A 141554-nucleotide genomic window follows, 5' to 3' on the forward strand; every position below is an offset into this window, starting at 1 on the left:
GTGGGCAAGGGGAGATGTATATCTTGATTTTTTTGACCACACTTTGCAGACATCCCTGGGCATAGTGTGGTCATGCCAGTCTGTTCAAAAATGGGACAGAATATCTATCCATCATCTATCTATCTATCTATCTATCTATCTATCTATCTATCTATCTATCTGTCTGTCTGTCTGTCTGTCTGTCTGTCTGTCTGTCTGTCTGTCTGTCTGTCTCTTTCTTTCTCTTTCTTTCTTTCTTTCTCTTTCTTTTTCTTTCTTTCTTTCTTTCTTTCTTTCTTTCTTTCTTTCTTTCTTTCTTTCTTTCTTTCTTTCTCTTTCTTTCTTTCTTTTCTTCCTTCCTTCCTTCCTTTTTCTTTCTTTTCTTTCTACCATCTCTCTCTCTCTATCCATCATCTATTTCCATACATACAAATGCACACATATGCACATGTGATCTCTGAGCTTGCAATATGCATTCTGATTTAAACAATCCATCAACTGAATTCAACAAAGATGAAAAAAGTTATCTGTCCATGGAGATACCATTCCATAAATTTATCTACATTTATGCCTTCTAGGACATGTCAGACTATGGAAGTGTTCAGGAATGTTCTTGTAAGCCTGGAAGTGGAGCTGAAAGATGCCACATACATGGGAAAGAGATATAACCCATTATTTGAAACATTTATTGAGGAAATCTACTGGCATCAGAATGGTTGGGCCCACACATAGCCGGAGCATCTGTTGCTATTTGTCACTTTAAAAAAACCCAATCTTAAAAAAAAATGAAGTAGGAAGAAAAAATTAGAAAAAGAAAGCAATAGCCAGGACAGGCTGATGCCAGTTTTGCACCCTTCGTTCAAGGACTCATCCAAAACATGTGCGATTTAAATATTAAACATCTCTGTAAAACAGAACAGCAAGATACTCAGCTGACAATAAACTCTGAGCACAGGGATAATGAAAGGACATGTGATCTGCAGACATTCTCTCTCCCCCTCTAAATTATTTCTCTATTTGTATCTGTACATATAAATCAACGTGCAAATGTGTTATGAAAACCCGTGTCATCTTGTCTGTGTGATCCATTTCTTTGCTTTTTTGGACATGAGTGCTACAAGTCATTGTGTTCACATGGATCAGTTGTTCTTAAAAGGCCACTTTCATTCTGATTGGGTTTCACATATTCTGAAATACTTCTCCTCTCTACAAACCCACCTGCTGAGTTTTATAATAATGACATAAATAACACTGCATCTCATTAATAGTTGAGTTCCACCAATGGCACCCTCTTTGTTAAACACTTTATCATAGTTCCAACATTGCCTTCTTTCAAAATTCCAGGCTAGGATCTCCTGGTTTCAATGTGGCATTGATCCAGGAGGTAGCAAATTGCCTGGATTTGTGAAACACATTGAATCCAGACCCACTACTGCAATCATAGCTCCTTACTTTTGGCATACCCAATCATATTAACTAGATAAAGGCTTGTATGTATCCTCAGATCCTTGTCCCAGAAAAGTATTAGCAGTGCTTCCTACTGGCCCAGCAGTAGGCATGACTGCTTGGTGTAACCAGTTAAATGATGTGTCCTGTAACAGTAAGCTTTGTAATGGAGTCACAACTCCATCTCTTTCCCTTGGAGATGGTGCTTTGCCATTGTCTGTTGAGTTTCAGCTTTGTATAACGTGGCTGACCAGGGTCTGAAAATTGCCCCAATACCATTTTGGGTTAAAACCGCCCCCTGCTGCCCCAGTATTGAGTAGGTTTACAAAACATGCTGTCTTCTGCATAATTCAGCTAACAATGTTCTGTGAACCTAGTCACTGCTTGCTGTAAGCATGATTAAATAAGTAATAGCATTCCATTTGAAAACCTGGCAGGCCACGTTGACAACAGTCCTTGTGCTCAAGTGCCTTATCCTAATCTGCAACCTGAATTCTGAGGTTCTCATTGCTTATAGGAGAGTCAGTCCAGATCTTACTCAGGTCAGCTTTTCATTCAAAAACATTATTTAGAAAATAATGCTTCAACCCCATAAAGCATGACTAATCAAAATGAAACATCCATTTAAAAAAACAGGTTTAATAACAGATTAAGAATCATCAGGCATCTCCATTCGGTTTTCAAATAAAAATAAAAAAGGGCAGAAGTATTGGTAGGAACTAAGTTTGATATAGTTTTCTTTCATTTAGGTTATTTACAGCATTTTAAAAAAAAATACAACCTTTATATACATACAAACACAATAAGAAGTAAAATTGAGTCAATTTGTTTCAAACAATTTTGCAAAGCTTTCTTTTAACATAAAATAAAAGTTAAATTATTAGATCTGCGTTGGTCCCGCTCCGTAGCTTTGTGCTTTAAAGAATGGGGGACAGTGAACAATTTCCTAGATCGTTAAATACCGTTTTCACGTAGAAAAAAAAAGGCCCCTTCCCATTTTTGCCCTCTGTTCAAGGAACAATTCCTTCAGGAACCTGTTCAGTTTTCCCCAATCTACTCTTTGGACCGCCACTGAAGCAAATGCAGGGGCAAAGCAACACTACATTTTGCAGTAAAGAACCAACAATCGTCCTGGAGAAGCCACAGTTGTAAAAATAAGACAAATCGCACAGTGAAATACAACAGTCTTACCCATCGGCCTGGAGAAAAATTTTTCCTCCGTCCATCTAGCTCTACTTAGTAGTGTTTATTCCCTAAATAATGCCACTGTCATCTTCTCTTTCGTTCTAAGGCTAAGTAAACAGAGGCACTGATTTTATTCAAAGAAATATTCCAATTCTGTTGATGCAGCCAGCAACACCGAAGCAAAACAGCATTTGACACCACATGCTAGAAGCACAACCCACTTGGCACTCCCTAGAATAGTATTTCTCAAGCTTAGCAATTTGAAGATGTATGGATTGCAACTCCCAGAATTCCCCAGCCACTATGCTGGGAGTTGCAGTCCACACATCTTAAAGTTGCCAAGGTTGAGGAACACTGCTCTAGAAGGATTGGACTACAACTCCCAGAACACCTAACCAGCTTGGCCAATAGCTAGGAGGAATGGGAATGCTAACACAAGGCTTTCAGAGAACCCCAGATTGGAGACGGCTGTCTTCCAGCATAACTTGCACCAATCAACCACTCAAGAATCCTAGGGGGACCTAAGGAGAAAGAAATGCTGTAGAGTACTATAGATTAAACAAGGCTGTACATTAAGGCACATTGTGGTAATGCCAATCTGCTCCAGAATGGGGCAGAAAAAGAAATAATCCACCCATACAAACACACACACATCCGTGAACACATACACACACCATCATTTTCTATAGATCTCTCTACATCTATCCCATTCTAATGAGGTAAAAAGGTGCAGAGGGACTGAATTAAAAGTGCAGCGTCTCAAGTATATCTGTACCGTATCAATGTCTGTCCTAAGATGGACTTCCAGGCACCCTCCAGATGACTGGGCATTGCAATTCTCAGCCAGCCTATTCTGGTGCCCAACATATCTGGGACCACTAAGTAGGGAAAAGGCTACTAAAAACTGGAGAAAACTGGATTTTGTGAATGCACTTGTAACCTTGAGCAACCATGCCAAGGGTCTGCAGATCTCAGAATGTCTTCCAAGAGGCTCAGGAGAACAAGCCTGAAGGATATCTGGAACACGCAGCATTTTACAAGAGCCAAGAGGTGCTTTCAAGAGATTACGTCTTGTTGAAGAGATGGTTCAGGCAGTTAAGATCCCACTTAGACAGAAGGTGCTGGCTTTTTGAAAGTCAAGCAAGCAAGGTATGTAAGATCCAACACACCTACTTTGACTTCTCCTCTCATTCCCACTCCATCAACCACATTCCACTCTTGATGGAAAGGATCATGCTTTTGATTGTCGGAAAAGTCCATGATCAACTGTTCTTTATGAAAAGAATTTTTGGAAAAGGCAAGAAGGCCACACTCCCAAATATTTCAACTGGACTTTTACAGTCAGGCATAGAAGAGCAAAAGGCTATTTCCTGATTGTAGATTTTATCCTCAAAGGCATCTTGGAGGTTTACAGATAACCTGATAATCAACAGAACTGCAGAAACTTGCCTCTGCCTGCAAGGAAAGCTACAGTCAGAATGTTTATCCCAGTGGCTCAAAGGGATAGTAATGTGATAAAAAAAATCAAGGATCTAAATTTAAGTGATGCTAATATGTGAGATGTAAAGACTAGGGGAAAGAAGAAGAGAAAAAGGGGAAAATTCAGAGGGGGAAATTTTCCCTACTTGCCCCCTCCTGTCTTTCTTCCCCGGGTCTCTGCATCTCTGATTAGTATATTATACAAAGGAAGTGAAGTCAGAGATGGGAAGTATTCCCTTAAAAAACAGCTTCTACACTGCAGATCAAGTATGACCTTCAGTGTTCACCTTGTCAACACAACAAGGCTGTATTTTATAGACAATTCTGCACAGATATTGTGAAGTTCACTCGGGGGAGGGGGGGGAAGAAGTCATGTTATCAAATAACCACCGCTGGCTATGAGCAGAAGACAGCTTTTGATATATCTCTTTGCTCCCATCTAGTGGTCATCCAGCTTTTGCAGCCCCAATATTGTAGCCCTAAAGCAATCCACACAGTTATATTGGAAATTGCCATAATCCACTTCCCTGTAAGAGTTCCAGATAATCGCATGCTGGGATAGCAAACATAGTAAGTTTACTCTTAACAAGGAATTTAGGGGGAAAAGTTATAGGCACTAGGATAATCACAGATGGGATTGTGTTGGACACAACAAGGAAAAGAGTGGCACATCAAGCCCAGACACTGCAATCAGTTTTTCAAACAGGCAGCTTAGTCTACCTTCCTCCCCTGCCATCTGTTTGGGACTTGGGAAAAGAGAAGCCACTGCAATCCTATCTCAAACTTGTTCCAAACTTCCTTTGTACACCTGTGCAGATGTGCTGTAGAGCTCCAGGCCAGTCAAGAATGGGTTCGTGTTCAAATGAAGACACTGTGGTAGTCTCAGGAGACAGAAGCATGGAAAGTAGCAGTTGTAGGGCTCTCAAAGGGACAACTGTCCATGTATAATTAATCCATACTGGTCATTTGCGATCAAGCCAACCTTCCCCACCCAGTCCCAGGAAAACAAAAACAAAACAAGAGCAGGAACGATTACACAGGGCTCCCTTCACATCATGCGGGAAAGTCTTCTTCAAAGGTCAGGTTGACAAACCTGGGTAAGGGGGCAGATGTGTGAACAATCCTGGTTGCTGAAACCACCTACACCCCTGATTTTTCTTTGATCCATTTTCGTAGCTTGGTGACCCGGGTGTAGACTCCTGGCTTGTCCCGGCGAGCGCAACCATCTCCCCAGCTGACTACACCAGCCAAGAACATCCTATTGTTAGCTTCCACACTGACAAGTGGTCCTCCAGAATCTCCCTAAAAAGAAATGGGGCAGCAGTTAATGAAGAAACAGATCTCTGGTACTCCTTTCCTTCATTTCATACTTCAGGGAACTTTTCTCTCCTAAGGAATTACCAGGATTTGGATCGATACTTCTACAGGCTGGGCCTTCTTAGAGGGAGATAAAGAGGAGGAGCAGAATGATGCAGAAATTGGCCAAGCACAACCTACACACTATGCTCAGTGGCTGCTTTGTTGCCAAGTACCTACAATGACGGTGAAGGAGCTGGTAGCCCTCCAGATGTTGCTAAACAACTCTCAGTTTCTGCCATCTTTAGTTAGACTGGCTGGAGCTGCTCGTTAATTGTCATACAGCAACATCTAAAGGGCTTGAAGTTCCTCACCTCTCAGTCAGAGATTGCGAAGTTACCCACCTGGCAAGCATCAATTCCTCCGGTCAGGATTCCTACACACATCATGCGTGGAGTCATTTGATTTGCCAGCAGTGAGTCACACATGGTCTGATTGATCACCCGGATTTCTGCCTTCTGCAAAATTCTGGCCCCAACGCCTGCCAAAAATCACAAAGGTTTGTGTGAGACTCAGGGAAGCCTAATCACAGCAGGGGGGTGGCAGGGGAGCCCTTAAGAATAGACTGGTGAGATTTGCAGCACTTGAAAAGGGAGTATGAGAAATATATACATTTCTATCAAAGACTCTGCAGAAATCCCTACCTTGCAAGGAATTAAACAATTTGGCTAATCTCTAAACCAATCCAAGTGCCATTTTCCCAAAACAATCCTTCAAAAATATGGTATTTGGCCACTCTTTCCTTGGGAAGGTGTTATATGTCCCTGTCTTTCAGAAGCTTAAGTGACTTACATAGGATCTCTGTTTTAACTTCACAAGAACAGCCCAGAGGTAGCTGGGTTGAAAGAATGATTGGCCTAATCCAACATCTTAACCACTGCACTGTGTTGCCTTAGCCAAGAGGTCTTTAATTGACCACTTTTTGCTTGACAGATGCCCTTCAACTCCACGTATAAACTGAGAGATGCTTCTGGCTTGGATTTAAAAATCTAAGCAGCTAAACTTTGAGATGTATGTCTATTGAGAGAAAATTTTCAGAGAAATCCTGGTCAATTTTTCTAGCAATTCTAGTCCTATGCCTAACTGTGGCTGCCTGGACTTCCATGAGAATACAGAAATAGAGACAACAGAATTGTGTCTGTGAGGGCAAAATGTATTGAGGGAACTGGCTTTCATAAACCAGAAGGTGCCATCTAACAGGGCTTAACATTTAAACAAGCTTACAGATCACCAGCTCAGAATCAGAATGCCAATTCCTCTGCTGACATTTCTGATGCCCAGTATTCCTTCTGAAAGCCCAAGACTGCATAAATCAAAAAGTATACCACCCTTCTACCCCAGAAGCAATAATCCTAAAAATCTGTTCTACCAAGTTGGCTGCATTATGCTCTATTAGTAACTACGAAGCTGCCCAAGGAATATTCTTGAACTCATTCCCACAGATCTCAAAAGTGATCTAAACTTTTGAGACACTACCAAGGACTCTAGGCCTTTGGGGAAACAATATTGTATGTGAAAAGAAATGGGGGGGGGGCAGGCAATATTTTGCAACCTGTACCAATGGCACAGGGCTGATTATCTTCTGGTGTTTTGCCACCATCCAAACATTTCAGAGGGAGTCATCTGCGTGCCTATCCATCTACTTTTGTCCAAAACTAGCTGCAGATTGAAGCTGTCCTCCTATCTTTCCCCAAGGAGACCCCTCCTCTTTCCATTCCTTGACTCACCATTTTCTTGAGTAGCTCCCCATCCAGTCACCCAGATGGCTTTTCCAGCAGGGAATTCATGGGAGGCATCAGGCAAGCAGATGGGAATGATTTGTTTGGAGAAAGAGACTGGCCTGGACAGCTCCATCACAGCAATGTCGTAGTCGTAAGTGAAGTCATTGAAGAATGGGTGGGTGATGATTTGCTTGATAGTCCGTTTCTCAACTTTGCTGTTTGACCTGTCCTCCTGATCATGAAGACCCAGGAAGGCAGTCCACAGCGTGGGATCGTTATATCTGCGGGCAGAGCAAAGTATCTTGTTTCACAAGAGTGAAATCAGCAAGAACGTTTTTTTAATAGAATCTTTGAAAGCATGGGGCTTGGATAGCACATGGATCTTGAGATCTTGAGAAATTCAGCAAGGGTTGGATGATTATCTTATCTTATTATCTTATCTAGCTCATGTCTGACTCTGGTAAGAAGGCCAGTATTTTCTTCCACTTCTTCACACAGATTTGCTGCAGCACCACAGCCCTCTGTTCATGAAGCCTTTCCCAATGGAAAGAAACAAAGCAGGAGAGCAGTTGGTTCAAAATACCAATCCAGTCTAAAATGCTAATTGGACAATATCTTTCCTATGCTTAGCTCTTTTAATGGTTCCTCAGAAGATTTTCACCAAGCACTCTTCAGGCATTCAGGAAATCATGGACATATACTAGAGACAATCATGTGATGCTCACCCTTCTTACAGTGTCCTTCACATAGAAAGGGTAACTGTCTCAAATGGAGCACTTCCTTTATTTGTGGAGTATCTCTATGCGATGCAAGGCCTGGTTTTCCAGTAACCTTACTCACATGTAGAACATCCACAGGCAGAACAGGGGAAGTGCATTCACCTCCATAATCTTGAAAACAAGACTATACAGTCACTGATTTCTTGTGCACCTGAAATGAATTAGTGTCTTTCAGTAATTTGTACAAGAGTTTTATAAAAAATAGGTAGGCATTTATAATCCTCCATTCCACAAAGGATTATGGTTTAGGGCTCAGCTGATTTTTTAAGGAAAAGCTCCTAAGTCTGTGGCAGAGGAGAACCTGGAACCAGGATCTTCCTTATTCCCTCTTCAGCATGGCCACTCATGTGACTACAAAGTTAAAAGAGAAACATCCAGGAACAGGCAAGCACAAAGATTGGTCTACAGGAAGCTAGAGATTATTATTTGATTTAATATACTGTATGTTACCTTTAAGGACCCTCCAACCCTCTCCAAAAGGGCCATGTAAAAATAATAATAAAGTAATCTAAACTCTTTTTTAACTTCTGAAGCTTGAACGAAAACCTCTACCAACCTGATGAAGTTCTTTTCAAGAAAGCAATGGGCAGCCGTGACCAGCCACTTGTCCGATATCAAGGAAGCCCCACAGACATGACCCTCATTCTTGACATGCAGACTAATCTGCCAAGGCCATTCGCCCACATCAGAGGCCTGTCCACCAACAATCCGGGACTGCTTGCTATAGGCACGGATGCCACAATCTACAAGGAACAAGTTTCACACACACACCCAAAAAGGCTTGAGTAAATTTGTCTCCTCAATTCAGAGACATGCATTGCCATCAGTCAAGAAATGAAACAAGACTTTCCCACAATCCTTTGAGGGGGAAAACACTTCCCAATATTCTGTCCCCCTCTTAACATCGTTGCAAGAACTAAGCTCCATTTTCACCCATTCTTTTCTGCATTAAGGGCAGTGAAAAATATTTGGAAGATGTTGGGATGGAAGTAAACCCCCCAATCTCCCCAAAAGTGAGCCAATTTTCCACATAATGGCAAAATAAGTACCTCTGGCTAATGATGACCTCCTGCACATCAACACTGCTCCCAACATCCCCAAAGCAGATCTAGAGTAATGTTATAACATCCCTAGTCACATTCTCTCTGGTCTCCAGGTAAGACAGGAAAAGCAAACATGGCCAGACCAAAGAAGGTTGCCCTACTTACTCAATCTAAAATCACCAATTGCAAACCAAAAAAAGTTTTTTTAAATCACTATAGCAGATGGTTTCTAAGTTTCCAGGCATTTCACCGCATGCTAGCTTAATTTTCCAAGATTGCTGCATTCATGAAGTTGTGCATTTCTCAGCTTATCAGCCTCCCCATATTGGTATAACTGGAACTCACTGCAATTCTCTTCATCTGAATTGTCATTACAGTCTGCCTCTCCATCACATTCTGGATTCCTCTTGCTCACACACAGATTGTTGCGGCATTTGTATGTATATTCTTGACAGGAAACGGAGGCAGCTTGAAGTAAAGCAGAGAGAAAGAAACTTAGCCCCAGAAGAGGATGACACCAGGCTAGTGGGGGGACATTTGTGTTTGGGCAGGGAGGGTGGGGAGTGACCCCAGGCCTTGGAGGCAAACTGGAGTGTGGAAGTATCTGAATTTTTTCCATAACATTGCAACTCCACAGAGAACCTGGCTACTTCCTTTCTAGGAAGTAGAACAGACTGTTTTTCTGAATGCCATCTCTCTTGTGGGAAAGGGCGTCTGCTGCTGTAAGAGTAATTTTTTAAGAAAAATTATATGCTACCTTTCAGAACATATGTTTTTGTCAGATGGCTTATAAGCATCTCATAAATCATCCTTGAAAATTCCAAAGAAAAACAATAGCTTCAAACACAAACTATGCCAGAACCCTATTATTACAAGTCATTAAAAAAATTACCCAGTATGGAGTTGAAACTAAAGCTACAGAAATGAGGTTAATTAAGGGCTCTATTGCAGCATAGCAGAGCTCATACGAAAAGGTCTGAAAGAATAAAAATGTCTTTGCTTGGTTCTGAAACAATGATCAATATACCCATGGTGTTGAGAAGCTTCAGAGAAAAAGAAGAGGTGATGTTCATGTGACATAAGTGACCTATGATACGCTAGCCTAGGAGAAACACTCAGTTACAATGTCCTGGTCAAACTGAGAAAGGCCAGTTTTGAGGAACTCTGAGTCCTGCAAAAATGGTCACTTCCTATTTTTATTTTATTTTCTAACATCTTGAAAGAAAAGTGATGGCCCAATGATCAGGGTTGGTGCCTTCACAGCGTGGAAGGAGGCTTGTTCACCTTTATTCCCTCTGCCAATGTCCCACTTCTGGTGGTGGGGAAATTAGGAAGAAACAAAGTTCCTAAAGAAACCCCATTACTGCTAGGACTTCATCTTTATATCCAGTAGCAGGAAAAGAAGGTTAGACGGAAAATAGCTGAGCAGCTCTGTTAGGGGTTAAAACACCTTCTTAACCCAGTTCTGAATGGGTTTAACTGTTTGCACAATGGGCTAACACCCCCCCTTCATCCAGGGAGAACAGTGGTATGAACACAGGTGGTGGGCAGCAGTCCTCCCATCTTTACTGCTTCCTGACCACAGTGGACAAGACAGCCTCTGCCTCCACTGCTCACAAATCACAATTTTTGCGGCAGGCCCACGAGTTTACCCCTCCTCTTGCCAGAGTTTATAACTACTGTACAACCTTTACCGGAGCCACAGGCCCCCTCATCGCTGCCGTCTTCACAGTCAGTTTTTCCGTCGCATTTCTGCTGCTCTGGGATACATTTGCCGTTATTGCACTTGAAGCTACCAGCAGAACATTCTGAGGAATGGAAGGAGAAATTGCAAGTTACCATCGCTAGATAAGAAGCCATTCCCACCAGCCACCAACGCAGCAGGTTTGCTTCAAAACTAGAACTGTTTTGCAAGGCCCCAACCAAGGCCCATCACGCCCAGACTCTGGGTTCAATCATTGTGCTAAGACAAAGCAGAGTTTGTTGTCAGCCCTTCAAGTTAGATCAGATTAGGAATCCAATGCCATGTAGGTCAATATTAGTTTGATTGTAAAGCTACAGTAACAGAATCTGGCAAGTCTGAATGTGCTTCTCCGCTCCCTCCCTTTATCTTCATGAGAACTAGGAAGGGACTTGTCTGAGACATTTTCTTAGGTTACGTTCCTGCCCCAGACTCAGTCCTCTTTTATCTGACCACTGCCATGCCAGTGGCTCTTTCTCCCGTTCCTCAAGGCCACTCCCTCTTCCCTCTACACCTGGGTGCTTCGGGCTCCCTAGATTGTGTAAACCCAGTTCATGATTTAACATACTGCGCCAAACATCAAACTGTGGTTTAGTTAAGAAACCCTGGCTAGACAAACTAAGAGGTCTTGCCAGGTGTGAACTCAGTTGTTCATGCACTAGATTTCTCCACCTCACAAAAATTACTCACGGCACTGCAGCTCATCACTGTTGTCCCCACAGTCATTCACAGTATCGCACAGCCAGTATTTTGGCTTGCACCAACCAGTATGGCATCTGAATTGATTCTCAGTACAATCTGAGGAAAAAGACCAGCAATGCAATTATGGAAGTGCCACCAACAGCATGAACATTGTGGGCAATGCAGCCCACTGAAAAAGTGAATATGCCTTGCACTCATCATCCACACCACTGAACAGAGCTAAAGAGGAGAACTCACTGCAGTTTTTCTCATCACTGGCATCTGGGCAGTCAAACCACCCATCACAGCGCCTGTTTTTGCTTATACAACGGCCACTTTTACAGGTGAAATTCCCTGGGCAAGCTACAAGTCAATAAAGAGGAGGGGAGATGGGGAACAGAGAGCGGGAGAGAAAAGAGATAAATTTGTTAGTGTTGTAAATAGGTAAGAGCATCATAGTCATCCCACTTGCCTTTCTGAATGGAACAGCTGCAATTTTGCTCTGCGGAAAGTCTGTTTTCCATGGCATTTCACTTTGAAACTCCCAAGGCCACCCTTGGAGAAACTCTCTTAAAAGCTATCTCCAGAAATTATTCTATGTGAACACAGTATATAATGAAAAGCCCTAATATTAGGACAAGCATGGACATAATCTAATCTATGCCTTCAGAGGGCATCTTAGGTACCCAAATGGAATAATTAAGGAACGTGTCAATATCGTATCTGACTGTATAGGCTTAGGGATTTTTAGTGCAGAAATTTAACATTCTTGCTTGTAAGTCCATGTCAAACTGCCAAACTTTACAGCTTTTTACCTCTCCTTCTTCTCGGAGAGATTCTAGATCTGGTTTCATTTATTATGGAATAAATCACGTTTATCTGGTCTAGAACCTGGAGCTACAAATCATACTAATATGATTAAAGCCATCTTGTAACTGATTAGATTATTTGTCTACTTCATCTATCTACTAAAAATGGCAAAGACTTCCCTAGGGTCTCAGTGATAGAATTTGTACTTGGGGGTGAAACGGAGATCTTATGCAAATAATGGGCCTCACCATTCAACTTTGGATCAGTCCTTGGGCAGTGCCTAAGTATGAGTGGAGGAAAAAGACAGGAAACTAAATGCTAAAATTCAGTTTACTAACTGTCATTCCAAATTTCAATGTATTATATCAATATCACTGGATGCTTCAACATTCTTCTAACACAGTTCTCCCACATTCTCCATAGGACACTTCATATCAGGCAAGGACTTTCATCTCTCCCATAGATGACTTTTGTTCTCTACCTAACTGTTTCAATCTTTCCTAACAGAGAAGGTGCCACAACCCACCACCTACTTCCCTGAAAAATATCACATTTTGCATCTCCACTTACGGTCATTGGAGTCATAGGACAAGTACTCAGCCGAAAAGCCACTGTCCACATGCGATTCATCCGAATGGAAATGAACTGTAATTTTGCTGGTATTACTCATTACCACAAATCCCTTGCCTGGCTGACAATACCTAAAGGGACCACAGGAAGATCAAAATCAACAGGTCATTCATTCATTCATTCATTCATTCATTCATTCATTCATTCATTCATAAACAGATACATAAACACACACACACACGCACACACACAGAGTAAAATGACACGGTCTTCTCATTCTCATTCTCCCCTTTCAGCTATGCAAAATACAAAGCTATTCAGATCATCTGACAGTAATGTAGAAGGAAACTTTTTTTGTATTAGTGGGGACCTTTTATTTATGACATTTCTATTCTAAAAGATGGCAAGGAAACATCTTAAAGGCAGTCAGTGGCTAAGACAGTTGTCTCTTGCCACAACAGATACACAAGAACTGGTAATACAAGTTTAAGAATCCATGGCTCTTACCTGATACCGTTGATTTCCACATAATCTTTGGTGCAGGAATTGGGTGGGACACCAGGTTCCTCAAGGTAGAATGCATTAAAACGTAATTTTACATTTTTGCCCCTAGGCACCTGAGAATGAGATTTGGAGGTGGGGGGAGTGGGGGGGAGAGAGAAAAGAGGAAATAAACATTGATATCACTCCCCAGCTAGTTGCCTTTTCCAACATTTTCTTAAAGTACTTTGGCAACTGGGAACATTTTAAATAATCATGTTGCCAAACTGAACATATAAAGAGTTCCACTAGTCTAGGTCACCCCTGCATCCTATTTCTCATAATGGACAACCATGTGCCTCTATGAAATTGAGCACCCAATGTTTCTGTGTGAGAAGAGGTATACTAAGTTTAATTCATGCAATCATTACATTGCACTACAGACTCAATATAGGACAGTAGTTAAGGGGTTGGGCAAGATGGTTGGGGTCAACTAAGGGCTCACTGGATGACTTTGAGCTGGTCACTCTAAACCTACATCGCTCCAAGGGACAGTTGTTATAGGAATAACATTAGGAGATACCATCATATGAGCTATATTAAGCTTCAAAAGAAAGGGTGGGGCATAAATGCAGTAAATAAATAAAAATGTTGAATGTGAATCCACACACACACAGAACTTAGTTGGGGTCGCATGCTGCATTAAATCATGGTTTAGTTTAGCCATGTTTGTTGCATAAGCCAGTTTGGAACAGTTCACACATTATATTAAACCCAAACCAAACAAACCACATTACAGTTTAGTGCAACATGAGTGAACCCTGCCAATGCCTCCCTTGCCTTGTTATCATGGATATTTTAAGAAAGCAAAATAAAGTCAACCTGAGGACTAGAAGTGCACTTATTAAAATAGTAATGATAAAAAAGAAAGCTTAGTTGTCTACCACACCATCCATTGTTGACTCTCTTGACAAGATTTTCTGTTTTCAGACTTTAAATATACATCATAGAGAAGCCCTTTCAACTCTTAACTCCTTGATAATTAGCCAGATGATCTGCAGGTTAGAAATTCTCTCCCCTGGTCTATGCTGTAGGCCCCAGAATGAAAAACAGAGCTGGTATTCTGGAATTCTTACCTCTATATTCCATACACAATCCAAATTTGGAGGATAGTGGGCTGGGTAATAAGGAGTGGTAAAGTTCCCCGATATGCCCTTCAAAACTCCACCACAAGCTACAATAGGAAAAAAAAAAGGGGGGGGGAGAAAATCTTGTGAACCTTATTTTTGGCCGGAAAAGAGGTATTTGTGCAGAACAGCCATTAAATAAGATTATGTCAATGGTTACCGATCGTTACTAGCCTGACTCAAAAGCATGGATATAACCCAGGAGACCAATTATGGTTACCTGTACACATCTGTCCATCAGCTCAGCCCAGTGCAATTTCAGCCCACCTCTCATTAGGAAGTATTATTAGAGTATCTGGAAGCAGGGGGGTGGGGGGTGGGGGGTGGGGGTAGGGGTCCTATTTATCACCAAATCTCCTGAGTGAGGAAGAAACCAGTGCCCATGATGCCTTATTATCCTCAAGATTTTCTTCCTCTCTAGCCAATTCATTTTTCACTCGTCTTTCTCTTCTGCTAGACTGAATCCTTTATTTAATTAGAAGTGGACAACAATTTTCTTCATCAATGGCTTAATAGTGAGTAGGATGATGGGGAACGCCTGCTATTGTTAGAAGGAAGTGAGGAGAAAGTGTAGCCAGAGTCAAAAGTGGCTAAGATCATCCTCTTTTCCTATACCTCTGGCCTGTATCTTTCTCATGTTTTCTTCCCTTTCTCTTAAGTAGAAAGCTATCAGGAAAAGGAGCGATAGCTTTGAATTCTTTGTCAGGCCGCATCTTGCCTACCCGTGATCTCCTTCCATCACCCCAGAACAGAAAGAATGCTGAAGTTCTTCTTACATGTCATCTTCGGCATCTGGAAGAATTCTGCCTTGAACCCAGGATACCTTTCCGTAGCATCTGTAACTAGCATCACCAGCAGAACGTTTTGAGAGGAGATGAAAGTTAGGTTGTATGAAAAATCAAAGCTCCCACACAGCCTGGGAAGAAGGATGATGAATAGCATGGATGGGAGGGAAGGAGGAAAGAAGGATCAGTGACTAAGCGATCCATATTTGGAAATCCCCTTCCCCACCAGAGCAGGATATCAGTAATAGTACAACCCAGAAGAGGCCATAAAAATTGAAGCCGAGCCTCTCTCAGGCTCCTGGCAATTATGCCCCCAGCAGCCCATCCATGTTCTTCCCACGAGAGCATACCATGTTCTGGCCAATGTACTTACTTCACCAAGGAGCGCTCTTCCACTGGGCTCAACGAGTTATACACCTTCACAAAGTCCCCCCCTTGCTTGCACGGCTCCACGTCAAATGTGGTGAAGGTCAGGCTAATGACAGAGTTGGCATCGGCTCTCAGTGCCCAGAAGCAGCGCATATTGGATGGGTAAGGGCTGTCTGGAAATCCTGGTGTGGTAAAGCTGGTCACTACCCCTTCTTTTGCATGCAAGGCGTACCTGCAGGTGTCTAGCCAGGTGAGAGGAACAACACCAGAAAAAGAGAAAGGTCTCAGGAGAATGATTCGGTAAAGGAGTTCCAATGGGCAAATTAAACTGGAAAGATCCAAAAGATGTAGGTGATGGACAATAACTCCATAATTCCAGATGAAGACTGTTTTATTTCACGCCTCATTTTTTTTTTTAAAGTGTCAAATAGCTTTAGAACTTGAAATGTTCTTCTATTGTTCTCTTTGTTACCAAGACTATTTCCTACTTATCACTTTACGGTTGCAACACTTCATCTTGTTAGTTGGGTCATTTTCTATTTGGAATTTTTTATACGATCAAATAGTTTTTCAACGATTTTAATGAATTTGTACACCTCCCGAAGAACTGCAATTACCGAGTAGTTATAACAAGCAACAAAGGTACGTGGGCTCTAAGTGACTTTTTAAGGCCCACCTAGGCAAAATTTCAAAATAACACTGGCGTCCCTTTGCTTGTTGGGTGAGGAGCTGTATATTTCTGTGAGTGATTAAAATGCCGTGTTTAACACATATGGCTGTCAAATCTTGACATCAGTTTAAGGAACAAAGACCTGGCAAAGGGAAGGGCGTACACATACTCCTAACTGTTGAGAGCACAGAGGCATTTGTCTTGTTTGTGAAGAACCAGGGCAGAAAATGGAAAGAAAAAAAACAAACTACCTGGGATATTAACATTGCGCTCTTTGTTGAACAACAGGTAGCCCAGAAGTCTACATCCTGATCAAAAAGCCGACATGACAGAGTTGACTTTTCCCCCTTCCTTTGCTTCCTCCTGATGTCTCCTTGCCCCCACTCCCCCAATTCAATTCTACTGAGAAACTCCTTACAATTTTGTCTGGAGCAGTCAAATGTGTTTTGATAGGACAACAAATTCTCAGCTAGGCATCTAAGCAAAGGCAGATTTCATTTGCAACCCCGGGTGTTAACTCTTCATCTGAAGGAGACCAACCCCCCCCACACACACAATCCCCCCTCCTCCTTTGGGTTCTCCAAGGGACTCTATATAGCATATTATAGTGCATTATAACATTTAATATCATATCACATTTAGGTGCCCCTCCAAATGAAGTGCCAAATCATACCAAAGGCCACCATTAGAGTTACGGAACGCAGTTTTGGTTCAGGCTACATGGAAGGAACATGCAACATTTAAGAGAAAGACAACGGCTCCTTCAACTAGTTTCAGTTTTCTTGGTCACAATGCAGAAGAGGTCTGCTACTGTGTTCTTCCAAGATGTTTTTGAACTACCCAAACTAGCCAAGAGTTTCCCAGTGGTCTCCCATCCAAGTTAACTAACTGGGTCTGATGCTGCTTCAGTTTTTCAGTGTCAGCCTGCCAGCTGTACGCTACCACCTGGCTGGGCACAGCACTGAAAGGAGCAAAGCACAGTCTGCACAACACCCTGTAATGTCGGTAATTTGACCTTTTTTTTTAATGCTAAGGATAGAGGAACAAATTAATGTAAATACGTTGGAAAACACCGTTTCAGAAGCAGAAGAAAAGAGAAAAATCATACATGGAAGTTTGAAACCTGTCTGAAAGTCCTTCGTCAGCCACGGGGGTGGGCGGTTTTAATGAACATTATTTGCTTCCAATATGTGTCCAGTTTCAAGAAAATCTTTTAAGTTAAAAATTCCATCTTCTTCCTTTTGCAACCACATCAGTTTTGGTTTTAGCCATGATGCTTTTGTTTTGTAATAACTTTTTGAATGCTTGTCTACTCAGGAGTATGTCCAACTGAGGTCAAGAGCCTTTCTCCCACATAAACGGTGATAGGATTACAGTTTCGGTACTATTTTTTCCTCCAGACATCAATATTCCAATCAACCCCCAACCAAACAACAATAGCCAATTATTCAAAGATCTCATAATTCATTATTACTGCAATTAAAAACAACAACACAACAAAAATCAAATTTTACTTACTGTCTTGTGTTGCTTTCATTGCATCCAGATCAGAAGCTACAAGTTAAAAACACAAAACTTTTATAATGAGGAATTTAATTTTCCATCTTCAGTGTAGGACAATCTCAGACAGCCTGAATTCACAGAAGGAAAACTATCAACATAATTGTTTTGGGAGAAATCCAACCCAAAGCTTTTCATAGAAGTGAATCATCGAGATTGGGCTAGATGCAATCAATGTCATGATTGTGAACTTCCCTAAAAATCATCCAAGGTTGCTTTCCATTAACAGACATTAATATCTTTAATAGACATTGGAAAGAACCATCTAGCAATATTCTTATAGCACCTTCACGGTTTGCTAAAGCCTTTGTGTAGAATGGATAGACAGAAACCCACCCAAGTTACATATAACCTCAAGACGCCCATTTTTCTCCAATCCTCTCCTGATAAGTCAGTACCACATCACTGGATGTGGTCATTTCAATATAAACAGAGGAAGGGAAGCATAAGAGAAGAAATAATTCAAATTTCTTCTCATGGTCTGTACATCAGTTCTGCCCCTTTCTCCACTCAATGCTGCTATCATATAAAATTTAAAGAAAGCAAGCTTTAGTGCTTCTTTGAAAATATAACACCTTACATTTAGAGTCTATGTTTCGACTTTGAGAAACTAAGATTCCTAGCATTGATTTAATTTGTTACGGCCTACAACTCCGGTTAGTGATTTATAACTGTATTAACCAGGCATTCTTAGCGTAAAGCTTCATAGCGGCATTTAGTTTTTCCTTTAAAAAATGATGTAACACACTTCACAATTCTATAAGTAACTAAAGATATATTGAAAAATTGTAATCGCCATGACATTTTAGAACCATGTTTACTGATCTAGATTTTACTAACTCTTTTGATCTTTGTATATGTCTTTCATCTTTCATGGATTATAGTCTTTTTTAAAATGTTGAATTAAAAAAATAATGAAATGTTGAAGCCCTGACAGGTACAAATAACTAAGAGTGAATGAGCAGGTGTAAAATATTTTGAAGCCTGAGACAAATTTGTATCTTGGTTGTGTGCAAAAGTCATTATTATGGGATGGAACGTTCTGGGGAATGCAAGGATGTTCCAGGTTTGTTTGTGGGTTTCGTCTGGACCATGCCAGGCTGGTTGTTCTGAGGTTGCTATAGAAAGAACGATGATTTTGTACCTCTTACTTCAAAATGTCTGCAATAAGACCTCTGCTGCACAAGAAATTACAAATTACACTGGGGGACAGTTAGCAGGTCATGTTGCACATATAGCTGTGTGCTTTAGCATCTTGTGCTAATCCTAACCATCATTTTGCAACCCGAGGCAGCTGCCTCTTCCTTCCTCATGATAGGGCTGCCCCTAAAGACTGATCATTACAAATCTCTCATTTATAATGACTTTTCTGAGCATTTCCCACCCACTCAGGCCCAGCTATACTTATGCAAAACAAAAACTGGCTGAGTTTCAGTGCTCCAGATTGCTGAGACATTAGAAGTAGGACCCTATGATTTATTCTGCTGCTTTCTGCTAATGTTGCCTTGTTAAACATTTTCTTTTATTTGACATACCCCAAAGTTCAGTCTTCCTTGGTGTCTACTGCATATACTCCACCAAGCTAGACAGATGCTAGATAGATGGGGGTGGGGGGGAGCAAAAAAAAGAGACTTACGATAAGCAACAAGAGAGTCAACTCGAAACCCTGGATTTCGGGCTTTTTGCATTCCCGCTTTATTTGAAATTTTGAAATTTGCCATGGCCTTATCAAGAGCATCCACCTTGTATTTAGGAACACTGAACTCTGATGAGAAGTAAGCAATAATACTGCCCTCACTGTGTAAAGGGAAAAAAAGACAGATAGGTTAGAATCTAGCTCAAACAATTAGGGTTGCAAAAAGCAAGATGCCCATAGTAAAAAAAAATCTACTACGATCAATGGCTTCAGGTCTGAGTGTCTAAAATAATGTTTTTCAACCTTGGCAACTTGAAGATGTGTGGACTTCAAGTTGCCAAGGTTGAAAAACACTGTTCTAAAACATGCTAGACAGGTAGCAGAAGGCATTTTGCAAAATTTGTAGTAAGCAATCTTGTTTAAAGAATTCCTACACTTTTCAGCTCTACGCTGATCAACCCATATTGGAGTTTAAACTGATTCAGAGCAGCACAAATCAGTTTACAATCACCCAGCTTTAGAAAACGTGTTTTCTCCGTACCTCCACAAAATGAGTTTGTACTGTTTTACAGGCTGGGCAGGCTCTGTTGGTCAACCCAAACTATAAGGATACGTAAAAAAGTCATTTTACCAATACCCCAAACTTTCTGAAAGAGGTTTCACGCGCTACACACCTGAATGCTTTTACCTCCGTCTCTTTGTGGAAGGGACCAACATCCAAATTATTTGCATAGATGTCTAAGAGCTAAAGATAAAAAATTAGCTGTGTTCAGAACAAGCATAAGAATGGATACATTTCTATCAAATTCAGCTTAAAAATCAGCCTAACTATTCCAGCAATGCTAATTTTTCTCACCCCCCATATTATTATTTGCTGATGTCTTACTTATTCGGCTGTTGGGGTTCTACTTCTGTGCTTTATTACAAGATCCTCAACCCCTGTGTTAATAGTCTTTGTTTTAACTATGATTTACTGAACAAGTGATGGGATTGGACTATATTCATCCAGAATGCTAAAACAGTTTATAAATCGGAATGGCTGGATTCGTGCAACATGCCAAGCCAAAATCCAATAAACGACATTATGGATTAGTGCCATGTGTGAACCCTACCAGGTAACTAGAGTAGCTTGTCTGTCGCAGTGCAAATGCCTGAAGATGAAGGAGACCCAGCTTTAAAGTGCTGGATCAAGGTGGAACTAAACCACCATTTGAACAAAAAGGGGCTGAGGTCAGGCAGTTTTAGATCAACAAGGATGATTGCTAACAAAACCTCTCACTGCTTCAGACCCTGGAGAACTATTGCAATACAGGTAGTCCTCCCTGAATGACCTCTTGTTCAGTGATCATTTGAAATTACGATGGCATTGAACGAGGGGTACTTACGACGGGTCCTCCTAGGTACGGCCGTCACAGTGTCCCCACGGTCATGTGATTGTAATTCAGGTGCTCAGCAACCAGCTCACAATTATGATGTCACAGCATCCCAGGGTCACAAAATCTCCAGTTGTGACCTTCACTTCTGGCTTCAGACAACCAAACTCAATAGTGTAGCTGACAGGAGGTTGCAAATGGTGATCATGTGACCGCAGGATGCTGCGACCATGCGGGATTTGCTTAATGATGGCAACTGGGACTGCTGGAATAGCCATCATAAGTTGGTGCAGTGATGTGACATTGTGCCTTACAACTGCGTCACTCAGCGACATAGTTCCCAGTCCCAATTACCATTGGCAAGCAAGTTCTACCTATAACACTGAGCGAGACATCAGCAGAAGACATCCATTCAGCAGGATTGCTGAGCTCGGCCTTCCATAAATATGCTGGGCCTGTAACTCCCAGAATTCCAAAGACCATGCAGCTAGGGCTTCTGGGAGTTATAATAGCAATACATTTGGAGTCAAGAGGCGGTGGGAAGCTGCTTTAATCTAACCCATGATATCTAACACAGAGAACCTGTTGCTGCTGCTGGTTGTGTAGCTTTCAGGTTCTTACCGTTCTTTTTGCATCCCTAGCCAGTGCAGCAAATTCAGGAGAGCTGGAATTCTCATAGGCATCAATGAACCGAGTACCTATCAATCTCATGAGGCCATTGTATGGCTTCTGCACAAGGGCACTCCTGTCTAAAAGAAGCCAGTGGAGGACAGAGTTCAGAATAAGTAAAAATGTTAGACGTAATACTTTTTACTACCAGCCCAGAAATGCCTGGAACAAACAGGTACCCATTAATTTAGTTGGGGAAGTTTTCTCCTACAAGAAGTTTAATTTTTCTAGAATCCAGAAAAGCTTTATTTCTTGCAAACCATGAACACAACACATGCTCTGGTTATCAAGAAAATGAACACTTCCTTATCTAGGAAGCTCTAAAGTCAGATTTTAAGATGTGATAAAACATATTCATGATATTATTATGTAGGTTTTCAGGCAGTCTCAATTGAAATAGTTGAGTTACTCCATGCAGCAATTCTTACCCCACTAACCATCTTCCAAGTGGCAGAAAACACCTCCCATGGCCATACCTGTATAAATTTGGACATATAACCTGTGGCCACAAGGCTGTATCCCTACAAGCCCCAGGAATAGCCTTAGAGTCCCTTTGGAAATTGTTGCCATAGTTTTTAACCTGGGGGGGGGGTATGTATGAATTTCACATAATTAACTTAAATTGAATTTAAAAATAAATTAAATTCCACCTTGATTGTTGTTTTCGCCTCTCCATTAAAAAAAATATTTTAGTAGATGAACTCTAATACAAGGAGTCCTCAACTTATGACCACATTGGGACCAGAATTTCCATCACTCACTTAATGCAGTCATTAAGTGAGTTGCACCTGATTTTGCAACCTTTTTTGCTGCGGTCGTTAAGCGAATCCGGCTTCCCCCATTGACTTTGCTTGTCGGAAGCCCCCCAAGAAGGTCGCAAATGGCCATCACATGACCCTGGGATGCTGCAACCATCATAAATACATGCCATTAGCCAAGCACCCGAAGCCTGATCATGTGATCACAGGGACACCACAATGTGGTGATTGTTAAGTGCGAAGACTGGTCATAAGTCACTTTTTTCAGCGCCATTGTAACTTTGAACAGTTGTTAAACAAATGGTCATAAGTCAAGGACTACCTGTATAGTATATCTGGTATACAGTATATTTGGAATGTGATTTCTGGGGGTGTGGGGAGAGCTATGGAATCAATCAGAAGAAGCAGATGAAATGACTTAAGTGGCCCTCAATGTTCAGTGTGAAAGTTTGGGTTTGGGAAGCAGGTGGAGTGAAAGGGGAAAAAGCATCACTGGGAAGTTTTTGGTAGCATTTCTTGCTCTAAGGTTGCTTTTTCTGCTCTGTGTTTTGTATCTTCAATTTTCTAGAAATATGTTAATATGTATTTATCTGGTAAATTTATATAGCCTCCCATCTCACATATGGGACTCTGGACGGCAAACAAAGTTAAAAAAGAACAGTACAACAAACAATAAAAAAAACATAACAGAAAGCATTAAAAGCAGTAAAACCATTAAAACCATAAAACTTAATTTGCAGGAGGGCACAGTCAGTTTCCCTAACAATATAACCACCTTAAAGACTCCCTACCCCCATAATAATATAAACCAGACTGAAGAGGGTCAGAGCATTTACTTAAATAAAATGAGACTGTATCTTTATTTAAGGTCCCATTCAACGCTTAAAATAAAACCACCTTGATATTAATAAAAAGAGACAGGTGTTCAATTAAATTGATTTTAGATTTCAGTAAATCTGCAGTGCTACTTGCCATCGGTCATAAGCATCTGAAGCAGCTTCTCCGGGTCATAAGCATTGGGCTGGTATCACCTAATGAGCTAAGACTATAATTTCCAGAGTTTCCAGCCCTGTGGCTTCTTGGATATTGCAAATGAAACCCATCTAGAAAACAGTTCAAAAGTCTAGCCTTTTACTGGGTAAATTAAATATATTCACTAAGACTAGAAGTTCAGCAGTTCTGTTGTACACGTGAATAAACTCAGGGATCTCAGAGGATGCAGATTTATTTAAATGTAAAGCTGGTTGAATCAGTCATAGGCTATTAACTAATACATTAGTTTTTCTGCTTTAACACATTATAATTCATACCCTATTTTTAGTTTGGAGTGCAAACTCAGCCTTTCACAACTTACATATGAAGTGCCAAACCAGCAGCCCAACCAATAGAGAAAGGAGCAGGCAGGTGGATACAATGATGACCACCACCACCCAACGTTTTGGACCACGCTTCTCAAGCTTCTTGGTGTTCATGGTGGGAAGGAACTCCACCCCTTCCTCAAGGCCATTCATGTCCTAGAGTAAGACAGATATAGATTATCAGGATGCGTGCTAACCACATCCATAAACATCACATACATGTTTTCTCACCCAGATGTCGTCAGCAGGGTCAACATCAGAATCTTCTCCCCAACACACATTGCAAGATACCTTTCTGCTTGAAGTGACATCAGTTCAAAATGATATCTGAATATTTCTTCAAATTGTCCTCAATGCAAACCTCATCTTACTCAGCTCTTTTCTCCAGTCTCTGAGTCAATTTCTCAGAATCTGTTGCCTGAGACAATTCCTCCATTCTGCCTTGGGTTAGGACTGGCCCTGCTTACAAAGCTTTGCTAGATCACACTAACAAGGCAATCTTTCCCATCCCCATTCAAGTGAGGGAAGACTTAGCCCTACTATCCCTAATGCAACCTAAAATATGCAGGGCGTACTACAAGTTCCATCAGTCACAGCAAGTAGAGGCATCAGGTGTGAATGATGGCCTAGGAAGACACCATGCTGGAAAAGACTGATCTAGTCCAACATTTGGGTCCCCTGATTGTTGAGGCTCACAAAGGAAAAAAAATAATCCAAGCTTGATTCAACAGGTTCAATGCTTGAATTATTCTCTCTTACTCTCCCCTCCCTACTCTGAGTCTCTCTTACTTCTAATTGGCTTTTGCTCTGCTGGCTTTTGCTGGCTCAAAATTTTTTTTTTTTTTTGCTTTAAGCTCTTGTGCTTAATTAACTTGTATTTAGATGCTCTGCACCACACTGCAAGTCACCTTGCAGTCACAGACAGACATATAGATTCAAACCATTTCTTTCTCTTCACCCCACAGAGTGATATGTGATCCTCCCACATATTCACTGAAATGCTCAAGGGGAGAAGGATCGCCCCTAATGATGACTGGTCAAGAGGCACCTGCCGGTCCCAAGCCCATCCACCTGCCCCATCTCAGAACCACCCACAAAAATCTTCCTCCTAATTCAGGACATTGGCTCAAATAACCACTTGCCGGCAGCCATCTCAACTATAGTAACCATCAACCATTCTCTCAGCAACAGTACAGATGCAAAGGTTATCTCAATATTTGATTCTAACCCAGAGTACAGGGAAACATGACTGCCACTGAACAACAGCTTCTTCTTGTTGACATGTTCTAAAAGTGCAGGACCAAATAAAACCCTATGGATTACTGGAAGTGCTAAAGAGAGATGCTGGAATAACAGTTGACATACACATGCAGGAAAATATTACATATTTCCGGTCTAAACCTAACTCCCCTATCAAAAAGGCATAGCCCTGTAGTACTGTATCTGGGGGAAGATGAAAAGCACAGGGTGCGAACAACAGCCAGCCATGTTAGGTAGAGCAGCAGGATTCAAACTGGAGACTCCCTGATCAGGAGAGTTTCTTCACCAATTACCATCAGTCTGAAAAGACTGCAATCCAACTGCTAACCAGAAATTGAAAAGGGAGAAATTCCTTAAACCCCTTTGGCCAACCTTTTCCAATCTCATAACCTCTGTATGTGTTGGACTACAAATACCATCATGTGTGTTGGGAAATGCTGTTCTAGTACATAGAAACTCTGAACAAACAGCATCAGAAGAACATGTACACTCATTCTCAGAAACTGCAGGGATATTTGAGTATTGCTCGCACACTCACCAAGGAGTTTCAGGAGCACTGTTTTCTCACTGGCCCAACCCAGCTCCACTCTAGCACCTGAGAGTAGATCAGGCCAAAACAGGTTGTCTCGGCTGGGCCACACCTGTGTTACACGCTTGGCATCAAGAACTCCAAGGTGATAGAATCCCATCTATAAAGTCATCACCTTTCTACAGTTTCAGGAAAGAAAAGGGGGAGGCGTCAACTTCCTTTTGTCTTGGGCACCAGCCCAGGCTGAGCTAACAACCTGCTTCTTCCTGTTACCTTTCAATAGTGTACTTATAAGTGGAGAAAACTAGTTTCCAAAAGAAACAAACAAACAAAAAATGACAGTGAGAGAAAGGCATGATGGATCCCAGAAAATAGCTTCTTATTCATCTCAGGCAGTGACCTGATGTAAGGAAATGGATACTAACCTACTGGCAAACACACCTGGGATGGGAGATATCTGTGACCCGATAAAACTGGGTGGAAGTGACCCCTTATAACCCTACCTGTCAGAGAAATAATCTAGCAGTGGAGGAAGGGATCAAATCTCCTACTGCACAGCCAGATCGCTCCATTTCTCCATGTAATGAATTTTTTCACAGGGGATTTTTGGCTCCCTAGTTTGTCTTCCTTGAAATCTTCCTCCAAACACACATTTTCCCTTACGATTGTTTTTTGAGCCCATTAAACTCTGCTCCAAACCGCAATCAGGCCAAAAGTTGTAAAACTTCATTTGTTCAAATTTTATTCTTTGCTAACCAATGTCAGGCATTATACCAGATATGGTTATTAATCTTGACTTTTCAGACTCTTAGCTCTTGACTCTGGAATAAGCTTACTCACGGAAGATTCCTGGACCTAATTCAGCTGGTTCTGACACTTTTTTGCAGAAAATAGAAGCTACATGTGTATGTATATATATACATACATACATACATGCCTGCATATATATATATGTGCAGGCATGTATGAATGTATGTATGCATCACAGGTTTTCATTCTAGACTTTCCCCTCCCACTGGATATTTGGTTATTTTCTTCAAGGTCATGGAAGGCAACTGAGCTTCGTTGGCGTAGCTTGGGAACTTCTGGTCCCTGCCATCCCACTCATTTCTGACACCTACAATGCTCCTCTTCTCCTCTCTCTATTCTGAACATTACGTTTTGTGAGAGTCAGAACTTGTTTGTTTTTAGACACTTTAAAGGGAAGAGGGAGCTCTAGAGTGGCAAACCTTAAATCTAAGGCTCCTCTAATAGAAAGATGATGCTGAATAAAAACTGTGGTCAGATGCTTCTCTAAAGTTTCGTTTCTGGCTGCAGCTTACAAAACTAATTGTTGAAGCAGAAAGTAGTATTTTATAACCAAAGCAGATTTTCCTCATCATCATCTTATTAGAATTATATCCCACTTTTCTTCCATAGAACTCCTTCTAGGGAGCGAATAAGAACCACTCTTTAAAATTGGTAAAGCTGAGAGACAGCGACTGGACCAAGATTACCCAACGATGAAACTGAATATTTTAACCATTACTAGGTCATAATCCGAACAGCAAGGATATCGAAGCTCAGGGAACAACTTTACTTCCTTGCCTAAATCCAAAACCAAAGATACACAACTATCCTGTTATCACAAAGTTAGAAAAGTCCTTGTAGCTCCATCCCTGGGAACTACTAAAACAATAAAGCTTTTCTGGAGTGAAGTGGGAGGGAATAGTCTAGAATGAAAACCCATGATGTATACATACATACATACATACATACATACATACATACATACATACATACATATACAGTGGTACCTCGGGTCACGAACGCTTCTGTTCACGACCAATTCGGGTCACGAACAGCACCGTTCGCAAAATTTTGCTTCCGTTCGCGAATGCCGGATCGGGTGACGAACAGGATCCGCGGCCATTTTCCCTCCCGTGACACGTGGTCATGGCTTCCTGTAGGGAGGGGGACTCTCCCTCCAAGCAGTAACCGCCTCCCCACCCGCCTTCCTGTCCTCCACGCCAGAAGTCGCGTCGAGCAAGGTTAGCGTTCTCTCTCTTCGTACTGTACTTTGTGTCATATTTTTGTGGTTAAAAAAAAAAATACATATGGTTCAGAACGGATTAACCGTAATTACATTGAACCTTATGGGGAAATTTGATTCGGGTCGCGACCAGAGTCGCGGAACGAATTAAGTTCGTGAACCAAGGTACCACTGTGTGTGTGTGTATGTGTGTATGTGTGTGTGTGTGTGTGTGTATATGTATATGTATATGTATGTGTGTGTGTGTGTGTGTGTGTGTGTATATATATATATATATATCATAAATCTATCACACTGCAACCAAATTTGTGGACTATCTTATAGGTAGTCCTTCAACTCCAGCTTAGCCTTTAGTGACTCCATGAACAGGTCTATGTAGTTTTCTTGACAATAACACTGAAATGGTTTTCTACTCTTCCATTTTTTAAATGCCTTGTATTTCTGAGAGTCTCCCATTCAAGTCCCATGCTGCCACCTAGCTGGACATTTTATAGAATAAGACATTTAATTAGCTTTTGCACACATTAAAAAGAATCTAAAAAGATGTTGGTCTCTGGTAACCTGAAGGGCCACAGACTTCCTACTTTGATCTTGGCTGCGACATGAGCCACGTTGCCTTCATTGCGTGGATGCGTGGAACCGAGCCAAAAGGCTGTAGCTAATCCAACTACAGCACTAAATTAATATCAGTACACATTTTGTACCTCTAGTGTGAAAATTTCAAATGCATTTTATGAGTTCCTACAAATTATAAAGTATTGGAACTAATGAACCCCTCCTCCACACATATTTAATTTTTTTCCCAAATCTTCATTCATTGGCTAGATACCCAAGATACTTCGTACAAAATATCTAATGAAAAAAACCTCAGCATAACTGTTTTTTTTACCTCTAAAGACCAGTAAAATTGGTTTCCGTAAGAGAACAGTTTTTCGAAGCTATTCAGGAAAATTCGTTCGTCCTATGCAAGCCAACTGCCTCTAATCATTTACTCAGGCTGACTTCCTTCCTCAAGGCAGAGACTTGCCACATAGTTGTTGTGTAACCTGCAGTCTGGTTTCATTTGATCAGCTTGGTGACTTATCTTCATTTGATGACTCACCACTTGCTTTAAACACAGTGAAAACATGTGCAAATTAGACCATATAGGGATTAGTTGGTCAGTAACAGCAAAGTTGGTCAGCTTAGAAGATTTCACCAGGAGAGAGACTTGCTCTTTTTCTTTCTCCCTACTCATCTCTATGTGGGAGTCAAGGACAGCTGAGAACATTCAGAGATCCCAAATCCCAAACCATTTCAGACATCCACACAAGTTTAAAGATACCTAGCTACAACCACCCACCTAAAGCTAGCCAGAAACACAGAAGTGACTAAACCATAATTGTAGCCAATGCAGTTGGAACTCTATTGTAACAGTAGATAAATCATGGTTTCTAGTTTAGAAGGATATGAGAAGTCAGATCCATGTCTAGACGATATTGGTGAAGGAAAATAATTTGACAACACACCTTTACAAACTATGTATGGAATGAACAATCATCCCTTAGCCAAACGATTTTGGCTACAAATGATACCAAAGTGGCATTGTGACAACACAATATTGCAATGCATGTCTGATCATTTGCCTCCCCACCACCTTTTTTGTGGACACCCATGTCCTTAACTTTATGCAGCTGTCCAGCCAGAGAAAAAGCATAGCTAAAGAAAGTTGAATAAAAGAGTGTGTGCATGCACATGTACCAAAATATTTCAGAACAGATTCTCACTAGAAACTACTCCAACCACATTGGCTACAATTATGGTTTAGCCACTTTTGTGTTTCTGGCTAGAGTTAGAACATACTTGTCGTTTCACCTGACGATGATTCTAGATCTAAAGGATGAACAGAACACCAATCACAGGTTAGGCAAAAATTCAAAAATTAAACATTTATTTTTAAGTGATGCAATTTCCCCTTTTCACCTGCAAATGTCATCAATATATAGTTTTCAATACCAAGCAAGAACATTGCACCACTCAATTCACCATAGTTAAAACCACCATAGTTGGAATCGTTCATCTTACTCCACATCTACTTTGTACAAAGCTTTCCAGAAGAGTTTGCTTCCTGAATTTCCAAATACTCATCCAACTGCTAATCTTGAAATGGAGAGTAACTTAAATAAAAGGGAAGTCACATCTGCAAGCCAGGGGCAAGAGTCAAAGAATTAAACGCTGTTAGACCAAGATAAAAAGCTGTGGAGTCAAATCAATTTCTTAAAAAAAAAAAATCCAGTCACAATGGCAAACTCATGCAGTGAGAAGGTCTCTTTGAGGGGTGGGGGGGATGTCCTAGTTTGGGCAACCTTAATAGATCCACCCACAACCTAGTGCAGCAGCTGCTAGCTGTAGAAGACAATAATACGCCACACTCAGTGCTGGTGGAAAACCTACCTTTACAGTTAGACAGGGGAGGAAGGAGGAAGAAATAAAAGCAGGCAGGATATTTTAGTGTGAACTACAGGTGAGAAGGTGATCAGCAGAAGAGCTAGTCCTAGCTTGATTTGTTAGCCCTACAACAGCCACAGAGGAAAATTAGGAAGAAGATCAACCAGGGAAACCATCCCCAGGAGAAAGCCAGTTTCAGATCTAACCACTTCCCATTCATTGTGAAGGAGTGATGCTCGATGTACGTCATCAACCACCGGGGCCATCCAAGCGTTAGCATTCCTGTGAGTTCATTCCAATGGCATGTACTCATTGCAGAAACGTATAATGCCACCTCCAATAGAAATCTCCAGAGCAATTTACAGAAAAGTTAAAATTAGTGTTCAACCATCCAGGAAAAGAAAAAGGGAAGCTTTTTAAGCGTGTAGCAGGAAGGCACTTTAAAGACTAACCGACTGATCATGGTGTACAGTTCCAAAGTTTACAGTGTTTGCACCAAAAATAGGAGAGGGGCACACAAAAAAAAAGAAAGGCAGAAGTGCCCAACTATCCAACCCACAATTCAAATCTCACAAGGTCACATCAACAGTCTTTGTCATTTACTCTCAGCCCTCCCCTTCGTGCAAATCAAGAAAAGTAATGATCTGCCATAAAAAATGTTGTTAGCAGATGTTTCTGGTTAATCTTTACCAGGGCTAGCCAATAGACTGAGATAATATGGGGCAGGGGGGGAGAGAGGGAGAGAGAGAGAGAGATCCAAACCAGGAAATGATGTATTTCTGTCATGAATTCCTTTGTTAAATTTTGGTTGCAACTGCAGTGAGTCTTGTCTAGCAATGGTGGGGGTTTAGTTCAGAATAAGCATTAGACAGATGCAAGAGCACCCCAAATCTTCATTTTAATTTTTCCTCATTTTAAAGAATACCAGTTATTTATAACTGTTTTACAAAATAATTTGGTAAGACAAATACTAAGTTTTGCCAATTATTTTCTGCTCTTTTGTACTCGCCAACACAGATGACTGTCTCACTGACCTGGAGGGATATCAACAGATATCAACATCTACAGCAACCTGTCAGGTAGATCAGGGCCAGTTCACACAATACATAGCAACAGTCCTAAATTTATCACTGAGTCACTCAACAAAGAATCAAAAGCCAGTTTTTGCATCCTGATGAGTGTATTCATTAACAGGTACCTTTGTCACATTCACTTCATTCAGCATGCTCTTCAAAAATATTATGTCTCATTTATTTACAGAAGATCCTGGTCCAGCAGAAGGAGCTAGGAGGTCTGTATTGGAACCAATAGACAGAGCCCACACCAAATCCCCTTGCCTAATCTTAAACCAATTTACTTAAGAGAGAAATCCCATAGCTTTTCAGTGGCATTTTATTTCCAAGCAAATAAGGAAATTTAACTGCAAGTTCTTTAAAAAAAACCAAAAACCGAGGAATACTACACTAAAACCAGCAGAATTTTTTAAAAAAATGTGAGAAATGACAGGGCATGTTAAATGAAACATTATGTTCTCTCTACATTGCCTGATTCAAGAAAGATAAAAAGGATTTGCTAATATGTCATTTCACAAGCCTGAACCCCCTTTACTTCAAAGCTCATCGCTTCATTTAAAATAATACTATTTATTCCAGACCGCTAACTCCTAAGAATCTGTAACAGATTTTTTACTTGCAAAACTTGCTGACGAAAGAGCATACCTTTCTTCTATAGATGGTTCCCCAATTCAAACACACAATGTTGCAAGGAAGACTAAACTAAGAGTGATTGTGGGGCCATCTCTGGGGGAGATGGGCAGCACATAAATTTAATAGATAGATAGATAGATAGATAGATAGATAGATAGATAGATAGATAGATAGATAGATAGATAGATAGATAGATAGATAGTCCTTGCATTACCCAGTGTCTGCTGCCCTGGGTACTGAGATGAACGACCGCTGGAGTGGTCTACAGTTGATGCTGAACAAATTCTCAGATGCTGCTATGCCCTTCAGCCTGACTTTCAGCCTGAACAAAACTGAAGTACTTTACCAGGCTGTGCCAAATACCAACCCCACGGAACAAAAAATCACTGTTGATGACACCCAGCTGACAAACGTAAACAGCTTCAAATACTTGGGAAGCATCATCTCGAGTGATGGGTCTTTGGACAAAGAAATTGACTCCAAGGTCAGCAAGGTCAGCAAGGTCAGCCAGGCATTAGGGAGCCTGCGTACTACAGTGCTCAATAAATCCAATATCTGTATCTCCACAAAGCTGAAAGTCTACAGAGCTGTGATTATCCCTCCCCTCTTATATGGATGTGTGTCCTGGACTCTGTACTGAAGGCACATCAAACAACTAGAGAAATTTCACATACGTGCTCTCCGCTCCATCCTCGGCATTCATTGGCAAGACTGTGTCTCCAACCTGGAGGTCTTGGATCACATGGAGGCCACCAGCATTGAGTTCCTGATTATCAGAGCCCAGATGCAGTGGGTAGGACACGTCATCAGAATGGATGACCACCATATGCCTCGCCAGTTGCTCTATAGTGTACTGGAGTCTGGGAAGAGACCTCAAGGTTGACCACACAAGCGCTACAAAGATGTTGTGAAAGAAGCCCCATGCAGCTGTGACATCCAGCCAAGGAAACTAGAACCTGCCACTGCCAACAGAACCTGCTGGCGAGCCCTGTGCTATGAAGCGTCCATCAGCTTTGAAGACAGTGCCACCAAAAACTGATAGAAAACTGTGACTGGCATCACAGAAGAACACACAGTTACTACAGCAATGGACTTCCAGTGCCCTCATTGTGCTAGACCAGTGTTTCTCAGCCTTGGCAGCTTGAAGATGTGTGGACTTGAACTCCCAGAATTCCCCAGCCAGCCATGCTGGGGTTCAAGTCCACACATCTTGAAGTTGCCACGGTTGAGAAACACTGCGCTAGGCTCTGCACTTCCAGACTGGGACTGCAGAGCCAGCTCCGTGTCCACAGATGAACTGCATAACAGCGTGTCTTCTTCGAACCCAAAGGACTACTACATATACCCAGTTCCTGAGTAAGGGTTTCAGATTCTTCACGAACAGTAATGGGTTGCCTTCTTTTGCAAATAAACTTGTGAAGCCCCATTTTTCACCACAGCCACAATACCCAAAGTTAGAGATGCAATCTAAAAATTCACACTTAGCGAGAACCAGAAAACACACCAGTTCTATCAGCTCTTTGTTTACATTCTGGGTGTGCATTTGATAGGGAGCAATTCAGTTTGAGCTACATTCTTTCTTGGCTGTCTAGATGAGGCAGAGCAAAGAAAATTTAAGTCAGCTTTCCCCTACCTGCAGCTCTCCAGATGTGATATACTACATTATTCCTGGCTGGAGGCTAGGCTAAAAAAGGATTGTGTGTAGGTAGCTCAGCACCATTATGGATGAGAATTCTGGAACTGGACCTGGGAGACCTGGATTCAAAACTCTGTTCCACCCTTGGTGACTACTGTCCAACTGCTCTCAGTCTAGCCTCTTCCAGAGGATTGATGCAGAATTGGGTTGGGGAACCAGTGATTGTTGAACTCCCCTTTCCTGTGATCTCTAACTCCTGGCCATGCTGTCTGGGGCTGTTGAGAATGGCTGTTCAGCAACCTCTTCCATGAAACAGGAGGATATAACATATAGAAAACCCTAATGCAAAAACTCACTTTATGAGTTCAGTAAATGCCATGTTGGCTAGCTCTTCTCATTGCCCAAATAGTGTTCCCTCTTCTCTCTTCCTGCTCAGCATTTCGATGTTGTAAGAAGTTATTTATGCATACATTTACTGTACAAGTCTTTGCTCAGCCCTCCCTACTTATATATTGGGACCTTTTCATGAATAAGAGCCCTTTTTCATAAACATCTAAGAATTATCTGTCAGGAGATGGGATTCCAGCCATGGGTGATTTTGCTTATGAGGCCTCACAAAGTCCTCCTGCTATCAATGAATATGGATAAGTGTTCTTGGGAAGATATCATTAAAATTGAAAAGTACTTTTGCAATTTGCAAGTGGTGGAGCCTCAGTGACAAAGCACAAGCAGATGTTTTCTAATCTGATTCTTATTTACTGATATTTTATCATGCTTTTTATTGATTTCTGAAAGCCACGAGAGACCCTTAATCTTGTTCCTCCATTGATTTGCAGATTAAAGTCCTTCCCACAATATATATTTTTCATACTTCAATGGATAGCTTGACAGTTTTGGTCAGAAAACTGTGTATTAAATAATTCTGAATGGAAATTTGCAAAAATCAAATGCCTAAGGCATCACTAACAAAGTAAAAATTATTTCTTACTTGGACACTGCTAAGAGTTAATCCTCTTTCATTTTTCATAACAGAAGAGAAATTTTGCAAGACTTCTTTTGCATCTCTGCTCATCATAGCAAGAAGCTTCCTGATTTGGTTCTTTGGCATAAGGCAGATCCTCTCAGATGAAGTGAATCATAAACCTTTCCCCCCAAATTAACCAGGGTAAATCATTTAATGGTTTTCTGGCTTTAGCAACATCTCAGTCAAACATATTCATATAAACATGCATCCTATAAATCAGGCTGTACAGATATACAAACTAATCCCCTTGTTGCATTGCCAAGGAAGACTAAACAGATGATGAAAGTGGTCAGGAATGAGACAGAAACAAAGGAGAGGATCTGTTTAAAGAGAAAGATTTCATATCCTTCTAAGAAGAGAAAGACTAGTTCTACCCATGATTCTTGACACATACAATATAGTGGGACTGACATCTGAAGAAAACATGTCTAGGATTAGGTTCAAATGACTCCAAGTAAATCCACTGGTGCAAACTTTCTTTAGGGACAGGATTCACTTGATGTTTATTTGGACAGCAAACAAAAGCTATTGTATAGACTATTGGTAGCAATTCAATATTTATTAGAGGGAAAGGTCTTTCCTGTATTGGTTAAAAAAGGTAGGTAATAAGAAAACGGAACTAAGAAAGGAAGAAAAAAAGATGGTAGAAAGTAAAGTAACATTTGCACAAAACTGTCCATCTCTTGCCACTGCCTGGAATCTTGCCAACACCAGAAAAAGGATCAGGTACAGTGACTTTGGATAGCTTTCTATTATGCAAAAACAACATTTTAGGGAAAAAGCTCTATCTCTCCCTGTTATTTCTATATTTGGATAATAGAGTTATCATGGCATTTTTTTATCTGCCCTTATTTCATGGCAGACATGTGGAGACACAGGCAGAAATTACAGAAGTTGGGGTCACCTTCCTCAGGATTTCCAGCCTACGTAGACAACGGCTAACTTATCAAGAATTCACAAGACTGATAGGAAAGGCTAATCTAATCTAGGAGTTAAGAGATGGGCTTTGTGTATCTCGCAGGTGACAATACCTGGCTAACTTCACCTGGGCTTGGAAACTAAACACTGTTCAACCAGTGAGTTCTTGCTTGAGAGAACATCAGAAGGTCTCAGCCCTCTATGTCTCAGAAGAAGGCAACAGTAAACCAGTAATCTATTCTGCCATGCAAACTCCATTGTTCACCTGTTCAACAGAAGAAATTAAGAAGGTACTGAAGAAAACGTGGGTCAGCATGAACAACCAGAACATTTGCAACCAGTCCCAGCATTTTCCCTCTTTAAGCCCTGGTGGTAAAGTCCACCCATGCAAAGATCTGTTTTGCATGCTACATCTTCCAGGCATCGCAGCTTGCACAATTCCATTTTAAATTCTGAAAATGCCACAAATAGTGCTAGTCAAGTTCACCCCAGAGAATTTATTCAGGCAGGACCCAACAGATCACCTTTTAATTCTTCCCCACAATTGTCTAGGACTCTAAAAACACAGAGCAGCTTTATTTCTGAAATTCTGAAAGATTTTCTCTGTGCACGTTGAAAACATTGCCAGTACCAACATAGTTTTTTTTTAATTAACTATTCAAATTTTGAAATTCGATTAGTGTTAATTAAGGAAAACCTACACTTTTCTTCTAAAGGAAGCCTTGGCTGGCCTCACCCACTGAGAAGCAAATACTCAACTTCCACTTTACTACTCTAACTGGAAAATCTGCTTACAATGAAACAGCCAACCCACTGACCTTAACAAAAGGCAACCAGTTCATTTTCTGAGCAGCTGCAGAACAACACCAAAGAGAGACAATCCACATCTTGGGATCTATAGTCAGTGCACTTCTCAGATCAAGTATGTGTCACATTGAACTCAGCTCCTGGTATCTTCACAGTGCAACCATGTTGTTTTCTTATAACAAGGAAATGGTTTATCATTGTCTTCTTCTAGGATTTTCTTTCAACTTCTCAGTTTAGCCTACAGCCTGGGGATTTCAGAGTAACCTCCCATCCAAACATGAACTCAGCTGGATCCTGCTAAGTTTCTGAATCCAGAAAAGTGGACTTATGAAGAATTTTAGGAGGACATTTTTTCAAGATAGGGAAAATGAAGGTAAATTTTCAGTGGCCATCCAACGTAATTCTAGTCTTGAGCATGGGAGCACAAGGCAACTCTTTATTTGAATGCACTGGTAAGAAAGGCTCACTACCATAACATTAAATCCAGTCTTGTCATTAAACACACAATTGGCTATGTCCCCCCAACCAGCTCCAAGCATGGGCTTCTCTCAAACTCTGAATGTTTAATAATTCATTTTTTAAAAAGCCTTCAATAACAGATTACAATTGTTAATTGATAAAGCACTAAAAATCTGTCTCACATGTAAATTGCGTCTGTATAACTTCTTCCCTTATCCCAGTTTAAATCCTACATCAATGGAACTGGAAATGAGCTGTAGATCATGGAAGCTTAGCCTTTTTAATACAATGTATTAGTCTGAAAAGATTCCTTCTGATTTTTGGCCTGCAACCAAAGGCAACCCCTAATGTTTGAATAAAACTCTTGCTTTATTTCCTAAGCATTTAGATTCATCTTATCTTTCTGCTAGGATAGTTTAGTGAATGTTGATTGTGTGGCTAAGAGAAACCAAGGTATAAGAGCATGGTATTTTAACTTCCAGTCCAGCCCAGAATCTTGAGATCTGCTGGTGGTTTCCTATCCAAGTACTCATCTGATCCAATCAAAATAGGCCCTTAGAACTATTTACAACAACCTTCCTGCCAGATAGGTAAGACCTCAACTCCTATAATCTTCAGTCAACAGATCAGAGAAGAATAGACAGCAACATCACAAATGATGCTGGAGAAATATTGAGATCTTGAATTACATCTCAAATCCTTTGCAAAGTTATCAACTTTATTTATTTATATAAGTGGACATGTAGTCTGTCCCATCCTGAAGACTCAAGGCAAACCATATATTAGTTAATTTACCCTACCCCTGGTCAGTAAAAGCCAGGGGTCTTTTTTTTTTTTTTAATGAAAATGTCTTACATCACTTCCAGCAGAAGACACATGGGCAAATCTCTAGGAAAAGGAAACTCCAAAGTTGAGGTTTCCCGCTTAAACAAAAAAAAAAACCCTAGTACATATGATTGTCTCTGTTTTGGAACACATACAACAGTCCTAAAATCTTTCTCCATTGATGGGTTAAAACAGGAACAAGAAGGTGGCCAATTAGAAATATTGCACTGTCAGTGTGGGAAGGAGAGAGCTCTGCAGCCCCCGACAGGAAGTCTAAATAATCTGTAGCCAATCTCCAAAGATTCCCCACCTCTTCAATGACGGGACAATCCCACCCCTAAATGTAACAACCCTGGAAATATTCCAGAAGTAGGCATCCTTCATGCTGGCCATACTGTAACGTAACCCTACTTTCCAAAACAAATTCCAGAGCTCAGAATTCTTCACAATTTCAGGATGCCTTTTGCCCTCTGTTGTAGCTGTACCTGAGACTTTAACCACCAGCACCGTCAACATCACCATCATCATTGTTCAATGTCAGGGTATTTCATAAGTCATTATGAATACTTTCCCTTGATTCTAGACTGAATACCTTGAGAAACACACCAGTCGCACACTTCCCACCCCCAAATCCAGCTTCGGTAGACACAGGCCACAACGGTGTCTCCAGCGATCGCAGACTACTGTCAATTTGCCTGCCTATCTCCTCAAAGAATCTGACAATACATTTCACCTTTGCACACCTTTCTACCACAGCAGAGGAGCTCAGAACAGCTTCCTTGATTGCATTTCCTTTTTCTCCTTCCCTTCCACCCGAGGCTCCAACGCCTAACTCGCTCAGTTTCTCTGCAATTAAGTCCCTCCAAGCTGCAGGGGCTCAAGATCAACAAAGAAGGATGAGGCCAAGCCTGTCTGGTCTGGCATTCACTGCGATTCATTCCCTCCCCACATTCCTCTTTGGAGACGTCCTCAGCCCAAAATCACTCCTGCCCAACAAAGAGATGGAAGAAAAAACTTGCAGATAAATTGGGGGTAGGATCCGCCGTGATTCAATCACTCCGGGATCGCTGCACGCGCTTTCTAACTCTAAGGGGACCACTCGGATGCTCAGAAGTTCCCATTTTCAAGCCCCCCCCCCGCCCCCCGGACGACCAGGAAGCGCTCACCTCTGTCTTGCTGCTGTATTTCAGGCCCGAGTGAGGGACCTTCGCTTTGGCCCCCGAAGGAGGGCGATAAATGTTCATCTTCCTCGCGTTAGGAAGCCTTCATGTATCGACTGCTCGTCCTCCCCGGGGACAGCGATGGCGGAGGGGAGAGCCGGGAAGCCGAAAAGGGAAATCGACCCCCTTCAAGTTGCCCCCAACTTTTCTGCTCGCTCGCGGGCGGCTCAGGAGGCGCGAGAGGAGCCCGGGCGGGGCGAGCCAGGCGGCGTTTCGGGCAGGAGCCGCGGTCGCTCCCGCTGGCTTCCAGACGCAACTTTTTCTTCAAAAAGGAAGAGAAAAAAAGCCAGACGGGGGTTGATCCACACACATCCGGTCCTCGCGCTGCGACTCCGAGAATGAATTCTTCTCCCCCCCCCCGCCGCTCTTTCTTTCGCCTCCTTGAACTGCGTCGCGCGCGAGCGCGCTCTCCCGCTGCCTCCCGCGGCTTCCTGGGTCGCCCTTTGCGCGCACAGGTGACTCGCGGCGGGCGGGGCGGAGCGGAGCGGAGCGGAGCGGAGGCGCGAAGGAGTTACCTGGGCCCGCGGCGCCCCGCCCTTTCTCCTGCCCGGCAGGTGAGGGCGGAGAGCGGGAGGGGGCTGGCGCTCGCGAGCGGGAAAGCAGAGACCCCTTGCCCTCCCCCTTGCCCGGGCGGGGAAGCTGAAGGCGAGACCCCCGAGGGAGGGAGGGAAAGCGGACCCCGAGGGTCGGGGCTCCTCGCCACGCAGCCTGCGCCCGTGCTGAGGGGGCGCCGCGGGGCCAGGCGCGGGCGCCCTCCCGCAGCCTGGACTTGCTGGGCAGCCAAGGAGAGGTGCCCCGGCGCGGAGCAGGTCTTGCCTCGGCAGGTTCAGCCGAGGGGGACCCCGGGCCCTCTGGCCCGCTCTCGGGGGCTTTCTTGGCTTTTCCATTCTTCCCTAGACAACCCAAGGAGCCGGTTTCCCCCGTGGGGTTAGGGTTAGGGTCTCTGCTGCTGTGGGAGCTGGGCCCACGTGCTTTGGTGATGGTTTGACTAAACCACCAAGGGTGGAATTCAGAGTCCCGAAGTGCATGGAAACGTGGCATTAGGGAAAGCAGGTCATTTTAGAAATAAGCTGATGGAATGATCATGTACAAACCATGATAGCTGGATTGAGAGGAATCACACATTACTAGTATAGATGCTGATTTCTTTGAGGTGGCAATGGTTTGCAGGGAGCAGCCATCTACAGCACAGGCCTACAGGAGTCCTTTTGGAAGTGAACTCCCTCAGCTGGATTCACACGCTGAAGTATAAACTGTAACGGGTTGGGTTGTGGCTTGGTCTGTTGGGTGAGCCCTAACATTGACCAGTAATATGGGTGATGCCCTGGTACGTTGTGTGACTCTAGCCAACTATAGTTTATTTAAACTGCGTCGAAACCGAAACAAAGTTATGCAAATGAGGTCCCTGTTACCATTAGAGTAGGCTGAAGAGATGTGCTTCCAAAGGGAAGTGAGAGGAAAACAGACGAAAGGAGAAAACACAGGTGGTTTTAAGCGCCGGCCTTATGGCAAACGGTTGCAGTCTTGAACTTTGATTCAGACCACAAACACCTTGGATGGGCAAGAAATAGGTGCTCTTTCCAAAACGACTGGCTTCCAGAATAAAACAGGAGAACAAATGTATCTATTCAGCCTTGGCGGTTGAGAATTTGGGGAGTTGTAATCCCAGCATTTCTGGGAGGGACAGACAACTCTGCTGTGCCCTTCTGAACAAGTTCTCTAGGGTTAAAATTGTCCCAGGCTCTTGAGAAGATGAGAAATTACCCATTCAAATTGAACACACAAAAGTGGTTCACTGGGAGGAGCGGGATCCATCAGAAACCCCACAGCGCATTCAAGGAGAGTAAGTAACAAAGGTCTCTTGATAATGAAGATGGTCAAAAGCCAAGGCAATCAGAGTTGGCTTCTTGGGAGGGGTGCCAAGAAGACTGCTGTTCTAGGGCAGGGGCATTGCGTGGCTCTCCAGATGTTGCAGATCTGTGACTCCCCAAGCCAGTGTCACCAAAGGGGAAGGAGCCTGGGAGTTGTAGTCCCACAATTTGCAGGACACTACTGCTCCCTTTCAATCTAGGCAAACCCTGAACATTATTTAAAGATTTGGACCCCTAATAAACAGCATCAATAGGATGAGGAACAAACCCAAGGCCTATTTTAATCCAGCATTTTGTTTCTCTTAATGGCCAACCAGATGTCTCTGGGGAGCTTCCATCCCTCTCCTGCTGCTATTCCCCTGGAACCGGTACTTGGAGCCAAGCTGGAGGTAATGCTGAATCTCAGCCCTCAACAGACTTGTGAATTTATCTAACCCCCCTTTAAAGCCTTTTATATAAGAGGGCAATCTGCTGAAGACGTTCATTTCTTAGTTACCTTAACATTTTTGCTAGATGATGCAGTAAGATTGGTGAAGGTAGCCGTTTTCAACTCCAAGATGTAGTATTTACTCATACTAGCTGATAGGATTGTTAAATATAAGTATTTTGTTGCAACCTTTGATTTTAAGCAAATAAAGTAGTGCAAACTATGTATGCAATAGAGGTGAGGTTTCAGATTACTGGCCATATAAAATAGATTAAAATGATATGCATACTTATCATTACTTGTGTCTAAACTCAGCTAAACCACTGCTACCACAAAAGATAGATAGATAGATAGATAGATAGATAGATAGATAGATAGATAAGCAATAGTAGATAAGAATGAGCTAATCGTGTTTTAATTCAAAACTGTACACTCACAAGAAAATCTTTGGCAAATCAAAAGGCTCTCAGTCGTTCTAGAACAGAAAACTAAAAATATTGTATGACCGTCCTCCTAAAATTATTTGGATCTCCAAGATAGTACAAAATATTGAACAGGTTATGTCTGTTTGCATATCATAAACTATAACATGCTTTGGTTTTGGCTTAGTGCACTGGTTTCTAAACCCTGGTTTATGCATTAGCATGCTGTGGTGTAAACACACCAAATTGTGGTTTATTCAATACATTGGTTGAACAAACCAAAGTTTAGTATATTGTATGAGTCCATTTTGTATTTGCATAGATGTCAGATCTATGGGATTGACTTTGTTCTCCACCAGAAAACAAAGGCCTATTTAGCAGTGTCCAGTAGAAAGTAGAGACAAGGCCAGATCTGGCTCAAATGTAAAATAACCAGTAATGCAAAATATTCAGACAGGCAATGTTCTCCAACTTCTGCCAAATACTTAATCACATTTCTGGAAAGGAAATAACTAGCATGCCCAGCAAACAAGCTAATATATATTATATACTGTTGTGTTTCTTTAGGAAAATGAAATTAAAATATTCATATTGCTGAAATTCACTGCAGATTTAGTTTAAAACGTATCCTTTTTTATCACATGGATTTTAAATATTTTTCCAACTGTCTTGGAAATTCAACAAGCTGATCGGTTATTTTAGAAGCTTTTGTGCCTTAATTGGATTTGCCACACATTCTCTCAAGCCTGTCTACCTCATAGACTATGAGGAAAAATAGGTGTGTGCAACATGGATTGCCTTGAGTTCCTGAATGAGAAGCAAGATATATCAAATAAACATATAAAGAGGAACTTCAGCATCAAGAGGCATAATTAATGGAAAGTCAGTCACAGCAGAGGACTGTGTTTCCTGGCAAATTCAATGTCAATGACCAGTGTATTTACTGCAAACTGTCTAGCAAATCCATCAGAATATCTTACACTATCTTTAGATCATCCCAAGTATTCATCACACAAGAATATATTGCTACCTGGAAGGTTTAAAATCAAAGTGAGAAAAATATCCAGCCTAGAGAAAAGAAGGAAATGCTAAATGGTAAGTAGAAGAGTGAGCCAGTTAACCAGACAAGAGTTAGTGGCCAAGAAAAGCTTGTACGGGAGAAACTCTAAAGAGAAGTTGACCATCATGGCCATCAGAGCAGAGCTTCCAGGCAGAGCCCTGGAGCCGCTCCCTGCATACCAAGCGAGAGAGATCCCAACTGCTGCAAACTGGTTACCTTTCATGGACCTTAAGATACCCTGATGTGTGCACTATATGGGGTGCGTACACATGGTGAAATGAGATGGTCAATTAAAGGATGATAAATGCCTGCTCATCCCTTTATTTCACAGTTTCTGCATTTTTCTAGCATTTGTTAGGGCTCTTCATGTTTTGAAAATTATTTCAAAGAAGGGCTTTGGATCTTGTGTGAACGCAGCACCTCTCTGCTGCCTGTTAAACAATGCATACCTTTTCAGACTTCTGGGCAAGGACGCTTTTAGAGCTGTCTCCAGCAGATTATGTTAATGATTCAATTCATGAAAACAGTGGCATCTTTTTCTGGGTGTTGCAGAAGCATGATCAAAAACAAGCATGCCCACCAGAACTGTCCTGCATTCCTGTAAGATCCAAAATACTTGTTCTGAATTATGTGTATTCGGCTATACAGTCCCCAGGTTAAGAATGAGTTCCATTCCTAAGCCTGTCTTTAACTCGAATTTGTATGTATAGTAAGTCGGAACTTGTACTTACGAATGGGCTGCCTTTTACTAAAAATGGCGGATGGTGTTCTCCTTCCTTGAGCCGACAAACTGCTGAAGCCGTGCAATGTTTTCATGAACCACTGAAGCCATGCGTTTTTAATATACAGCCTGTTTTCAGCGGTTGATGAAAACATCACATGGCTTCAGCGGTTTGTCAGCTTGAGGAAGCAGAACACCATCTGCCATTTTTAGTGACAGGCAGCCCATTCGTAAGTATGAGTTATCCATAAGTTGGATGTTCTTAACCTGGGAGCTGCTTGTATTGTTTGAATAAAAGTGCTTAAAATGGTAGATGTGTGCAAAATCCCACAATTCTCATTACTAGTTATCAAATACTCTGCCATTTTCAATCTCCAGTGTATTATTTACTATTCCAACTCTTGCTTTTCCAACTCTTCTGATGTCAGATCAGTTGTACCCCAAAGTGAAGCTAGCTTCTGTTTCCTATTTATAACAATAAAATACAATAAAATTGCTTAACATTAATTATCTGCCAGTAGCTATCTGACTTTAAAAACAAGACAATGCAAAACTATGAGCTATCACGGTTCACAGATGTGGCATTTTTCTCTCACCATAAATACAGATTAAATAGATATAGTTATCTCCATTTCTGTAGTTAATATTTTTTTAAAAAATTAGCTTAAAAATATAACAAATTTTCAGATCATATAGCTGAGCTGATATCAGAAGTTCATTCATAAAGTTTGGCAATCTTTATTCAAAAAGCAATAAAAATCAATAGTTAGGCTCAATCTCCACTAAAATGAGCAGGTAAGTGGTGACCAAGTTCTGGATCGAGGCTGCCTTCACCTGTCATTTCAAGAAGCAGTTTTCATGTCCCATTAAGGCCACCAACATTTTCAAAGTTGGGTAGAGGGAGCAAAAGAGGAACTTGACTTTTGGCTTTATTCACAGCTAAGTCATCTATATACAAGATTCTCTTGTGCAATTTGGTGCAGGCTAGAGAAGCATCAGCCAGAAATGGTCTCCGTTCTAAAAAAAACAGTTATAAAAATACACAGACAGAAGAGACAAAAGCAGAGGGAACAAATATTAAAAATCCAGATTGCAAAAAGAATAAAATTGAAGTCCAGACTGATCCAGGATCCATTACTTCCAGCACTTCCTTTCTTCTTGTCTTATTCAGAATCCCGTGTAGAAACATTACATTCCCACCAGCACGAGCCAAGAATTGAAAGGGACCCCTAATCATTCAATTCAACGTGGACATCATTAAAATGCGACACTAGCTGTACTTGTATGGGTGGCTCTGCCTGCTCAGAACCCAAGGGACCACCAGAGCTGCTTCTAGTATATTGGGAAACACCTTTGCCAAGTCCAGCATGAGCAAGACATCACTCAGGTGGAAATGGCACAACAGAACTAGAGCGATTCTTGAAAAAATATAACTCTGTTGACAGTTTCATGGCTGATCCTGTGTCTGTTTTGGAGATGGGGCCGCTGTCACAACTACAGTGGATACCGCTTTTGTAGAGCCAGACACTGTTCCCTGCTGGAGGTGGGAGGCTGGGACTGTCTGAATCCGCACCTGTCCAAAACAGAGCAATGAGATTAGAAATCCACCACCGCCACCGCAGAAAATATCAGTACCGCTCGGAAACTCTCATTAAACAAAATTTCTTACTGAAAGCTTGCCTCCCCCCACCCCCAAAATCCTCAGCCATCTCGGAAGCACTTTCTAAATGCACAAATAAAGGACACAAAAAAGTAACTGCAATTATCGGGTGATTATGGCATTTCAAAGCCAAGCCGTGATGACAAAGGAGAGTGAAGGGGGGCCCTTACCTGGGCAGCCTGGCCTTGCTGCTGCAGCTGCTGCAATTGCTGGGCAGTCAGGAAGCTCACTGGCTTGTTCCCGGCAATCAGTTTTGTTCCAGCTGGCATTGTGGTGAGGATGATATTTCGCCCCAACCCGCTAATGCTGTGGAAAGAAAGCCATCCAGAAGTCAGGGATGTACTGGGGGCAGGGGGAAACAGACTCTTTTTGCACTAGGCTGGCCTTTTCACATTGGTTACTGCAGCCTCCAGGTTCCCAATATCTTACATGAATGCCGGGAAGCATTCAATTTAACGCTGAGGTCTCCAAAGTTTTATTTAGCGAAAGCTGTTGTTTTGCCAAATTAGCAGCCTCTCCTTTAAAGGAAGAAGCTGCTGTTCATCTGCTTCAGGAAGAAACATCGCTGCCACCCTAGTAGGCCCTCTACCGAAAACCCTGTGTGTTCAAGATCTCAAACAGCTGAATTCTGCACGTTTCACTACAAAGGGTTTGGGGAAATGCAGTTGCCACGTGGCCGAGGGGATGGGCAGGAAATCCCCCTGTACTTTAAAGAGCAGCCAGACTTATGAAAAAATAATCACTAGTTAATTTTTCACTCTGGAAATTGTTATGTTCTAACTAGCTATGGATTACAGTTCAATAGCTACAGGAGCAGGTGTGAAGTTAACAATTTTAAAGGGAAAACAGGGATAGTCAAATAACGTTAAGAATGCCAGGACATTATGGATCATTCACTATCACCCAGGGGACTTAAAAAAACAACACCAAACTGAACAGTACTTAACACATTCAACAGGCAGAGGTTTTGCTCTACAAAGTTTTCAGTGGCTAAAGGAATTAGCATATTTCAGTACTTTCAATCCTTCTTTTATTGGATTTCCAGTGGCCTAATGACAGGCCATAGAAATTTGTTACTGAAGATTCCCAATTTCTCCTACATTACTCACTTGGCCCCAAGGTTGCCCTTGATGATGGGAGCAGTCACCACGTTCTTGCCTTTCACAGGCTGGCTTATGACCGAGAGGGGCACGGTGATTCGGGCAGGCAGCTTCCCCTAGGCAAAAAAGTAAATAATATGCAGAAATTATTTGTACCATTCCATCGGCCCTATAAATATCCAAAGGAAAGCGATACTCCTTCCCCCTGCAACCCTCCTCTCCCCCAAACTTCTCCTTTCTGCAGAAACAGACCATCACAATACATATAACCCCTGCACACAGCACTTGTAACAATTCCTAATGGCAGAAGAAAAACAGAAGAATAACAAAACAGAGAATTATCTACAACGCTGAGATTTTCCCATCTCGCGTAGTCTCTGGAGAATCTACATTACTTACCGGCTGGGAGGTGGATACCACAGTGGTGCTCACAGGGACCTGTCGCACAGTGGAGGTTCCTGTTCCTATAGTTATGGGTGTTCCTGCCGCTCCTGACACTACAGCGACTGCCTTGGAGACAGAAGCTGTCATGGTCGGCAGAGAAACAGCTGAGGTATGGACAGGGCCAGACACGCTCACAGAAGAAGGCGGCATCTGTTTGGCATGAGTGGCAACTGTAATTGTCTGGCCAGGTTTGGGAGGCATCACCCCCATCCCCTGCACAATCCTTATGGTGGCCGCTGGCTTGGCTTCTGAGGATGCCATTGTGGTCATGGCTTTGCCCTTCTGCTCTGCCATGGACATGCCTAGAGCAGGCATAAGTCTGAAGGCTGAACTGGCAGACTCCACTGTTTTCAAGTCCGGTGTCACTTTGACCACGGTTGGTCCAGCAGAACTTGGCGAAGCAGAGGTAGGTGTGCTGGTCTTGGCAGGAGAGTCCGAGGACTGGATGGGGCTTGACGTCACACGCAAGGTGGCACAGATGCCCTTCCCTGCAGTAGTGCTCCCAGCGGCAGTAGCAGTGCTGAAGAGGTCTTGAGTCAGTTTGACAGTGGTGACCTGCGATTTGGCCAAGGTAGCCATCATGTCTGGGGTGATGCGGAGAACCGTCTGCCCCTTGGCATCTGTGGTGATAGAGGACGGAGGCAAACGCAGAACATCCTTGCCTTGAATACGGAAGTTGGATGTTGTAAGTGGGAGGCTGCTCCCAGCCTGGCTTTTCATGCCCAGCTGTCCAGTAATAGCCACCTGCAAGGCAAAATAGACACTGATCTGAACTTCTGTTTAAGAAACACCAATTAATGCTGGTCGCGTTGTGTCTAGCCACACCAAGTAAGCGAGGCAGGTAGGTCAAACTGGTCATAAGAGTTGATAAGGAAAGTGAAAGTGTCTTTCAGTGATTAGAGCCTTTGCTCAGAGGTCTTTAAAAAAAAAACTGACAAATTAATAGGCAACAGGCCCACCACTCCAGCCTCTGTAGCCTCCTGATGTTTGTCCTGATGTTTATTTCCTACAGTTTATAATGCAGCTGTCAGAAGCCTGAATTTCCTCTTCCATTCTATCATCTCCCTCCTTCTGAGCTGTGTCTATTGGAAGGGCATGGAGTTATATACTGTATTTTATCTGCTTAGCATTTGAATGAATTTAAGAACTTAATAAATCAGGCATGGCTGGCGAGTTTCCCAGGGGTCCATGTGAGCAGTAAATTACCTGCAGTAATTTCTTAGCAGACTGCAGATCCTCACCTGTTTGATGATATTTTGGCCAGCAACATTCTGGAGGACAGCGGTGGATGAAGAGGAAGAGGATAAAGAGGAGGAGGAGGAGGAGGACAAAGAAGTAGTGGAAGGATTGGGTGCTGCACTGTTTGGAGAACTACTTGCTGGCTTGGGGGCAGGAGTAGGTGTTGCAGAAATTCCTGTCCCAGGGACACCAGCTGTTCCAGTTACAGCAACAGTTGTCCTCTGCACTTGGACTGGGCCGGTCTGAGCTTTCACTGGAAGCGTCACAACAGCCTGATGGGGAGAAAAAATCATCATCGCAACGACTGCACAGTATCTCAATGTCATTCCATTCTGTTTTAGGCTGCCTCGTATGACCAAAAATTTCAAGGTAGCCATCACTCACTATCCAAAATCACTCATGGGAATTCACATCTAGGCATTTTTGTCAGGACCCCTTTCCAGTCCAATGATATTTCATGTGCACTTGGAATAATTCTCCTGTTTCGTGATTTACCTACTTGAAGAAACAAATAGCACATCTAAGAGATGACTCAAGTCCATGACTCACTTCCATCCATTTTTTCCCTCCAATTCAGTTAATTCAACTGAATTCAGACAGAGATGCCTACACCTACGCATACTCAGTATTCTTTTTAGCACTGCAGAAGATGCAGCACAGAAAAGTCAAATGGCCCACATTCTACAAAGGAAGTTCCTAACAGCAGAAATCTCCTTTTGGAAATCTATTTGCTAGTAACAACATTCAAAGGTAGCTGGTTCAGAGGCTGAAGATCTCCTTTCTCTACAACTCCCCCATGGATGATCCAGACATTCAAAAAACACAAGATTTAAGAACAAGTCCCAGTTCTCTAACAAAGGGAGTGGAAAGAGAAATCTATCCATGAAAAACATAGGTTAAAAAAAGGCTAAAAATGAGATGGGATTCCTTCCAACAGAAGCTAAGAACCCTCCAAATCCTGTCTCCAGAGTACTTGCTAGTCCTAGAGCATTTTGCTCTTCCAAGCAAGACATCCACAAAAAAAATCATAAAAATGGAAGACTTTATGGTGTTAGTAGTTATTTAGGGACCTAGGTATTTAAACAGGGAACAGCTACACTGGTTCCTGTTTTCTGCTGGCACAAATAAAGGGGTGAATAATTTATTCAGATACCTTAGTTTCAATACATTGAATTATGCTGTGTACAACTCTTACTCAAAGATGTGAAATTACAGAGCTGACTCTACATTCAGTATTGGTGGAGAGATTGCTTGGGAGGAAGATTACTAACACCCGCCCCCATTCACACGTGTTACTCACCTGAGAGAAGACTTTGCTTTGCGCAGAAGTGGAAGGAACCCGGATCTGAGGTACAGACGCTAGAGATGGCTGCTGTTGTGCTACTGCTGGGGCTGGCTGAGATGGAGCGGGGAGGGTAGACTGAGCGGTAACCACTCGGACCTGTGGGAGGCCTGAGGAAGTGGTGTGGCTAGCTGTCCGCGGGGTGGGCAGCTGAGATCCAGGCTGTGCCTGCGTGTTCTGCGGGGTGGAGAGCAACGTCCCAAGCTGTGGCATGGTGGGAGAAGATACTAAAAGGATGCTATGCAACAATGAAACAGAACAAACAAACAAACAAAAAAATCCTGATGAATATACAAAAAATAGAACCTTTCTGCTAGAACACTCTTTCAATCAACAGAGTTCCAACTGGATCAAGTGTTTAAAACAGGGTGACATAATGCAGGTCATTCTTTTCTCAGAAAAACAGTAGTTCAATGAACAAATACTTTACCATCTGAAAGACTACTTGAAGACATTTCCCCAAATTACTTGGAAAGCCTGCCAATGTTTCTGTATTCCTCAAACCAACCAGACCACTTGAATCAACAATGTTTTCCGAACAGTCCCTATTCTTGTGCCGCCTGCTAAGCTAGGGAGGAATCCCCTGTGGAAGGCTATAACTTAGAAATCTGGCACAATTGGCCATACTTTCCCCCCTTTTTGTAGATGTACATTGCTTAGCACCCTATTAATCTCCTGCCCCTGCCTTATCCTTATCCTACCCATAGATATTTCCAACCCACTCCTACTTTTTATTAAGATGAACAAAAGTGTTACCTTTGGTTGGATTTTGCTTGCTCGGTTGCAACACAAGACAAACTCTTGCTGACCACAGAGACAGGAGGGGGTGAAATAGGCATCGCTGGCAAAGGAAGTGCGGCAGGTGTCACTGGAGTTGCAGGGGTCGGTGGCATGCTGGAATCACTGACGCTCAGCTGGCTGGGCTCAGAGCTGCCAGGGGTCACCCCTTTCGCTGAACTCTCCTTGATGCTGGATTTCTGCAAGGTCAATGAAAGAGCTTATTTCCTTGGAAGACCCACTGCATTCACCCCTGGCAATCTGGACAAGTTCAGGAGAGGGACGAAAACATAACTTCTAAAAAAGGGCTGCATTTCAGTGTCACAGCAAACGCTTGGGGTTCAGAACGCCCCTCTTGCAACCCCCGGCAACGTCAGATAGGACTGGGAAGACCAAGAAAGCTGCTACTAATCATTGCAGGCAGAACTCCACTAGATGGATCACTGAGCAGACTCAGTCTATATGAGCTGCCTACGCGCTCACTGGACAGTTTTAAGGAGGACAAAAAACAAGCAGCCATTCTCTGTGTGGTGAAAAGACAACAATTCCTGAAAGCATCACAACTTTCTATCCTTAGCCTATTGTATTGCCATATACAGAATGTTTTTCACTGGCTGTGTTTGCAACTTACCACATCATTCACAAGAGAAGTAAGATGCCGTAGTCCTGTTTGTGTCCCCGCCCACTCATACATGAGTGAACAAGCTATAGCTTCTATTTTTATTGCCCACCCCTTGTCCTATGTAGCTCAGGAGTAACTCAGAAAAGCTTGCTTTTACTTTTATTTACGTGTAGCTTCTTGGACCAGGAACTGAGGCTGACACTAATGATGATGGGAATGGTTTTTTTATGACCTCATCTATATGTCAAATCAAGTCTGCGAGGGAATGCAGATACATGGCTCTCCTTGGAATTCCCTTCTCCTAGAAACTCATCTTCCCGAACTTAGAATTGGTCCAACACATTTCATTTTAAGAATATGAACTACCTATTTGTAGCCAGGATTAGAACAGGATATGGTGGAAGAAACATCAACCCCTACACAAGCCTTCAGAGCAGGGCAGTAAATGATCCCTCTGAAAATCTCTGCCCCAAAGGCTACACCGGGAAACTTACTGTCTTTGCAGGAGGCTTTGGTTTCTGCTGAAGAGCCTTCTTGGCCTTCGCTGCAGCTGCCTGGGCCTGATGAATCCGCTCTGGAAGGAAGAATCAGCAGCAGTTCTCAAACAGATGCTAACAGAGAGACATGCACACCTACACAGCCCTTGTGTGATTTCAAGAATTCCCACTCTGCCAAGTGAGATAATTTGCTAGCCTAGAACAAGCAAGTCATACATGAAAATTACTAATGTTCTAAAGGCACTTTATGACCTCTGAAAGCCTGTTCCTACAGGCAGCTTTTATGTCTTTAACTTTAAATTATGAATATGAGAAAGCAATGGCTATTCAGGGAGAACAAGAGGAAAATTATATGTTCCCTCTCAGTAATGGCAGAATTTATAATAAACAGGGCAAAACATGTTTTTACTAGTAGTTCAGGATTGAGGGAGGGAGGGAGGGAGGGAGGGAGGGAGGGAGGGAGGGAGGGAGGGAGGGAGGGAGGGAGGAAGGAAGGAAGGAAGGAAGGAAGGAAGGAAGGAAGGAAGGAAGGAAGGAAGGAAGGAATCTAGTTTTAATACATTGTTTATATGTGGGGAACCCTACAAGCTGAATTGATTATATATTTACATCCAAATAGTTCAATTTGGGGAGCCAGAGACTTTCTTTATCATAAAGTGCAACAGCCAGCGTTTTTTTTTCTTCATTTCTATAATGCAGTGAGTTTTACATAACAAGATGTTCATGCAGCATGACTTTTCTTCATGTTTACAGCAAACGAGGAGGAGGAAGGAGTATTAGCTATGTTCACTGCCTTGAGTTATTTATAACAATAATAAAGGCGGGATAAAAAAATCTAAAAAAAAAAACACTTCACAATGTTACAGTGAATTGAATGTTTCGGACCCTCCAGCCAATACCTACCAAACTCCTCTTCACTCCTGTCTCGGTGGAGATATATCCATAATTTGCGACCAATATCGTATTTTACACAGGGATCTTTCTCATAGTGCAATCGATCTAAAGCGCCACTCACCACAGTGTTAACCTGAGAAAAGGATTCACCATGAAATAAGGGGTGCAAAAGACTTTAATTTAGAAGCCACCTATGGAAGTACAGGAAGGAATGTGCGTGTGGCATGAGAAATGTGCCCCACAAGAAGGAACTGGGTACCTAAACCATTCGAAATTGAGAGGCAAGATGGATGAAAAACACACACAGAGCTCTTTGGATATTCAGATCTATAGAAAACATCCCTTGTTAAGGCCTACATCATTTATGAATGCTTCCGTTCTAAGATAACCCTAGTTGCAGTAGCATATCCTATCCCTACATGTTATCACTTCTAGTTTCTGATTCAATATTCAAAATTTATAAAAGCATATTTTACAACTTCATCAGTTAATCTGCAGTTCTATTTACATTCTGCTAAACTACACCCTTTAAAAAGGATCACAATGTGTTGCTACTTTGGGTTGGAACAAACATATATATTTATGGGAATTCTGAGACACCAGTAATGTGGTTTGAACATATCCAGCTTACCTGAGCACTGGTGACATCAGGAGCAAGAAACTGGGAGTCCTTCAGAAGCTCACAAATTTCAGCACGAGTTCCCTCTCCATTTGGAAGACGGGCTGCCGCATCCCGAACTGAGACAGCAAGAAAGATCAAGCACAATCAAGGTCCCTACTGAATCCAGTACTGAAGTAGTAATTCTTGAACTATTCATGCCCCATTTATTTGAAGGCTTCCCCACTTCAGCTTGGGGCTCAGCTTTTCTCCTTTCCCCTAAAGAAATTTTCCAGGCAGCTATCTAGTTATGCAGACAATCCAGATTCCAAGAATAACCCTGAATTCATCTATAATTGCTTCCTTTTCATCTTTGGTTATGATCTCAACTTCTATAGCTTCCTTCTCTACATGGTAAATATGCTTTTCCACTCCTTCAAATGCAAATATATGACCAGTTCTGTTTCCTGTAAAAACACTGAAATCTTCTTGCCTATTTTGGGGCCAAGAAGTGATTTCCTGCTTTCAAGCCTTCTAAGGTTATACTAAAGTGACACAAGAAGATGGGTCTCTTTATGTCCTCCTTTTGCTATCTGTTACTCAGGACCTGATGAATCCTGGTAGAGAAAATTATTCCTGGATTATACTTTCTACAATAGAGAGCAAGGCTTCAACTCTGGTATCTCCCGTTCCAAAAAGCTATCTTGGGAAAGGCCTTTGTCTCAGGGACTGAAGAGCTACTGCCAGGCACAGTAGATAATGCTAAGCTATATGTTCAAATAGTGTTTCTCTCTCCCCCGCCCCCGAAGCATTATTACGCATCTGGCTCTCCCCTGGAGCCTTATTTATTTATTTATATTTATTTACTGTATTTATACAGTAAATAAATATAAATTTACAGCCACCCATCTCACACAAAGTGACTCCTCTTAAAAAACCTTAAAGCTATGAGGCTACTTTGCATTGTCAAACTACATGTTCAACTCGCTATCTCCTCTCAGCATGTGGTTACTTGATAGCCAAGTTCTTTTATTTGCTGATTTCAAAAATTAAACCTGGAATCATAATGTATTAAGGACCATTTTATCCCACCATTCAATAGACAATTTTCAAGATGGCTTCACAGCATGGTTTGACACTAGAAACAAATTAAATTCTACCCTGCTGCCCATTTCCTCCCACTGCAAAATTGAATGGGCACATATGGAAACTCATTCTCTCTCTCTCTCTCTCTCTCTCTCTCTCTCTCTCACACACACACACACACACACACATACACACACATTGCAGATGAAAACTTACCAAGAGACAATATGGTGACATACGCAGGTCTGTCTGACCGCAACAGAGAATGTTCCCGGGGTTTGTTTAGAGAGGTTTCCTTATCAAACACTCCTTTCACGGGGCCCACTACTGACTCGAAGCCATGCATGCAGAAGGTAAAAGCTTTGTGAGGTTGGCTGTACCGATAACGCTCCTGCAGACATAGAAGAATGAAGGACACCCAACTGAGAGATTCACAGAGGAGGACAGCAGAACAATATCGGTAAACATCTATGGTTAACTCCATTTTTGGCTTTAGTCAAGGCAATGCTCAGATGAAGACAGATCAAGAAGGACAACTGGTCATATTTAAATAATGCAAATGGAGCATATGCAGGTAGAAACCTCTCTCTGCCGTAAAAGCTACACTCAGCTGAATTTGGAGCACTTCCAGGTTTAATGTTGCTTGATAAATGTAATGAATAATGGATAAAGAGTGAAGGGAAAATTCAAGTACTGTATAAAAGAGAAGTACTTGACAGCATGACATTTTGATTCTGAACTCCTAGCATTATCTTATAATTGGCCGCCAAAAATTATACAATCTAACTATTTTATCTGAAGTGCTCATAAGAAAATATCCTATTTGTTTTCATTTGAAATTCCAGGACTTTGCTTACAGTGATCAGCAGGATTTAATCATGTGCTTTTAACATTTCCATAGGTAGTATGTGCAATGTAGTTGATGAACAACGAACACTCATAATGTTGATGCCATTAATGAGGGCAAAATTGAACTGAGACAGAGCAATGGTGCAGTGGTTCTTAAACTGGGGGTAATTATCCCCAAGAGGGTAATTTGGGCATATCCTGGGGGTAACAAAGCAATTTATAATTGCTTGTTTGTGAGTCAAGAACCAGTTTGGGATTGTTGCTACCAAGATGCTTGTGTAAAACAAGAGAGTCTGGGTTTTTTTGTGGAGTTAATGACATTATTTGAGACTGGGAAAAGGGGTATTGGGTCAAACAGTAAGAACCACTCCTGCGGCGGGTGCTGACTGAAAATTTTTTCAGATGTATCTGAGGCTGAATCCTTGCTATCTTTACCTGTTCCTGGAAAACTCGTTTCTCTTCTCCAGTGCTAGGCCGGACTACGTAGTCAGTCCTTCTGAAACAGACAACAGCGTGAGACTCAATGAACGTAATATGACTGCAGAGAAGCTCAAAACAAGCTTCTGCAATATTCTGAAAGGTAACACATATGGGTGGAAAAATTATATTAAACTTTCACACATTTATTGGTTGGGTCTTCAAATTGCTGTCCGAGTTCCTCCCTAACAAAAAAAGAAAGAGAGAGAGAGAGAGGGAGAAAATATCTAGAAATCAAGGTTATCTCACAAGTTCTAATGCAGTGTGTTTGCAATATTTCTAGAGAAATATGTTAATCTTCCTCAGGATTACCTTAGCAATCTTTCAAACAGAAAGGCCATACAAAAGGGAAAAATGGGAAATTAAATATATAAACTAGCAAATGCATATGCACATTAAACAGCTAAGTGGACATCACGTATTTGCCTCTTCTTACTCCCTTTCAATCTTAACATTCGCTAAACATTCTGTTTATCTGCCCCCATGTTTTATTTCCATCATACACTGTCTTATCACATTCAGCAAATAACCTTCAAATCTATAGTATATTCACACAGGACATTCCATAATTCACTCCTACTCAGCTTATCATATGCTTTTTCAAAATCAATAAACATACAATAAACTTTCTTTCTCACATTGATATATTTCTCAACTAAGTGAAGAGCAAAAATCTGGTCTGCCACACACATGCATTAAGCTGCACTGTATTTCCCAAATTTTGCTCGGTATCACTTCTTTGTAACCTTTCAGTGAGGATTCTGCCAAATACCTTTCTATCCCCCTCTCATTTTTGCACTTATTTTTTCCTGTTGTTCCCTTTCTATATGGAACAGTATCAGCAAGTCCTAGGACAAAGCAGTTTCCAGAAACACACCATTTTGCTCTTGCTCAACTTAAGGCATTTCCAGTAATTTGAGACATTGTGATGATAGTGATAGGAAGAAGAAAAATGCAACCTTCTTTATGATCTTGGAACCCTAGTCAGAGAGCAGAAGGAAGATGTAATTCCTCCCTGTTCACCTAGGCATCAATGTAGAAGAGTTATGAGGTCAGTCCAAAGACTGGAACACCACAACAGCACCTGTTTCGCTGACTCAATTTTTCTGACTGTGCAAAGACAGTTCCATTCCAATTTGGAGCCACTGCCACATTTCCCAACCAAAAATGTTAAGAATATAGCACTGAACCAATCCAAAGACAAAACTCTTCAGTGGAGCACACAGGCAAGATCTCACAAGCAACACACAGGAGGAAAGAACTTCCTGCTAATCCCCACTTTATGAAAACTGGGGTTTTTCCCTTTTTGAGAGTCTATCTCACATTCTCACTGTTTGAATTCTGTTCCTGCCTTGTCAAACTGACAAAAATGGATGAAAAACCATAGTGTTGAAGTGCTTTCAGGATTTCTCCCAGGCTAAGATATAATTATCTTGGAAAGTCAAAACAGGTAAGTGGCCAGCAGTGAGAAAGAGCCTAAACCATACAGTGAATTTCTATATCTGAAGAGGCCGTCCCTGTTTCAAAATACAGGGATTCACTGAAATGCATTTTAAAACCTGGAGCATGAACACAAAAACTCCAGCAGGTGACAGTTTTTATACAAACACATTTGGCTACATCTGCCTAATTAACTTTGTTTTAAAGATCTTAAGAGCGTCAAATCTTTACTTGAAAAAGCCTAGAATGGCTCTACCACTCTGCTATACCTTATATTCCAATGATCCAATCTGTTCCTTCCAAACTCCTAAAAGCTGAAATATGAACTTTAAAAAGATATTTAAAGATCTTAACCAACTCTATGTCCATTTATCTGCTATCAATGTTTATGGCATACTGGCTTTTTTGAAAAAAAAATGATTTTGATTTTTGAGTGTTTAGCTTTCCCTCACTGCAGTATTGTTAGGGCATGTAGACTTCACAAACTAAAGTGTGTTGCGGAGAGAATAACCATGTCATTGGCATTAAGAGCATTGCTGTTGGTCTCACGTGGCTTTAGGGAGTGAAATTGCATTTTAGTCAAAGCCAGTCATAAAGCTTTCAGATAAATGTTAAATAGTAAAGCAGCCGGAAGATGACCCTACTTTGCCCACTTCTGAATACAGATTTCAGTCAGCAGATGTAGCAGCCCAAATCATCTAACTTGTACTGAGATTTTTTCCATACAGCATTTTTTAATCAAGAGTAGCAGCTTCCAATCAATCAAGGGAGAGTAAATCGAGGGAGAATGGACCACATCAGCATATTCTCTGTAAACAGGATGACATTATACTTCTCTTGCATGTATCAAACCAAGAAGCTTTTTAATCAGAAGCAACTACCTTAAGCAGCAACTGAGGTTTTGAAAATGAAAGACATTCAGTATGCTACCATGACAACACAAGTTAACCAACATATGACTGAAAATCTGGCAAAATTCCTTCTATCTTTCATATGTTAGCCAACATTTTACAGTAAGAAATAAATTAACATTGATGATGATGGGGAAACTCTATCTCTCTTTTCTTTTCTTTCTTTTTTTGCAGCTGTTCTGGCTGGCTCATTAACAGTAATGTAAATCAAAAAAGTTAGTGCCAGTCAGAGAAAATAACTTGAAATATATGCAAGCCAATTTTAGGAAATCTAGAAACCAATTTTGGGCATTATGAACACAACAGTGCCTATCATACTTTTAAGCATCTCTGATAACAGAGAAACATTTATTTGGATACGTGATAATTAATGAATACAAAGTATATAATTCTAAATTATTCTTAAATAAATTACTGGACATTTATATTCTATGTGTGGTGGGTTTGTGAATTAATATAGCTTTAGAAAATCATTAATCAACAAACAGAAAAGACAACTACTAATAATATATTTCTAGCTCCTTTGATTTTTTAAAAATTATATTTACCTTTAAGAATTACTAATTAGTAACAGAAGCGTGAACATTCTTGGACTGTATTTAGTGCTGACTGTTAAGATGGTATTTTAAAGTTTAGGTAAAGTTTGATTTTTGAAAAGATTTCTGAAATCCATAAATACTCACACTCGGGGAATTGGTGTAGTAGCATCTGAACTGTCTTCATTGTCCTGACAAAGAGAAAGAAAGACTATGAAACATGATGGTTAAGCCAGCTGGACTTGCCCCAGGTTGAAATAAATATCGCACCTTGAAGAAAGCTTGGTCTTTTGTCTCCAACCAAAGCTGGAAGAGGGCTGCTAGCTCCTTCTCGTGGTCTTGGGAAGAGCCTGGAGAAGAGAAAGAGCCACACAGATTACCATTGACCACTAAGGCCTACACTATTAACAGCAGCACTGAAGATGCTGGGGTACCCCACCCTCCATCACTTAATTCCTCTGGTATAAAGAATGAAAAAGTGTGGAAACTGTAAAATTAGTATTTATTTCCATCTCAACAGAAGTTAGGAAGGATGACCAAGTAAATGATACAAAATGCATGCTGGGTACTGGGGATAAACAAAAAGAGAAAGGAAGAATTCAAACAATGGTAATTTTTGTGTGGGGGGAAGCTAATGAGATGGGAAAAATCAAAAGAATAACCAAAGAGTCTCAGAGAGGATACTGGTGCAAAAAACCAACTCAAAAGTTGGTGCAGAGAAAAGAGGTTCTGCTCTGTGCAAAAAAACAAAACAAAAACAAAACAGAACACCCCCAACGAATAAAGCAGGACTGAACTGGAGAAGAAGCTTCCTAGACTAAGTTTGCCGATACAAGATGCCAATCCTGTGACAGCTATCTCAGGAATATATACGTATGTGCACAAGAAGCACATCTTTTTATCTAAACACATTAGAGCATGAACATACAGCTGTAAGGATAATGGAACAGCCTTCCAAGGAAGAAAGCTTCTGTTAGCTGTACATTTTCTAACTGGAATCTAAATGGCTCATTAGTCTAGATGACAAGATTTAATAAGAAGGATGGAGAAGGCAGCTTTGCTACTTTACCTATCAATTTCCACTGCTGAGTTTTTTCCTTGAATTCAACAAAAGGAGAAAAACTGGAAGAAGCATCTGTAACAAAAACATTTTTACTATGACATGACTGTAATAGATTTTTCTATAATTCAGACTGTAGCACTGGATTAAAGTTCAACCTACGGAAAATGCAAGGTTCGATCAATGCTTGTTAGCATTCTTCTATAAACTGTCCTGCGTGCCCTAGCGAAAGACTTTGTAACTGAATCTATGGATTTCTATCCTAGTATGAACTGTAGCTAGATGCCTGACTGTACTTAGGAAGTCTGTATTTTCCATTACAAAGCAATCCACAAGAAAAATGTCTATTTAAAGTCTGGCATGGAAATGAAAAACTATGGATTTTAGTACAACACAAAATTGGAAACGTATAGCACAACTCTTACATGCATAAGAAATTTTTTATTTGCGAAAAATTTCCTTTAGATCCAAACAACAGTATCTAAGGCCACACAGATCTGACAACATGAAACACCCAGATAAAAAAATACTGTCAATTATTTTTTATCATGTGGATTAAAGTTTTGAAGAAAGTTCTTCAGGTTGTTTTAACTGAATGAATCTGAAAGAGAGAACAGTACGACATCCACAAGGTCTGTATTCTGAAAACAGCTATCCTTTGACATTAAGTGGCTGGTATCAAAAAATCAGGACAGATTAAATATGAGCAGCTTCTGACCCAACTGGATAAGCAACACTTGTTTGTAAGCCACCATAAAAGCCAATTTACTTAAATTCTTGTTGAATGTCAAGAAGGCAACCTTTCTACATGCTGGCAACTGCACCCCTTTTAGCTTTAATGGAATCATTTATTTTGGATGGTATCCAGAAAAAAAAAAAGTGACTCACCTCTGCTGACTCCAGTGAGATACTGCAAAGCAGGTAAAACCAGTTCTGACCAGTTGGGGGCAAAGGAGAACCAGCTGTTTAATGTGCTGGCAGGAGAAGACTGCCAGTCCATGACTTTATCTTCAAGCTGAACAAAACAAGATGAACAGCTGGGATTTATATGGCTTGCAAAAGCTGTCAATGGCCTGCCATTCGATGTGAAGCTGGGGGTCATACATGGCTAACTGAACTGCCAAGCTATGACTGCCTCTCAAATAGTTATAGACTTTGTTTCCTCCCAGAGTACTAGTTGACTTGCAGGAGCACACATGTGCAGCAATAATCATGAAAAATAAATAAATCATCCAAGCCATATTAGTGGGACCAGTACTTTAAATATCCCAAATAAATATAGCTCATTCAAATCACCACAGAGCAAATAAAATCAGAAAGTCTTATACCCACAGGAAGGGATATTTATTACTTATTAATTCAATTTTTGATGCTGCCTGACTCGCATTGGCTAAGTGGAAGCCACAATGTTGAAAACTGTTCTTGGGGGTGGGGGAGGAGGAAAGAGGAAAGGCAACCAACACAAAATGAATCCATGAATAAATTAATAAATACAGAAGGCTGACCCTAGAATTCTAGCCTGAATAATTCCAATTCCAGAAAGGCATCTTGAGGAGATGTGACAACATAAACTCTTACCACTGAGAGACTAGCAGGCCCCTCTAACAACAGGATCTCGAGAAGCAGAGAAAAGAAGCTGGAAGAGATTTCATTTACTCCAAGACACGGCTTGATGTCTTCAAGAGGCCTTGGAAAGAAGGTAGATTTATTTTAACATAATTAAAGTACTCGGGTACCATGACCATCATAGTACTTAGATATATCATTCTGTGTTCAAAGCACTGTCACATATATTATTCCAGATATCCAAATATGAAGTGTCTCAATATTGCAGTTTGGGAGAGCTGTTCAACCTCAGAGGTTACCTAACAAATGTGTGACTGGGCCAATTATATATCAGAATATTCTTCCCCTCCTGCTTCCCTTACTGACCCAAAATTTTCTACCAGCATGCTTAGGTGCTTTTTCAGTGATGATCTGTAACTCTAAAACAAGAGAATCCCTGTGCCTTACTATAAATCATAATTTTTATTTGACAACATTGCAACTTACAACAGATTACTTGATGCATAGCATATTGAGTTTGAAACTTTGCTAGTGCAAGCAAAAAGCTTGCATGTTGTTCTGATTAATCTTAATGTGGCTAGAACTAGCTTCATTATAACTATAGTTTATCTTACATTTTGAGGAATTACATATACAATGCCATTCTCTTTGGAAACAACTTACTCTTCTTTAACAGATGGGAGAGATGGAGGATCCCACAGGGGAGGAATGGGGGAGGGACCTTGAGAAACAGGAGGAATCCCTTCAGGGTTGCCAAGAGATTCAGAGAAATCTTCAGCTTCAGATTTAATCACTTTTAACTTCTTTTTCTTTTTCTCCTCCTTTTCCTTCACCTTCTTTTTGAGGACAGCAAGGTCAAATAAAGCTTTTTTTAAAACAAGAGAGAAAAAAGATACACTTAGCTACATGGTTTTTAAAAACAGTCCTCCTGATGAAATAATATAGAAACGTAAGTATTGCTACTATCTTTTCTGCATCAAGAATTAAAAAACCCTTTACATTAATCATATACCTTTACACCAGGGTTCCTCAACCATGGCAACTTTAAGATGGGTGGACTTCAACTCCCAGAATTCCCCAGCCACAAGCTGGGGAATTCTGGGAGTTGAAGTCCACCCATCTTAAAGTTGCCATGGTTGAGGAACCCTGCTTTACACTATGCATGCTTATTTGGAAGCTGATTCTAAGTTCAGTGGCACTTATCCCCAAATAAACATGCAAATAGCTGCAGCTGTAACTGTACATAACAGCTGTGACTGTACAAGTCTATGGGGTTACAAACGTTCTGGGATTTTTGAAATCGTTACAACAACTGTGTAACAAGTGACCCATCGTTGAAAACCAGCAAGAGTTCAGAAAATTAGTTGCTCACATCACAACACAAACTGAAAGGCCAATCGGGCACATGGAAATGTATTCCCTGCATCTCAACCGACCCGCTACAAAATTGGAAAGACCAAAAGTGTAACACATATTGCTGCTCCATTCAGAAAATCTTCCTGTCATCTTTTCCTTCTCTCTTCATACCTTGGAACAATGGGCTTATCCTGCTGCAAGGCAGTGCTTGCACCAATACTGTAACTATACCAGGCAGATCTAAGAGTTTAAAGAAAAATGTTTTTAATACTGCTAATACTTTAGTACAGGGCTTTTAGTTGAAAGTTCCAGGAAATTGGGGTGATAAACTAAAGAGATTACATACACTCAAGATAGCTTCTGTTTTTTGCATGAAGATACACAGCCTTTAATTCTCACGGATCTTTTCGGAGAAAGGTAAAAACTCTCCATGTCAGTTACTGATAAGGCATAAGTTTGCTGCATCTGATTCACTGACCTGCCAAAGATCCCTTCCTGCCGGCATTCACACGGGTCATGATGTCATTCAGAGTCAAGTCCCCTGTCATGAGATCTGGGTGATTCTATGCAGAAGAAAGGGAGAGAGAGAGAGAGAGAGAGAAAAAAAATCAGGTTTATAGCAAAAAGAAACCTGCAAGAAAAAACACCCTATTTTTTGTTGTACTTTGCTAGCAACTAGGTCTGTACAGGCTGAGTTTTGCTCCTCACACCAAATTTAGGTTGGAACCCTGTATATATTTATGAGAGAGTAAGCCTCATTCAACACAGTAAGATGTTTGAGTACATATTAGCAGGAGAAAAAGGAAGGCAGACTGTTAGTGTCCTCCTTTGCTACTTTAAACGGTGCTAATAACTAAATATTAAAGAGCCAGTGTCTCACTGGCATTAACTTACAGGTTGGCGCTTGCGCTTTTCATGGTGTTTCTTCAGCATCATCTTCAAGCTATTCTCACCGAAATCCAATTTATCTGGTGGCAAACAAGCCCAATATTATTAAGACGATGCTGTGAATCTATTTACATAAAGTGATATTACAATACATATTATAATGTATATATAATACTATACATTATACATAGTATTTATAGTAAATACTATACTATTAAAAGTATAGTAGTAATTGTTTACATTGTTATATTACACCTCTACCTTCAACTGTTCTTCTTCAGAAGGCATTGTTCATAATTATTGCCTTTTGACAACAAAACTCCAGTCAGTTGCACAACCTACCAGGTTAAAATAGCCTTGCCAGATGGATTAATTTATTGACAGCACCTAGCCAACCTCGGCTGATCTGAAAAAGCTAAACAGGGTCAGACCTGGCTATACTTGGATGGGAGATCCCCAAGGCTGTAGGCTAGATTGAGAAATTGAAAAACATCCTGGAAGGAAGGCAATGGCGAAACACTTCAGTACTGTTACCTAGAATCACCAGAAGTCAAAGTCAACTCAGAGACTTCACATAGACAAAAGGCTCTGGCCAAGCTAGGCAGCAGCACCTGGTTAACTCTGGAAGGGTAAGCAGAGTCAGGCCTCATTAGAACTCAGACCGGAGAGCAGCAAATATACCACAGCTGTAGGCTGGACGGAGAAGTCCAAACACATCTCCTAGAAGAAGGCATGGACAAACCACTGCCCTGCTACTGCCAGGGGAATGCCATGGACATGAAGTCGCTAGGAACCACGTTGACGTGGAACAGGACTTTACCACGTAAGTATTGACATTTCACTTTTCTAAGCAAAAATGCATCTCTGAGGCTTAAAATATTACACTGTTATGTGCTTTTAAAAAATGTAAAATTATGCTTATTTTGGGGCAGGCAAACAACAGCCTAATTAGCCTTCATATTTCTCTTAAAATTGTCCACTGTCCCTCACAGAATAAGAAAAAATGCTTTTGCAAAAGAAACAGCTTTTTTTTTTTTAGAAAACCTAGAAAACCTAGTTTTAACGATTATAATAAAAATAAATATCTTGCACAATTTTACTGTGCAGAACATTTTCAAGGTGGGTTAGGATACAAAACCTGCTGTTTTCATGTCTTGGGTTGATAACGTGGGTATCACTCTGAGAGGAACAGTAGGACTTGAACAGTGGGCTGGAGAAGTTGGAATCCAGGAACTCAAATCTGAAATGCAGAACAGTCAGGTTTCTAGAGGGATACTGAACAGATCTCAGCACACAATTGTTTTCCTAAGCAGTAGACACAATTACCTATTTAAGTAACTTGACACTCTGACTTCTTTAATCAGAAAACTTAGAACAATATAGGTACCTTTAAAAGACCACAAGGTAACAAGAATTGTTAAGTTAAATCTATTTCTAGCTGTAATTCTAAGGAAACTGTGTCATTGTAGTAAATTGATTGCAACAATGGAAATAACAACATTCTTCAAAATAAATAATGTTCTATAACCATAACTTTGGTTGAAAGACATGCTGAGAGAAATAGCCTAGAATAAGATCTGGCCATATTTCCTAAGCAGAACAGAATTTAAGTAAATAGTACTGCAAGGTACCAACATGTGAAGAACCCTGATCAAAAAGCACTTCCTGTCTTAAACACATGAAAAACACTATGTGTAGACAACTTCAGCAAATACACTTAGAATTAAATATCTTAGCCCTGAATATATCAAATGCTGCTGACAACCCAATTTTAAAATCTTGCAAGAACTGCAAGTTTAAGATGGTACATAGTAATCCTTATCTCAACCTGGTACCTTCCAGATATGCAGGGATTGCAATTTCCAATCTTTAGTTATACTGGCTGAAATTATGGGATTTGAAGTCCAAATGCCCCCACTGATTAATTATGTAATATCATATATTACAAATTTCCACTTTCATGTTCTTTTATCAGTTTATATTTTCAGTGGATACTATATTAGCAAAGAGTTCCTAGACTCTTCTCTATCTGAAGGTTTCAATTAATCCCAAGAATCCACACTAGTACCTTCTTCATCAGAAGATAGGGTGGTGTCTCCACATTCTTCTTTAACCTCCCTGAGGATTTTAAGGTATCGCTGATGTGTTCGTCTATCTCGTTCTTCAGCAGCATAAGCAGCTGCGGAATATTTTCTCTTCACGGCCAGATCTTGGCCCCCTTTCCTAGCAAGTTCTAAAAGATGCTGAAAGAGACACAGTGAAAAAGGCAACTCCAGATGCTACAGCACCATTAAGTCTGCAGATCTAGTTTAGCTGTTTTCGATATCTAGAGTTCTATGAGGTAACGGGTGACCAATCCTAACTACAAATACAGGGTTTAAGATCTACATTCTGTACCCCATAATTGTGTCTTCTAATACTTACATTCCGGGAGGCAAGAATCTGTTTCAGCAATCGATAAAAGTACTGCTGCTGGGAGCTGAGGTAGCGCTTATACTGGGACTTGAAGCAAAGCTGTCTGTATTTCACCACCTCAGGATTGAAATGTCCATCTATAACAAGAACACTAATGTTGTTACTGGTTGTTTTTTGTTTGTTTTTTGTTTGCTTAATCCTAGCAACAGGTGAAGGAAGGACTGTTACAAAGAAAACTGGCATTTTTAAGGATCCCAAACATACTGCATAATTTCTGCATAAACAAATAAGGACACAAGTGACTTGATGTTTCTCCAAGTCAAAACTCCCATCCTTTAGAAAAGCCAGAATCAGCAGCACTGATGTTACTGGAAAGGGCTGGGCCATTGTTGGGTTTTAAGGAGGGAAATGGGAGCAAGGTGCTCCCATTCCCATCCTAAAAGTCACCCCAAATTCCAAGGAATGTGTCAAACATTCCGCTGCTGAAATTTGGACATTTTATCATTACATTCTTGCAATATGACCTTAAGGATACACATGACTGCTCACCATCAGTGTATGTAATGGCTTGTGGGAAAGACCTTGGGAGACTGGGCAAAGAGACACTGCCAAGGGGATGGCCAGATAAGAGACAGCATAGCCCACAGCTGGACAGCGGGCAGGGCAAGGGGCTCATAAGAGACCCTTCCTAGTTTCTCAGGCTGTAAAGGAGATGGGGGAGAATAGTACTTTCAGACTTGCCAGATTCTGTCAATGTAGCTTTATAATAAAGTAGCTCATCTGGTCTTGTTTCCTCTCTGGTTTGCCCCATGAGGCCAACAGTGTAAGGGTCAATGTGTGGGACTGGGAAGCTCCAAGTTTAAGATCACACACTTTTTCAGCCAACCTCCTTCACAGACGGGGTGTCCACAGGGTATGATAAAAAAAAAACCTCAAGGTAGCAGCAGTGACAATGTGACTGAAGCTCCACCTGTTTATGTGTGTGTCACAGAGTGTTTGTTGTGGGAATAAAATTAGGTCTCATATAAGCTATCCTGAGCTCTCAGAATAAAGGTGGGATATAAATGAATGTAATAACAAACAGCATACATCATCTGCACTTAGAGCACATGGGAACACTTTAAACATTAAGCACTATGTTCAACTTTATGCAGCAGTTCATATAAAGGTTATTATAGAAAACTAGCATTTTTCTATTTTAGTTACTAAAAACTCATCATCTTACATTTGTGATGCTTTTGCAACTAGATTTATTTATCTTCTGTATTTATATAGCTGCCCCATATAAGAATGGTTCATAAGTGTAATTTTAAAATACAAGATAAAACAAGATAAGCCGTTAAAGCTAAACACAAAGTTGAGTTCTAAAGTGTATGTTAAAACCGTCACTGACCCCGGAAGAGTTTTTGGGCAATATGAAGTGGGTTTCCAAATCGGAAATTCTCTCCATTAAACAGGGACAGGATAAGATTATTCTGGTATTCAGGGTTGTTTTCTGGAAAGCGGGGCAAAAATTTTTTCAAATGTTCTCGTTGTGAATCCATCAATACTTCCTGCCAGGTTGAAAGACTGACAACTTCAAAGAAGATCTCAGGCTACAGAAAATATAACAGAATAAGATATCAGAAAAGGATTTTTTTCCCTCATTTTAAAAAATTATATGCTGCCTATTCCCTTAGCAGCTCTGGGCAGCTTGCAAAGATACAATAAAATATCCATGAAAACATGACAAATATAAACTAAAACAGGAGTGGCAGAAGTATGAGTGAATAAATTTGTTGTGAGCTCATTCCTAAACAGTAGTTAGGAGAGGCTTGCTTCAGTTGCAGTTTGTTCCCTAATATGAGCCCCACAATGGAGAAAGCAGAATTGATTCTTGACGTCCAACATATCTGGGGCAGGACACACAAGATGTGTCCCACGGGTTCCTTCAGAATGCAGGATGAACTGAGTAGGAGATGTGGTCTTAGCTTGGGCCTCTAATTCTGGCAGAGGGAAAGGTACTATACAAAAGCCAGATTCAAGCCAAATGCTCAATTAAGTCGTCTTATAAGAGGATTTTCTAAAGAAGCTTTGGAAGCACAGTTATTTGTTTTGTACAAATAAAAGAAAAAGCCATCACATTCCTTTTTTGAACAATCAATTCTATTTTGATGAAGTGCGGAAGACTTTACATCACCATCCATATTCAACAGCAGTATACTTGCATTCAGGATGCTGTGCACAGGTAACAAAGGACAGCTTTCTATTTGTACCCTACTTGAATTTTTTTAGAGGTACCAGAAGAGTCACCAATAACAGTCAGAGAATTATACTAAAGAAATAGGCACTTGGTCTTTTTTACCCAAGCAGTTATTCTAATGTCTGGTCCTTTCCCTGAATTTGCATGTGATTCTAAGAAGAACACAACACAATTTAGACAAGGGAAAAGTGATCCTGCTTCACTATATGATCCTGATCCAGTTACTGATTCACAAAAATGTTTGAATATTTCCTGATTAAATTACAGAATACTTCATGACTACCATTTCTGATTTAATCTTTCCGAAGATAACTATGATAATTGTTCAGTTCATATATTGTTTTTGTGACTTGGATGTCTACTCACATCTTCCAAAAGATCTTCAGGAAGGCTAATGCGTATGGATCCCAGCATGCAATCCTCCATAATTTGGGTGCCATTTCCTTCCCCAGTTGGCCCCAGTTCCAGTGGATCAGTGAGCATATGATCCAGAGAATCCATTGTTCATACACCAATGAACCACTTGAACAAAAAGAAACTTATTATAATTCAAAAGCTATTTTTGCAATCCAATTTATCGGAACACGAAAAAAAGATATACTGTACGTTCCTTGTTGCAGTGCATTACATACATTCAGTTCTTTGTCCATCCCTTTTTGCAAAGTTTTTTGCAGCATTAATATCTACTTTTCCTTATCACCCTTTATTCCATGCCCCCCGGAAGAAGTTCATACCACAGAAAAATGTAATCTGGCTCCTTATATGGACCACAGAAAGAGTAATTGTTTTCTTTTATCTTCCCTGTCAGATTAAAAGAAGTTCAGCTACTCCTCACAGCTGCCCTGGGACTGAACATCTTAAGGACTGTGACAGTTCTTGCTCCACCTGTCTGTCAAACAAACAAGAACCCAAAACTGCTAGCCAAGGAAGGGAAATTAGCCTGAACTGCATATTGTTTACTGCTTCTTTCTGGACTTAAAGAACTGATCTTCTCCCTTTGCCTTTTCTTGATATTCCCCAACCCTTGCGTATGTCACCCTTTTAGATGAGATGATGTTTTGAGCTTCTTTGAGAGATAAGACTTTCCCAATAAGGGTAAAAATGCGTTAAATAAGAATGAAAAAGCAAACAGCAAGCATGCCTCCATGCATTTTCCAGGTTCTCTGTTCTCTTTCCCCCATTGGTAAGGGAGAAAAAGAAGAGAAAGAAAACAGTAAAATGCAAAGTACCCATAGTTACCTGTGACATTTTTACAAGACTGATCTGAGATTAAGTAACTATTTAGGACAGAATATATATTCAAAAGTTAATTTTATGCACGCGTAATAAATTTCATATCAGAACTGCAGTGTTCATTTGAAACTGAAATACACAAATAATGACTGAAAACGGATCTCTTACCTTGGAACTTTTATTTGGTGTACTACAACCCATGAACATTAGTTAAAGAGGGAAGAAAGAGGCTCATAGCTGCCATCTGAAATACGCTGATCCTGGAAAAATAAAATGATTGTTCATTAGCAACATTATCCTCTAAAACTTTTTATTTTATTGATTGAATCATGTCAATACAATTCTATTTCTAATGAATGTGTTAAGTACTTCTCAAAATTTTGCACATTAGGGCTTCACAATGGATGAGTGGGAAACACCTGTCTTTGCACAACCCCAGGACACTCCAATGTTACCTATCTGCCCAATGCTGCAACCCCCTATCTTCTGTGGCTTATTCATCTAGATCAGCCTTTCTCAACCAAGCTTCCACAAGAAATCGCGATTGAAAAAAAAAATCATTTTTCAAACTTTGTTCACTGTGCAATGCTAGTGCTCGCAGCGGTGGGAGTTTTTCCATGGCCCAACTCAGCTGCCAGCTTGCTGCTTTGCAGTTGTTGTAAATGTAAAACATGGTTGATATAAACTAGACATGGACTGTATTATGAAGTTTTCGTATTTTATTTTTAATGTTGATGGAGGGGTTCCCTGACAGCTGAACATTATTTCAAGGGTTCCTCCAGGACGAAGAAGTTGAGAAAGGCTGATCTAGAACAGCCAACCATCCAGACAGCCTTTGGGAGAGTAATTAGTAGAGCAGCAACAGAGGGAGGCCATCCACACCAGCTGAGGGCCCTGGCTGGCAGAAGCGGAACAGAAAGCTGAGGGATTCCTTCGATGTCCATCCCGCCTTGCTCTCCTGCAAGGGCAGAGTCCCAACAGACCCCTCCTCCTCCTCTTTCTCATCTGCTTCCTCCTCTTCCTCTTGCTTTTCCTCTTCTTTTCTTCTTCTCATCCGCTTCTTCCTCTTCCTTCTCCTTATCATCATCATCGGGCCCACTGGGTCACCCCACCAAAGCGCAGGACGACGACGGGCCTTCGTGCAGGAAGCCAGCCGTCCAAGCCACGACTGAGCACGGACTCTTTCATCCACCGGCGAGATAAACTTACACACAGGAGGGGTAATAACAGCCATGATAACGATGACGACAGAGGTCGCAGCTGACAGTCAAGGGGACCTTTCGCAAGTGGGGAAGGGGGGGCGGGGATCGGGGGAGGAGACCGACGCCCTCGCCCCCCTTCCCCACAACTCATCCCGCCCAGATCTCCCCCTCCCCAGATCCCACCCCTCCTGCGCCCGGCGTCACCTCAGCAGCCTGCCGGCGACTGCGCGGCCTTCCTCCGCTCGCCCTCCCCGCCGGCTCCGCCTGCCCGCGCGCCCGCCTCCGGCATTCCGCTTCCAGGTCGCTGCGGGGGATGCGGCGGCGGCGGCGGCGGCGGCGGCGGCGGCGGCCTCGCGCGGATTGGGGGCGGCGTGGACGAGGAGGGGAACGCGCATGCGTGCGACTAGGCCGCCCTCCTTCCACGAGCGCTCCAGTCTCGGGGCTTTCAAGGCGAGGACGCGCCGCGGTCCGGGAACGCCTCCTCCTCCTCCTCGCGAGGGCCGCGGAGGAGCCTGCGCATGCGCGGCACGCTGAATGCTCGGCGGCGGCTTCCTTGTACGCCGGGCTTCGCCTCGCTCCCGCGTGCGCGCGTTCCCCTTGCGCAGGCGCGGGCTTGGCTTCCCCGCGCTGGTCCTTGCGGAGCTCTGCAGGGAAAGCGACGGCCGTGAATTTCAGCGAGGCGCCTTCCTCGCTGCACGCTTAACGGGCTCCCTGAATTGATCCATTTTCTGGCTACTCCCAGGACCTGCCCGGAGCCGTGAGCTAACGAAACGGTCTGGCTTCGCACGACACATAACTAAGGGTAACCCTATCCGAGCCCTGCGGGTTGTGCGAATGCATCTCTTGGGTCTTGACCTGACCTGATTAAGCTGGCGTGTGAACCTGATCAAGTGGGACCTAATCCGGTCGCTTGGGGTGAAATGCCTCTTACTGCCCCGCTACGAGACTCCCTCTGCTGCAGCAGAAGTTTCCCGGGGGGAAAGACGCTGTCCTCGCCCAGAAGAGCGGAGTTAAAGGGGGCCCTAGCAGAGCCCAGACCGTAGTTGGCGTTCTTTGGGAGACTCGCTTAGTCTTTATGCCGCAAGAGGGCACGAGATGACGAAACCACTGAGGGTACAAAGCATGGAAAGAGACAAGAATGCTCAGCGTAAATTAGTTTCGTCAGCCCCCTTCTGGGGCGTGAACTGGCCAGCTAAAGAAGTAAAGATCCTTTTCCTTTGGGGGCGGAGGATCAAAGGACACCCGTTTGTATTCCGTGTGGACTCCCGGACCAGTCCCTGCGGATTTCTAGGCAACATTTCGGAGGTGGTTTGCCGTCGCCCCCTTCTATGAGCAGAATTTAACCATCTGTGGCCCAGATGTTCATCATCATAACCTGTTCAGTTACAATAGCCAGTAACTCTCAATTACTTGCTGGCAACTTTGTGAAAGTGTTGCCTTGGTGTAAAGTACAAGTTTTCGCTTTCTGGAAATCCCAGAAGCAGTTTCGTAACCAACCTGAATTCTCTGTGTGTGTTTCTGTTTTTAAGTGCTTTCTACTTATTCATGATTGTATCTTCATTTATGCTAGCACCTCGCAAGATCAGGCCACTTTGTCAATATGCAGGGAGGTTTGAACCATTTAAAGTCTCTTGGGCTATTGCAATGCGCTCTACGTGGGGCTGCCCTTGAAGAGCATTCGGAAGCTTCAGCTGGTACAGAATGCAGCTGCCCGGGTTGTAAATAGTGTCGGCTACTCGGCACAGGGAACACCACTGCTTCGGGAGCTGCGCTGGTTGCCGGTGTGTTTCCGGGTGCAATTCAAGGTGCCGGTTGTCACTTTTAAAGCCCTTCATGGCTTGGGACCAGGTTACTTTAGGGACCGTCTTTCCCCAGTTGTTTCTGCCCGTCCAATCCAGTCCAGCAGGATGGGCCTGCTCCGGGTCCCGTCATCCAAGCAATGTCGGCTGGCGGGGACCAGGAGACGTGCCTCTTCCGCTGTGGCGCCTGCCCTCTGGAACATCTTCCCTCCTGAGATTAGAATGCCCCTGACCCTTTTGGCTTTTCGGAAGGCCTTGAAGACCTGGCTTTGTGCCTGGGGCCCCAAGTGTGCTAAGGGCCCTGTTTCATGGTTGTGCTGACACTGACAGTTTTTAAAGATCTCTTGGCTGTATTTATATTTAATTTTCTGTATTGTTTTAAGTATTTGATTGTTTTTATTATTGTTAGCCGCCCAGAGTCACTGGTCTGAGATGGGCGGCTATATAAACTGAATGAATGAATGAATGAATGAATGAATGAATGAATGAATGAATGCATTGAAACTTTGCACATTACTAATTACAAAGCATATAAAATGATTACAGTAATGCAAATTGTCTCTGTTTCTAGAGTGGATAAACAAATAATAATAAAGGAGCCTGAGGTACAAAGTAAGGTAGAAGCATTGCCACTTGAAGGAAGGTCTACCTCTTCCTCTCTGATCCAGTTTCTATTCTACAATGTTCTCTCACTGGAATTAATTTACAGTTGGCATTGTCAAGCACATTTTGGAGCAGTCTGTTTGACCATGTCTGCACTGCTTCTATTCCTATTTAAATGAATTGACTCCTTTGAATGAAAGGATAAAGCTGCTCTGTGTCATACACCATTTATTACACCACAAAGCGTTGGAGAAAATACATTTAGGGCTTGGAATAAACGTATTGTAGTTCACAATAGCGTCCCAAGAAGAAATGCCAGGGGATTAATAGCGATTTAGGATATATCTTTCAGTAAGAAAACTGCACTCCTGATCTCTTTAGCAAAGCAACAGAAAAAATGATTTTTCCCACTTGGTGTTAAATAAACATATGTTGTAAGTTTGAATAGGAACAGCACTCAAAGAAACTACCTTCAAGAAAGGTCTGCCATTTATCCAACAGTGAATTGTATTCTTCTCCCCCTCAGTATGTTTCCTGCAGCACAAACCACAGTACAATGAGTGAGAAGCCTGCTGTCTTGTGTATCTGAATAATAAATCTTATTTGCATAGGGTGTTATTGGTTGCCTCATTATATCCAGCCATCTTTTGAAACAGTTTTTGTATTGTCTTATAAGATTGATTTACCATCTATGTCAGTGATTTCCCTAGTGGAAAAAAGAGCATTCAGTTCATGGAACAGGCCACAGAAATGGGCAACTTTTTTTTCATCCAGCTTATAGCAAAGGGTTAGCAGGAAAAAAAAAACATAAGATCTGAAGCTGCAGCAGAGCAACATCTCCAGATACACAGAAAGGAAAGAGGTAGAGCTTATTTTCCAACACTAAAGAATCTCTTTATGGTAGCCACGGAATTAGGAGGAGCTTTCAAAGGAACCCCTTAATAAACAAGTTTCATCCATCCTCTTCTCACACACATCATTAATCAACAGACTGAAAGCCACCACAGGCATTAAAACATCTCCAAGACGTTTTATTGGATTTGCAGAGAAAAGGAACAATCCCTCTTACATAAAGAGAACACAATCAAAGACATGAAGCCTCAAACTCTGTGTTTATACTCCTCTGATTTGATTAGGCTTATGGGGGATCCAAGAAGGCTTCCTTCAAACTCCTTGGAATTGAGTATCTGGGCAGTGCAGATGGCATGTAAACACAGGGTATTAAAACAATACCAATAACCTAATTAATAATTTAACTGCTTCTGCACAGCTTCACAGCTTCATTGCCTTCTCTGTCATATGAACTGCGGGAAATAAGGGCTTGTAATTGAGTCTTAGTTCCAGGCAATTTATTTATTTATTTATTTCCTTTTCAAGCTGGTATATTCTCTTCACAGGCTACTTAGTAAAAAAAAAAAAAAGCCAAAAGAAATGTAAGCAACTGAAATGTACATAAGATATATTCTGCCAGTGGTGATGTGCTCAGCAAACCTTTCTTCCACTGCTGCAAATCTTTCCACGATTGGGGGGAAAAAAATCAGGGGGAGGTCTAGAAGAGGCTTAGTTTCCATTTCCTTTTATCATGTTTTGTTTAACAACTCCAGAAGAAGGGGGCGTCCTGCAAAGATTCCTGAATGAATTGCTTAGGTGTCATGAAGTTCTGCAAAGCCCCAGCAGATAAGGTAGAACTTCAAGGTATACAAATATTTGGGGTTATGATTTAAAATGTCACTAATCGCACTGGATGTCATTCTTTGTTGCAAACCCAGTTCATGGCTTTTCAATGTGCACATCACCGACGCCGTTAGCGTTGCTGGTGGCCGTGATAATGTACTGTGTGGTTTGCTGCTCGCTGGCTGTTTGCGATTCCAAAGAGTCGGAATGTGCAGGTGGCTGAGATAAATCAACTTCCACACTGCTAGAAAGAGACAGGTTTGGCTTGACATCCAGCTCGGGCTGACCTTCAGCGATCACATAATGCGTCTAGAGGAAAAGAAATGCACATAAGCTCACTCTCGCTTTTCACATTTTTCTCTCCTTTTTTAAAAGCCTTCAGTTAACATGCCATACAATGGGTTACTTCAAACAATCCCCTAGCAGGAGCTTTGAAATAAATCCTTTGTTTGCCCATCTCTTATTAAAGCATGCATAATTTGGAGCTGAAGACATGTTGCCGATATTCAAAAGCCTTGGCATATTTAATCATTTCAGTCAGGGTTGCCATTTTGCTTCTTACCTGGGCAACTGCTTTGACTTGCCCTGTGGTCACTGTTGTGACAGGAGGACCTACAGCTGTCTCTGCAATCACATACTGGCCCTGGGGAATAGTCATCATCTGAATCTCGGAGGCTGGGAAAAAAGATGAGGGAATCTCATTCGTTATCTCTAACAAGACGGAAGGTCGATAGGCCAAAGGAAGGCTTGGGAATTAATTGTAGCCCATAGAAGTTCACTTTGTAGGCCACAGTATATCAATGCAGGCTTTCACAGCTAGTGTCAACCCAGTGCTGGTGAGCTTCCAGGCTAATAGGCCATGGTTTAATTATCTGTTATCCTGACGTTACGCCAGCAGCTGTGGCTGGCATCTTCAGAGGTGAAAGGGATCTGCTCTGCAGTTCACAGATCACTTTTACCTCTGAAGATACCAGCCACAGTTGCTGGTGAAACATCAGGAAACCAGATAATTAGACCATGGGTTATTAGTCCGGTGCTTATCACCTTTGTAGGTCATGCTTCCTCAGCTGGCATAGTCATACTACAACTTCTGTTATTTCCATGCTGACTGTAAATTATGGCAGTTCTAGTCCTCTACATCTGCATGACTCCTTCCCAACCTGGTAGCTTGTATCTGTTACCATCTGTCAGGGGTGCTTTAATATGGCTTCCTCTATGGAGCGTAGAACTGGAGTTAATAGCCTAAGTGGCCTCTTCCAACTTTACAATTCTATCTAAAACTTGCACAAGTCCCAACTTATCCCATAACTTCACCCTTTAGAGTTTACATCAATGTTACCGAAGATTTGATTGTTTACATTTTGTGTGGCCAATCACTTGCCTTCATTTGAAAGTTCACAAAAGATAACAAAAGACTGATATTAAAACAAAAAGAAGTAACCAGTCAAAATAGTTCAGTTTTAGCATACAAACTGTTGTAATTGTTCAGGTCCAGGTAAAAACCAAGTGGCTTATGTAAGTAACATCAGAACAAATCAGAACATGGCATGGGAACAAAAATAAGAACAAAAATAAGATGGCTGCTTGTTTTTAGGGAAGCCTGAAAACATCAATTATGCCAAAAGATATAAAAGGAAAGAAGAACATTCTGGAGAAGTAAAAAGCATTTTTGCTCAAAGACTGAATACATGTAAGGCGGGGGGGCACATGCCACTTCTATCCTCTCAGCAATATAAATTGTACTTAACTCTGTTTGTTCAAGATACGGGACAAGATAAGTATTTTGGTTAAATAATACTCTATTCAAAGAGCAGCACAATTAAATTCAAAACTGGCCTGTGGATAAGGTGAGTGAAATTGCAAGGGTATAGCCCAAAGCTGGAAAAAGGAGATTTTGCATAAAGTATGAAGAAACGTGAGAAGTTTTGTTTCTCTTCAGATGGTTTCAACAATAGTTTTATCAAATCATAGCTCAGAAAGTGGGAATGAGATGTAGATGGTTTTAAAGCAAAACAGCATAATGGACCATATTTGGTACATACGATAGGTGCGAAATGAGTTCCACGTGTTGGGGAGATAGGCTTGCTGGACTGAAGAACCTGGCTGTGATGGATTTTGCGATGAGGGAGTTGTCTGTATCTGGGAAGGGCTGAGTTCCTGCTGAGAAGGTTGGGAAGAAGGACTTAAGGGCTGACTACCCACCTGTAGTAACAAAGGAAAGGCATTCCAGGAATTACAAGTTATTGGTCTAAAAGACCCATCTGTCACTCAGAGCTTTTCAACCAATAAAATATAACATGTTCATTCATTCATTTATAGCATTTTATTTCATGCTCTTCTGCTGAAAAGAATGACTGAAAAGTAAGATTTCAAGGCCCCAAACAACCATTTCATTTCTTATCAAAGTAACTTTGACTACAAGTGACCAAAACCTTTTAGTGCACACAAAAACATCTAAAGTTGGCTAGAATATTTCTCAATAAGCAGGAATTTAGGGTCAAGATTCTGTGTTCTATTTCATCACACCACCTACTGGAATGCAGAAATAACACTTTATCATCTCCAAAATAATAAAAGTGAGCACATTTTGTGCACAGCACTTTGAGCTATTTCATTGGTACCTTTAGCGACAATCTTATCTGCCGCCTTGAACTGTACATGCATCTGAAAGTAACATGTATATTCTTTACATGACTACATGACCTACCTGTGAAGATGATGGGGCTGCAGAGGTTGGTTCAGTGACCTGGATATGCTGCACTTGGATAGCATGCTGTGTGTATGACTGAGGATCGTGTAACTGACCAACATCCACTGTGGAATGCTGGGTCTGATGAGGTGAGGTAGCCTGGGAATCAGGAGAAAACATGTAAAGTCCAAGCCTACTTTAGAATTGTGGTTACAGTGGTATAAGTCTTAAAAGTTGACCAGGATCATTCTTTCTGCAAAATTCTGTTCTCTTGGGATGAATTGCCCAAAAGAACAAAGAAGAATCAGCCTGCTGCAACATCTTGTTTCCAAGTGTAATCTACACGATAGGGAGAAACCATCAGTCAATGGCAGGGAATAGTCTTACATTCTCAAAGGCCTAGCTTCAACTTTTGGCATCTCTTGCTAAGGGGTTCTTAACTAACAATACCCCTGTGATACTTTTGCAATATGCTGCCGATCAAGACAGATAGTAAGTAGTGTGGCTGGAGGGCCAATGGCTTGAATATAGTAAAGGCTCATGTACTTCTAGGAATCTTACAAAAGGCCTAAGTGATTTTGCTCCCCGAAAGAAAGAATATTCAAATGATGATAAACATAGAATTAACTAAACAATTGACAATTTGCCGTTCCTCTGGTAACAACCAGACCTTTGAATTGGGCCCAGAAGCCTACTGGTAACCAGTGCAGTGACTTTGATATAAATGTTACTCTACTCTGCTGAAGTTGTCTCACCAGCAATCTTGCTGCAGCTTCTGATAATCTCTAAAGGCTCCCACGTAGACCTTTTTGCAGTAGTCCAGTTGGGTGGCAATCAGGCCATCCTAGTCCAGATAGACATATAACTGGCACACAGCTAGTGCTGGTGAAGGCCTCCCTCACCACATCTACCACCTGCTTCTTGAGCAGGAGCTAAGAGTTTAGAAGGACTCTCAGGTCACAAACTACTTTCTCTGTGGGAAGTACAACCCCATCCCAAGTAACTACCAAGGCTGGTGTTATTAGATACTTACTGCCACTTAGCAACTTGTGTCCTGGTTGGATTCAATCTAAGCTTCTCCTGCCCCATCCAGATCCCGGACTAACACTTTCATGGCATCCCTGGGAATGACTGCCATTCATACATTATTTAGCTCAGTTTTATATAATCCCTGCTTCCTGAGATGCTCAGTGCCACTGCTGTCCCAAGCCAGCCCCTGCCATCTAGGACATCTAAACGCAACTCAAACAGAACTTACCTGAGCCACTTGCACAACCTGCAACTGTATATGTTGGGGCTGTTGCAAACCAGCTGTGGATTGTGATACAGGGATATACTGAATACGTGGAAAATCACCCTGGGGGGTTCGGTAGTCCGTGGTCAGAGTCTGTGACAGTTCCGTCATTGCTTGAGTCAGCAAATCTGATGTCTTGACAAAGGGGAAACAGGCAGATGAAGATCATTATACATTTTAAGTGGCAGTTATACATAATAGCATCTCTCAATCTGAATAAACTAAGCCATAACCTTTTGGCCCTTTCTGGCTGTTTTACTTCATCAGATATTCTGAATATTGAATATCCCTGAATTATTACCACAACGGTCTCCCCCGAAGTGCTGTCAGCGGTTAGAACAGCAGGAGCGGCACTAATTACTGCTGTTGTCAGTGGCACATGTATTGTGTTCGTTGGGATCTGAGGATATTCCGGGTGCTTCTTGCGAATATGTTGCACCATCTTGGTCTGTGTAGAGGTGCAAAAAAAGAAAACTATAAGATGATCAGAATATCAGCTTTGACTGCAGACATCTTCATTAGTCAGGCCAAAATATAGTCAACAATCCATAGCATGGAGCACAATGCAAGTTACTGCTTCTTCTACCCTGACATGAAGTCTTGGCATCTCAGCTCAGCACAACAAACTTGGAAAATTCTTTTACAAAGACTGAGTCTCAAGATGCTCAGGCATCATCTTGCCAGGACCGAGTGAGTCCATCCAGTCCAAACGTCTACAGAGAGGCTGCTGAGAATCTGTCCTCCCGCTTTAAGAAGTGCACAAGGCATGACTAGGTGATAGGCCTTCTCTGTGGTAGCCCCGCACCCTGAAGTACTTTTCCCAGAGGTAGATTGGCCCTTCTGAATTGAGCAAGCAGGTGAAAAACTGTGATATTTCAACAAGACTTTGGCCCTAGTTGAATGCGGGTACCCATCACAGGAAACGTTTTATAGTTGCCTTTCTTGATTCTATCAATTGTTTTATTGTCTGTCTTGGTATTTTCTGTGTTTGTTGTTTGCTACCTAGAGATCCTTAGGACTGGGGCAGGTTATAAATAGCGTTAAATAAATAAACCTCTAAAGCCAGTTCCAACGCTGTGAGAAAGAGCTCCATTATTAAATTCAGGAGCAGGCAGCCACTTCTCTACTGTGGTCCACAAAACAGTACGGACAGGGCTGTAAAACTGCCTAAATAATAGGATCCCAGCCAAAAAGCGCTCCTTTAATTACCAGAGGAGGCTATACAACTTCAGCGAGTAGATGGGGAAGCGGTAATATGGAAGGTCCAAGCTCACAAGGAAGTCTAGTTGTGGATGATATTAACATTGAAAGAATTCCTAATTTTGCAAGGATGCATACATCTTGAATATGAAATGTGAGAAGTGTAAGCCATGGAAGACCAGGTAGAAATGAAGCACATGGTATGGAGCCCATCCAGTGGTTTGTTTGAATGTACTGCTGTTGCCAGGGGGGTGGAGGGGTAGTGGGTTTGTATCTGGGGCCTTATTTCTGTAAGCCGCCCAGAGTCACAGTTAGTGAGTTGGGCAGCCATATCAATTGCTTTAATTAATTAAATAAATAAATAAAAAATAAATGTATGTGTACATGTGTGTGTGTGTGTGTGTGTATGAGATATTTTAGGATTAAGTGAACTTAGATGGACCGGAATGGGCCACTTTAAATGAGGTCGTTATATTTTCAGAACATGAGACTATTCAATGGGAGGAAATTACAGTAATACCTCAAAAAGGACATTGCTAAGTATATACTCAGCTATAACCTAATAAAAAACAGAAGTGGATATCCAATGAACACCCCTGTTATACAAATATATGCAGCTGCTACAGAAATAAAAACAGCTAGGGTGAAATATGTACATGAAAATATCTGGATGTTAAGGATAGATCTGTCATACCTTACTGCTGTACTGCTTGGAACAATGAGGGCAACAAACTGGTGGTGTGGCTATTGTTCCAGTCAGCTGGGTGTGTGTACTCAGCATTGGATCTGGCTCTCCTGGGCCTGCTGGACGTAACTTTCGGATACTGGGAGGAAGTTCTGCACCTGGGTGATTTTTCAAAATGTGGGCCTTCCGTTTGCTGGCACTCTTATAAACCTATAAAAGAAAGAGGAATTAATGACCCTAGGCACTGCCCTTAAAACTGTCATGTGTCAGCCACCCACCCAACTGGAGACCCTTGTAGAACAATTTCTACTTCCACCAGCTTTTACATGGCAGCTTAGAAACACATGTATTGTTTGCTTGTTTCTGTGTTTACATAGGTAAATGTGTCAGGAAGCTAGGAAGTAGTGAGAAAATAATGAGTTTTGGGGTGGTATTTCTCATCATAACACAAGATCTCACCTTTTTTCTCTGCCTTAATTAATACAGAGGTGCTGTCACACTAGTTCTGGTTTGTATCCATATCTGTGCCACAACTGCTTTGTGAAAGAGGCCATTTCTGCCCATTTCTATCTAATTCATAGATTTCTATCATCACTTCATCATCTCTTTCTCTTGTCATGAGAAACATCTATAGGTCGAAATAAGTTAACTGTCTTGGAAGAAATACCAATCAATTGCAACCTCTGGGTGGGGCTGTTTCCTTTTTACGTATCCCCCCTTTAGATGGAGGTGGGGAGGCACAAACAGGTGAATCTAGGTGGCTGGGCAAGTGAGAAAGGAAGTCAGAAATTCACAGTCAAATCCCATGTAAGAATAAGAAGAAAACAGATATTAACAGAATAATTAATTTACTTATATCCTACTCTAGGAATGGAAAGGAAAGGTAATGGTAAAAACTTGTTAACCTATGTAAAACTCTGGGAGATAAAATCTTGCAATACAGAATTTATTTAGGGGCTTGCAGCATACCCAGAAACAGTAAAATAATTAGACTGCTTCTGGTGACCAAAGTATACAGGGATCTTATTTCACTTTATGATGATTAGATAGCAAACTAAGTATCTCAGATAAACTAAGAGAAATGCAGTGACTAGCATGAAGCCAGGGAGTGTCTTAAGAATCAAAATATGACAGGGGTTTTAATATAACATAATATAATAACAGGGATTTCATGAATAAGGATAAGGATATTCATGAAAAAGGGAACGGCATTCATTCTCTCTAGCAGTTTTAATGCATCAAAGGATGTATCAAAGGGATGCCGCAAAATCTTTGCTTTATGAATATATCAAGTCAAACATTTGAATATTTGAGCCCAAGAATGACATGAAAACCTTCTAAGTGAATATGGATAATACTTTTCTTGGACTAAGATACTGTATGTGCAGTTTTATATAAGATGACACATAAGAGGCATTTTAGTGTTACAGTGTCATCCATTGCCATTTTACTATTCTTTGACTAGATTGCAGAAACATATTTGAATGATGCATTTCATTACAGTATGATAGCTTCATTCGTTAGCCTGGATCTGTATAGCAGCCAAAGATTTTTGATGTTAATTTTTTTAAAAATCATATCTTAGAAATTGCAAATGAAAAACAAAGGAGACCATACAGTATGCCTTATATAATGCAGTTCCCTCTCATTCTATACAGCAGTTCTCTCAATCTTTAAAGCACTCCAGTATATCTTCCAAGAAAAGTGCAATTTGGATTCTCAGGGGTTAGATACATGCTTTCAGCTGAGACTTAGATTTATCTTCTTTCAGAGCTCTTTTTTTTTTTAGTGTCCTAGAAACTCTTTTTTTGGGTCCTCTGAGCAAATAATAAATCAGTCTGAAGGGGGAAAATCCGTAGATCTGTTACAAACATTTAATTCCATGTATACAGCAAGTCATTTCATACCTTATCACAGTACTGACAAAAATAATCTCTGTTAGGCTTGATGATAGGCAGTGTTAGCTCTGGCACCTCTTCTATTTTCATATCAGGATGTCTCTTCGATAAATGATTCACCTAAGAAGAAAAAGGAAAGCACCTCTTTTAAAAAGCATTAGAACCACAAACCGAACCATGGCTTTAAATTACAACAAAGACACGGATCTCCTATATTTACTTCCTTGCAATAATAAGGTGTAGAGATCTAGGAGTCCTAAAGCAAGAAGACCCAGATACAGACCTATAGAGAAGTGTATCCATCTATTACAAAGATGGCAATTCCCAGACAACAGTTAACATAGAATTGAATATCAAGGAGTCATTAAATGGAGTCTGTTCTGAATGTGGTTTGGAGGGTCAGACACACCGGTGTTGAAAATCTATCAAATTTTTGGCTACCTTTTTAAGGCAAGGAATATATAAATACACTGGAATAAATACTACAGTGATGATTTTTAAAAGCCAACAGAAGAAAATAAAATTTAAAAAATCTCCTTTAAAAAAATACAAAGGAAAACCATCCCTCCCCTGCTCATGGAGCTGATGCAGGCCTACCCACTTCACATCTGTTTTATCCCCATTCAGCTGTCAGCAAAATACAAGCAGCAACAGAACAGTATGAACTGTGGGCATTTAATGATTTAAGGCTAAACATATAATCCTTCATTTATTAGGCACAATCAGGATTTTTCTGGGCCTCTTATGTATTTGATGAATAGGATGAACTCATGGCTGTTTTCAGCCTTTTGTGAATCTATTCACATCACCCATTTACTATTAATAGTTGCTCTTCATTTATAGCTCAAGCAGCGGCTTGTTTTTCAGGCAGAGAGAGCCTAACTTTAATAAATAGCATGGTGCCAGATAGGATATTGTACCAGGATCTCGAGAACCAAAGTTCCAATCCTTGTTCATCTGAGGGGATAAGCCTTGTAATGGTCCTCCTCTTAAATCTAACCATTCTCACAGGATGGTTGTCAGAATAATACAGAAGAAACTCCAATATTCCTTGGAGGGATGGTAGGACAGGTGCAATAAATTCATATAAGCAATACTGAAGAGAAAGAACAAAAGGTGTTTCTGCAAGAATGCCATTTTGCTTGATATTCCTATAATCCTTGCTCCAAATATGGGATGGCCAAGGGGTACAGCGTAGCATGGCAGAGTAAGGTTGTTTCCTGATGACAACAGAAGAAAACAAAGGTCCACTTTCGAGGCGCCTCTTGAACAAAAAAAAAAGAACTTGGTTCTGCATGCAGCCTTAGCACTGGAGATTGTGCTCTGAGTATATCTATGAATTTTTTTAAAAAAAACTTCAAGCTCACACAGAACAGACACATCTATAAAATGGTGTCTAATTAGCGGAGGTCCATAGGCTAGGATTTTGAGGAGTCTGGAATATCTAACTAACCAGCATGCCTCGTCTTCGGAAACCCATCATACACAAGCGACACTTGAACATGAAACTCTCATAATCGGTAGAGGCGATCCGAGGCTTGAATGTTTTGGAGCGACTAATGCGGTCAGCTTTCTTAGCTTCCCTTTCTGGATTGTGCATTCTCTGCATGTGCTCTCTCAGCTTGTCCTTCCTCTGGGGGTGGGGGATGGGGGAGAGATCAAAATAATTAGACAGAACAATGAGTAGAGACATTAAATACATCGTCAAATAGAAAATGTAAAAGTTGGCCTCTAAAGCAGATTAATCATGAATAAAAGGAAGAAAATATATCTGCTAAAACTTCAGTTGAATTTGTTAGGTGACAGATACAAAATTTCATCAGTTGATCTGCAGTGCTCACAAAAATATTAAAGAAAGGGACTCTTTACTACTGGGATCCTTCCAGCATTAAGGACACTTATGATAAATTAAGGTATATTCAGATTCATATTAAGCATTAAGGAATATAAGTTGATTATGATTGTAGGGGGTTGTGTAGAAAATCTCAAAAAGTATTACAATTTATAGCAAATACTTACTTTGCAAATTTCGGTTCACTGCTAGTAAGTCTCTAATTTAGAAAATATCAATCTATGGTATTTTGGATATTGCAGAAATGCAGTTTCCAGAATCCTACATCTTTGTCCATGTTTCACAAGGCTGTTGGTCACTGAAATCCAGCCATATGAGGAGGGCCAGAAATTTCCCATTCCTGGTCTAATCTCATAGCAAGAATCTTAAGAGTGCACCACAAATAGGTTTGGGACTTGTGCCTTCCATTGGAGTCTTCACACTGTTGACTCACTTATCTGCAATGTATTGTAAATGTGGCTTTCCATCACAATAAGCCATTTGCTCACAAGCTGCTGAAGCAAAGCACAACCCACACGCTTGTGCATATGCATCACGTAAAAGGCGCATGCCATGGATTGATTAGTGCCAAATTCAGCATGACTTAGATGTTGGCAGATTGCTTCTTTTCTGAACAGACAGCCTTGGCAACCCTGTCAGTCTATTATTGCTTCCAGCATAGAAGAACCTGTAGGCTGCATTACCTTAAACTGTTTGCCGCAGGTCGAGCACAGGAAGTCCTTGCGATCTGAGTGTCGCAACATGTGAAGTCGCAGCTTGTCAGGTCGGCAGAAAGCCTTATCACATTCTGTACACTGGTAAATCTTTTCTGAATGGAAGCTGCGCACGTGCTTTTTCACCTGGTGAAAACAGTCAACAGGAAAACGCAAAACAAAACATTCCTGAATTCCACTTAGTCAAAATCTCTTTCTTAATCATAGTCTTACGTGGTCTTAGTCTTAATTCCACACAGGACTTTACCATTTGCAGCACACGGTACTGCTGAGATTGCTAACATTTCTTTTTTTGAGCAGAATAAGTCTCCAGACAAGAATGGAATAAATCTTGATACATTTAGAAAACCACGGTCTAGATAAGCAATAATAAATTGAGTGCTGTCCTGTCCTGTCCTGCTCCAAATAAATGCCATGTCTTAACATTGTAAAGGAGAAGGGGAGTATGAAAGCACTGGATGTGCTGATTAAAAAGAGTGGTGGGGACACAGCAACAGAATAATTCTTCCCCTTTTTCTTTTGGAAATAATGCGACTTTGTTAAAAACAGATCTAGACAACTTCTCATGCTTTGTAGCTGGGTCTTGTAAGCAGATCAAGGCTTCTTTTGTAAGAGGAACATTTTTATTGTACTAATAGCTGAACATTAATAGATGTGTTAAGAAAGGAAAGGCCCACCAGCCCAGAATAAATTTCATCTTGTTCCCAATGGCTTCAGCCACCTCAATTAGGATGAAGTAGAAAGTCAATTCTACATGTGTTTGGGAAACAGGAGTATAAAACAAAAGATTCAATGGCTGAGTTCACATAACGTGCTTAATTTGGTTACCAAATGAACCTACTGACTAAATTCATACATTACCCTGAATTATATCTAGGTCTGTACAACAGACTACCTCCCCCAAACAACTAATTACAGGTGGTTCTCAGGTTATGACCATTTGTTCAGTGACTGTTCAAACAAACTTGCGACAGTGCTGAATGAGGGAGACTTACAATGAGTCCTCGGAATTCTGGCTGTTGCAGCATCCCCACGGTCACGTGATTGCAATCCAGGCATTTGGCACCTAGCTCATGATTATGACATTGCAGTGAGCCATGGTTACATGATCATGATTTCCAACATTCCCATCCAGCTTCCCACAAGCAAAGTCAATGGGGAAGCCAGCAGGAAATTGGAAGTCACAGTCACGTGATGACCTCATTTAATGATGGCACCCGGGACTGCTGTTGCTAAGCAATGCAGTCACATGACATCACACTATACAACCGCGTTGCTTAGCAACAGCAATTCCAGTCCCAATTTCCATCATAACCCAAGGACTACCTGTAAGTTTAACTCCTGCACATAGAGAAAGAAAATACCCAAGTCTGTTTCAAAAATTATATGCATACAATTTTTCCCATGTGGAAATGATCTCATTAGAAGGAAAAGAATGCGTAGCTTAATAACTGTGGCCTTGTTGCAGATTCAAGCCTAAGGGAACAAATAGCACCGAATAGCACGTAAATGACATTATTATTGATCCTCTACCAAACTCACCTGGATAAAATCCGGAAAGCGTTTTTTACAGGTAGGACAAGTGAAATAGCCATCATTAATGTGGATTGCCACATGATCTTTCAGCAAGTCTAAACGGTCAAAGGACTCAGGGCAGAAAATACAAGAGTAAGTCTTCTGGTCCAGATGAAACTTCATATGACTTTCCAGGGCATTGCTATTAATGAAGCCCTTGTTGCAGATGTCACAGGTCAAAGGACAATTTCCTTCCCGTCCATGGAACCTTAAATGCTGGTCTAATTTGTCTTTGTCACGGAATGCCTTGCCGCAATGCAAGCATTTGAAAGGACGAAATGATTTTCGGATGAATAAGTGCTGGAGAGCTGCATTCTGAAATGATACATCCAAGAAGGGATAGGTTAACTAGCCAGGATACTGAGGAGCTTACATTGTGACAAACATCTGTAAAGTCTCTATCTGTGGTGTATCAAGAAGAGAAAGAGATTTGCCCAAAGATACAACATTCAATCAGTGGCACAGCCAGGAAAAGTCTGAGTCTCTGTTTGTAATTTTATAGGTTATTCAATACCCTGATGGCATCTCTTGATACACATATTTCTATTCCACTGTTTTTCTTGGGATTGGGCTATGTGTGATTTAAGAGGGCTATATCAGCTTATGCTTCATGCATTTGTAAAACTAGGGTAAGAGAACACATAACAAGTCATCATTGTATTATGCATTTTTCCCTCAATTGCCTCACTGGCAACCCATAATACGCATAGTCAGGAAACACCTGATGCAATAATCTCATATGAGAAGTAAATTTCTATTAGTTCAGATGATTTGTTCATCTAGCCCAAGATAGCACCAGTGATGCTCTAGGATTTCACTTAGAGAACTTTCTCACAACTAGCATCTTTTTAACTGAAGATGCCACAGCCTGAATCTAGGATACCTTCAGATGCTCTACCACAATTACAGGTTTCCCCTGGTAATTTCATATGACCAAGAAAGAGGTAGAAAAAAACCATTTCCTAACCAATTTTCTTTCCTTTTTCTTGTCCCTTTGATATATTTACCTGGTAAACTATGGAATCGATACTCTAGCTCAGTGTTTTTCAAACTTGGCAACTTTAAGATGTGGGGACTACAACTCCCAGAATTCCCCAGCCTACTGTTTATCATAATATGCGAGATCAGAACTGACTATAATAAATAACAGTGGAGTTTGCCCATAATGTCCTGCCATTTGGTCCCCTTCTCTCTCAACCTATGAATCTGTGTGGATGTTTTATTTGAATACCTATTTTTTTCACCTCTGCATATTACGGGAGAGATTACTGTTATCACACCTGGAATCAGACTAATATGGGAAAGGCTTCAAGCCTCAAAAACAATATTTAAGTTTAGTCTAGAGCAATTCAGTGCATTTTTCTACCAACCTAATAGGGATATGGAGTCTACAACCCAGTCTGCACCCTTTACATCTCTTTATTCTACTGCAAATGAGCTAAGCTGGAATACGAATTGCTATGGGTTCCATATTCACAAGTATTATTTCAGGTAAGGAATGAATATATCATTAATATATACAGTTAAAAAAAAAGCACTTGATTTTCTGCTAATAGAAGAGCAACAGGATATTAACTAAGAATCCATAAGACATATACAATAATTGGATAAAGTGTCAGACTAAATTCCTTTAAATGGTTTTAATTACTGGAAAAATAGCTACAAGATGAATATACTACATGCCTGAACACCTGGACTCTAGCTGTTGAGAAAAAAATTTTTTTAATTAAATTATGAAGGAATAGCATGTTGGGCAACTGTGAAATTCTCCAGGCTTTTTCTATTTTAAGAGGCATATGTGCCTTTGTACCTTTAATTTACAAAAGACTGCATACATTTCAAAAGCACTTGTAAATCTGCTCTGAATATGAGGAAGGAGAAAGGAGGGGGTGTGGGTGAGGAATTGTAGCACCCTTAATATTTGCTTTCCTTTACAAAAAAGGAAGCTTCCCCCCAAATGAACAAAGATATGCTCAAACCTGCAGAACCATGTTATTTATTCAGGACAGGAGAGCAAAACAAAATACACTACAGTACCACTAATCGAAGTATTAGGAAAGTAGCAATGATTCTATCAAATGACCTCCACTGTTCTTCCTATGTAACTTCATTCTTAGTTTTCATTTTTTTTCTCCACACACACAAAACTAAAATATTCCACACGTTTCCCATCTCCGCCTACGTTAACCAACGCCAGTGGAATCATTTCTGTTTGGACTGGGGTAGTGTGGTGGTCTTAGTTCCAAATGTCCTGCATGCTTCAGTAATTAAAAGAGGGGTTTTGATGTCAGTGAATAACTGGCGTGGGAGCCATTCCTCCACTGTTGTACGGGAGATCTCCAATTACAGGACACCAACCCAGCAGAAGATTGAAAAGGCAGCAGGGCTTTGTACACCCCTACAGAGTAGGAGAAAGCACTAAAGAAAATTTGCACTCACAAGCTGCCATTTCTCTTCCATTATTAAACACTGCTTGTTTTCCATTCTGCTTCTCAAGCATTCACTGTTAATTCCTGTTCAAACTTTAAGAGCAAAAAATCCAGGCAAGGCAGAAGGCACAATTGCATTAAAAAAGAACCCTAACCATTAGGACAGATCCCACAGCCCCATCATGCAACAAGCAGCGGGCAGCTTTCTTGCTGGAAAAGCTTTCATTTCTCCAAGTTTGCACTGCAGGAGCCGTGATGAAGAAAGGTTTAAACGGTTAGGGTTTTGGCTAGAGTTTGGAAATGCTTGCCAGGTGCTTGGAGCTGTTGAAAAACATCTACTATATTGCAACGGGATACAGTAGAGACCAGCATCTAGCTACCCTTAGCTGATTCTCCCCTGCCCAAACAAAAAAGCTTAGAATTGGGCCAAATTCACATTTGGATAGGAGACCACTAGAAAATCCAAGGGCTGTAGACTAAATGGGAAGTTGGAAAAAGAAAAAAACACAGAAGAAGGCAGTTGCAAACAACTTCCTTACTGCTAGCACGAAAAACACATATGTAGATATATCCATGTACAGGTAGTCCTTGCTTAACCACAATAGGGACTGGAAAATTCATTGTTAAGTGGGGTGGTTGTTAAGCGAGTCGCGCCTGATTTTACCACCTTTTTTGCAAAGGTCATTAAGCGAATCACCACACCCGTTAAGTGAATCATGCGATTGTTAAGCAAATCACTCTTTCCCCAATGATTTTGCCTGGCCAGAAGCTGGCCAGGAAGGTCGCCAATAGTGACCATGTGACCCTGGGACGCTGCAACCATTGTAAGGGCAAGCTGGTTGCCAAGTGCCTGGATTGCGATCATGTGACCCCAGGGGTGCTGCATTGGTTGTAAGTTGTAATTCCCTTTGTTCAGCACCATTGCAACTTGGAATGGTCACTAAAGGAATGGTTGTTAAGTGAGGACTACCTGTAGTTACCATGAGTTAAGATTAACTTGAGGAAGTCTCAATGAGCTATTCCCCTAATTACGTTGATGGGCACAAGTGATTCTGCACATAAATCAAATGACAGCAGGGGCAGGAATATTCTACATCATTCCATAAAAGGCTTAAGCTTGTCCTTGCTGAAAATTAGACAATGCAGATCAAGCCCACCATGCCGCTCCCACAGAAAATGAAATCAACTGACCCCAATAATGTTGTGCAAAATGAATACTGTGAGAGAAAGGGGGAAAAAATATGCATCAATCTTCTGCATACCAGGCCTGATGTTAAATATCTGCAGCATGCCCTCCATCTGAAAGTTTTTCTCTTAAACAAACAAGCCAGAAATGCTTTAGCTTTTCCTGAGCATCAGTCCTTTCCTCCTCTTGGTATCATATCCCAAATTCCATTGGCAAATTTTCTCTGTAGCATCTGGGACAGCTTTAAAAAAAAATCCAAAGACTCTTTTCCACATTAAACTAACTGTATCTCTCTTCATTATCTTGAAGAATGTTCTGTTCAGGAGAGGGCATGAACTGCTATGCCAAAAATGCTGGTAAAAGGCAAAGTAAATAAGATACAGTGTTTAAATTCTATAGAATGTTCTTACATAAGACAATACATAAGAAATATCACTTGCTGTGGAGTATCTGGGATTCTTCTGAAAACATATGGCTCGAAGGCTGGATTTTAACTTGAAATGCCCTCAATTATATGAGTGCATTTCAAACTGAAGTCCAGTCTTACAGCCACAGAAACCAGTTGAAAGAGACCACTTATCTCATCAGATAAACATTCCTGCTCAGACAGTATCCTAGCATCTAGCCTCTACATGCAGTCCCCCAAGGAAGGAGAGTCCTTCGTGTGTTCTTAGTGTTAGGAGGCTTTTTTTAACATTCAGCAAGATCTGCCTTCTTGAAAGTTAAGACAAGCATTCCGTGTCTTGTTTTCTGGGATAACAGAACAAGACAAACTTCTTTTGTGCGCCCTCGCTTGGTACTTGTGAAGTGCTGTGGTATTCAGCTCAATCTTCTCTTTTCAAGGTTAAACATGTCCAACCCCTTCAATCTCTCTTTGAAAGGACCTTTTTTTCCCAGGAAATGTTTAAAATCCATTGCTGATCCAGCTTGTTCCATATCATTGTAAAATTGCCTAGTGAGGGAAAAGGGGATGATTTGTGTATGTAGAGAATTGACACGATGGTAAAGATGTTCGACTAGGAGAGGGGAGACCCAGATTCTAACCCATCCTCAGCCAAGGATGTACATTGAGTGATTTTGGACCAGTTGCTCACTCCCAGCCCAGTCTACCTCAACACATAGTTATTTTGAGGAAAAATCAGCAGAAGGAGCATTATGTACACCACCCTGAGTTTCCATACAAAATGTGTGATGTAAAATCTAATAAATAAATATATAACTGAAAATATGTACAATGCTTGAAAAATTTGAAAAAATTAAGAACAATTTGATATAAATCACTATGTCTTTAACAGTTTCAATGGGAACTAATAGAAACTATGCCAAAGATTATTCTTCACATGCGATCAGATTTCTGAAAGAACTGCATTAATGGTTCTGAATTCATCCTGCCTTGCTCACTCTTTTAAGGCAACCACAGACAAATCTCCTCATGTCAGAAATATATGAAGGCTCAACCCATTTGCAAATCTTGGTTGCAGAAAAGGCGGTGGAGAAAAGGGGCATAAGGTAATCTCCTGAATGAATAGTTTAGACTACTCGCCTGAAGAATTTCTGCCTTTCACTTGCTAAAATAGCAGCAGGTTCAAAGAATTTGCTCTTGGTATGCCCAGTTCTCAGCACAGCCTTAATCTCATAATCTTTGCCATAAAGAAAAAGTAGTAGATATTAGTCAAGGTCACAGTACATCTCTGGCCATGTCTTCTAATGGTGACATACATGTAGAGGGTGCTGCCAGCAAGCCATTAGTATGCATCACTTCATCCAGCTGTTCAGAATATTCCTGCCTGCCAGCCTGTACAGACCAAGGTTCCCAGGAAAGGATCACCAAAGATCATGAATCTAATCAATTTCAAATGGTACCCAGTTTCCCCAGCGTGGGAGGTTTAGCAACTGACAGAAATAATTTGTAAAAGATCAGCAATCACAGGCAGGCAAATCAAGAGTAACCAAAGAAGCAAAACCCCCAACACTAATTTTTCCCTAATTTGACACTAAGGAAATTTTAATTGTATGCCTAGATATTATGTTTTACTTTGCAAAAGTTACTTGGAACGTGGAAGAACACTGCCAATCAAAACATCAACAACCCTTATTACAAAACCAGAGCTGAACACAACATAAATGCAGGGCTGGCCAGCGATTGAGTTCTTCACTTACCCGGATACGCTTTGCTCGCCGCATGTCATCCGCCGTCATCAGGCTTTGAGTAGCCACCACCGTCTGCTCATGTGGCTGAAGCTGCAACGAGTGGCTTTCAGGCAGCGGATCCAAGGAGGATGGTGTCTCTGGGGGCACTGAGGTCTGTTCTGGTTGGTCTAGTCCATTCAGAGTGGCTTGCCCAGCCTCATCAAACTGTCCCTTACTGGCAAAAGGCAGCAAGTCCTGCAATTATAAGTCAAAGATATAGTCGTGATGCACACCAATGTCATTCGAACTCCCTTCTTTGCTGCTATCTATGTACTGTTTGCTTATCAATAGAGTTATCATTTTTTTAGTTCTGCCCCTGATAATGCGATTGCAACTCCTACATTCAGTGCTATGCTATCCAGAAAGAAAAAAAGCAAAATGTTGGTTTATTCTCCTGAAAGAAAAATGCTAGCAGTGAGGGGAAAAGGAGGATCTCTTGGGATAGGTTAGAAATACGAGAAGGATCCCACCCAGAAAAAAAAGGGTATGACAATCATGAAGGTATGAGCTAGCAAGGATCCTACGGTCTTCTTGATCCTGGCAGTCAGAAAATCAGTTTCATGCTCCTGCCTGCTATACAGCTTCAAGGCTTGCTGCACACAGATGGGCTACTCATTGCTGATAGAAGCCACTAACTAGCCAGCCATCATGCCACACAGATTGCCTTCTAGCTTAATGTCCTACAATCTAGAAGGGGCAACTTTTTTCTCCAGAAACCACATTTTTATTCATTAATTTTTTCCTAAACATCATATGACACATCCCATGATAAAGCAATGTGAGTAGATTGGAAGAAACATTTTTTTTTTTTGCTCTTCTTTCTTTTCTTGGTGGAGAGAAGTTAGAAAGTTAAAAAAAAAAACCCTGCAAAATAGGTTTGTTTGTTTTTTTAAATGCAACCAAAATGTAGATGGTACAACCTGTGGGGTTCTGGAGGCCTCAAAAATGGTGCTGAGGGGCTGCTCCAGCTGTTGGAGACACTTGGCTCTTTTTCCAGAAATGGAATTACATGAAATGAGTTCCAGGGGATAATCAGGGATCCAACCAAACAGCTCAGTTCCTCATTTCTACAAAAGCCATCCACCTCCTCCGTACAAGTATACCTGTGTCTCTTCTGCACACTTCCCCCCGTTTTCACTGGTTACTTCCAAGCGCACGAACTTAGGAGGACGGCCAGGTCGCCTTCCTGGTCCAAACCTTCGCTTTCCTCGTCCGCGGCCTCTGCCTCTTGCTCTAGAAAACATAAATTTCTGGGTTAGAGGAAAGTGATATGCCTTGTCATTCTTTCTGAACATCAACTTAAAAAAAGGGGCAGGTGACCACAGCGGTCCAGATATTGTTGGACACCCAGTTACCATCAGCCTTAGTCAGCAAGATTAGGAATGATGAACACTGTAGTCTAAACAGATCTGGAAAACGGCAGGCTTCCTATTATTTATTTATTTATTAAATTTGTATGCCGCTCATCTCCTATCCTTAGCCTAAGCTATAACACTTAAAAACTTGATAACCAAGAAAAGACTTCTATCAGTTGTTCATGAAATATATCCTCTGGTGGAAGGAACAGGGATGATGACATAGGAAGGATTCAAGTAATCTAGCATCTTGTTTCTCCCCGAGAGTCTTAATGCCATGGATGATTTACCTTGAGGAGTCCATCGACCTTTGTTATAGAATCTCCTGTACAGCTGGGCTATCAGCTTTTGTGGGGAGTGGGAGGGTGGAGAGAATCTAAAGTGGACTTGGAACTAAAGGCTGATGATCCTGAATGGGCAACTGCCACCTTGGTCTTCCAAACCTCTGGAATGCAGAAATGCTGCCCCGTCTCCTAAACAGCATTTAAGCACTCCATTCTCGGGGAAGGAGGTATTCACCTAAGCAAACAACAGCTAGCCTTAAATAATTACTGTACACTCTTCCTCGGAAATCTTGGACAGAATTCTTGGATCTTTCTGTTTCTCTTGGACAGAAATTTCCACAGAACAGTTCAGCTGGGTAAATGACAGAACTCTTAAAATACCTGCTGAAGAAGTCCAGCTTTTCATCATGGGAGTTGAGGTGTTGCTGGAGTTGTTCTGAGCTCATGAACCGTCGATTGCACTCATAACATGGCCAGTTTTTCTCTTGTTCGCGGAGAACTGCATTTTCAAGTTAGACTAATCAGTAGTAAACACTCAGAAACCCCCAAGCTTTTCAGGTTTTTGTCAGTTATGCACCCTGTCCTCCCACTCTGTAGTGGAAATTGGAATGACTGGAGAAGGCCATAATTTCAGCTTACAGGTTATATTTTATCTTCTAATAAAGGGCACTCTCAGAAGGAAAAATAGGGTGATAAGCAGACAGTGGACAAAAAAAAAGCATATAAAGATTTACTACAATAGTTAGTTATCCCTTTATTCCTCCTTCTAACCAATAAGCTGTCCCAATGGATTGAGCTTTTCCAGAAATGTTGCATTTGAAACAAGTTATACAAACCTACAGCATTTATTTTGCATCCAATTACTCCATTCATGAGTCTTTACTCTGAATTTTTGGCTAGGCAAGGGTAGTTGCAGGAATAAATGAACAGATAATTGAGAGGCATAAGGAGTTATATGGTTAGAAAGCTAAGGAGGAAAGCTAAAAATAAAAAAGCTGTTTCAGAATATATTAGCCCACTTATTGCAGCTTTGAGAGCCCGGGACACAGCTAAACTTTGCAGCCATGCAAATTTCATGAAATAGATAGGAAGTGCTGCACATTTTCAAACATATCCTAATGAAGACTAGAGACTTAAACATTCTCAGGAATTGAAGTTTTGTGTCACAATTAATACCAGAACATCAGTAATCAAATTTGTAGAAAAAACTAAAATTTCTAAGGTTTATTACTTATTAGACTATTTCAGCAAAACAACTAGAACCTATATTTGTTTTTCTAGCTTCTATTTTTGTAAAGGCTCAATATGATAGTGGCTGTGTGACATCCATTATAATAACAGGGATTGAAAGGGGAATGAATTTGGTACTTTAATTGCTGACCCATATTTGCCACCAACAGCCCTTACCAAATGCGTCGAGCAAAAGCAACATCTACTAATGTGCAACACTATTATGCGAGAATGCATTTTAACAGCAAGACTAAGCAGCAGAGCCTTAACAAGGATCAAATGATAATTAGAGTCTAGAGGAAACCATGCGTATAAATGGCATCTGCTATCAAAAGTACAACTACTTTGCAATTTTAAAATTCCATTAAAGAAGTAAGAAGATGATACCTTTCCTCTCCTCCTCTGATACATCGTGGATTTTCTGATTGACAAACTCTGCATAGGAGGCAGCATACCACACCTAAAACAGACGCAGTAGGTTGAAAGGAAATTCATAGGCAGCTTTTTAAAAAGCGAAATAGAATTAACTGAATCCTGCCCGTCCTCCACAAGTTGTAGATTTGGGAGGCAGCCCGGGGTGACAGAATCAACTTTTGGGTTAAGCAGTGGTTCAAGTCCAAGCTTTCTCAGCTCAATCCTTCCATTCTGTTCACTGAATCAAACTAGTTTCCACACTGATCCGCAGCTTCTAACATGCTATTATTTTGTCCAGGCCCAATACTTTTATGAAAGAGGGAAAAAATATATAGATTCAGCTACTGCATCCTCATAAGCAAGTGAGGATTTCTGCCAAAGGATCAAGAGGCCTTTTATACAAATCAATCCGTAAGATTATGGGTCATAGAGGGATTTTTAAAATTGTATTTCCCATTCTGTGTGACCGAGAGCTAGCATAAATGGCTTGACTACAAGTCTTCTTTTAACTGATTGCCACAACCACACGCACACACACATTTTTAGAATATCACATGTGTAATGGAGGAGGGAGAATGTGCTTTTTGTTCAGTGTTGCTTTGACAGGGACTGACTCTGGATCACAGATCCTGCCTTATCACGCTGAAATCTGCATTCTCCCGCTGCTCTCAGAAATAGGACACAAGAGGTGGCAGAGACTCCAGGGAACAGAAAGAGCCAGATGGTGGCACTCATCTTGTGAATGCCCTCCAGGTTTTTGTTTTTGTTTTTTTAATGTTAAGCTTACAGCTTTTTTCCCAACTGTTCTCTCTAAATTCCATTTGATTTGCTTCTAATAAAAGATAAAAATAACTTGGTGATGACTGATTTTCCGGCTTGCAATACCAGATTATCATCCACACCAGCCAAGCTGCAAACCTCAGAGGTATGCTGACTGAAGTAAATGGTATCTTATTAACTAATAAAGATTCAGACAAGGGGGGGCGGGAACCCACATTTGGGGGCAGGCAGGACAAAGAGCCAGCAAGGAGAAGTGGAAGAGGGAATTAAAAAAATAAACCAAGCTGCTTCAGTGTACATTCATTTTAGAGCTTTTATCAATAATGTGCAATATTAATACAGTACAGAATCCTTCACATCCTGGAGCCCTCCAACTTATAGTCACAACACACCAGGAAGGAATCAGATTTGAAAAGGCTGCAACAGAACCTATTTGAAATATTTTACATCAGGTTCAACTAAACTTTCCATCTGTTTATACTGATCAACGTGAATTAAATAATTCTGTAATAAGCTGGAAATCATCAGCCAAGATGAAATCAAAAGCTCCTGAGCAGTCTTTCTTTTAATCTCAGCATAAATGATGATGCTACCAATTCCACAGTTAATTCAGTATGCACAAATGATCCATTGGCCTCCCTGAAATGTGAAAATGGTGTGGTTGTATCAAAAGAACAACCAGTGTAATTTATGTTCTGAATTTGCTCGTATCATCTGAAGTGGAACCGCAAGCTCTACTTCTGAAAGTGTCACAAATCAGAACCTTAAAAACCTCTAAGAAGTATACCTTTTGACCATTTAACCCAATGAATAAAACTGGCTCTTATTAGTTCAGCAAATGAAGCTTTACAATAACAAATTAAATACTTCAGCTTTACAGTACTTAAAGCAACAACAATCATCTATGTTTTCTAGAGGGTTCCCACAGTGAATGCATATAATGAACTACCACAGTATCCCAAATAGGAACAGTACAGTCTAAATAAAAGATGCAGTCAAATCTGAGATGGATACTTTATTCAGTTATTTTGCTTACACTACAAACCAGTGTTTTTCAAATTTGGTAACTTGAAAAACACTGCTATAAACAAATTTTAAAAGGAAGAATGTACAATGCAGAATTAGTAATATTTTTCCAGAAAGCGATGCTGTTTTGAAAAAAAAATCAACCAGATTTCATTGTAAAAGAAGCTCTATAAGAAAGTCACCTCATACCTTGAGTTCTTGTTTAGGCTCCACATTTTTAATTGTAGTGTAGTAAATATGATGACCATATTGATAGGCTACTAAGTTTTGCTCCAGGTGATTCTGGGCAGGGCGTACAAACATCATCCAGTTGCAAAGAGCCTCACTGGACAACTCAAACCAGAGGTCCTCCTGTAGATCCCGGTCTTTCCTGTCACCTTTGTCAAGGGACACCTGTAGCAGAATGAAAAAGAGAAACACGCATATGATGCAAAGCAGTTCAGGACAATGTATTCACTGTGTCCACCACAAAAAAAATGTTTTTTATAATGAATTCTGAAAATTAGGAAAACAATATTAATAGAGCAGATGAGCCATGAAGCTGTGACTAGCAAGAGACGGGATATAATATCTTTTGGTTTGCTAAGTGATCAACACAATAAACAGGCTAAGTCATTATATATATAAACAACAACGTCTTGGCAAGTGATGCATTACGATCAAGTACCAGACTACAAGAGTTGCTTCAATCTTTTGTAATACATGTAGACATACACAGAATCCCTCGAGACCAGCACAGCCTGTGGGAAGATGTGACAGAGATTCTGTTCCCAATTTTCTCCAGAAATAAAGAGCTTGCAATTAAGGACGGAAAAAACAAAGTCAAACTCAGTTCACACTTTGGAGAGAGATAGCTTGAGCTGACACAGGCTTCTGAGAACAGTTTTTGAACTACGGAAATCTGAAACGAGCTACTTAAAACTCAGCACCATTACTAATACTTGCAAAATCTCATGAGGAAAGGTAGACCAAGCTGGCTGTGTTTAGCCTGGAAAACAAATGATTAAAAGATTATTTGATAGATGTTTTCTTTTGCTCCAGATGATAGGATCTGAACCAAGAGTTTCAAATTGCAAGAAAGGAGTTGTTAAATAAATGTTAAAAAGAACTTCCTGACAGTACAAACTATTCAACAGTGGAACAGAAACACCTTGAACTTAGATTCTTTAAGCATTAGACGTTGAGTAGCAGACTGCTTGCGTTGGTAACGGATGGGACTAGAATTTCCTTCAGCTGCTTTTATTCCCTGATATACATACTGCATTCAGCCCTGATTTCCTTAATATTGATTTGTTGGAGTCATAATTGGCTGGATTAGACAACATATTAAGCCACAGGCTATAGTTTACAAGCCACAATGGCTGGATTCATACACTACACTAAGCCAAATCCAAGCAAATCACATTATGGCTTTACACATAGTAATGTGTAAACTAAGTTTGAGTAAATGAATAATTCCAAATGGATAGAAAGACAGAGACACATTTTTCGATGCTTCTGACCATTAGGAATGTTTCATTAAAAAATGTGATTTCTGGGCACAGAATGCAAAGATGCTTCTGACATTATATGAATATGTATGTCTTACATTTGCATCTGATGTCTGATCATCTAACTATATTTCCATTATTTATGAGCCCAGGGAATCCCTTTCAGACCAAAATACATTTCCAAAAAGCTATTCTGAGGAAAATAGAAGATAGATGATTACCTTTAGATGAATATAGCAGTCCTTAAGCTCTGACAACCTAACCAGAGGTCCTTCCACAGGACCAAACTGTGTGCGCTTGGGAATGCGTCGTTTGGAGAACACTCCTCCCAGGAATCGATCGATGTAAAGCACCAAGGGAAGACTAGCTCTGGCCCTTGTAAGCACAGGTCGGTTAGGGATTGGATGCAAGGGCCCATGTTTTGGACAAACTGAGGGATGTGCATTATTACATTCCTCACACCCTGAAAGACACAGATGGAAAAGACATGATGTTATCCCATATGTGAGAAAAATAGATTTTAATGAACTGAGAAACTCTGAAGCAATGTTTGGAGGCAATAACTCACATGTCTTCAAGTAACTACAAATTCCTTCTTCTAAATGGCACCCATGATCTACAAGAGCTCCTTGCTCCAGATATCACTACTTCAGTGGATATGCCCCTTAGTTTATTGGATCAGTAAGTCAGAGAGGAAAGACAGAAACTGCTTCTTTGCTCTCTACCTTTCCATATACACTTCTGACATATAAACGCATACGGCAATTCCCTTTAATACAGCAACCTTTGGTTTAAAGATAAAGTTAATCACAATGCATTATTGAATTTGCATGCACCAAAACTTTCAAAACTCCTGAGAGTTTACAAGGACAGAAAACATAAAATTAAAAATTAAAACAACCACAGTAATAACCCCTGAATTCCTGACCTACCACAGATAATAACAAATTATTAAAAAACTAACTTCAATAATAAATTAAAACTGTGCAATGGTGACAATCTCTCTCTAAAAACCCTTTTGGTTTCACCAGTTTCTGACAGGCCATTACTAAAAGGCCATTACAATCTCATTTCTAGGAGGAGGCAGTTCTTCAGGGTTGGTAGAAAAGCACCATTTCCTGGCCTCAGCCCTGCTCGCCTCATAAAAATGAGGTACCGATAGAACTAGGGAGGGAGGTTGAGTAGCTGCATGAGTTTGGCCATTGACACTGTGTTAGGGAGCACTTATTCTGGTCTATTTTGCATTTATGTTATCTGAGCACTGAGAATCCTATTGCTGAGCCTCAAAAATATGTATTTCAGAGTTAAAAGGGACTGAATTTATTAACAAATTGCAGTGGCAATGACCAAGTAAACAATTGAATGATTTCCCCTTGACATACATAGGTCATTTGGGTCAAAGGGACGAGGTGGATCCGGGTCCCATTCCTCCATGTCTGTATCTTCCCCTTCTTCTTCCTCCTCCTCCTCTTCTTCTTCTTCCTCCTCCTCTTCTTCCTCCTCCTCTTCCTCCTCATCCCCCTCCTCCTCATTTTCCTCTTTTGCTTCCATACTACCCATTGGGTTGTGCAAAGTTTCTAGAGGGCCAGGATCATCCACAGCCTCCATGGGAGGCAAAGCCTGGCTGTGAACTGGTATTGACACCTGGAAAAAAATGGGGGGGAAAAAATCAGAAACTATCAGCTAGCGGGGGGGAAAAACAGTTGCAAGATTCCCATTCTTTTCTTCTAATTCCTAAGATGAACAACAAAGAACCAGAGAATGAGAGAGAAAGAAGTGCCAGAAAAAAAGAACAAGTGGCCCCACCCAGTTTTGGCTCTGGTATTGCTATATCCATCTATAGCACAAAATGCTGCCCCTAACAAATTACTCTTGCAGGAAGCCTCAGCTTTAACAGATTGCCTACTCCTGCTTGCATCCAGATCAAGAGCTAACCAAAGAATGCTATTTTTTCTTCATTTCCACCTGTCTGATCCTCTCAGCAAGACCGTACTGCTTAGTGTATGCTATCAAGATAAACAGCATCCACATTAAAATGAAAACCAACCCAACATGGAAGAAGTGTACATAGTCCAACTGCTAAAGTCAACTACATACGGGTAGTAGGTTACTTCTTTAAAAGAATGTTAATTTACTCTTTAGGCTTGACTGTTTCATATCATCTTTATAGACTCCCCCCAGCTTAAGGCCTCTCCTTAGACAGGTTTATCAACATTGTGGTGCTGAGCTCCTGCCCACCAAGAGTAGGCAAGTTGGTACCTCTCCAGTTATTTCACAATGAGCATAGCCCATTCTCCAGAATGATAGAAACTGTAGTTCCAAACATCTGCTCTCACTCTGACTCCAACATCTGTCTTGTCTCTACAGTAACTACAGCAAATAAGACTGTGCCACAGAGTACATAAGACAAATAAGTGTCAGAATTCTCTACTGCTGCTTCCAATATATATGGCATCCTCTTCCATCCTGGGTGCCCTCCAAGACTCAGAATCTCAGCAATGGCTTTAGGCTAATTACCCAAAGTGAGAGTACATTAAGGACTTGAGTTTACAAGGCCAGCTTATGTTTAGCCTCATGAAGAGGCTTTATTATTGAGAAAGCGTTTAGCATGGCAGTAATAAGATGAACTGCAAAAAGAATCCATTCAATCAGAAAGGGTCTTGGCAACTTGGTGTACCTCCTTTTTATTTAATCTTAAAAGGAAACCACCCGGTGTCTCCATTTTCGACTGTAATTAGTTTGATGTTAAAATGTACCCTTAAAACAATCCTGCCTATAATTTTCTCATTCTATGAAAGTATAGCAAAAATAAAAAAATACCCCATGTATTTAACCTAGTTAAGAAATAAGTTAATTAAGTTCTAAACCTTAACAACAAAAAGCAATCTTATAACCACTGAAGGTCAATGGGTTGTCTAATTTTAAAGAACATTACATTTTACATTTTGCAAAAGTGCTTTTAACAGATAACAGACCAGGCTAAAGTCAGTATAATGTGAAACTGTCCAAAAAGAGCTTAAAGAACAAGCTTTTGAAAAAATACTCAGAAGGTATTTTTAGTTTTCGCTAAGTCTTGTAAACTGAAATCTCAAGGAATTTTTAAAGTTACTCTTGACATGTGCTTGAATTTAAGCATGGCTGGCTGTAGCAGCAACAACAACAACAACAAAAGATGTCCAAATTTTGCTTTTTAAAAACTGCATATTTTGCAAGATTTTTCATCTTGCAAGAATACCGAACAACTTCAGAAGTATAATTTCCCTTCTATTTCTATTCAGAGACTTTCAATTGTAAAAATACATTGCTGCTAACCATATAGACTTGCAATTATATAAGGGGATAATTTCTTGCTCTCAACAAAATTAGTTTTATCAGAGAGGCCAGTCTGAGAAAGATGAAGCTAGCTCTACAAATGGCCTGCTGCCAAATCCAACATACCACGCATATCACTTTTTCAACCCCTCTTTCCCTCTAGGATGATAACTGGGCAGATCTTTCACACTGCTCGATTCAAACTCAAAACCTAATTACCTGATCTTATTCTAAAAGAAATTACACACTAGCCCATCCCTTCATGAATAATAATGTGCAGCCCAGATGCTGCTAGACAAATTCAAACAATATATACTGTTCGTATAGCCGGCAGTGAGACACACTGGAAGGTGAAGCTCAGCACTATCTGGAGACCCATGTCTTCGGCACTTATGATTTAAGGCTGGAAGCTAGGATCGTAAGAGATGAATTTGCTATTTCAAACACACAAGATCTTGAAGCCTTGCACTGTTGGATTTCTTGTCTTTGGCTTCTTCAGTTTAGTTTCCAAAATCACTTAAGGCGCTGCTCTACAAGGTATTATCGAATAAGGTAAAGACAACGAAAAAACAGCAAGGGAGAAGTCGTCAGGAAGAAAGGGAGACATTCTTCATTGCTCCGCTTGCACAGAATTCAGTCGCTGTTAGCAAATTTCTGCGCAAGGCACAGACATATCAGCATAACGCTTGCCACTACAGGTTATCAGTGTATGAGCAAACAAATCCTTAGTACACTCTTGTTTCATCCCTTTTACCTATGGTGGAAGGATCAAGAGACAAGGACACAACAGGGATTTCTGATCAGAAGAAATATATGTTGTAATATCTGCAGGGCAACAGCTGCGCTGGTAAAATGGTAGCTATTTGGAAACAAATGGAAAATCTTTCTCTGAGAATGTTTGGTTGATCAACTGCGCTGATATCTAGGCTAGGTTTTGGAAAGAGGGATAAGGAAATAGCAAAAATATACTCAGATGCAAAGGAATGAGAGACAGGTTTGTATTTCTAATCCACAGAGCTGGAAGACAATATACTGCACCTCTAATGATGCTATGAAGTAAAAGCTGATTATTACACAAAGATGCCATTGGAGTCAATGGTTTGGTAGGAATTCCAACAGTCTTTTGTCTCTACCATGAAATGTCCTGTTTCATCAGTGAGTTCGCTCTTTCTGGCTCTTTTTATCACAAGTCAGTAAAGTGTTTCCATATGGCTCCATGTATTACAAAATATACTTTTTCATTGTATTATTTTGTCAATTACAAGTTGGACAGTCCTTTATAATGACAATCATTCTGTACAAAATTTTCAGGTATATGAAACTATTTTTGTAAGGTATTTTCTTTTTCAAAGAGTACTTAGTATCTCTCATATTTGAATTTATCGCTATTCAATTTCATTAGAACTTTTTAACAGAGGTTTGTTTACTTCTGAAAAAAAGTTTAAAACATACATTAACATTTTTAAAAATGTAAGCTTCTAAAACATCATACAGTGGATATATCACTAATAATCCACATGCTCTTTTTTCTTGTTTCAAAAAAAATCAATCCCAACTTGCAGATTGTTATCTAATTGTTAAAGTGCTTCCATTTAGTATTTGAGGTTTTAGACTGAAAGTGATGCTTCATTATGTTAATCTTCCTATGGTGCATTAGTTGTGATAGGACATGTAGGAAATACTGCATTTATCTTTGTTATTGTTGCTCAAGAACAGATATCTGTTTAGCACATTTTGTTTCCTTTTCCACAATAAATATTTTTTCACAATGACTGCACTCAGTGTGCTTGTTTCATGAGGATGCCTACCTACTTGGGACGTATTCAATAAATCACAGTTAATCACCCATGGGATAGTGCAATGTGCAAACCCACAACTATTATTCTTTCTACCTTTTTGTGTGTATGTGGGACAGGTGTTTCCCACATTTCCAGCTTCGGATAAACAGCCTAGCTACGTATTACACTCACCACATGAAAAGCATCCAAGCTTTTGAGAACTCAGAAGGCTTCTTCCCAACAGCTGACAGTCGTGGAAAGCTGAAGGTGCCTCATTTGAAGTCATACTAAAAAGGAAAGAGACATTCTAGTTATCTCATTCATCTAATTTCCCCAAGCAGTTGGAGCATAGGGACTATTAGATGAATGAGATTAGCAATAACCATGAAAGTCACAAGATAGCAACCTCTCTTTCTATCTCAGTATGACTGTGGCAGAGTAGAGACTAAGCCAAAATGGCTAACTTGGTTTTGGTTTAACATGGGGTATGAATCCATTCCTAGTAGTTTGTAAACCATAGTTTATGGTTTAGTGTATGGTTGTGAAATCAACAAATTCTGCATATTCAACAACCCATGGCCAAGCAAACCACAGTTTGATGTGATATGTGAACCCAGCCTGCAGGTTAAAACCATCCAGTTTCTTTGTCTGGAAGAAGCCTTCAGAAACTGCTGCCTCTGCATTAAGATTGCTGTATACATAATAAGGATAAGACACAGCCAGTCTTTAAACCATATTGTTAATTTGGAGAAACATGCAAACATGGCTACACATCTTAGACTAGTTATGGTCTAATATCCACAGAATACTAAAGTGAAAGCCAATTTATTTCATCAGCCACTAACACAGTCATCAAGTTATTCTCATTAATGCCTTCCACACAACTGTTTTACATGCAACTTAAAAACTAAAAGTGTCCCATATGTTGCCACAACCTCTACAGACACGGGAAATTAAATAAGAAGCTACTGTTTTTCTCAATTAGATATTCTCTTCTTTTTTTGCGTTATCCAGTCCTTACATCCCACAGCCCTCAATTTCATGCTACTTCTAGTCAATTTCACACTACTGAGCACATCAAGCAGAAACAAAAACTAGATACCTTACAGTAGTCACATCAGGAAATAATTGGATTTATTAGACTTTACATTATATTCCAAATAAGAAGTCAGATAAGAGTTCAGCCAGTATAAAAGAAATTATCTTTCAAATGCTGTACAAGGATCAATACAAATAAGTAAATTTTTATTTTGATAATTTAAATCAAAGATCATGGTCTCAGAACAGGAAGCCTGAGTTAAATAATATAAATAAATAAACTGAATTATTTATTATTTAATATTATTTAAATTATTATTATTAATTATTTAAAGTTTAATTCACTTTAAACTGAATTTTCAGTAAGAAAGGACTTCCCATTCATATATATTTATCTTTTTATGCTATTAATGAGACAGAGTAAAAGAAACTGTTTAATTTTGATTTCCATAACTACCAAGATACTAGAATTATGGCTGGCAACAGATAAGTTTCTTACGACAAGTGAAGTTGATATGATTGAACCAGCATGATTTATGTTATGCATACTGTATTAATTCCATTTCCATTCCATAATTGCTCTAAGCTGCTTTGAGTGCTGTATAGATAGAAAAGTGAGCAATAAATAAATAGGAGAAACAGGCCGTGATTAACATGGACTAGGCTGGCATGCATGAGAGACAATGGCTATGTTCATACAACTTGGTAACCCACTGTTTATTTAATCATGATTTTCTCAATCTGACACAACACACTGACCCCTAAACAAAGCAAACTAGCCAGGACTGACAACACAGTGGGTCACAGATTACATGGCCACCTGTAGCTCAACACTTACAAACCTAGCTAGTACTGTTGTGGTGATAGCCAGAAATTATGAAACGTCCTTCAAATTGGCTGAAGACTAACTCATTTCATCCTTGTTTGGCACAGGCCTTCCTTTTCAATGCTGATCATAATCAAGACCACAACAGTTTGCATGGCCAGAGTAGCTCTTTCTAATATTTGGTACTTTTCTCTTAAATAAGCATGTACTATTCTTATTGTGCTTTGACTTCATTCCTTTGATATAGCATGTTATGAGTAGCTACACATACTTTTCAATAAATAAAACGAATAAAAAAATGTGTACAGCAGGCCCTATATACTGTTTACAACTCTGAAACAACATAGTTGGGAAAGTACACAAAGCATGGTTTCTGGAATTCTTCCTATCCCTTCTGCCAATGGGGACCATCATAAGAGGCACCCATACTGTCTTCTGTGTGACAAAGAAACATGGGGTGTGTATGCTGTGTATTAGTTTCTCCTCCTCCCTCTGTTGCATTTGTGTGTGTATGTACGTGCACACTGAGAACCACAGAGTGAGTGGTATAAATTTCACATTATGCCAGAATAAGAAATGGTGGACTTAGAATAAAGGAGTTGGCAACATTATGAACTACATCATCCATCAAATTGCACTGGGAGAACTTTTTCTGGTATATTTCTCTGCACCACCACCCCCAGCCAGATCTCATTCATTTTCAAACTTAATCTTTCTTTTGCTGGCTTTTCCTGCCACACCAAATTTGCTTCTGTCCTGTTCAGTTTTCCAAAAAGTATCCTGCAAACAGACAGAATCTTGCTCCCCCGCCCAATAAATTTCTTTCCAGCATACTGTTGGGTTAGGAATTTAAAAAATAATAATAATAAAAATGGCTGAATTCAGCCTGAGGAAGAGCTGGAAATATGGTATTTATTAGCAAGATCTGCCCCCAAGAAAAATAACTCAAAGGATGCATTTATAAATCAAGAAAATGGTTAAGTCTTACCTGCTGCGTATCTGCATCTTGCTGGACATATGTCACTTGGGATGGGTCTGTAAAAAGAGTCTTAAAAAATAAGTTAAAAAGGATTAAAATAATTTCAATATTGTTTGGTTATCTGAAGCTTACAGAACAATCTTGTTGCTAAGGAAGATATATTGCATAAATGCCTAATTTATTTCAATGTTTTCAATGCCAAATACATTTGTTACTACAATAAATTGTTAATATTCTATATATTTATATGGAAACACATTTTGTTTCAGCATCAAAAAGCCAACTGATTTTTCAAAAAGATGAGACAGCATCTTTCATCTACTAACATATCTTCCAAGGCATAGCTATAGATATTTGAAATTTAAGACTGAAGGCAATCACATCAAAAGTTGAAAAGAAACACCTGCATGGCCATTTAGCACAGACAAATAAAAAGATGTTATAAAAAATGAATTAAATTAATGCATATGAAATATATTTGGCTTAAAAATAGACTGATCAATGTCCATGTCTAAATGGACAGTCTAATGTTTCACGAATAGCATATACTGGGATTTTAAAAATGTTTTTTAAAAAAATGGCAGATGTTGCTAGATTTGTACAATTTCAAACAATGACGTCTGAAACCCATTACTAGACAGCACAGATACCGGCTGCGTTCAGAAGATGCTGAACGGCCATCTCATCTGAACATATTTTAATCTAGAATGCTGGTTAATTAAATAGTTCAATGTGCTGTGCGAATCCATAAAAAATGGGTTAATTCCATAAACAATTATTAAACATGGGCGTTGTGAGAATTTAACCAGTATTAAGCCATCTAATGCTGTTACTCAGTTTATGATAGCTAGCTTCCTCTTTTTCTCTTGATGAATCTGCACTTTAAAGTATGTTGTCCACATTGCATACAGCACACAAAACTTGCATAGAGGATGCACAGCAATCCAAGGCAAAAGGAAGTATAAAAGCCACGATTCTAAATCAATAGATTAAAATGCTTAACAAGTATAAGCTAGCATGCTGTTAGAAACAGCCATGCTTTGGTGAGCTAATTACTAGCAGTTGTCCCAATTTGATCTGCCAATAATGACTCAGGAAAACAGTAAGTTAAGAACTTTTCCTTTGTCTGCTCAGTGCAATGAGGGCTGAAATTAATTTTTCCCATAGTTTCAGAAAAGCAGAATGGACAGGCTTCATACTCAATAGCCACCAGCTGCTTCTGTTTACATCTTCACTCTTTTTTGGGGTGAACAGAACAAGGATTATGCACGGCTAAGAGCCCTTAGGATTCAGAAAGCTGTGCAGGTAGCTGGCCCTTGTCCTAAATTAAATTATTTCTCTCCACAATCATGAATAAGCAGAAACATGGGTGGGGAGGAGGGAAATCACATACCTGAGTGGCTTCCACGGGGTGGATGTAAACTAATGTATGCTCCGAAGTATCCACAGAGGTGTAAGATGTACCATCAGCTGTGTAGACCACTTGTTGGGAAGGACGATCTTGGTCATCACTGTACACAATCTGAGCCACTGTTCCACTTTCAGGGACAAAGTGGACCTGAAGGAGCGAGGGAAGGAAGAAAGCACTTGTAAGAAGATATATGTAAGAGTGTACAGGACACAGTTGTTACAACAGTCCATCCAACTGAGACAGAGAAATAGGACAAACATAATCTAATGCCTTTGAATGGGAAAGTCCAACCTAAAGTGTTCCTTTTATAGAAAATGGGATGGGATATAAATCATAAAGGGTCCAGTCCAAAACGCAGTTAATGGAATATTTGGATGGAGGCAATTTACTCCCATTGCAATTGGTTATAGCTGTTTTGTTTTTTATTAGCTTCAAATACAATATTTTATCAGCTTCAAATACAATATATGATTCCTAACTACAGAGGAAACTTGGCTTAATGAATTGCTCCCTGTTAAGTAATGGTTAACAATACAAAGGTTGAAAAAGAATTGACCAAAGAACTGAAATCATAAATACACAAAAATTTCAAATGTTTATAAATGTTGTGTATCAGTCAATGTAAAAGTCATAAAAATAAAACAGGGCTCAGGTAGGCCTTGATCACAGCCAGACAGATTTTCTCCAAAAAGTTCTTCACTAAGAAAATGTAGTGATGCACCCTGCCGTATGGGGCAGTCATCAGCAGTTTCTGCCATTTTCTAGCTAGCCTGAAAAGTCTTCGCAATTCAATGGCTGTCATTGAAACCTTTTTGGGGGAGAATATCTGCAGATTAGGAAATTTCACAGCATCAAGTGGATACTTGAATCAATTGTTGCATCATGGAAAAATCTAACAGTAATGCACATCTTCTTATACGTCTAATGAAAATCCACCTTCCCCACCCCACCCCCAAAAAATCAATTTAAAACACGTTAAACTATTTCAGAAAAACCTTATTCATATCTAGACCCATAAACGTTAATAAGGAAAGAATTCTATAACCACTTTTGGTTACCTGAGTGGTGCTCTGCTCCTGCTCAACTGATTCAGACCACACTTGTGCAGTTTCCTCTTTCAAATCCATGTCATCTCTGCTATGGGGCTCCATTCCGTGGTAGTTAATGATGAAACTAAGCTTCTCTAAAGAGATTCATACGGCTGCTGTATATTGAGACAATGTACTGTAATCTGGAACAGAGCTATAATGACAGCAAAGGAAATATCAAAGAAGCCTGTAACAATATAGTATGTTTAGCATTCAACACAAAGAAAGCTATGATGGTTCCCCATCTATTACCATGTAGACATAAGGAAGCATTCTCTCTCACACACACACACAAATACAAATCAAGCTCCTTGATTAATACAGGAGAGATTGACCTCTTTTCCTATGGATACTACTAAGCTCAATAGGAGACAATAACTGGGTTCATTCCTTCTGCTACAGTATTATTTTGCTAATTAAGGTTTGAAATCTAAATCAATATTGACTGGATTCAAACATCATGCTAAGCAATAATGTGGTTTGTTTGGTACTGTAATGGCTTACATCATTACTTTGGGTGAACCTAGCTATAATGGATTGAACCTATACTATGTACATATGCACAACTGCTTTGTACATATATTTATATATTATATGCACTGCCATGTGTTCCTGAATAAAAAACAGGATATGCATCTAGTAAATAAAATAACTTTAAGAAATGGTTTGGGGTTTATGGCCTAGCATACTGTATGAACTGGTCTGTTGTAGCTTATTCAACTAACCACAATTAAGCAAAACAGAGCTTAGTGTGACATATGACTTAGACAACAAACAGTTACACTTGATTCACAGCAAGTAAGAGATAAAACTTAAAACTGGGGTCAGTCATGAATATCTAGCCAGCACTTAGGAAAGCATTTTTCTTTTAAGGCTCTAGTCTACAGCATTCAGAATGCAATATATATTTAAGAGAATACATTTCTGTAGAAAAAAATGTTATATTCACAAAGATAGAAAGTCATTGTATTCCTTCTCATTGCACAGACATTGTGCATTTATGTATACGCCGTAAGAGTTATTGCTACGTAGGGCAATTAAACAATTTATAAACATTCTAGTATGTATGTAGAGCCAGTTTGGTGTAGTGGTCAAGGCTTCAGGTTAGAAACTGGGAGGCCATGAGTTCTAGTCCTCCCTAGGCATGAAACCAGGTGGGTGACCTTGGGCCAGTCCCTCTCTCGCAGCCCTAGGAAGAAGCAGGCAAGGGCAAACCACTTCTGAAAAACCGTGGCAAGAAAACTGCTCGGACATGTCCAGGCAGTCACCAAGAATTGGACACGATTGAACAGATTTTAAAAAAAGTATGTATATACATATATTTCTGTGTCTGCATACATGTACAGGCATACAGTATATACTGTATTAGTGACAGTGAAGCCTGCAAGCAACGGTCCCCTGCCTCTCTTTTGTGTTCCCCAAATCAAAGTGAATTTCTGCCAGATACGAAGGAAACTCACTTGCTTTTGTTCTGACCAGGAGGGGAGTCACATGCAACAATACAGTTTGCATTCACAGGAAAGAAACAACTGGCATACTTGATCACACAAACAAATTACTTAGTGCTAATGCATTCAGTGAATTATCCTAATAACATCAACTTATGTTAAAAGATCTTATGAAGCTAATTGTGACATTTTACATTCAGGAACAACTTTAGGAACATACATGGATGAAAACACAATCCAATATGGCTTCCTTAGTCATTATCTGCCTTTCAAAACTCATAATGTAAGCAACAAAAAAGAAAGCTGAACTTTTGATTCCTAATTGTAGGCATACCATATCTAGGCTCAAATATCCAGATGAACCCTAGATGGGAGCCAACTATTAGCATTTTCTATAGCTGGCATTTAGTGATCATCCACATTTTTGCAGCCCAGATATGGTAAACATTGTCTTTTCTCCCCCCCCCCCATTCGATCTTTAACCAGGGGCCTTCTTCTTGTTCCCACCTACACAGTAGAAATGTGAGAATTAAAAATGAAGCTTAAATTCCAATTTACCTAAGCTGGGGAATCTTGACAAATTGCTTCTATATGCAACTTTATTTGACCCTTGTGATTTTTAACCAAGTATCTCAGTCTGCCCTTGGGAATCTCAAAAGTATAATTTACAGCTCCACTGATTGGTTTAGACAGTAATTCAGCACCTTTCCAGTACTTCATCTCCAGTGCCATTATTAAATTACAGACTTAGGAATCAGAGCAAGACTGAGGCCATTTGATTTTTGGCATGTCCAATGTATTTTATTCTACGCTGACTGGCTCCCTGAGATGATCTAATATTTAGCAACTCTTGCCAAAGTACAAGAAAAAAAGGAAAATGGATTCTGTTGACTTTCCCACACATTTGAATTATAGATACTTTAGATATTTTAGCCTTTGGTTTATAAGGTGGAGGGGAAGGCTGTAAAAGTCCTGTATTCACATTGCTTGCAGTTCAACAGAATCCAAATGGATTGATTAATTCTAGAGAACTTTCATCAGAGGCTCAAATCAGTAATGCAGTAAAGACAAACCATGCTCATCCCAGAAATACTCAGAAAATGCAACCATGTCATCAAGCCTGTATGATATGAATTCCTTTACATTATTGGATAGCGCATAATGGTAATGATGCCAGGAGATGTCTTTGTCTCAGCATCCTAGGCTGTTCAGAAGATACCAGCTTGTTAAATCCTATTTTTTTCCTACTGATGACTACAAAGATTGACTTTTGGGAGGATATTATAGGTTTTCACGAGAAATGACAAACTATAGAGGGAAATAATAAGAGATTTTACAAAGGGATGGACTCAAAAATTGTTTTTATTGTGTCACTTGGTCCCCAAAGGCAGCAGTGTTATGAAGCTAAGTCAGGGCAGATGTTGGAGAGGAAAAAATAGATGATGGTCAGAACAGATGAGCAATAAAACTGCTTCATAAAATGCTGAAGCTCCCTAAACATTACATTAAAATACTGTATTCATTGCAGTTTCTGAAAATTTGAGAATTTATATCCCCCCTCCCAAGTCAGCAGAAACAGTTATAGAATGTATTTTCAAGCCCATTTGTGCTTCTTTCCCCTTCTATAATCCTAGAGTATGCAGTTACTTGATAGCGACCACTGCAGAACATGGAATACCTACAGCAGTATGCTAGTGACCGTTGGTGCTATGTCAGAAGAAGGGCATGCAGCTTGCTGCAACGTGAGAGGGATGCGATGCCATTAGTCAACTCCTTGCATCTCTGTAGGATCCTCAAGACTAGCTTCATCCAGCAAGGTAGCTGTGTGGGTATGAGGAAAGCAAGAAAGCTTAAAAATATACTCTGTCATTAAGAGCATTTAAAAAGGCAAGTGGCAGGAGGATATAAATGCATCACGTCAGCGGCATGAAGGGGGAATGCAACTCATGCTTGACAGAAGGCAGTATAAACAACCCTCGGTGACACCAGAGAAAGCACACCTTCTTCCTTTGTGTTAAGAAACAACTGTTCCAAATTCAATGCCATGATGCCCTTGCAGCTTTATCCTACATAGTGAAGATGAATTTGGGACTCACAATATGGTCAGGTTAGATTGAAGGGTGGTAGATCCTACACCAAGCATCACACTAGAGGGAAGGAGATACTGCATTGTTCCTATACAAAACTAACACTCTTGCCAATCGTTTCCTCTTTCTCAACCTCACTACCTCTCCAGAGTTTCAAAATACCAGAGCCAGAACTGTTTCCTTCTTGAATCTGGGTGGGGATTTCTAGACAAAAAAATAATAATCTTTGAATTTTATTGAGGAATGTGCAAAACATGTCAAACTTGAAACACCCCTTTTTAAGCTCAAATAAATTATTTTCAGCTAACAGCAGAGTGTTTTGAGCTCAAAGCATTTTGAGTTACAAATGTTTTGTGTAGCTCTAGTCTTATTTTATGCTTCTGAAACTTTATCAGAGTCAAAGCTGTCTTTAATGAAGTCTCCTTCTTTGGCTGAATTATGAAGTAATATATATTGTTTTCACACTGTCTCTATCCTCCAAATGTACCCTTACGTAGACCTATATTATTAATTCCAAGGCATGGTTATGGAAAGTCGTGTTCAAAAATACTAATACCGAACTATTTCCAGACTAGGACTAGACATTAAAACTTAGTTTCCTGATCTCACCCAGCTTAACTTGCCTAGGAGCTCAAATTCAGCTGAGGTCTCTCAGATACTCAATGTGATGTGCTAGGTAAGAATTTTTATTGCAAACCGAACTGAATCCACATTAAGCAGTTGATTGCTCTCTGTCAGCATGAGTGCATTTCCCTCTTCTATTCACAGCAGCTTAAAGAATGAACCGATTTAAGTACCGTATATAAAAATTAAAACTTTGCTTGAAATCTAAGGTGCAACATGCAGAAACATTTTTAAAAGTTCAAATGGTCAGTTCTGAAACTAAAATTTCAAGTGAAGAGGTAAAAGAATGTGCAAGGGGAGGGATCTTATTTATTCATTGTTTCGATTAGATCCCACTTTTCCACCCCTAGGACACTTGAAGTGACCTAGACACATCAAAATAATTTTGAAACAGTTGCATCAATTAAAAATCACAATGAAAATAATAATTCAGTTCAAAAGACCAGATGAAAAGGAAGGACTAAAAATAGAGATAGGATTATTACCTACTCGGTGGAGCTATTTTCCTTTCTTAGCATCTTACTACTTTCAAAAATGCCTTACAATTTCAGTGAGGCTATTACCTTTTTGCTAAAAAAAGATGGAACACTAATAAAAAAGCCAAAGTCTGTACAAGAGAGATTCAGCCATTCAGTCATTCCAAAATAAGCATGAGCATCTCCATGTGCAATATCATTAATTTTACCATTTTACGCTATTATTGCTAGGCCATCTCATCCAGGACATATCTCCATAGAAACATTACTTTCATACAGGTAGTCCTCGTTTAGCAACAGCCTCATTTAGCGACCATTTGCAGTTATGATGGTGATGAAAAAGTAACTTTACGACCAATCCTCGCATTTATGACCTTCACTGGTCTGTAAAGCAAAGGAAAGCTGAAGTCAGATCATAAGCACAGTTGCAGTTTCGCTTAGTGACTGCTTTGCTTAACGACTGAGTTACAGGTCCCAATTGTGGTAGCTAAACAAGGATTACCTGTATAGGAAATCTGGGATAGAATAACACATCTGGAATAGAGTAAGCACCAGAAGACTATTTGGATTGATCAGTTTTGCTAAAAATACTGTGATCTGAATATCTCCCTTTGTCTCCTTAAGTAGAACAGTTTCTTCTTCTTATAGCATACACTTTTTCAAAGCTCCAGCTCTGAAAATTGTGGTTCCCACCACATAACAATAATAGTTGGGCATTAACTGAAACCCAGGATGCCAAAGAGCAGGGGGTTACAGCTCCTCATAGCAAATTCAAGGAATGACTATTAATGCTATTTTGTTGTGCTGAAGGCCAGAATATTTTCTCTCACCAGGAGCCAGATGCAACAACAGCATATTTTATTACAGGCTGATTTTGTACGTGGAATTATATTGCGGCTTATCATTCAGCCTTTCAAATGAAAGTGGTTAATTGGATTTAGAGGCAGCACTACAACTGCTCGCGAAAGCTACATCCCACGTTTCATTTAATTATTGTATTATGTAAAGGAGAGAGCCTTTGGCGAGAGAATCTGTCATAGCAGCAGAAGTGCTGAAATGGGCTACTGTTTATAACCTCACTGCCTGCCTGCTGGGTCATGACTTCTGCCGGTTCTCTACGTTCTCATTCATTAAGGACTCATATTGTTTCAAGGAACTCCAGCATTGTTGCTTTGGGCTGGATGTAATAGTCAGTATACGGCCACAGGCACTACAATTAGCGCTACAAAAAGAGAAGTAGGCATTTCTTGGTATTACAAAGCACGGTGGCAGGTGGATAATTTATAAAAATATGCATTTTGTGCATGTAGAAGCACATATAATCAATGAATAGTGGAAATGAACCTCATACGTTGCTTGTTTTTTCAATTATGCTGCTGTGCAAAATGGTTGGGTTATTCTCTAACAAAATTCCTGTTCTTGTAATCTACATTGTGTGTGTGTGTCTGTGTGTCTGTGTATTTATAATCTGCAGAGAGCCCTGGAGGAATAAGGCTTATTGTTAAGGCAATAGAGATGTGCTGAAGCTCCCATTACAGTATTCGACTTCAATCCCACTGCAAATGCAGCACTTTTCTTTTCTATGCAGGCACAAAGGGCAACCACTGGATGAATCTGGAAATATTAGGGGATGCAACAACAGGGCAGCTCCCTCCCAGCTGCTTTCCATTTTAAAGTTAGTTGTTGTATTCAGCATCTCACCGAGATTCCGCTGATCACAACGGAAGTATTTTTTTCACTTCTGTACTAGAATTGTGCAAAATCATTTGGGAGGAAGAGTTCCAAAATGTTCATATAGAACTACGTAATACTACATGTAAAAAGATGAAACTCTTCCCCAATTCCAGCTGCTTCTATTTGAGCACATGGCCACCCTTGATGCTTGCTTGGCAGCAATACAAATCTGGGATACTGAACAGGTCCTCTAAAGTAACACAATGAGGACTGAGCAACAACAGATAATAGAATTATGGGTGGCTAGTTTGCACAGAATGCTAAAGCTGCTCTCCTCAACTGGGTGTCCTCTAGTTGAGTTGGAACAAACTCCCAAATTCCTAGCTTTGCCTAGGTTGGACAGGAATCCTGGGAGTTGTAGTTCTGACATGTCTAGTGTATGCCAAGTTGAAGAAGCCTCACAAAGGCCTATGTTTGGTTTTAGCTTACTGTGATGTCACTCAATAAATTTCTCATTATGACTTAACATTAAATCAGAATGAGTGATTTAATCATGCTATGTGCAAACCAGTCACCAGAGTTTAAGAAATGATGGCTTTAAAAATCCTGATTATTTCCAAAATAGGCCTATCTGTTGAGGTACATGTGTATTTATGAATCAATATGAATTGATTGAAAACATAGCTGACTGCGTGAAAGGAACACTACTTCAAAACTAACACACTCTGAGTTTTATACAGAGATTAAAGTTACCTTAACATTCAGGCTATCACAACAAAAATACAGTATATCAAATACTGTATATAGTCATTGTTCTGTGGTTCCATCAAAACAATGAAGAAAGTCCACTATTTTATTTCACCAGCACTAAAGCAACTGCTAGTTAAAACAAGGTAGTCAGCAATTCAAAGCACACGCACACACAAAAACCTTCTCTTCTAATCCAGTAAAGTGATGCATGATTAAGTTATGTTCTGTTCAATTGCACTACTTACTATGTCTCTAAACCCTTAATTACTTTCAGGCAAGTTCATGATTGTGGAGGACTCTACATTGCTCACATTATTAGAATATCTAGAACTGGCAATAATGAAATAATTTCTCTCCAAGAGTCAAACACTTTCAATTATTCCAAAATTATTATGTCTGCTAACCATCTTATTTGCACAGGATTTAACAAAGAAAAAAAGGTAAATACTACTGTATTAGAAAGAAAGATTTTACATCTACTATTCAGTCACAGAGTAAATCTTTTTTAGCACACAAAATCAATGTCTACCAATATTCTCCTCAGATGGAAATAAATAATTATCTGATTTTAAAAAGATTACTGCTTCGCAAGTTTGATATATTTTGGTATGTAGAGGTGGCAATAACTGCAGGTGGCCAGAAACATATTGGAAAGGTAATAATAATATATTTTGTGTGCATCTGAACAATTGGTAGGATAAAACTATGTAATATAAAATATATATACAAGCAATAGATGTCATTAACCACTTTTGTTATGAGAACCGCTATTTTTTTTATATTCCTCCTGTTCTCAATCCTAAAACACTTGAATAACTTACAAAGAAAATCGGTTTTATCTATTATAAGTACAATGAGATATACTGCATTATAGTCTATAGAAGAGGGGGATTCACACCACATGGTAAATTAAAATAGGGTTTGCTTATTTGTGGTTTAGCATGTTATGGGAACTTAGTCTTTGAAAACTAAAAAACTATAGTTCATGATGTCATGTAAACTTTGTCAAATATGGCTTATTCCTATAATGAGCTTATTATGCAAACACAGCCTAAATCAGGACAAAGCCCAACAACAGAAGACTGGATCAGCAATCAAATTTTGGTGCAAATATTGAGGATCAACTTTCTCGCTAATTTCCACTGGAATTTCCACACTGCTGGATTTACACACTGCACTAAATCCATTGGCTGGATTTACACACTGCACTAAGCCATGGTGCATGCTTAGTTGTAGATTATTGAATGAACCACGAATGGCTGGGTTCACACATGCTAAAAATCAAGCAAATCACATAATCGCTTAGCCCTTAAAATGAAAAATTATGAAAAGGTATTCAAATAGAAACTGATGTTCCAAAACATCTTTGTTCATCTTTCTGTATTTTTATATATAAGCTTCATCACAACACTTGCCATCCTGACAGTTTACTGTTTATTTGTTGTTATGATTGCCAAAAAATGTCTGAAAACAAATGACCATTTTCTGGTAAAATATAAAAAGCTCAAAGAAGGGCTGAAAAGGACTTTTAATGGTCTTTACCCTTTACACTGAGCATTATCCTCCAACTGTGGTTACTCATTCCCATCTTCTACTCCTAAATAAATGAAATTAACAGACCACTTCTGGTCCCAATTATTGGAATTATCTGATTCACATATTGCCTTAAAACGAAACGTACATTGCTTCTGGCTCGGTGTACAGGTTAAGCCACCAACTGTAGTTTGAATATTGTGGCTTACAGCCCAGCATACTAATAAGCCCAATCAACTTTAGCATGCCCAACAAATAATGAAGAAACCAAGGCTTAGCAGGATATATAAACCCAGCCAATCTCTCCAAGTTCTTTAATTTAAGAACTTTCAACTAGAGGTGCCAGATTTGTCCTAAACAAACAGTATCTAACTAGTCACTTTTTCTCTGTATATGAAAGGATATCCAACTTTGATCCTTTAGCTCTCAAATAATCTTTCCTCTTTGTATTCTCCATAATGCTAGCCTACATTGCAAATTCTTACAAAATACAAAATTTGAATGTAACATGCAGCATTTGCAGACATATGCACATTTGTTCCATTCACATAACACAGTCTACTTGTAAGATATGACTCTCCTTGTCTCATAGTTCTATTACCTTCGAGCAGTATGTTGGTTTGTTTAGCTCAGAGCAGAGATACTTGCTTCATCTTATCCCACATAAAAGGTGGGTGATATATGCAATGGCTTGTCACTTCCATCTGTGGCAAATGGATTATTTGATAAATAAATTTACTATAGTCAATATGTGTAACATTCAGTCGAATGTGCCTGCAGTACTTAACACCATGTGTTGCGCTCTTTCTCCCTTTCATAACACTTTTATTAAAATCATCCAATTTACACCCAACCTCCAGAAATGATAATGGGCTTATTTCCATAAATATAGTGAAAATATCCTGAAGTGACAGAGTACAGTGATGAACATATCTACCAGATGTTTAATTCTCAAAAGGAGCTAGCAATTTTCACTGAGATGCCAAAATCTATGTAATTTCTCTTTCCATTAAAGAGGCTTGGACGTAAGAACGTAATGGAGCACTTAGTACAGAGAGATGACACAAGCCATCTTATACTTGTTGAATTCATTTCAAAAATTATTTAACGCTGCACATGGAAAAACTCTACATAACATTGTGCTTCAAGGCAGATTAGTAGGAAGGTGATTAAGCTTACTAGAACTGAGGATCTGTTTGCATCTTAACAGAAAAGTACAATATGCCAATTACAATTGAAGCACACCACCAGTTATCCATGATGCAACACAGAATTACAGGAAAAAAACCTGGACATTCAAGTCAGGAAGTTGTCTGAAAACTGCCACTAAGCCATGATAAAAATTCATCTCTATTCTTAAGTTTCTTTGGCTCCAGTTCTATTCATCTGGAATACGGAATCAAGATAAAAATAAGTTCACTATAACAGAAGTATTGTCCTCTTCCTCCTGTTCAACCTCTCCATAAAAGGTCATCTGTTGGTTCATCAACAGGAAGATGATACACAGCTTTTCATGTTCAAGCTGCAGATGCCATGGAAACATTGATACCTTGTGTGGAGGCAGTTAGGATATGGATGGTACAAAGTCTGAAGCTGAACCCAAGCAAGATGGAGTTGCTGTTTGTTCAGAAAAATCATCTGCCAGTTCCAGTTATAACTCTGGACAGGATGGCTCTCCACTGAGGAAACAGGTCCATAACTTGGGTGTCATCTTGGACTCACTGCTACCCCTAGATAAGTAGATGGAGGCTGGGCCAGAGGACCTTCACCCAGCTTTGGCTGATGTGCTTTCTGTAGCCCTACCTGGAATGGGAGGCCCTGGCAACATTTCATACATTTATCGCCACATGATTAAACTACTGTACTGCAGGCTACAAAGGGCTGCCTTTGAAAACAACTGGGAGCTGTAATTGGTTACATTATATATATAATAATGGGTTGTCTGCTGATGAATAAAAGGTCGTCATAGCTACGTAATTCTGTGCTATGAGCCGTGATTGCCAACAGGTTTCTGAGTGCAATTCAAATTCCTGAGCCTAACCCATAAAGTCATATCTGGCTCCCCATGTGGAATTGATTTATCCAGTGTAGACTTGCTGACAACATCTGTTAATAGTCCAGCATTACCAAGAGGTTAAAGGGGCAGGGGCTTGTACACAAGGTGTTGCTGTTGGGGACCTATGTCATGCAAAAGCTTTTCCTTGAGTTCAGGTCAGCTCCTGCCCCCATCTGTCCATGACCTTTCAGAAGCTAGCAAAATAAGAATTTTTCCAGAGCGCATTTGGGAAATGATGGAGGTCTGTCATTGGTATTGTTGTAGCACATTATTATTGCACTGCTGTCTTGCTTTTTAGTTTTATTGTTGTAAGCTGCTAAGAGTCTATGCAAATTTCAGCAATATATCAATGACATAAATACATAAGCAAAATAGGAAGTTACCTATACCTTGCAATTGGACATGGATGGGACTATTGGGACTATTCGCTTTAGCACTAAGAAGCTGGAAGCTGCTATCAGACTATAAAATGGATTTTTTAAATATAAGTTGCCTTCATTTATAGTACTGTGGTGAAAAGGCAAGATACATTGTTTTAAAACGGAAAAACGGTTGGGACACGGAAGCCTTTGGTGGTCAAACGGTGATGTCTACCCGTACGCGAGCAGCTTTTCTAACTGCACCCTAAATATTAATTTCTGGTAAAGCAGGGGCAGAAGCCTCCAGTCCCCCATCTCAAGGGCAAACAACAGCCACAGCTCCCAAGGTCAAGGGAAAGTCGAAAGTCCTCCTTTAGAAGGGGCTTGAAGCAAGCCTAGCTTCTCTCCCTTAACAACTCAGGGCAGGCTTCCAGGGTCAGTCCCCTTGAGATCTTTTGGATTTCCAACTCCATCAGCTCGGACAAAGGTCGGCGCTGGGTGCTCAGGCTGGCAGACAGGCAAGAGGCGAGCTGCACTTTTTCAGTGTATCCTGGATACAGAGCGATGGGATCACGCAACAGCGCGCACGTCCATAGGCTGGACGCGCACCTTAAGCCCCAAGGCAGCTGGTTGGCCTTGCTGCAACGCGGGGTCTTATTACTATGCAGACAGTTGCGGCCCAGCGCCACGCGTGCCCTCGGCCAACTGCAACTTCCTCAAGCGAACACGGCTCCGCGAGTCGTGGCTGAGCCCAACGCGCCGGCCCAATCGTCGGGACGGGGCCGGGCGCGCTCCTCCCTGGAAGAGCTCCACAGCCGCTTTCCCCGCTCTGGCCTCAACCCGCCCGGCGGCTGGCCTCGGGCCTCGTCCACCCCGGGGCTTGACCAGCCCCGGCGCGCATTAGCACGTGGAAACGCAGCCCCGGCGCGCGCGCAACCGCGCGGGCGAGCTGGGGCAGGGGCCGCGGGGGCGGCCGGGCCCTCCCCCCCGCCCAGCTGAGGAAAGGGAGGCGCCGCCGGGCCCCGGCTCCCGCGGGCGCGAAGAGCCCCGAGAGCCCGCGCCCAACGGTCATCCCCGGCCGCCCCAACCACTCTGGGAGGGGGGGACGCGGGCCGGCGCCGGCCGCGGCGCCGCCGAAGGGGAAGGAAAGCCGAAAGCCGGCCAGAGGGCGAGAGGTCCAACCGCGGAAGGAGTACGGGCAGCCCTCGGCTGGGGAAAGGCCCACAGCGCTGGGGAGAGGGCATTAAAATGGCTTCGACACCCCCGGTCCAGTGAGGTGCCGGGGTCCGGACGATACCAAGCAGGGAGGGGGGAGGGCCAGCTGGGGCAGCTCTTTCTCCCCCCGTCTGGGGCGGATGGGGTATCCCGATTAGGGCGGGGAGGGGGAAGCGGACTGTACCTCTCCGGCGGGGAGGGGGGTATGGCAGCGCCCTACACCTCTTCCCCCACCCGCGGGAGCAAACGGTTTGTCCCGATCCCGGCGCCATCTTGGGTGCGACTAAAACAACAACCCCCAAAAACCCTTGATGGGGCCTTGCCGAAACCCTGAGCCAAACTCGTTCTCCGGGCCGGTCCATCGTTTTACCTGAGGGGGTTCGGTGACGGTGTCGTGTCCAGACCGGTTCCTAGGGCCTCACCACAGACCATCCCCGCCCACCTGTCCTCACCTCACAATGGTAGCTGCAGAACGGGAGGGGGGGAGAAAGACCGCCCATGGCTCATTAGCATAATCTGCCTAGCAACAGCTGCCAATGCAATGAGATGATTGGTTCGCAGTCATGCTTGTCTAAAGGAGTGATTCCAAAAATATTTCCAGGCGGGACACCCAGGCCACATTACAGCGCTAAGCAGAGAGTTTAGAGAAAAAAAGATCGGCGGGAGGGAAAACACACCTCCGCGCTCTGGATTTGGGCCTCCATTGCTTGGGGACCAAGCTTGGCCAATCACAGGACATTTCTCATCCCGTCGCCACATTGCATTGGAGCCATCCACCAATCGCGAGCGTCCTCTCGTGCTGGCAGGCTGAATAAACGTGAAATAGTGTAGAGCCCCCTATCGGCCAAAGAGGACGGAGTAAGGACGCGCGCCTCGACCTGGTGTCCGCCAGACTGTTGGACTACAACTCCCAGGATGCTCAGCGTGGACGCCGCCGCCGCCGCCGCCGGGCTTCCTTAGGGTGGGGCGACCAGATCTGGGCTGCACAATTTCAGAGCGCCGCTAGATGGCTCTGAAGAGATACGGAAATCGTTCTTTGCTGCCATCTGTCGCTCACCCGGATTTTTGCAGCCCGGATCTGGTCGCCCTACCTTCTGATCCGTCTTTTTAAAAAACAACAACAACAACAGTGTTATCAGTTCAAATGCAACATAAGGCCTTCAAACTCTGATGTGGATCTGCTGCCTGGAATTCAAAATTGCACCGTTCTTGTGGGGGCGAGAAGGGCCATGCTGGTCTGTGGGTGGATGTGTGGTGCAGCCCTCTTTGCGGAGGAATGTTCAGAAGGGGGAGCAGGGCTTGGCGCTGGGCCAGCCCTCCTTACTAGAAGCTTTATTACCCATTTGCTGGACCATCTGGAAAGAGGGTGATCTCAGCCACCAGAAATCTTCCCAAATACAGATCCGGATTGTTTCTGTTTGTGTGTGCATCACAATGCCCGGGTTAATACCGAGGGTGGTGCTGATTTTTCTGGAATTCTTACCTCTGAGCTGGTTCCAGCTGGCAGTTAAAAGGAAGGGCCGAAATCCTCCCTGCACTGAACCATTCAGGAGGCAGGTGGGAGCTGAACAGGACATTTAATTTGCCCCCCCCCATAGAAATACCCTAGGCCTAGATAGGAAGGAGGAATAGTGCCAGCACTCAGAAGGAGAAAGTTTATTTTTACCCTACCTTTCAGATAATTATCTTCCTCAGCAGCTCAAATAAATAAAAGCAGAGAGAGAGAGAGAGAGAGAGGCTGGCGCTTAAACAAGAGACAAAGGAAAGGGAGCACAGAAAAGCACAGGAAGGAAATCAATTAATTCTCCAGTTTAGAAAAATAAAAGCGTTCTAAGCAAACGCTCACGTCCGGTTTGGGGCCAGAGCAGAGGCTCCTAAACTGTTTGTCTTTCCCTCTGTGTGATCTTAAGGTACGCACCTCCCCTAAAAATCTGAACGCCAAAATGAACACAAATGAACAACGAAAGCCATGCTTCGAGAAAGGCGGATTTATTGTCACCAAGGTCGCTGTAAGAGGTTCTTCACGCCTGCCCTGCACTCCGTCTGCGCCTCCCCAAGGAAGGCACCCCTCACCGTTTGGGAAACGCTGGGCTGGAGGGTCTTCTGTTGGGGGGGGGGCTTGCTTAAATGCCAAGGGATATTTGATACCCAACAGATCGGATCAGAATAACTTGCTTCTGCCACCACCAGTCTGTCCCAGGAGTGAATGTTAGAGGAGAAAAAAACATCTGCTTGCAGCAACTTCCCCTCTGGCTGATCTAAGGGGCTAATCGGCCTCCCCCTCGCCCAGATGTTTCTTTGGAGGAGGGGGGACCTAGCCACCCAGTGATCCTCGGCTCCCTGGCTGGCGAGGAAGGCCTATCCCTCAGCTGTTTCTACCCAGGACAAGATGAGGGCAATGAAAAATGTCAGCAGGAGGATTGTCTTCTGTGCAAGAGGGTCTCTGGTCAGGAGGGTCTCTTTTTGTCTTTCATGTACCAGGCCTGGTCATGATCCGCCGCGCAGCCTGCGCTTGGTCCCCGAGGAAGCTAGGCACTGAGTGGGGAAGGGGCAGCCTCGGTTTCTCAGGCTGGGGGAGTTCTTGGAGTCGAAGTCCACACATCTTAATGCGGCTGAGGTTGAGAAACACTGCCCTACAGGCTACGGCAAACACCAGTTTGCAGCAAAGAGACAATATGGTAACTCCAGGTTCTCAGGGTCCAGATCTGGGAGCCCCACTACCGATGCAGCTGCTGGTTTCACTCTGCCCCACCCTCAAGAGCGCGCCAGGCCCTTGGCTGCGGCCACTCCTTGGCGAAAACATTGTGTGTGTGTAAGCCATAGGCCAGTGTTGTCCAAACTTGGCCACTTTAAGATGAGTGGACTTCAACTCCCAGAATTCCCCAGCCAGCATGGCTGGCTGGGGAATTCTGGGAGTTGAAGTCCACTCATCTTAAAGTGGCCAAGTTTGGACAACACTGCCATAGGCACCACAACAGGTCTGCCTACCGAAACATAGCCACTCGCTCTTTGATGTAGAACAACCACTGGAAGCGGGTGGCCACTCCAGGAGGTTTGGCTCCAGGCCCAGGGTGGTCTACGTCCCTCCCTGATGGGGAATTTTGTGGAATATAGGTTTGGGCTTAGCGCATTGAGTAAACACCTAGCCCAGTGTTTCTCAACCCTGGCAACTTGAAGATAGGTGGACTTCAACTCCCAGAATTCTCCACCCAGCCATGCTGGCTGGGGAATTCTGGGAGTTGAAGTCCACCTATCTTCAAGTTGCCAGGGTTGAGAAACGCTGACCTAGCTTACTCAACCAACCCTTATCCCTATCAAAACAAGGCAGCACAGAGGAGAATGGAGTCATCTAAAGGTCCCTACAGTCTTCTGATGGAATCTGTGTTCATATTCCTAAGTGATTCCTAACCACTAAACAGCTATTATTATTATTTTTTGGAATAACTCATGGAAATGCCCTTTGCGTTTTTATTTCTGTGCATCACAAAATGAGGAACGTTGCTTGATCTCTGTAGCTCCTTTGGAAAAATCCCCCCATTAAACACTAGGCTGCTTCCATCAGATTCATTTCCCGGATGCGGTCCTGACGTCTTTCAACTCGGGAAGGACTTCATACAGTCAGCCTGCTCCATAACGGCGAGCTGAGAGATGCGGTACAAACAGAGGCCGTTTCTTGTTTTATCAGACAGGCTAAATCCCAATGAACCCCCTTCTTGGGCCGTGGTAATATTAACCAAGTTTTCCATTTTCTGTCTGAATGGATTTGCTGGAGGAAGCCTGATCCAAATATCTTGGGTGTTGGAAAACAATGGTCTGTTTGATCTGTGGCAAAACCTCTGTGTTTCCAGCTTTCATTGACAAGAAGAAAGCAAGTCTAGCTGTTTTACTTGCAGACAGATGGCCAGTATTCCATTTAATAGCTCACTAAAACATAGTTTCATTAAATTCCTTTCGACGTATTACAGTTTCAGTGTAGCTGCATCGATTCTCTGCTCCCTTCAACCTTTTCACCACAAATTTCTCATTATTGTCCTAAGTCTGTATGTGTGAGTTTGCTCTTTATGTGGTAATAAAGAGTAAGTTCTATTTCATTGAACTCGTACATAAAACGGAGTCCATTTTACACTCCCCACATTTCCGCTCGATAACCATAGTGGCTGCATTTGCAGATCCAGTCAAGCCACAATCTGATGTGTTTCATTTGGGCTTACTGCGATGGGTTAACCCAGCAGACATTTAAAGTTTGTCGTAGCTTATTCAACAATCAGTAATTAAAACTATCCATGGCATTGCCCACTGTATGAATCCAAATATTGAATACATTTGTTATGTTGAATACAATCTCCGGCTTTGATTCTTCTATGCTGCTTTCCAGCTGAATGAAAGCTTTGAAGTTTATGATGTGTGATTTACATGAAAATACAAAATGAATCATTCTTTTTCTGTATTGCTGTGACAAAATCAAATTGATAAAAAGTTGTAAGTACAGTTTTAAAAAATGTTGTTTTCTCTTATGTAGTATGAGTACTGTTAAAATCTTTCTGTACACCAAAAATCTAAAACTTAGGGAAATGGTGGGGATGGCGTACAGTTTAAAACGGAGCAAATTTTTACATTTTTTTTTAGAAATTCTCGTCTTTCACGAAAGCACATGGAAACTGGCATGCAAAAATAAAATCTTTCCAGGAGTTTTAGATTGATTAAATTTGGGATCTATGGGGCTTGCAGTGTTTAAAACTTGAGGACACCTTTTATTAAGCAATTAAGAGCTTAGAACACAAAGTTTGCAATATTAAAAAAAATCAGGGTTCCTGAACATGGAATGAAATTTGCACTGAAGGAAATCCATTAAAACTTGCATACCAGGCTTGGAGATATATATGCCTCTACAGAGGGAGGATCATGTTCCTTTCCTAGGAAGACATAAGCAGAATTGACTAGCGTTCAATAATTTCTTTTTCAGTGAGTATCAGAAGCTAAACATGTCAAGCTGAATTGTGCTCCCTTGTTTGATTAGTGAAAGAATACTGAACAGAAATCAAGCATCTAAGGAAAGACACTTTGCAAACAGCTTTGATATGCAAATTAAATTCTCTTTCTAAATTGGAATAACATAGTCCAGCCACAGCCTCCGGCTTAGCAGGATCCAGGTCTTGCATTTATATGATTGGTAAATATTTCTTTAAATTAATGCGGTCTTCGGTCCTACAAATTCTTCATTTAATAACTGCTCACTGGGGCTGTTAATGTACTGTATGTAATAGTTATTTGGATGAAGGAAGTTCTGGAGTATGAGCTTTAAGATTGTATAATTCATCACTCGTTTGTCATTTTCTTACTGTTTCTGTCTGATTACCTTACACTTGAAGTAGCACACGTTCTCTTTTACCAGGTTTTAGGGAACACTGATTCAATTTGGTTTTTTCTATCCCTCCCTAACTCTTATATATCTTTTTATTTCTGTTCTGGGTCCATACTGGAGCTTTTAACGGAAGGCATTTGGAATGATCTTTCAAACCAGAAAGGCAGCATCTCCGTTCAGATCAATATGTTCTACAGCATCTCCCTCTCTTGCACGCTCTGCAAATACGCTTTTTGGGCTGACTTAAGCACAACGCACTTCTGTCCTACTCCAGTGTGGAAATGAGTCATTTTTAAGACTATAATCCTACACCAGGAACACAGGAAGCTGCCTCCTGCTTGGTCAGACTCTCACCATTCACAATTGTCCTGTCCTGTTACCTAATCCCAGCCACCCAGAAGGTCAATCATGGAAGAACGTCTTAGAGAGCCCACAGTTCCATGAGACAAAGGATGGGGACCCGAAGCCAGGAGCGGATTATTCTCTGCTATGGTGCCAATATTATGGAACAGCTTCCCTTCAGATATCAGGTTTACCCAGAATGTGATACACTTCTGAACAGCATTAAAAACTGAATTCTTCCAGATGGCCTTTGATAGCTGGGTATTGTCTTGCTAAAGGTTGCTGAGTTTTCATATTGATATTTTACCATCTTATCTTTGTGAGATGGGTGTAGTGATGTGGATTATAATTCATCTGTGTTAGGATGTTACTGACTGGTGCTTGTTAGTTTATTACCATGGACGTTAATGTCACATTGATGTCTGTTGTTTTGGAGCTTACCCTGGATATTTTATTGTTTATATGTATAGTACATGGATGTTTTAATTTTGCTTGTAAGCTGCCATGGGTCTGCACAGAGTTGGTTCTCTCTCTCTATTTATATGCACGCACACACATACACACACTCTGGGGATGTTGGGGATGGCCATATACAGATACTCCTTTTTTAGCAACCACAGTTGGACAATGCAAGGATTGGTCACAAAGTTACTTCTTCATCACTGTTGTAACTGTGAATGGTCGCTAAACGAGGCAGTTGCTAAACGAGGACTACCTGTATATATAACTGGGGATGCTGGGGATGGCCCAAGACCGTTGGCCTGTAGATCATCTGCTCTACCATTAGATTTTGGTCCATGCTGTCTTGGCAGGACCTGTTTTTTGTGTGTAATCACATTGTACTGTGCACAGATTGAAAAAAAACTTTCTAATTATACATGTTTGCAAGGGGCTAGTAAAACAGGGATTAGCAACATGGTGTTTACGGAAGCCAATATGCTCAGAAGCATCTCCCTTGGAGACCACAGACTCCCTGCTCCACCAAAGTGTAGCTTTTTAAGCTCATTTTAAATAAGATGCTGGGAATTAAATATAATGCTGGGTTCCAGCATTTTCTTTATTTCTAAAATTGCCCCTGGATTCCACAGAGGCATTCTTAGATAATAAAACATTGAATGTTGCTTTTTGTGGAAGTATACCTGCCTGTTCCAAAAAAAAAAAAAAAAAAAGTAGAGGATATCTTGGTGGAAGGGTCTTGAAAGAATGGTAGGGGGCATTCTAAGCAGTGTGTCTTCTGGGCAATGCATTTTGAAGTGGCCATGTCCGTCATGGCAACCATTTTGTGCAACCACCCTCAACAGGCTTTCAGATTCCAAATGAGCCTATCAGCCCAAGCAGTTGCTAATTCCTACATTAGAAGAGCTTATTGAAAGCCATGGTAGATTTAAAATGCTTGCTAGTCTCTTGCAATGTTCTCGGTAGTACCAGCAGTAAGTTCAGTTGGACGGTAGCTCAACCTTCTTCTTCTTCTTTTTTTTTCCAAAGAACATTAGGACAAGGACTATAAAAGCAAATGAAGCTTTTCTCCTAGATCAGCCTCAAATTTTCATTCAAGTACTTATCTTTCCTCTTGGCAAGGAATATTAATTATATTAGCATTATCAATCAGAAAACATCATTAAAGCAGTTACGGCTGAATGTCTGGTTTAATAGTCCCCAGCTAATTCACTCAAAACTCTTACCTTGCTTAAACCAAAGTACTTCTGACTTTGTATATAAAAAAATCACTCCCAGAAAGAATATTGTGTTTATTTTGCCTATGCTATAAACACAAATGTAGACAATGCAGCATCTGTTTGCAACTGACCTTTTTTGGGGGGAGGGGGAAGACACTCAAGAAATGTGGACAGAGCTGAAAACCATTAACATCCATGGCTCCCTAATGCATAGACAGCACAGGTGAATACTTTGACTACCTAGTTTAGAAGTAGGATAGCAAGATGGATGAATTGATTAATAAGTTCAGTTAGTAAATTAAAACTCTTTTCATCAGCTAAAAAGGAATCATTATGGAGCCAAGATGGTGCCATTCCTGCATATGACAAATACAAACTGGCAGACTTCAGGAGCAGAAGAAACCAACTGTTGCCATACCTACCACTTTAGGTATGATTGGTGATGGTTTGATGAAATATTATTACTTGACCTTCTTTATATAACTCGGGGAGCCTTGTCAACAGAACAGTAAGTCAAAAACACTGAAGGCTGGACATAAGATAAATCAACTCCCAGGTTTGCAGAAGTGCAAACAGTATCAAGGGCAGGGGTTACAAACAATGAAGACTGAGGACCTGAAGATGAGTCCTCCATGGGCTCCAAAGGCTGGGGGGTGAGGCATAGGGAGGGGAGAACAGAATGGCGCACCTTGGATAGGGTGCTAGAAGCTGGTGTGCAACCTGAACAGGAGCCCTCCACCCTGCAGTTGTGTTGCACGTCCCACTAGCGTTGCACAAATGGATACAAATGGAATGACCTGCTCCATGAAAGCACAGTAAGCTGTCAAGGATCATTTTTCCTTATTCACCATCCTTCCTTGTAAAGAGCCACATTTGATTTAAGAAGACATTCTTGCACCTTCAAAGCAGAGTTGCGCGAAATGTATATACTCCAGAAAGCAAAGAAGATCTGTCCTTCAGCGTGGCTTAGGGGCTTTTTAAAATCCCAGCTTTAGCATTCACGGGGTGGGGGGGTGCTTTCATTTATTATTATATTCAGATTACAGTACTTTACTGCTGTGCTGTTCTTTGTATTTAGTCAACCATGTTTTTTGAGAAGGCTGCTGTAGGCACGGGGTGGAATTCCTGCAGCGCCAAGGAGAGACAGAAACCATATCAGAATTAAGAAAATCATTCTGACGTTTTCTTGTGGTCGGGAGTTCTTTGAAGCTACATAACGGGGGTGTCATTTATGGGGAACAGGAGATATCAGCCATTTGTCATCTGACATGGCAAGGTGTGTCCTGGGCTTCTCCCAAAGCTTTCAATCTTGTGCGTGTGAGGTGCAGAACACACACCAGTTTGAACTCAGTGGGGCTTCCTTCTCTTTAGATCTGCACAGAATTGCACTCTGCATAAATCTCTAATTAGATGCACAGATCAACCTTGCATGGATAAACGCATGCACGTGAACAGTAAAGTCACACAGTGCATTATTTCACACCCAGCAACCACAGAGGTATATTTTAAAACCCACATTCTAAATGCTGTCACATTTATCCAGCGTATTTTCAACTACAAGACCAGCTGCTTTTCTGGTTTTGAATTTCGCTGAGGGCGAGTGGTTGCAGAATAAGCCCCCCTAGCAAGCTGAATCTATCACAACTACTGAAAGCATCTTAAGAAAAACCTTTTGGTTTCATTTCGATGAAATTCATATTGAATGAGAATAGCCGTGAACATTTGGAAACTCTCGCCTCAGGGAGATGCCAGTTTTTCTAAAGAGGAACCCGAGGAGTTGCTGCCCTGGTTGGCATCCGTAAAACTTGTTTTGAGAGTGAATCTTTTGGAGATCCAAGAACACCCACCGTTTGACGGGTGCACAAATCAGTTTACCTCCACTTATATTTTATCATGTTTTGCTCTATATATGCAGATTATCAACTATTATGTGTTTCTTTTCAGGATTCACAACTTTCTCTTAGGACCTTGTTCATTCAAGAGCTATTCAAGAGTTGCCCTGAACCCAGGAACCTTAGTCTGCCAACAGCATTCGGAAATCATTTACAAGTGCTTGAAATCATAGTTCCTGGCCATGTTTACTCTTTATAACAAACGCTTCACTTTTATCCATGGCAAGCATTAGAAACACGAATGCATCCAAAATTCTTTTTTGAATCTATATATTTTATGCCACATAATGTTAAGCTAAGATTTGTAAAACACTTCTATAAACAAGAATGGTGTGATTTGCACTTAGTTCTAAGCCACCACACATGAATTCACACTTCATGCTAAATTAAGAAAATGAATAATTGCCTATAAAAATATACTATTTATGAATGAGGCCATGATTTAGGAATCTAGATTCTATTAAATTAATTAAGAAAAAAAAAAAGGTGTTTGCAATGACTGGGGTCACATATCAGACTAAACTATGATTTGTTTAATCATGGCTTATTGAATAACTAGCTGAATTCATGCCATTCTGGACCAGTGTTATGGGTGGGTTAGGCCACTGTTTAGGTTAGACCAGCTTTAAACAAACGTAAATCCTGGTAAAAAATAAAAGCTAGTTAATCCAATCATTCATATATTATAGCGCATGTGGGGTTCTGGCGTACCATATCTATTTTGTATCATTTGCCTGATGGAAATAAATCTTTCATAAATAGTGCCCAAAGAATACTTTGTAAATAGCCATAAAATATTTGATACTCAGCAACTAAAAAGGCTCGGGTGAATCATTCATTTGCAAAGCAGGTGTGGAATTCATTACTTTTTTAAAGTGTTTTTTAATAGATTGTTATGAAACACAAGCTTCGTAAGAAGTTAGGGCCTTAAGAGGATCTTGGCAGTGTGCAACCAGATGCTGTGAAGCTCAACTAGACAGTGTAAAAAGAATTGAATCCTCTTTAAAAAGTCAGGAATACAGGACATAGTTAACCTTGCATTGAAAAGACAGTGATGTATGACCAGGAAAATTTCCCCAGCAGCAGGAGGGAATTTCTGAACTTTGAATTTTTCAGATGGAGAAAGATCTAAGAAGAACTTAAGAAGGTAAGAGGAGACTGATGGATGAGACTCACGCCCTATCTTGTCTGGCATTCTGCTCCCACAGTACCCAGGAAGATGCCTATAAACTCAACACCTTCTCCCATTCATTTCCCACCAACTGTTATTTTGGGGAACCTCTTTTGCAGGGGAAGATAGCTTACGAGAAATGGCAAGGCTGATGTTGGCACAGCATTCGTTTGCATGATTTATGGCTTGGTGAGGTATGTCATCCCGGTCAGGGGATCTGTAGCCTTCATGACTAGTAATTATTGATAGCCTCATTCTTTGAGCACGTTTAAATCCTCTTTAGATGTTGTTGCCATCCTCAGTTGAAGTTTCAAGATATCTAGGACAGCGTTTCTCAGCCTCAGCAACTTTAAGATGCGTGGACTTCAACTCCCAGTATGTTGGCTGGGGGAATTCTGGGAGCTGAAGTCCACACATCTTAAAGTTGCTGAGGGTGAGAAACACTGATCTAGGAGGTCAATAGGTTAGAGAAGACAGGCTCAGCTGCTGACCAAGAATAATTTTTACTGCAACCTTATCCCAGCCACTTCCTCAGTCTAATATCTTATTACAATCCACATTTCAAAATGGAGCTGTCTCGCCCCTTCTTTCTTCTAAAAGAGATCACCAGCTCTTACTTTCCAGCTTGCTCGCAGTTACACATTTCTTATCGCTGCTGAAATGGGAGGCCAAAAATGTAGTAGCAAAAATTGTCTCTAAAGAGCTCTCCTCCAAGAATATGGTTCTTCAATAATTGGGAATGCTGTGCTTAGGGCAGTGTTTCTCAACCTTGGCAACTTGAAGACATCTGGACGTCAACGCCCAGAATTCCCCAGCCAGCATGGGAGTTGAAGTCCACACGTCTTCAAGTTCTCAAGGTTGAGAAACACTGGCTTAGGGGCTTTTGTTAGCCATCCCTACTACAAAAGACTTAGCACTGGAAAAAAGAAAACCACCAATCTTTTTAACACAATGCATTTCCTGTGTAGGTATGTGGACATGTTGTGGTTTGCTTTGGGAAAGCTGAAATGATTCATACCCACTCATCTTTTGAGGAACTTTTCCGTAACTGGAGGGCAGAAAGCATTGTGTGTCGGTCTTCCTGGGGAAAGTCCCCACTCTCTGTGTATACAAGCAAATCCTCCCTGTCATCTGCAGCTTTCATTTGGGAAACTTATAGACAAGCATACATACATATCCATCATGCTGTTTTTTTGTCAAGTGAGCAGTATTAGGCAGAGCACAGAAGAGGAGTAAAAACTGTAAGCCCCAAAAAGTTAAATCTAATTTACCGCAGCATGTTATTACGCCTCCCCATACCTTTCTATCTTTACAAACCATTCTTGCTTCCATCACTTCGTTCATCGCCTGTTGTTCTTTAAAGCCTCTTTGGTGTTTGAGGAACTCATCAATTCCATCTAGCCATAATCTCACTGATCTTTTCTTTTTGTGTTCATCCATTCAATATATGTTCATCCAGAACAAAACTTGTTCCCCTTTTACAGATCCTTCTTTCCAATTTGGCATTTATACTTTCTCTCCCTGATAGGTAGGGACCACGGCTCTCACTATCATGATTAAGAAAGAGGACATCCGTTGTCCAAGTATTCTACATGATATGATACTCGGGGTTGAGCATTGTCTACTTTCTCCATGACATCCATGATTTTATACTCCTTGATCATTTCAATTTCCATTTTTTTCCGATACTAAAGTATCCCAAATGTTTCACCTTTTTCTCATTCGGAAGATATTCACGCGCCCTGATTACTTTGTTTTCCCTCTACTGCATGTTTTCCAGTTCTGTTATGTCCTTTTTCAAACATGGTGACCAGAACTATAAACAGTATTCCAGATGCAGATATATCAGAGCTTTATAAAAAGGCTTTACAGTGTTGGCAACTTTATTTTCAATCCTTTTCTTAAGGACTTATGGCATGGAATTTAACTTTTTTCTCCCACTGCTTCACACGGAGTCCACATCTTCACTGAGCTATCCACTATAATTCGTAACTTTTCCCAGTTAGCTACAGAGAGCTCAACTCCATTGGTGTGTGTGTGAATATGGGGTTTGGGCCCAATGTATATTACTTTACACTTACTTGACTTAAACCATTATTGCTGTTTGGTTCACTATTGACCAGAGGCATCCTGGATGGACTTGGGATTTCAGCTGGCTCCTCCTGAATAGAGGTCTTCAAACAGGAGTAGGGCCAGTTATCAACTAGAGATGCTGTATGCCTGAATTCTGCATAAAGTAGACGTTGGGCTATAAGGTCCACTTCAAATCTTCAAACGTGGCACTAAATCACAATAGTTGTTTGGCTTGGAACTGCACAACACATAAATCTAGCACTAGATGTGAACTTAGCAACAATGGCTTGTTCAATAAGCCATTGACCCTGATAGTAGCAAAGCAAAACCTGGAGAAGACAGGGAATAATGTGCAGTTCATAAAGAGGATAAGCACAAAAGGAATATTGTACATCATATATTTTGGCTACTTTGCTGGATATGTGACAAGTATAAGTTTGGGGTGTATGTGTGTGTTTTTAAATGTTTTAGTGTCTCAAGTGTGCATGTGTGTGTATTCAGTTACCACACCCTACTGCACATGGGATGAGTAACTGTACAAACAGTGATGAACAATATCAAAGATGTATCTCAGCTTGTTCTAAGAAAAGAGCTTGTCAGTACAGCTGAGTTTTACAGTATTTCACAAAGGCCACTGAATCAGGCCCCAAGGGTCTGATTTCTCAAAACTGAGTGAAAAGAAATCCCAAATTATAGGCATGTATTATCTTGCTTAAATGTCCTGTAACAAATGGTGCAATCTCTTAGCCAGTAGAAATCTTGGAGAGTTATGTTAATCTTGCCTTCCCCAACCTGGTGGGCTTCCAGATGTGTTAGGACTACAGGCACCTGAATTTCTAGTACCGCTTTTGTACTCCAACAAATCTGGAAAAGACAGAGATGGGAAATGTTCTCTTGTTAATACCTTATATTTCCTGGTAAAGGCTTAAACACAACATGTTCTGTAAGCACACAGAGACCTTGTAGTGATATTCACAAAAAACACCTATGCAAGTTTAATATGAAGGCTGAAGGTGGCAAGGTTGGATGCAAAGAGCACAAGACCACACAGGGCCATTTCCAAAACACCTTGTGGGGACCTTCCACAACCAAGGTTGAGAAACAAACATCAAGAAGTCTGTCATTCTGTAAGGGTAGGAGAAACAGACATTGGATTTAAACCCTTGGTTTGATAGAAATATAGCTGGATTCCTACATTCTGCAATAGCTGATTTTCTTCATTAGTAGAGCTTTTTTGGTATCTGCAATAAAATCAAGTTATCTATCTGAGCCTTGCCCTTGACTCTTTGTTGCTAGTACCTGATGTAGGTCTGAGTTTCTCCAGAGAGATCTATTCTGTCCCCTGGGTGAGACTCTGACAGTTAACCTAAACATGGATGACTCCAATTTTCAGAGTTCACATCTATTGAACCCTAAACTGGTCAGAAGCGGCTGGGTTTATACAATGTCCTAAGTTATGGTTGGTTGGGCAACTCAACCTATGCATTAATTTACGATTCAGGAAGTTATGTAAACTTAACCCCTGTTGTCTGACTCGTACAGCTTTTTCTTCCCCATTTTATGGACCAACGTTATTGATATAATGCCATCCATGAACATGGGTATATGAATCTATGCACAGAGAGTAAACTGGGATCCACGGGAGATCTCTGGGCGATCTGCAATAGAATAGCAAGGGTTTGCAATTCCCAGATATCAAAGTGGCCTTGTTCACACATCATGCAAAGTCATGTCTTAGTTTGCTGACTATAATTGGCTAGTTTCATACCCAGTAAGCCATGGTTTACAAACCACAGAGGATTCACACAACACTTGAAGCCATCAACAGAGAAACCATTTTGCCTTTGTAGGTTATGTGAATTCAGCAACGGTTCCCCCAAGATTATAGCGTTGAAATATAGAAATGTTGTGGAGGAGATTGGACTATAATATCTGTACTCTGTTATTCTGACACAGAGAAGAAATTCTTGGGTTTAGGGTCTTCCATTTTAAATTCCTATTTTTGGCAACAGGCCCCAGTGGAAAAATCTCAGGCTTCTACCCAAGAGTTCCACATCTGCTCATTTCCAACACAACAGGATACGACCCCCAGTAGCTTACAAGTTAAATTTCATCCTGGTAGGAATAAAGGGGTGGAAAGAAAGGGGAGTGTGATGGTAACAAAACAAAAGCTCATTCTTCATGCATTCATATGTAAAGTGCCTTTAGTTCCCCATAACTTTCTATTTCCTTTCTATTTCTGTGTAATGAATAGAACAAAAGAAAGCTGTTTCTCTCACATAAGAAGGCTGGTCAAGACTTTGCTAGCTAAGTGCTATTTTCATGCTGCAGACCTTATGCCCCGCTTTGAAGACCAAGCCCCTGACAGTTTTGCAACTGAAAGCCCGCACGGGCAGGTATATATACATACATACCTGCACACCACACACGCACCCTCCTTTCCATCTCTTAAGGCTTTTGGAAAAAGTATTTCCAGTTCTGCTGGTGAAGCAATACCCAGAAATAAGAATTCGGCGGCTGAGCTGAAAAGTCTGCTTGCTGAGACAGAACCATCATAATCCATCAGTCTAATAGATAACATAAGCCACTATTAGACTTTAAAAAAATATTTTAATTAAAATACCTGTCTGGCATTCCTAGCTTGAAAGCCAGATGGATGGCACATTACAGAGAGGTAGAGAGGCTATAAAATGGAAAGGAGGCAAACGAGAAGTCGTCTGCACTGGAGCCTTTCACCCACCCATCTTCTCCCTGCCTGTCTCACTCAGGTACAGGCTGAAAGATGATGCTCCCATCTTTTATTCCAGCAGAAATCCAGCACGTCCACATGTTTCCAGCAGAAATCTTATTCCAGCAGAGATCTGGCACGTTCACGAACAGAAGCCACAGCATCAGGGTCCCATGTAGGCCCCATGGGTGTTTATAGAAACTAAGAGCAACAGCTGGCTGCAACCTACGGTTCTGTTGGGGAGTGGGACCACCAGCCTAGAAAAAGCTAAAGATGAACTGGGAGTGCTAAAGGCTACCCAGGAAAAGGGAGTTAGAAGGTGTTGTGAGGACCACCCTCATCAGGTGCTTCCTGGACTGATTTCATCCCTGTGTGAATAAACCAGCCTCCCCAGCAGCCGTTTTGTGAGAAGGCCTATGCCATACCCTAACCCTAACCAAGCCATGGCTTTTCCTTATGTATGAATCTAGTAAATGGTCTTGTCTACATGTTGCAATAAGCCACTCTGTAGTTAGCTTTTGGCTGAGCGTGATGTATGAACCCATCCGGAAATAAACTCCCCTTTTTGGAACAGTCTTGTATAGGGCACTATTCACCATACATTCTAGCAAAAGGTAACTTGAGCAAAGGCATCAGATGGTGCTTGCTGGGAATTCTTGGAGCTGAAACTGGGAGACAGTGAGCTCTAGTCCCACTTTAGCCATGAAGCCAGCTGGGTGACCTTGGGCCAGTCCCTCTCTCTTAGCCCTAGGAAGGAGGAGGCCAGGGAAAACCACTTCTGAAAAACCTTGCCAAGAAAATGGCAGAGACTAGTCCAGGCAGTCTCTAAGAGTCAAAAACTGACTTGAAAGCATGTACACACACACACACAAATCAATATCTTCCTATAGTGTTCTTACTGCTTTATTGTAAGCTAAGTAGGGGTCCTATTTCAATCCAACTTCTCTACATCTTGTTGCCTTCTTTCAGTGATCTTTACATACTTGCTCTGACCTAGCTTATGAGTTAATGTTCACCTAGATATTCTCTGCCTACAAAAAGCTACAGTTGGTTATAGCTCCTTCATAAATCAATGACAGAACCGGTTTAGTGCAGCGGTTCAAGCGTTAGGCTAGAAACCAGGAGACCATGAATTCTAGTCCTGCCTTGGGCACAAAGCCAGCTGGGTGACCTTGGGCCAGCCCCTCTCTCTCATCCCTAGGAAGAAGAAGGCGAGGGTAAGCCACTTCTGAAGTGTCCCCAAGAAAACTGCAGAGATTTGTCCAGGCAGTCCTCAGGAGTCAACACTGGCTCAAACACTGCCCCCCCCCCAAAAGTCCAAAACATTAGGAAGGTGGCAGGTGAAGAAGGCTGGTATATGGAATATAAATTAGACATATAGCTAGAATACACAAGCAGTGGTCTTGTTCATACATCATACTCAACCATGATGGTCGAGTGTATAATAAATTGGACTGGCTAAGCCATGGCTTAAAAATGGTCCACTGAATAAACCACAATGCTTAGGTTTATACAATGCTATAAGCTCTGAACAAACAAGGCAGCGATAGCTTAGCATAATGTATATATCAGGCAAACACTATATATAAAACACACACAGGTACGTCCATAAAGAGGTCATTAGAAAACCCTTGGGGAAACAGGCAACGCTTGCAAGATTTCAGCTGAGAATTCTACCCAGGCCCTTCATTGCAGCAGTCCCCATAAATTTACATTTTTATCTATATCCTCTGCAGCTGTCTCCTCTGCTTAACTTATCTCCTCCCATTGTGATTAAAGGAAGGCTGTGCTACATTTTCAGCATCAGTCCTTATATTCATTCTCCCCATGTCCCAAGTTGCTTTGCAATTCCTGATGTCAACGTTGGCTCTGGCTATGAACTCTCTGGCCCACCTGGATTATTATAAATGATATCATTTTCCATTCTGATAGTCACTCAGGACTCTAATTAAAGCACTCCTCTGCTAGGAAGGCTGACCTGACTGCTTCTTTTCAACGGGGAGGTTTTCAAGATGATGGTGGCTATCAGAGGATTTTTCTTTCCATTATTTTTCCGGCTCAGACGTTTGGATAAAATGTGGCAACAGAATGACAAAGTGCTCATGCGTATTTTTAGTTGCCCGTGGCTTTGCAGGGAGGAACTGTGCAGCTCCCTCATTTCTTTCCAATTGGATTTTCCTTCCTGACATGCCTGCGAGGAACACCTGCCCTCTGCAAGGAACTTGCATTGTAACCGAACTGCAGAACCGGTGGAAGGATGGCCAACTGCAATATTTCCAGAAGTCCCCCATCTCTGCAGTCAGAGGCCGAGCACAAGACGGCCTAAACCCTAAGCGCAATACAGCTGCAGCATGTGTGCATCACACGAATGACGGTTCCTTTCCTTTGGCTTAGCATGTTGAATGAACCTAACCTTGTGGCTCGTAAACATGGTTTATGGCAGAGAAGCAGACACCTTTGTCGGTCCAAGATCCCAGGAGCACATTCCAGAAAGTACATATGCAGAAAGCCAAGGATGGGGTGAGGAGAAAAATTAGATTTTATTTACATTGCATTAAAATTCAACGAATTAAATACAGTTGACAGGGCAGGGCCATGTATTCAATAACTGCCCTTGTTTGTCGCCTTAAAAACTACCGTTTGATGGGAACTTTTGGAGGAACTCCAGAGGGTCCGTCCAAGTTGTGAACTCCTGCTGGCCTTTCGGTTGTGTGAACCCGCTGGTTGTGGTTGGCTCAAATAAGAGTAAAAATATAAAAATAAAAATCAGGTCCCCTTACTTTTTGTGAATGGATGCCTTTGCTTCCAGAATCTGCCTAGAGCCAGCTCCAGTATTGCAACTTGGACTCTGAAATGCAAACTCTTGGCTAAAAAGCCTCTATCAACCGAGGTACCCCTTCTTGAACTTTGACCACGAAGATGATAAAGGAAATCAAGCTTTAAGTATTGGGCCCTGTTGCAGGTGAGGTTATTGATCAACTCTGCAGAAGCTTGTCTCTGAAATTCCACCAGAAGAAAAATCTATAAGTAACTGCATTACAAATTGCAGGGGAAAACTGCATTTTTGGATCAATCCTTAAGCAACAGCATTATTATTCTTTTATAAAAGGGCTTGTGCTGTAAAAGACCCTTGTAGTGTTCCCTGAAAAACACACACACACACACAGAACTGGAATTTCCCTGAAAGATGAGACTCAGTGGTCTAACTTTTCGAGAAGGCAGAATATTTTGTGCCTCGTGCAGAGGTCCTGGCAAATCTCAATTGGGAAAAGGGGTTGTCTTTCTTGCTAAATTGTTCTTGCAATTAGGAAGTGCGTCCTAGCTTAAAGACACCCACTTTCGATATCCAGCCCCACTCCTGAGGAAATGCTTTAGGCGGCTTCAGAATTCTGTTTGCAAGATTGAAATAATAATTGAGCTGTTTTGCAGAGATGTTGAAATAAATATGTTGAAATAAAGAGAGCGGGTTTTACTCTCTACGCTCAAGTTTCTCAACCTTGGCCACTGTCCAAGGTTGAGAAACTTGGGCATAGAGAGTAAGGAAGGTGGCAGTGAAGAAGGCTAGTATATGGAATTATTACTCATTAGGCACGTTAGGAAGGTGGCAGGTCCACCCATCTTAAAGCTGCCGAGGTTGAGAAACACTGCTCTAGGTGTGTTCAGGACTGCAATTTTAAATTTGTTTCTTTCACCCTTCTCCAGTCGCTGCTCCCCGTTCAGAATGCAACATTTCTAGAGGTACAGGGGAGCACCTCAAACTATTAAGCGTAAAGGTCACTCTTGCCATTGTATGGTTGTTGGCTTAGTACCATTTTTGAGCTTGACTGTGGTGGTTTGGCAACCGTAGTTGAAAGCAATGCGTGAATGCAGCCATTGGGGGTTCCCACAATTTAGCAGAACGGATGAACCTGACGAGGTTAGTCATTCTGGCATTCCCAGGGGGTTAAAGGAAGCCTTTAGGGACATCTCCACCAAACCGCATGGATGCCACGACGGAGATACGTACGTGATGATTCTATCACGCAAATGTTACCATTGCGTGCTTGCATCATGGTGTCTGATGCGACTATATAAGTAGTGCTGTGTGTATGTTGTCATCATGCATTTGCCCCTATGTGGACACCCATGGCAGCCTTGAGCTTGTATAAGGGCAGTCATTATCACACCTCCCCAACGTGACCACCTCCACATACATGAGACTACAGTTCCTAGGTTTTTTGGCCATCGTTGTCAGCCCGACAAGGTAGTCCAGATCAAGACACAGATGCTACGTAGGTCTAAAACTATTTTTAATAGAATGGCTATAGTAACAGAATTTAGCAAGTCTGAATGTGCTTCTCTCTCCTCCCTCTTTTATCTTCATGTGAATTAAGGGGACATCTGTCTTAGGCACTTTCATAAATCTCCATCTTCATATGAGAGATAACCGACAGTCATCGATCCATAACTCATTTGGCAGGGGAAAAAAACACAAGAGAGCCCCAATGAGCAGACGTCGATTGGTGAGTAAAACTCACTGGTGAGCCCAACCTTGGTGGGCAAAAAAGGAACAAAAGCCCACAATCAGACTAGATAATCTTAACGTACATCATTCCTCCTGGATCAAACACCATAGAGGAGTAAAGAGGATTTCTCTACCCTTGTTTTAGGGAAGTTGTAGATCCCGTGAGGTCTGACAGAATTCCAAATAAGCATATCCACAATCTCTCGAAGACATAACAAATAATCTCTTAAAGCTTTTTGAAGCTCATCTCATTTTTCTGAGGTTGCAATGACTGAACGTTCATTAGGGCGCAGCCAGGAAAGTTGGCACTCTTATGCCTGCCTTCTAGTGGGTGTCTAGTGGATTATTGCAACCCACATATAACTGAAGGGATCAATATCTAAAGTGGCAATGAAGCAATATCTAAATTGGCAATGTTAACATCATAGCTTTAGAGCATGCGCAGAGTTCTTTATAGCCAAGCTTCAATGCTAACAGCACTTAGCGAAATTGCAAGAGGAAGTAACTAACCACAGACGAGCTAGCTCAGATAATAGGGAAAACTCCTCCTGGAGAGACTAAGTCTGAGGCCTGATAAAAGGAGGGAGGACCCAGAAGGAGGGAGTCTGCAGGGACTGACAAGGTATAAGAGTTAGGGGGAACTCCTTTAAATTAATGTAAGCAAACAAGGGCGGGAAATAATGTATTCTGTTTAAGTTTCTTTGGCTGTAAAACTCATTTTTATTATAATGGTACTAAGATCTGCCTTTTAAAAATACTATAAAAGGCTGTGTTTTTGTCTCCAAGGGTGTGCCACCCTGCTCTCTCTTGGTGCATGGTGTGGGCACCCAGACTTTTGTTTGGCCAAATAAAACGCTGCTTAGAGAAGTCCCTGCTTGAAATCTCTTGTTTTGTGCTGCTGATTGATTTCAATTTTTCTGGGTAGCCGAGAACCTTACATAATCAAAGGGCTTCGGTCCCCATAATTTCTCTAGCAATCATGCAATTCCCTCCGAATGGGCTATTCGTAGATACAATGAAAAAATGAAAAAACTTCCACAACCCCTCTGCGATTGTGTTACAGTGTATGCAATTATGTAATGCAATTCTATAATTCAATAATTATTTATGAGTTATACCTTATTATTGATTATTCATCATTTTAATTATTACGGTTGCGGTTTACATTATTTATATTATAGATATATACATTACATAATTTAATATTATTAATAACTTTAATATTAATAATATTCATTATTTAATGCACCGCTGCAAGGCCTGAAAGACAAGGTTGGGGATAGATCTTCATGGAGAAAATCTACCTCTGCGGCCTTGACGGCCCATAATCAATCAATAATCAATTGAATGCAAAGCCCCAGCAGCGTCCCGGC

The 141554-nt window shown here is 41.1% G+C and overlaps 3 protein-coding genes and 1 long non-coding RNA gene across 10 annotated transcripts; 1 reads left to right on the forward strand and 3 right to left on the reverse strand.

Moving 5' to 3' along the window:
* Nucleotides 1-2050: 2050 nt before the first annotated feature.
* On the reverse strand, nucleotides 2051-38908 carry ST14 (ST14 transmembrane serine protease matriptase). 2 transcript variants are annotated; one of them, XM_007435620.4, is made up of 19 exons: nucleotides 38425-38908; nucleotides 23632-23791; nucleotides 21472-21599; nucleotides 20152-20222; nucleotides 19478-19638; nucleotides 17800-17835; nucleotides 15616-15853; nucleotides 15234-15373; nucleotides 14407-14504; nucleotides 13298-13407; nucleotides 12791-12921; nucleotides 11669-11773; nucleotides 11420-11527; nucleotides 10683-10796; nucleotides 9334-9456; nucleotides 8502-8688; nucleotides 7173-7447; nucleotides 5790-5926; nucleotides 2051-5391 (listed from the first exon to the last, which is right to left on the reverse strand). In XM_007435620.4, exons 1-19 carry the CDS (start codon nucleotides 38500-38502, stop codon nucleotides 5230-5232), a joined length of 2562 nt encoding a protein of 853 aa, XP_007435682.1. In that variant the 5' UTR covers nucleotides 38503-38908; the 3' UTR covers nucleotides 2051-5229. The 2 variants fall into 2 exon arrangements, with proteins under 2 accessions (XP_007435682.1, XP_007435681.1); XM_007435619.4 differs by having other exon boundaries at nucleotides 10677-10796.
* A 42-nt stretch (nucleotides 38909-38950) lies between these two features.
* Nucleotides 38951-68386, forward strand: LOC112541540 (uncharacterized). Of its 2 annotated transcripts, none has more exons than XR_015795842.1 (3): nucleotides 38951-39032; nucleotides 40667-40738; nucleotides 67787-68386. It is a non-coding gene; the product is annotated as an uncharacterized LOC112541540 (long non-coding RNA). The 2 variants fall into 2 exon arrangements; XR_015795843.1 differs by lacking the exon at nucleotides 67787-68386 and adding an exon at nucleotides 41766-42653.
* NFRKB (nuclear factor related to kappaB binding protein) lies at nucleotides 43694-69665 on the reverse strand. 2 transcript variants are annotated; one of them, XM_088139037.1, is made up of 27 exons: nucleotides 69618-69665; nucleotides 68380-68471; nucleotides 67345-67500; nucleotides 66130-66331; nucleotides 64746-64873; nucleotides 64390-64564; nucleotides 63460-63561; nucleotides 62328-62401; nucleotides 61912-61996; nucleotides 60741-60942; nucleotides 60090-60198; nucleotides 59400-59526; nucleotides 58521-58586; nucleotides 57722-57801; nucleotides 57599-57642; nucleotides 54523-54580; nucleotides 53455-53629; nucleotides 52186-52292; nucleotides 51564-51687; nucleotides 50658-50737; nucleotides 49521-49741; nucleotides 48723-49002; nucleotides 47425-47694; nucleotides 46139-46927; nucleotides 45749-45855; nucleotides 44810-44945; nucleotides 43694-44552 (listed from the first exon to the last, which is right to left on the reverse strand). In XM_088139037.1, the coding sequence occupies exons 3-27, from the start codon at nucleotides 67477-67479 to the stop codon at nucleotides 44427-44429; spliced, it is 4002 nt and encodes a 1333-aa protein (XP_087995163.1). In that variant the 5' UTR covers nucleotides 67480-67500; nucleotides 68380-68471; nucleotides 69618-69665; the 3' UTR covers nucleotides 43694-44426. The 2 variants fall into 2 exon arrangements, with proteins under 2 accessions (XP_087995163.1, XP_087995162.1); XM_088139036.1 differs by having other exon boundaries at nucleotides 54523-54583.
* A 3160-nt stretch (nucleotides 69666-72825) lies between these two features.
* On the reverse strand, nucleotides 72826-120941 carry PRDM10 (PR/SET domain 10). 4 transcript variants are annotated; one of them, XM_088139038.1, is made up of 24 exons: nucleotides 120804-120922; nucleotides 113056-113230; nucleotides 111342-111480; nucleotides 108182-108365; nucleotides 107106-107270; nucleotides 105722-105781; nucleotides 99162-99423; nucleotides 98001-98242; nucleotides 96479-96682; nucleotides 94457-94529; nucleotides 93221-93338; nucleotides 92304-92433; nucleotides 91171-91395; nucleotides 85363-85710; nucleotides 83791-83946; nucleotides 82709-82888; nucleotides 81265-81375; nucleotides 79367-79567; nucleotides 77774-77920; nucleotides 77437-77607; nucleotides 76197-76337; nucleotides 75532-75691; nucleotides 74052-74164; nucleotides 72826-73798 (listed from the first exon to the last, which is right to left on the reverse strand). In XM_088139038.1, the coding sequence occupies exons 4-24, from the start codon at nucleotides 108272-108274 to the stop codon at nucleotides 73586-73588; spliced, it is 3513 nt and encodes a 1170-aa protein (XP_087995164.1). In that variant the 5' UTR covers nucleotides 108275-108365; nucleotides 111342-111480; nucleotides 113056-113230; nucleotides 120804-120922; the 3' UTR covers nucleotides 72826-73585. The 4 variants fall into 4 exon arrangements, with proteins under 4 accessions (XP_087995164.1, XP_007437887.1, XP_087995165.1 ...); XM_007437825.4 differs by lacking the exon at nucleotides 113056-113230 and having other exon boundaries at nucleotides 120804-120941; XM_088139039.1 differs by lacking the exons at nucleotides 113056-113230; nucleotides 120804-120922 and adding an exon at nucleotides 120618-120703.
* Between the last annotated feature and the right edge of the window lie 20613 nt (nucleotides 120942-141554).

The sequence above is a fragment of the Python bivittatus genome, unplaced genomic scaffold, assembly GCF_059951505.1.
Source record: "Python bivittatus isolate LINGU-HERP-01145 unplaced genomic scaffold, Pbiv_v1 ctg000320_np1212, whole genome shotgun sequence".
NCBI classification, from domain to species: Eukaryota; Metazoa; Chordata; class Lepidosauria; order Squamata; family Pythonidae; genus Python; species Python bivittatus.

Bases quoted from the DNA above. Each gene is read 5' to 3' on its own strand.
- ST14 (XM_007435619.4), bottom strand. From the start codon at position 38,502: ATGAACATTTATCGCCCTCCTTCGGGGGCCAAAGCGAAGGTCCCTCAC. The intron at 12,922-13,297 runs GTAAGAGCCATG...TGGTCCCTTTAG, and splicing joins GTGGAAATCAACGGTATCAG to GTATTGTCAGCCAGGCAAGG. The intron at 5,927-7,172 runs GTGAGTCAAGGA...GATTTTTGGCAG, and splicing joins GGGAGCTACTCAAGAAAATG to GCGTTGGGGCCAGAATTTTG.
- NFRKB (XM_088139036.1), bottom strand. From the start codon at position 67,479: ATGGATTCTCTGGATCATATGCTCACTGATCCACTGGAACTGGGGCCA. The intron at 61,997-62,327 runs GTAAGTTAATGC...TCTTCTGCATAG, and splicing joins AAAAGCGCAAGCGCCAACCT to AATCACCCAGATCTCATGAC. The intron at 52,293-53,454 runs GTAAGTTTTCAT...TTGCTGTCTCAG, and splicing joins TGTCACCATATTGTCTCTTG to TTCGGGATGCGGCAGCCCGT.
- PRDM10 (XM_007437825.4), bottom strand. From the start codon at position 108,274: ATGGAGCCCCATAGCAGAGATGACATGGATTTGAAAGAGGAAACTGCA. The intron at 77,921-79,366 runs GTATGACAGATC...ACCTCTACACAG, and splicing joins CCAAGCAGTACAGCAGTAAG to ACCAAGATGGTGCAACATAT. The intron at 76,338-77,436 runs GTAAGTTCTGTT...CCTGATTCCCAG, and splicing joins AGGTTGTGCAAGTGGCTCAG to GCTACCTCACCTCATCAGAC.